This window comes from Microchirus variegatus (assembly GCF_963457635.1).
Source record: "Microchirus variegatus genome assembly, chromosome: 14".
Lineage (NCBI taxonomy): Eukaryota > Metazoa > Chordata > Actinopteri > Pleuronectiformes > Soleidae > Microchirus > Microchirus variegatus.
In genome coordinates, this window is record NC_139815.1 from 17,097,561 (window position 1) to 17,241,739 (window position 144,179).

The following is a 144,179-nucleotide window of genomic DNA, read 5'->3' on the forward strand; positions in this document are numbered from 1 at the left end:
TTGTGAGGAACAAACTAGTGCCCTCCACAGGCCTGCACAGTGAGGGTCGTGACCTTAACAGACTTCTAATAATATGCTATGATCAGCTGATGTGTCACATGACCACATGAAAGTCACAAGATCCTCAGAGGTAATTGGTTCCAGACAGGCGGTGTTGTTGTTGTTATTAACCCTTAGAAAACAGAGCATTTAGGCCTCTTTTTTTCAACTATATAAACACACCTGAGCAAGAAATACATTTTTTATTTATTTAAAAAAAAAAAAATTGGATTGAATTTGAGAAATTTGCCTCATTTTTATAAAGAAAACTGCTTTTAAAATTTATTTTTTGTGTTTTTTGCACAATTATCACTACTCCCGTTTCTTTTTATTAAAATAAGCGCTATAAACTGTAACATAACTTTGACACAGCAACACATAAGAAGATGAATAAATGCAGTCTGTAAAGCCTGATGATGTGACATATAAACACACACCTCCAGGATGTCCATTTGAGCAGTTGTGTGCACAGATCCATGCCGTGTGAGCACTGAGGGTTAAACTAGTGGTTGGACCCGAGAATGTGGCACTATAACCTTCTTAAAGATAGTTAATAACAATTGCTGCAAACATAAAGAATCATAAAAACAAAAGTGCTTACCCCACTAGCCCTCCAAAGATTTCTGTCACATAGGAATAGTCTCCTCCAGACTTAGGGATGGTGACGCCCAGTTCAGCATAGCACATGGACCCGAGGGCACAGATCCCCCCTCCACAAACCCAAACGATGAGTGACAGCCCCACTGAGCCTGCATGTTCCAACACTCCTTTAGGAGAGATGAAAATCCCAGAGCCAATGATGTTCCCTGGAGACCAAATCAAAGGTTGAGGTTATTTACATAGTCAAGATTACAGTTAAATACTTATATTTTCCTGAATTTCATACTGAGGCTGCATCATTCACTTAATTATTCAGATGTCAATTAGTTTTTGACACACAAAGACAGGAGGTTGAAAACTAATTATTGGTTGTACAAGAAACTCAATAGCCAAGAAATCCCAAGAGACCTATTAAAACATCCCAGCTATTGAAATTAAGTTTGATTTGTTTCAGGGCCATGTGTTAGAAAACAATTTAAAGAAAGAAAGAAAAAAAAAAGAAAACGGCATTCTAAAAATTAAAGTCCCCCCCCCCTCCCAAAAAAAAATACCAATACAAAAATACCACCTTATCATATCAGCTGATCGCTGTATGTGTGTGGGTGTAGTGAGTGAAAGAGCTGCGGGGCAGGGAGATGAATGAGTTGTTCATTGTTGTTCATGTTGATGTCGCGACCCATTGATCAATGTGGGAAACTGGAAATGTTAGGAGCATGTCGTACTCAAGAACCCTGTTATTAACATTTATGTTCTAATTTCTAATTAACCTCATTTTAAGGCCCAGGTCTGGTCTAGATTCACACGTGTAAAGAAGTGAAAGGTCAGGAGTCAAAGCATTCACTTTTTCCTAGTCTTTGAAAATATGATATAGCATTTTCTGCCGAACTGAGCCAGTGTTAGTAAATTACTTAGTGTTTACACTGGTATTTCTGATAACCACTCTGGACTTACTATATGAAGCTGTGTTCAGATATTATTATTTGATAATCCAGAGTTTGCCTTTTTATATATGATGAATTCATAGGATGATTGTGAGAGTGAGACTCAACCATAACAGCAGCAGTATCACTGGAGGATTACCCATATGTCCGTTCATTGGCTGCGGAATATTCACTGTGGAGTTTTTCCCTGTGGTATTCTCACATGAGCTCAACTGATGGGACATTCTACAAGCTTTAGACTATAGGAGGAGAATTTCCATAGGAAATTTCCATACGAGCAAAAAGTCATAATATTACGAGAAAAACTATCAATACTATTTTATTATCATTATTTAATTAAATGTATCATTATTTGTATTATTAATAAATAGCAACAGAACGCAGATGTAACCAGCAATAGCCTACAGTCCACTACCAGCCATTTCCTCCTCCACAAAAGAGATGATTTCTGCCAAGTCTATGATTCTTTCTTTGAAACAGATGCTGATGATAATGTGGCGTGGTGAAGAATTTCTTATTTCTGAACCCCAGATCAAAATCTAACTTTATTCTGACTTTATTCTCAGAATATGGCTTTATTCTTGAAGGATTGAAGGAAATTTCTTCCGTCTGGCCCGTATACGTCGTCGTAAATTCGAGATTATTATTTTAAATTGTGATTTTAATATTGAAAGAATTAATTGTTCAGATCACTGAAAAAACACAACTCAGCCGTTTACCCTACCTGTGTTGGGGTTCTGTTACATTTTGAAGAAGGAGGACAGGTGACGTGAGGGAAGCATGAAAGGTTCTGTGAAGCAGGCTGTAGAGAACATCCTTCCACAGGGGAGGAGGTTTGCAATTTCATGTAACCCCCACCTACAACGCTCCAACGTTCACTCCTCCCATCTCAGGAGATTTATCAAGCATTGACACCTGACTCTAAAAACAACCGTTGTTTACAGGAGGCCTCAGGAGACTCCAGCCAGCTGTTGTTACACCAAAGCAAGTGACATCAGTGGTCTTGAAAATGCTTAAAATGGTCAGTTACAACTGAAGAAGGCTCTTAGTTTAGCAGTGTTTCATCTTTAAAGTATTTACAAGCGAGCCAGTTTGCTCTAAATTTAACTTGAGGGGTGTGGTGGTGCAAAACAAAAGTACAATTAATTGAAGACAGAAGCTTAAACAACCATGAGGAAGAAAGAAGTGTCGCTGGATTTAGAGACGTTGTGACAGCCAGCCATGCTGACAACCAGTCAGATGCAGTGTAATATACATGTTCATAAAAGCATGTCACCCTGACACCAACAGCCAACAGTTATTCCACCAATCAACTCCTGGCTCTACCTGTTCTTCGACAACTGCACCTTTTCTGTTAGATTATTATGTTCTGATTTTCCACATTAATGTATGTTATTAATAGTAATTAATACCTACAACCCAACTGCTCTGGGAAATCGGGTCACACTAATCAGCTTAACAAAGTTTCCCACGGTGTAAATCAAATGCTGTCGTCGTTCAAGGAATTCTTCTAAGGTATGTGGAGTATTTAAGGTATGAAACAGTAAGTTAGGTGATGGCAGCAGTAAATGTAAGTGGTGAACGCTGCAGTGCTTGACTTTTGTCGATTTTGCTATTATTTTGCCTCATTTTGGTCTTCGTCAACAGAAATGATGTAAGAGTCCTTTGTTCGAAAAACTCGAGTAATACTATCAGACCTATCTGACAGAGTGTTTGTGTGAAGACAGCAGCAGCAGCAGCAGCAGCACAGTAGCACCAGTGAAGCCATCTCGCTTTATTAGCACAACGTTGCTGTTGCCTTCTCCTGTCTTGACATTTCTGCCGAGGTCTAACTATTGCTACACAAAACTAGAAAAGCACTCAGAGAGCGCAGACCTCCAACAAGGCAGCTCAGTGCCTACAAAATACAACCAGACAGCAAGTGTTGTAAGCAGTGATAACATTATGGTCAGACAGTGAGTCTTGTAACCAGTGATGGTGTCTATGGATCGCGCCCAAAATGTAATCACTTGTTCCTGGTCCCATTGTGGACATTTTCGAAAAATTTCATTCAAATCCATCTGTGACTGTTTTTGAGTTTTGTTGCCGACAGACAGACAAACAAACTCCGGCGAATATATACTTCCGGGGCGCGGAACCAACACACACCGTGCACATGACGCTAAGTGTGTCATCAACGCGTAAATGCAGGCCCAGATTTTGGAGCGCGAACTCCCGCCCCACCAGTAGGTGGAGTAAAAGCCCCGCCCACCAAGCAGAAAAAAACATTTTGGCAAAAAGAAGAAGTCGTCGCCAAGGATAGTCATCCGAGCCTCGACCCACGAACCGGCTGACACCCTGACTCCCCTGCCCGATGGGCCTTTCAGCTGTGAGCTGCTCAAACCAGACGTATCTGAGGGAGCTGTAGCATTGTTCTCTACTTTGGTGGGTATTCTCTGCATCCAGACTTGTACCGCCACCCGGGGTGGGATACTACAGGACCATGACGCGCGAGTATGCCAGGGTCCGCGCAATGTGGCACAACACGCTGCATGCGTGCGGAGGTATGCCAGGGCCTTTAATCAGCATAGTGTGAACTCAACATGACTAAGTTGTCCTGGCACAAACAGATGCTCAGTGGTTACTCGGTTGCTTAAGGTGACACCAGTTCATCACCATGTCATGTGTTCTTTAAAGTCCTTTTTCATCAGCGCTACAAGGAAAGAGAAGAAAAAAAGTAACCAAAAAGCAGCTGTCCAAGCAAAATGTGTTTGTCACTGTTCTGCATGGTGTCCTCCTTTTAGGAGAACATTTGGACAGCTATTATAATAGAATAAAAACAATAAATACAATATGTACACCCAGTACTTTGCAGAAGTCTTAGGCTTCCATTATATTTGTTGGTTTAACAATGATATAATTACCGTACAGTATGATTAGTTACTCATGCAGAATTTTTAAATAATAATAAAAAAAACCGGCTTCCTCAGATTAACGTGTAAGTATTTTAACCAATAAGTCAAGAGACAAACGTGACTGACCTGAAGATGCTGTTGTTGATGATCATATCTAGTTCATATCAAACAGAGAAAGGTCTATTCTTCCCAGTTATATCAACTGTTAGAATTTGACAGACATAAAAACAACAGAGCTGGTGCTGCCCTAAGACATTTTGCAGAGCGCTGTACATTCAATGTTTAACAAAGCTGCTAAAGTCCAGTAAGGCACACAATTACAGCTTTCCCCGTGAAGCTCTTAATCTTCTCTAATGATGCAGAGCAAAAGAGGAGGTCAGTGCATCTATAACTGTCGGATTTGATTGTGGAGGCTGTGGTGAGATGCAGCGAGGTTACATAATGCCTGTGTTGTTATGTCATAAAGTTTGGCATCAACGACAAAAACATGAATCAGAACCTGAACTGGCTGAGTCAACGTCATGGAGAAGGGCTCACAAATCCCCCCCCTTTCCCTCCTTCTTCAAAACCGCTGTCTTCAGTCTCGAAATTAGTTGAACTGAACTTTTACCCAGTGGGAACAACCCAGCAGCAGAGTGAAAATAATCACTTTCTCCTGAAAATAAATCTGTGGGTGGTTGGAGGTGGTTTAACAGCCTCATCTTCAACATGAGCATCCCCACACATTCATTCTTAAATCGGTCATTCATCTTCCGTCCGCTTTATCCTCCACATCCCGGGGGTGGAGGATAAAGTGTCCCGGGGGCCACTAGATCCAATCACAGCTGACATGGGGCAAAAGGACGGGGTACATCCTGAGTAGGTCACCAGTTCCTCCCAGGGCCGACACACAGAGACACAAACAACCTTTCACTCACACACCTACAGTCAATCTAGAGAGTCCAGAATGTTTTTTTGGACTGTGGGAGGAAACCAGAGGTGGTGAACTCCTGTCTTTTTGCTCCAAGGCAACAGGTGTCTCTACACATGCCAAGCTATTTAAAAGGTAAACTGTCGTAGTAGTAGTTGACCGTGTTAAAGCAGCAGCCGAGAACACCGACAGCTTTGCTCGTCCACCTTGAGTGAGGCTTCAGATAATGTGGGTAGACTGTGAGTGGGCCGTCTCTGGTGGGTAGTGGAGGTCCACAGGCCTCACTCCATCTGTGCCTCACAGAGAAGACTTGGCAAGTGTTCGCCAAACTGAATCATTTGAGCATTTGTTTCAAACTGGCGATGATGAAATAGATCAAACGCATATACGATTTGAAGCTCTCTGATATAATGCAAAGGCGAACTGTTGGTGTAATGTAACAGTTTAGCGAAGGATCTGTATGCCCTCTGGTAGAACAAAAAGAATGAGAATTAACTGGGAATCCGGTTGACTGCAAGATGAAATGATAATTTTAATGTTGACACAGCTTGTTGCACATTTGCTGAGATTTCAATTCAGATATGTTTCGTCATTTGCCATAATGACAAGAAAGCTGCCTCTCGTCTTCTCTGCTAGTTTCATATACTGTGGGATAGTGTCCATTTCGTCAGTGAAATATGAACCTCTGCAGGGATTGTGCACGCTGCAAATACAACTACGGTGGATATCTCAGTCTATGCTCTGTCTACATCTGGCTTCACATTCCTTTGAGTGTCAGAGATCTGCAGACTTGTGGTTTAAAACCATATCATTTTGTGATTCCGTCTCCAAATGTGCACAAATGGAAGTCATGGGAATGCTGCGTTTTAGTTGGAAAATGTCTCAGTTGTATCAAGTCGACTTCAATTCAAAATCATGAGCTTGCCTTTGGTCATTATCTGAACATCTGTAACACCAGTATTCAATTTTTGAGGAATGTCAGCATGCACAAAGATCTCATTCATGTAGGCCTGTGTAATTAGGTCTCAAGGTCTAAACAGAGACACAAACATCCCTGGTCCTGTATCTTGATACAAGACAAAGGATGAGATATGATACCTTAAACTGCAGCCATTGCTGCAAGTGCAGCTTGTTGCAACCCAGTTGCAAGGATCGTGTGCAATTTATTGTTTTTGCAAACCAAATATTAGTGTGAGCTCACGTTCCATGCACCAAAAGTACATTCATTATTTACATGTCAACATGACTGACACAAGGAAATAACAGTGGTTAGGATCAGGCCCAAAAAGCACTTGGTTTGGCCCAGGAAATGACAATGGTGTTTCCTTATAACAACAGAGCTTCTTTTTACATAGGACTTTCTGGTCATGAGGACCACTCAAGCCCTTTAACTATAAACACATCATTCACCCAAAGACACGTCGGCATGTAGACGTAAAAGCCAGGGATTAAACCCCATGAAATTTCAGTTGGAATATGACCTACTCTACCCACTGAGCCACAGCTGCCCCTCACAGGGTGAAAACCCACCACGTCACTGTCCTCATAAAATAAAATAAAAATCCCACACTTTGTTTCACCATGCTGCAGCAAAAAAACACATCAGGATGACACCTTGTTGTTTGGTCTCTAATGGTTCTTTTCAATTATTCAGTTCTAGCACTACTCGGCTTGACTTGATTTGACTCGACTCCATTCTGGGTTTTTTTTGCTTTTCCATTAGGGCCAGTCCCTGGTAACTGGTATGTTTTTGGTACCTGCTCTGGCGAGATTCCAAACGAGCTGAGTCTAAAATATGATACTACAATGTGACATCAACAGGTACAGTTCTTGTTACAGGTATTTGTTACATCTTTTGTCTGGGTGAAACACTGACTTTGTCAGAACCAGTAGTCCTCATAGAGACCAAAACTGCATTTCTGGGGGTTAAGACTGGTTAAGTTTAACTTATGAATCATGGTTCAGACAAGGTTAGGGTTAAGCATTAACTGGTTATGATGTCAATGCAGTGTCCTAAGAATAAGACAAGTGAAAATCTGAAACACACAATATACAGTGAAAAATAGGACGGGAAGCAAAGTTGTGACAAACACATGTGAAGAAGAGTCAGAACAGAAAGAACACAAACAGGAACTTAGACAAAGTCAAAGATTGAAAGATAACAATTACCAAATGTGAAGTCCAAAGCCAATGAACAAAAGCCCATAACAAAAAAGGCAAATTAGCATTAATAAAACATACACCTGGTCTCTTTGAGAATCATCACACCCATAAAGTACTGATGTAAATAATGTCATTGACTGATGAGAACACAGAGCTGAAACAGGAGAGTTGCCCTGACAAGCTGCACTGAATCTACGATAAAGAAAAAAAAAATGAGGTAAAATAATTGTCCTAAATCGGACTAAATTGCAGAGCAGTCAAAAATAAACTGATGACTTCATGACAGCATTCAAGTCATTACATTAAGTCAGTGGCATGCGTCCAGATATGGAGTGCATGGAGTGACCCATGTGTATCCAGTCACATGGTGTTAATCTGCAGGCAGCTGCTGCAAGTAGCACATAAAACATATGATTGATTATTATTATATATTTTATTGATAATATATTTGAGTATGTAGCCGAATTTGTTCCCACTAAAGGATATTTCCACTGTCGCGTCTGCTTTTCTACATTTACAGAGCATCGTTTGCCAAAACCGTAACCTTAACAACAGTCTTCACTATCTGTGGCAGGACTTTAATAGACTTTATGAGTGCATTTTTGTTGTGGATGTGGTGTAAAGAGGGACTACTACAGAGGGGAACAACACAAATGCCGTGCTGGAGTCGAGAAATCACAACCTCTAACCCTGGCACGAGTTAGGTCCGCGTTAAAGTTCAGCTGTGGCGCAGGTGGACCTCGCGGGGGCTGAGCTTTGTGTTTGAATGTATATGTAAAATGATCGCAGCCACGTAAGCGTGTCCATATTCGGGGAATCGCCGACTGATGCAACAGTTACTCTAAATGAACAAAAGCCAGCAGCGCGCACTCCAAAACAGCAGAGGCGGAGCGGCATGCGTGCGTAAAACCACCTTCAGCGCGCACTTTGACGGCTTTACGCCACAATTATTTTACACGTTATTTCCAAAACTGTAGGACGCACAGATCCCTGCAGTGCAGTGCTCAGGAACTAAAACTGAGCCCAGACTCTGTGCAATGAAACTGTGACAGAACAGAACAGAACAGAGCAGCGGCTGCACTTTCACCACGTTACAGAGTATACATATATTTAAATGTATTTATTTTCTCTCGCTCAAATGCTTGAAGCTGAACTCACTATAAGGAGCTCCCCGGTTTGAACATTATTTCAGACAAAGGCTGTCAGACACTCACCAATGATAATAGCGCAAGCGCTCAAAAGTCCAATTTCTTTCTTCAGGGTAACTCTGTCGCTCTTGGACGAGTCTTTATCCTTCTTCCTTTTCTCTTTGTTCCCCATCTCCTCCGCCTCGCAAATGTGCGTCCTGTCCGCTCCGGTCCGGTCCAGATACTGTACTCTGGACCAGACTCTCTCTCTCTCTCTCTCTCTCGCTCTCTCTCTCTCTCTCTCTCTCTCTGGGCTGACTTTACTACGGTTTGAGCGGAGGGAGACGTGCGCATGCGCACCAACAAAACTGAGAACGCTACCTTACCTCAGGTAACATGGAAGGAAGGGCGTGATATCTGACGGAGGATCAACACTTTTACTTGTTTTGCACAGTTTTACCAAATACCCCGAGGTCAGTCTGATGCTGCAGAATGCAAATGTGCATTTGTGATCTATTTACCGAGCTGTGGCGTCTGAGTCTGTATTTGTCCTTTGTTTTGTTTTTTTAAAGCTGTTTTTATCATATTTTTTGGGTGCTTTTCTCGTGAACCTTCCTGCATATACAACCATGTTTACCCATCACAAAAATGACAAACCAGCCCTTGGCTTGGCTGCTGCTCACTATTCCATGTATACAGGGAACTGGACATTCCTGTTCTACTGCAGGTAAATTGGTGTGTGGTAAATCCAAACAAATAATTTCAATCGCTAAATTCACACAATTGGAACATATTGGAACTTAGTGATGGAGGCAGCGGTGGGTCAACGGCTTCTGTGTGCCATGCAAAGTTATAATAGTTTTGGATTTTTCAATAGTTTTCATTTTGATTTAGTTTTAACGTTTTGTTTTTAAAGTGAGTTAGTTTTAATATATTTAGGTTTGCCAGTTTTTATTAGTTTATATTAATTTTTGTAAATGCTTAGTTTTAGTTTAGTTTTTATTTAAGTATGAGTTTTAGTTTTTTGTAATTCAGAATGCTGCAGCACAAGTTCTGACAGGAGCTAGAAAGAGAGACCATAATACAGTAACTCCAGTGTTAGCTTCTCTACACTGGCTCCCCGTAGAGTTTAGAATTCAAGCCCTTCACGATCAGGCCCCTATAGTTTTACCTTATCACCAGATTACATATGTCCCAAAATACAGGTTTACTTGTGCTTCCCAGAGTCAGCAGAATGTTACCAGGCTCCTCTCCTGTGGAATCAGCTCCCTGTGACAGTTTTGGAGGCAGACACACACTCTGTATTTAAAGTTGGACTTAAAACCTTCCTTTTTGATAAAGCTTATAGTTCGAGCTGGCTCAGGGAAACCTGCACCATCTCTCAGTTCGGCTGCTGTAGACCTAGACTGCTGGGGGAATTCCTGTGGTGCAGTCCACACTCACTCTCTCACACTCAGGGTATAAATATGGGTGAACATGGCAGGGTATGAATATTCAATTTCAACTAAATTTGAATTGAATTGTAATATGGACTAGATGCTATTTTAAAAATGTATTAGGACAGATGAGCAACCATCTTTGTGTCAAATATAACAGTTTACAAGAAAGTAACCTGAAGTGCGAAATGTGCATCACCGTGCTGAGGTTGGAAACTTTTTCTTTTTAATACAAAAGGATTGTGTATGAAATACATTTACAAAGACGGAAACTAATAAGCATATTTCGTTTTCAATTTGTGTTTTCATCATTTCGTTAGTTTCCGTTAACTAGAGTAAACTTGGTGCCAAAAAAACCAATTACCCATTCAAACTTATTATGCCAGGCGAGCATTTGTTTAGTGACTAATATTCGTTTTTTTCCTCTTGTCCTTGCTGAAAAGCCATGTTCTCAATGTCTGTGTCAGTGTCTCAGACTTTGTTTTCCAAGCGACACTAGGCGAGGTCAGCATCGACCGAGTGTCAGTCACTCTTACAACCACACTTGAAAACATTTGAACTATTCCTTTAAATGTGGTGAGTGGTGACAGGATGTGAGACTGTTTTTGCTGTGCACTGTTGTAATTTGAGCCTCTGCTCTTTCCTTTGAAAGAGGGTGGGTGGGGGGTCGACGGAGAAATGTTCTCCATTCAGACGACTTCAGTCGATACTGTAGATTACAGCCGCCTGGATCGTAATACTCAGACTGTCATGCTCTCGATAAAATGTGCTGGACACGTGTGTGTGTCTGTGTGCGCTATGAAATGCTAATTTTTTCGATAAACTTGGAAGAAAACATACTGTACATAGGCTGTGCTGATTGGTAGAACACGTGGAAACTAAACTCCTGCACAGCTGTGCTTTGAGCTAAATATGTCAGCGTGCTAACAATTAACAGAGCAGAGAGACACCCCTTTTAGACGACAGCGTTGGATACTTCCACCACATCTACCCCTGCTAAAAACACACAAGCACTCACACATTTTATTCTACCAAATCTGACAACAGTGGACTTAAGACTTTGTAATGTTGCATTCTTTTTTTCGGCCTGTTTTTCATAATACGGTTAAATAAAAAAAAGGCATCTTTGCTGTTTTTTCTTTATACAGCGATACAGATGAAATTGAAGTGTTTCATTCAGTCTCATTGCCCCATGTCTACATTAGATTAAATGTCATTTAGCAGACGCTTTTATCCAAAGCGACTCACAATAAGTGCATTTCAACAACAAACAAGAGCTAGAAGTAAGTAAATGCTTCAAATTTGCCAAACTATAGAGTGCTACTCATAAGTGCGATATCTAAACTCACACAAGCTGTCTGCCTTAACAAACATTTGTCATTCTAAAGAGCTCACTGAATTCCAAGCATGGTACTGAAATAGGATGCCACGTCAGTTCAGAGTAGCATTAAGCCTGGAGCAGATGACACATGTTCTGTGGAGTGATGAAGTCTGAGTTTGGTGAATGCCAGGAGAACATTAGAGGTGGAAAGTAACGAAATACATTTACTCATACTGTATTGAATACTTTTTTTGTGTATTTAGTATTTTTTAAAGGTACAATATGTAGTATTTATGGGTTTATATAACCCAAAATCCACTTTTTTGTACATATTATGTGCTCCTGCATTGTCTAGTCGCTGTATAATAGTTTTTGTTTCATTTTCGTAGTGTTTCAAAAAGTCATGTAAAATAACATGACCGCGGACCGCGGTTGCATAGCCACTGTTAGCAGCGAGACGCCATGTTTCTACCGGAGCCTGTAAGGACAAACGCGAGAGAACAAAACAAGCGTCTCTTTACTTGTAGCGGAAGTCCCGCCTCCTCTCTCTCCGCTTCGTCTGCTACGGCCGCGGTAGCTCGCCCTCTCCCTCACCTCACGAACCTCATCTGCTGACACGGAGAAAGACGACGAGGACGACATTTGACCAGCTGCGGATACCGTATCGCTCAGGGAAGGGAGGGGGTGAGCAGAGCAGCAGGTCTTTGTTGTAAATTTCAGCCTCTCCTCTAGATGGCACTATAAACTACTTATTTCCCCTTTAAGTACAATTTAAAATCAGGATTTTGATTTTACTTGAGAACGTAAGTATTGTAATTAGTTACTTTATAAATCCTATCCTTTACTGAGTAAAAATAAAAATTCAGCACAATGAAGACCTACAGGGGGAAAATATACACCAGAACCAGATGAATGATGATGTGATTATCACCAGCACCATAAAGAACATGGAGGGCGCTCGACAAAAGTGACGTAATATCCTGTGTCGCGCCGCGTGCGGGAGCTCCAAAATAGTTTCTGATTTCTGACCCCTTGTCATATTTATACTACCCTCACACCCCACGCAAAATAACTCAGTAACTTTTACTTAAAGTACATTTCAAATGAACTACTTTTTACTTCTACTTGAGTACATTTTCAGATGACTACTTTTACTTCTACTTGAGTAATATTTCATCAAAGTATTGGTACTTTTACTTGAGTACAATATTTTAGTACTTTTTCCACCTCTGGAGAACATTACATTCTTGACAGCATTGTATGGTGCCAACTGTGAAGTTTGATGGAGGAGGGACAATAACAGTGGTGGTTGCTGCTCTTTGAAACCGGGGAAGTTCATTTCAGGCCCATGCAGTTATTTATATATACATACATTCTGTAAACCAACAACTAGAACAAGGAAACGTGACAATTATGCGAAGCTGAAATCATATACTTCACTGAGCAAATAACAAGACAGCAAAATCTCACAAAATTCCCACAGGACTGAGGCGGAAGAGACTCTTCGGTTATTTGCAATCCAAAACTGGTTCAGGCAGTCCCTGGACTAACATGATGACATTTTAGAGGAACCCTTTAAAACCCCTTTCCTGAATAAAGGGTTTTAAAAGGGTTCTTGGTTGAACCCTCTAAAAGTGTCCCAGGTGGAACCTTTATAAAAAGGTTCTACCTGGAGCCAAAAAGGGTTCTCCTATGAGGACAAGCCGAAGAACCTTATATGGTTCTACTTAGCACTTTTATTTCTAAGAGTGTAGGGTTGGCCTTGGCCTCTTAGTTCCAGACAATTCTAACTGTCCAACTTTGTGGGCAGAGTTTGGGGAAAGTCCTTACTTTTCAAGCATGACAGAAAATGACCGTAAAGGCTTGGTTGGGTACGTTGGCGTAAAAGAACTTGACTGGCCTGCACAGGATTTTGAACTCGGTCCCATTCAACACCTTTGGGATGAACTAGATAGCAGATCGTGAACTCGGCCCTCTCAGTTAACATCAGTGTCTGACCTCAGAAGAGTTCGAATGGATGAATTATGTGAAATTTCCACAAACACACTCCACATTCACTCCTTCAAGAGTGATGGGGACAGCCACCTGATGGGGACAGACACCTGTATTTAGTTAGTGAACAAATACAGAATGTAAACATTGCCATGCTTTATTTTACTCTTATGTGAATGAATGGGGGAAAAAGATTATCAAGAGTAGAAACGCTCTATAGATATAGAAATACACTCCTCCTGAGCAATGTTATTGGAGCCTGTGTCTGAAACACTAGACCCTGTATAATAAAATGCTGCGTTCCGATTCCTTATCCCGTAACCTCTGAAATTGACTGGATTGACTTCCAAAGGAAGCACATCCTCTGCCTAAGAAGGCTTTGGACATATGAGATTAGTAGTCAGGCATTCCCTGAATGTAGTTCTACAAGTCAAGAAAGGACTCTGCTCTAGCTCTTCTGTCCTGGATTTGGAAGTAACTGGGTGTGTGTGAGGTGGTGTAATGGCTATCACTTGTTGCCTCATAGCAAGAGTGTTCAAATTTTGGTTTGACCCAGTGTTGTTTGCATGCAGAGGATAACTTGACACTCTATGTTGTCCATGGGTGTGTATGACAGTGAATGCTTGTTTGTCTCTGTATGTTTGCTCTGTGATGGACTGGCGGGCTGTCCAGGGTGTAACCTGCCTTTCACCCTATGTCAGCTGGGACTGGTTCCGGCTGCCTCTTGACCCTTAGGTGGAGGATTAAGTATTAGATAATGAATGAATCTATAAAACAGCCAAGGGTAGCAGTGACAATGGGTGGACATATACATTATTATTACATGTCTGATTTAATTGGACCGGCAACTTACTTGCGTTATCTGGCATTCAAGAACTGCATATTTTGACCTTAAAGATTTTGTTTTATAGGACATTTATTGATGCTGTAGTAGAGACCAGTCTTGTTCTCAAGACCACTTTGTGAAGGTCTCATCTTCTTGGAATTATGTCATATAGGACTTGACATTTGTGGATTTCCACACAGAATATTATCCACAAAGAAATATAACTTTCCTGATGTGATATTTTTTCGAGAAATAATTTCATCCACACAAAATGACTCTAAACCTTGTAGTACATATGCCAGGCCTGCATGTGGTGCTGTAGTCCTGCTACAGAAATACACCAATAACAGAAGGAGACGGTGAATGTGCGCATAAAGCACGTGCACTGAGTTATTTTTGAATAAAGCTTTATTCGGCATTGACCAAACAATCTCCAAACACAAAAATAGAAAGACGACGATGACAAAGATAGGGACAGTGAATGCGATGACATCAACATGTTTCCAAAGTAGCATTATTGGTTGTATATATAGGAAATGCTAGGGTGGTGTTTTGAGATTTTCCCACTCTTTCAAACACAGCATTTAGGGCTCCCTTTTAACACCTGTTCCATGTATGCAAAACTGACTTTTTTTGTTTGCACACTTATGTTTGCTTACCTATCACAAAGAATGGATTTCCATAATATTATTTGCATAATAGCGTCACACATATATTGTGAAATATTGTGTGGCATTTGCCTGGGTATTAGCATCATTAAACATCCAAATATAAATATATGCTACATGCCAAGTTATAGTGTCTTGTGTATTTTTAGTGTGGTGAGTAGGCGTGGCTATAGATGTGTATCTAATATAAGAAGAAGAAACTCTCCACTTCCAAAGAGCTTTCTTTGGCATAGATACCTTGAGATTTATTTATTTCCTGATGGATGTGTTCAGTGTCGCTGACATTATTATGTAGCGCGTGGTGTTTGGCAAAGAGCTGGGGCTGAAGTTACACTTCATATTAGTGATGTATTCATTGTAACTGATTTAGTGGCTAATGAACATTTCGCTGCAGTCCTTGTTCTTGTGCCAACCTAATGTGGATGTAGAGCATTGGTCTTGGATTGATCAGTCGAGACTTTTACTTCGTGTCCAGCCCAGGAGTTGTCGTGTGCTCACTGCTTAGAGAGAGTCAAGCACTTCACACTCATACCAATTAGTCCGATGGGTATAAATGTGCCAGCGGCGTGAGGGCATTACACAAAGAATGATTAATTACATCCTCTCCAGTGTATTTGTTTTCAGTGATGGCTTCCTGGGTATTTACGTCAGTGAGAACACACACACACACGCACATCCACTGACGATCAGCATTATATGTTGCTTGTGTATTAATTACCCTGTAAAATTCTTTATGCTTTAACATATACTGTACTGACAAACAGCTTGAGATGAAAGCGAAAACTACACTTGTATCCAGTGAAGGGAAACCTTGTTGCTTCAGTTTACCAAGATAATTTGGACAATTCTATGTGTCAGGGCAGAGTTTGGGGAAGGTCCTTCCTTTTCAAGCATGACAGACAATGACCGTGACCTGCACAGGTTTCTGACCTCGGCCCCATTCAACACCTTTGGGACGGCACACTGGTTGAAAAGCACTGCTTTAACATATATTGTACTGACAAACCGCTTAGGGAGATAGAAAGATAGGTAGAAAGTGAAAACTTGTATTCTCGCTTGATTTTATATAAGGACTCCAAAAGGTCTTGGATCTAGCTGTTCTCTTTTTGGACTCAGGAGTACCTTGATCCATACATGGTTAAATATCTATTTTCATTGGTCCCTGGCTAGAATTAGGCATGATATCGTATATGCATTAGCAGTCAAAACCACTCTCAAATTAAAAAAAAAAATGAATATGTTATAATATACCTTTGAACTTGACGCCTACAATGGAAATGTCAATGTATTGCATCACAGCTCCGTGTCTGCTGTGTGTATCTGCACCTCGTGTCTGCATTTAAGTAGCTCTGCTCCACAACCACACAAGAGAGAGCTGCAAGAGCAGCACGGAAATGAAAGATTCTGCTTCTTGATTTTCCTTTCAGAACATCTGAAATACACTGCATGGAATAATAACCTTTTTATGTAAAATATCACAAATTAACACTGAGCTACCATTACATAATGCGTTGAGGAGAGAAGACGTAGAAGACTCTGCATCTTCAATACTTTCTCTGTGAAGACAGTTCTGTCATTTGGTAAAAGTACCAAAAACCTTTTTTGGTGGCGTTTTAACAGCTAAACGGAAATATATTTAACAGTTAGAAGTGGTGCAAGCAATGGTGAGTTGAGGTTCACTATTTTGTGCCAAACGTCATTAGTGAATTATCAGTCAGTCCAAAGACAATGTTTCTCAGCTTATGATTGCAAAGAAATGTAGGTCTTTCAACACCATCTACACTTTACAATATCGCTGTAATGAGAAAAGCAACCTAAAGTGTCAAGTTTGCGGCCCAGAACTTATCTGAACATGGAAATTGTTCTGTGGTCAGATGACTCCATAGTCAGGTTCTATGTGGCGAAAGGCTCCTGACACCTCTTCGGATTATACCTCTCTTGGGATTTATGAGACATATGCTCAATATAGCTCCATAGCTGTTTCAGCAGGACAGTGCCTGGCCTCATTCTGCAGGAGTTACAAGAGTGAGGCTTCATTTACATAGCATGCATGCGTTTGACCGGCCTGTCTGCAGTCCAGATCTTAGCAATGCTGACTTACCACTGATTTTAAGCCCTTTGAAAAGACCCCACACAGGTAAAACCTGCATGGAGAAAAATGCTGAAAACCACAACCTTCTGTTTTTCCTGTAATGAGGTGTCTACAACCACAAACTGAAAAGGATAAAATAAAGGCACACACACACACCACTTCATCTACAGCTTAAAGAGTTAAGGTGCAAAGTTGCGGCAGGCGAATGCTAACGAATGCACAATTAACTTGGAGGCTGGCCTCCTTGTCCTAAAGGAGGCCCCTACAAAGAGAGGAGTTGCTTTGTTGGCGACAGGAAGGCAAGCTGAAACACTGGCTTCAGTGTGATGGAGGGTGCGAGGAAGAGGAGGAGATGGATGGAGGAACAGCCAAAATACTGTGGTGGCATAAGAGGAGGAGTTGTGCTGTAAACAAAAAGCATCACAACATCCCAGAACAGAGGCTGGAGGAGGAAGAGATGTGTGTGTGAGGAGGACCGAGAGGACAACATGGCAGAATAGAAGGCAGAGCAGTACGAGGACGAAATGAGTGGAGAATAATGAGAAAATTAAAAGGGGAAGAGGATGATGACTTGACACTGAAATCAAGGATTTGTGAGTTGATAAGAAGCTTCTTCTCACCTCAGAGAGAAAAGGCTGAGGTGGCAGCACAGGTACGGAGACTAAGACACAGAGACGAGCAGGTTCAGTACAGTAACTTGAATTTAGTGAATGACAAGGATCAGACCTGACGATCAGAATGATAGCAGGCATGATGGGATACACTGTGAGAAATCAACAGACCACCTGGCATTGAGTGGGGGAACCTGCCTGGTAAAAGTAACAGACAACAGATGAAGGAAATGTGGACAGGGGATGAGAATGCAAGACAGGTGAGCAAATGGATATGGAGACAGTAAAAAAGTCTGGGGACATCTGGTGGGCAAATGGAGTATGACAGATGACCTTACTGGAGGGAACAAAAGACAATAGATACTTGTTCATGTGGATTATCCTTTATCCGCCTGGCAGTTTTTCAATATAAATCATGAAGTCAAAGAAAAGTATAAAATAAGTTCCGTGATGCCACATTAATCAATCAATCCATCAACTTTTATTTGTATAGCCCACAGTTTACAAAACATAGTTTGCCTCACGGGACTTCACAGGGTTGGTAACATCCTCTGTCCTTAGACCTTCGACCAGAGTAAGGAAAAACTACCAGGGAAAAAACCCTTTTAACAGGGAAAAAGGAGAACCACAGGTGTGGGATCCACTCCCTGCACGGACAGACGTGCAGTAGATGTTACACAAAACATACAATACACAATTAGAAAATAATAAAAAGTCTTTAAATGCCAGGATCCATCTGGATCACTCAAGACTGTTTTGGTCAGCGACTTGGGGATGACGGAGTCCTCTTTCCTGTCCTGACACTCATGCGGTCGCTGGTGGCATCAGAACTGTAAGAGATTAAAATCAGTTAGTTTTGTGCTACATGTAGTTTTATAGGCTACATGTCATGGGGGGGGGGACATCGGGTTAGTGGTGAGGGTTGAGAAATCGAGGACAAGGTAGAGAAAGTGCGGCTCGTGCAAAGTCTGTGTGCTCATTCTAAGTGCATGATGGGAAATTCCCCCAGCAGTCAAAGCCTATGGCAGCATAAGTTAGACTATTCTAATCAGGACATACCTAATCTAGTTTTGACTATAGGATATGTTAAAGAGGTGGGTTTTCAGTCTCACTTAAAAGGTAGAGACGGAGTCAGACTCTCTGACTGAAAGTGGGGGTTGGTTCCACAGGAGGGGAGACTGGTAGCCAACTGTTCTACCACCTATTTTTATTTATTTTATGAATAACCAGTAGACCTGGGTTCAGGGAGTGGAGCGGTCTATTGGATTGATATAAAGTGATTAAATCGCAAATATAAGAAGGGGCTTGATTATTTAGGGCCTTGTATGCGAGCATGACTGTGGTGCTGTTTCTTGAGATGGTATCGCTTAAGATGTTGAGACGTTGAAGCAGTCAAAGGTTACAGTCAACAACAATCTGGTCCATGATATGTCCACAAACAATACAGACACTGTAAAACGTGCAATACATATAGATCTGAATATTATTTGTCATGTCACATATGATCATCATTTTATTTCTTGTATGATGTGCCGTTTTATAAGCGGTAAGGACTAGACATAGGAACAACTAAATAAAACAATGATGCGGGCAGGAGTTTGGAAGTAAGCGAAAGGGGATCGAACAAGAGTGGAGCTGGAGCAAAAGGTTGAATTGAGGACCTAGGGAAGGAAGGAGAAAGGAAACAAGAGACTGAAAAACTTAAGAATGGCAGAAAGAAACATAAAAGGAGGAATGAGGAAGGAGACGAGGCCATGAACCTGACACCGCTTTGCATCCAAGGACAAACTAACACTCCTTCTCATTCTCTCATTCATACCGGCCTTGATCTATTCTTACTGTAGAGCCTCTGGAGTGCCTGCTCAAATGGTTTGCCATACTGCCCTCGCCACACATCATTTGTTAACAGGGAACCCAGAGTTCTTGTGGTTGGAGAGCAGAGCTGCATAGCAACCCCACAGCACTTCCTGTTGTGCCTGGGGGGGTTGAACGCCGGTTCCCGTTGTTCGCTGCGGTGCCCTCTCTGCCTTCAGAAAAGCAGCTGAGAAGCAGTCCACTCACAAACAGCTTTGTGTTTCATTGTGAGGAGAAGAGAAATGAGCAAAAAGCAGAGCACCTTCATTTCACATGCAGCCTGCAACAGGCTGAAACTTCTGCTTATTTTAGAAAGACAGCGTTGTACAGTAACGACGTTATTACCGTACTTCAGTACAAAATTTCATGTTTCTGTACTTTACCTTATTTATATTTCTAGCAACTTTTACTTTTAATTGTATACCTTTACTCCACTACATGTCCTTTAACTATATTTGTTTCTTGTTACTACCAAATAAAGTCAGAAGAAGAAGAATTGGTAACGTCTGTATTCATGTAGAGCTTTTCTGGTCTTTATGAGCTGCTTTATATATAGACTACTACTACGTTTTGCCATTCACCTGCTGCAACATGGGGTTAAGTGTCTTGCTCAAAGACACATACGTTATAGACTAGCAGATACTTTTAATTCTAAGACTTAAGTACATTTTGGATTAGAAAATGACTTTGTAAGTAAAGTAAATGTCATTTAAGACTTTTAAATAATATTATAAAAAAGTGACTTCAACTTCTACCAAAATCATTTTTGGTAAGATACTTGTGCTTTTACTCAAGTATCCCTTTTAGGTACTTTATACTAGACTATGATCATTGTAAAGATTTTAATATATATAATATATAGAAACATTTTTTATTTGCTTGAAATTGTATGAAAATGAGAGCTATTTGCCCTTTTACTTGATGAAAATTCCGTATAGCAGCGTTGAGGAAAAATGTGCACTGCACATTTTCAGTTGCAAAACACAATGAAAGAGACTGTGAATGGAAACGGTGGCTCACTTTTTTTCCCTTTTTTTTCCCTTTTAACCCTGAAGAACTCTGTGATTGTGAGAAAAATAATTTAAAGTGATTTTACACTTTTACAACTCTCATTATCAACTAATGAAATTCAGACATTAGCTTTACTTACCCATCCATCTTTGCCTTGACAGACTATCAAACATTTTTGAGCCCTCTTAATCGCTGATGAGAATATTCAAAAGCAATTAACGTGTTGTCATGGGTGGAGCAGTCTGACTATAAAGAGTATTACTTTCACAGTGAGACAAAGCAGAAAGGCATTAAATAATAGCTCATTAGCGATGTGTTCCATTTCCCTGCATGTTTCCTGTGCTGGCCCACGTATGTGACGCAGTGGTTTCATCACCTACGCGGACACCAAACAATCAGTGGAATGGCCCTCTATGAGGCATGGCACATTAACTACATATTTGCAGTGTGCACAGCCACATATTTGCTGCAATTGTTGCAAACAATGTTCTTTACAAATTCATTTTGCATCATAAATATGTTATTTTTTTCTTGTTGAACTATATAGCAAACACTTTTAGATATACATTTAATTTCTATTCTCTAAACAGTTAATTTTTCCCAAACTGTCACTTGACCGGCCCCTTCCTGACCAGCCTGGAAGTTCACTGGCCCCCAGGTGATTTTGAGTTTGAGGTCCCTGATAGAGATAATGTATTTGATTCATGTTATTCGAATTTAAGCATATAATAAAATAATATTTAGACATTTTATTTGTGTGTGACAGCTCTGGAACTAGGCTACCATTGTTGTAATGGCACCAAGAAACTGAAGATATATACATACATACAGTATGCTCACATTTCCAGAGAAAGCACAAGTCTAATTGTTGCCGTCATATTTTAATGAGTCTTTGGATATTTGATCTGCAGAGGGATGATTGTAAAAAAAAAATAGTTATAAAAGTATATTGATGGGCATCAGGGGAATCCATTTATCTACAAAGGCTGAGCAATGAATGTAATGTTAAGTATTAACCTGTACCTCCACCTAGTGGGTGAAATATTTACTACATCACACTGGAGGAAATCCAGATTGACACTGCAGCACAATGTGCAGCAGCAAAATGTAATAAGAGATAAATAATAATAGAAATACAGGAGACAAAATGTGGGCAAAATATAGCTTGATATTTATTAAATTACATTTCAAATACAGTATAACTTGCAACACATTTGCTGGTCTGTTTTATCACCTTGAATGGGACACATGTATATGCCTTAAAACAATGACCATTGCAAAAAAAGCTTCTCAGTTGTTCTATAGAATCAGCTCTGTTCACTGAAGGAAAGAAAACACAGCATGACATCAGCTTTAAAATCCTTTTTAACTCGGGGAGAAAATGCCAAAAAAGAGTAAAGGCATCTGAATGCATTTCCCACTTTCCTCGACCATTCAATGCGTCAAATGGTAACTGAATTCCCAAGTGATGAAACGAGGTGAAACGAGGTTTGAAGAAAAAAAAAAAAGCCTTTGTCTGGATTTCAGATGCAGAAACAACCCACACAAAGACAGATTTGGCCTAGTTTACAGGCACAGCAACTCCCTCTACTTCAGCTGTTATCAATAATCCTCTCCTGACATTAATAACCACCTCCTCCGTGATAAACAGGAGTTTAACCTGCTTTCGAACAGGCAAAACCAGCCACACACGAGCAGACACAGTCTCACAGCCACGTAATACAGCACCATACACAACAGCAAATCCTGCTCAGGTGTGTTTACTGTGTTTCTTAGAGTTCGCTCAGGGGTCGAGTATACGGTGGGAAGTCAGTCAAACATCAGCTCAGTCACGAGAAATCTGCTGACCACAGCCTGTCTCCTTGCCATTGCTCGGCAACAGAATAAAACTGCAGTTTAAAGACTGCTATTAATATTATTTTTATCACTTTTTTTTATAGTGTTTACGTGTGTTCTTTCAGACAACACACTTGTCGAACACTGCTCTTTAAATACAGTATTACAGTGTTGTAATGTAACAAAGTGCAAATACTCGTACCTGTATTTTACTTTGTTGTTCATATTTGTAGCAACTTTTACTTTTACTCCACTACATTTCCTCTAACTGTCTTTGTTACTACCAAATCAAATCAGAAGAAGAAGAGTTGGTAATGGTCTGTGTTTATATAGAGCTTTTCTAGTCTCAATGAGCTGCTTTACACTATAGTTTTGCCATTCGCCCATTCGCATGCTTCAACGTGGGGTTAAGTGTCTTGCTCAAGGGCACATATTGAGTAGCAGAGCAAGGAATTGAACCTACAACCTTCCAATTGAAAGACAACTCACCCTACCACTGAGGTACTTTATTAAGGTACTTTATACTGCAGTATGATCACCCATTTAGTTCAGTTCAGTTTAGTTTATTTCGAACATGTGAATAATAACAACAACGAAAGAAGAAATTAAAATAAAAACAAACGACAACAACAAAAAATAACAAAATAACAAAAGCAACAAAATAAACATACAAAATAAAGCAACAAAATACATTTTAACATGTCCGAAAAGGAGTAGTAAGAAGAATAACTTTTAATCCTGAAACATACTGTGGTGTATTTGTCATATTAGAATAAACAATGTTTGGCTTGTGTAGCCTTGCTTTATAGAGGCCGCCATTGTGCACCACTGTGTTACAAACGGACAAACAAGCAAGAGTGTATTCAGCTGTGTTTTGAAACAAAGGCTTACCATTGCAAACAAAAGGCTCCATCCATATAAACCCAACATATAAACCAAAGAACGACAATAGTAAGTGTTGGGAGAATAAAGGAGCGGACAATGTGGCATGACTTTTAACATATAATCTGCAAGTTGCAGATTATGCAATTGGTACTCCACAAAGACATTGTAAAATTAAAATTTTTAATTTTTAAAGATTATAGGCCTAGTGTGCAAGCGTTAGTGACATCAAATGGTGAGACTGCAGATTGCAACAAGTGGAGAACCCCTTCATTCATCCCTCTACCGTGGTCTTTGCATACCAGAAAAAATGGAAAACACGCTTTCATCAGTCTGTACTACTTTAAGGGTTCCTAAAGTTCTACCTGGAACCAATTGTTTTTCAAGGGTTCTTGGTAAAACTAATGGTTCCAGTAAGAACCTTATTCCTGAATAAATGTTTTTAAATGGGTTCTTGGTAACACTCAGTAAACACTACACTAAAAGGGTTCTCCTATGAGGACAAGCCAAAGAACCTTATATGGTTCTACTTAGCACTTTTATTTCTAAGAGTGTATGGCAAGTGGGTTTAACATTTAAGGTGCTTTACAAAAAAGGTCATTATTATTATTATTATTATTATTATTATTATTATTATTATTATAATAATAGTAGACAAGATATTCACTACTGAAATCTGCAACGTCATTATTACTCAGAAGTACAGTTACACATATCAGTAATTGTGATGTGATATGTTTACTTGTGAGAATGATGTCACTTTTGCCATTCATGGGTAGGGCTTTGTGATTATTTCATTCCAATCTAATTTTAGTGTCAGACAATGAAGACTAGTAACAAGTTCAAAATAACTTTATCATCAATTGATAGACATTTGATAGTCGGAATGAAGATTCAGATATATCATACTTGAATTGTGACTCGTAATGATGATGTTAAAGATAACTGAAACTGGATGTAGATATCCAACTGAGTTGTAGTTGACTTGTAAAAACTGAATTACAGATAGCTGTGATGTCGTAAAAACTGAATCACAGATAGCTGTGATGTCATAAAAACTGAATTACAGATAGCTTGTAAAAGCTGAATAATTATGATACCTGTGACGTCATTTTGACAAAGTGTATTATGGATATAAGTGAAAACTGAACTGCAGATATCTGTGACGTCATTCTGGCAGGTACAAACTGAATTGTGATATCTGGGATGTCATTTTGACAAACTGAATCACGGATATATATGACGTCATTTTGACGAGCGAAAACAGATACCTGAAACTGTAGTTGACGAGTAAGAATGACGTCACAGATATCTAAAACTAAAATTGTCACAATACAATTACGTCTAGTAAAAAAAAAAATCGTCAAAACTTTTAAGTTAAAATGTATTTCTTTTTTGAAATTTTATTTTAATGTTATTTAAATGTTACCAAGTGCAAAAGCTGTGAGTGGGCGGGGTCAGTGCGGTGTGTGGGCGGAGTCAGTGCGGTGTGGCGCAGACAGTGCACACAGAGCAGTCAGAGCAGACACGCAGCTGTGAGAGCGGCACACAGAACAGTCACCTGTGGAGCAGCCGAGCTCTCCTTTAAACTACATTCTTCCTTTTCTTCATTTCTTTTAATTTCTTTTAATCAACGCTTCACTCGTTTTTCGTCACACTCTGAGTCTTCAAGATGACGGACACACTTTTACCGAACGGAATCCAAGACGGTGGAGGAGACGGCAGCTACTTCAGAAAGGTCAGGTTTGTTTCTGTCCAAATGTGCACTGCGACAGCGAGGAGATGACAGTTGTTTATGTGTTTACACTTGTTAATAAAAAGGGGAAAACGACAACAACTAACAATGTCTTTAGCCTCTTAGCTTACTGTGTTTGCTGCTACTAAACGTGTTGTTTTTACCGTCGCATAAAACAGCACAACTATTTATTTATTATTTGATACGTTTATATTTATAGATACCTGTATGTTCATTGTATCTACTAGAAAGTAGTCGCCTATATTTTAGTGTTGTTAATATTTTTACTTAAATTATTTAAATTTAATTGGCATTATAGGTATATCTACTTTTTCATCTACAGAATGCCCATGTTCAACTGAAACTGTAGTAATTATAATGATTTTATTTAATAGTATGTTTAAGTTCAAGCACAAAGTGCTTTACAGGTATAAAAAATTATAATAATACTAGTAAAATAAATACATAATTAAACCATAAGGAGAACAATCTCAAACCTGTGCTCCTCACACCTCCCTGAATGGCTTTTAAATGATGACAGCATTGGAAAGAACAAATCCAACAGGAATGACCACATATTTTAACAGATGTACGTAAATAAACAATCACTTGTTTGAAGACGATACTTTCATAAGAAATATGGAACACCCAACAAGAAAATGAACTCAATTTAAAAATCAAAGGTATATAAAATACAACAGGCCAAAAATAGAGAAAAGACGATTCACATTTAATATAGAATGTTTGTTTCTATTTCTTGTGTGAATACCTTGGTGTCGCTGCTGATGCGTCACAACCACACAACACTGTCAGTTTCAGATGTGTGTGTGTGTTCCTCTAAGAATAGGCATACCTCCTGCACTTACTGATAGGGTGACTGAAAGGCCAGTGACCAAGCATCCCATTATTAACCTTTTCTCATCCTCCTGCCCATAGATCACATCGATAACACAGGCATTGTTTATTTCTTTTCACGCTTAATCTGGAACAATCTGTAGATTATTGTAAAAGAGACATTCTTGCTCTTGGGACACTTGGGACGTGATCTGGATAATGGCGTCACCCAAATGGACTGAGATGCAAATGTAAGCAGTCGGTTTCGCAGATAACTTGTGTTGGCGATGAAACCTTTTCATCATGCAAATGAGCTGCTGAGTTGTCATTACAGAGTGACAGTCATCAGGAAGAATAATCCCCATTCATGGCTTAAGGGACCTGCAGAGAAACCTCCCTAACCAGTTCTATGTTTTTTTGAGACTGTAGCAAACAGGGTGGTGTTTCTTGTTTGAGGGCATGAGAAATTCTCTTGGCAGTGATTGAGTGATTATTCAACATGTTTTCACTGAGCTCCCTCTTCCCTGTCAGCCATGCAGTGGTCCATGCACGTCTTGTTCGGGCCACATTTGTAACGGTGTCCTCAACTGGAGTGTTTTTATAGACAAGCTTGTTTAGGTGGACATCTGAACAGGGCCTTTGTGTCTTTCAATCCCCCGAATCCCCCTCTGAACGCTGTCTGGATTTGAGCTCTGTGCTGTACTTCCTGTGTCTATAAAAAGGGTCAGCTGGATGCAGGGTCTGGGACTGTACACTGGGAGACTAGAGAAGCTCATACCACAAAACTGTAACCTTCATTGGTGTAAGTTGTGGGGTCTCATTTTATCATCACTTTTACTTCATTTCCTTTCCCCCTCTGCATTTCTCAGATCAGGCGTCTTTTACTTAAATTGCCAGAGCCTGTCTCAGTATAAAAAAGCCCATTCACTGAAACCACAAAGTTCTACTTTCTCATTGTGTCATGGTAAAGAGATTTGCAATTTGGAAAGTTTTTGGTCAAATTTTAACAAAGTGGAGCCAAGATGATCTGAGCTGCCATTTTATGTGCCCCACTCTCTCTTGGGTGAAAATGAGTTTAATGAGTTACAAGGCCTCACTGGGTTCGACTGATGCCCGAGGGAGCTGTTGTGGTTCAGGGCTTCCATCCCAGCCATCCACTGTTACTCCTGCAGTTGGCAGACGTCCGACTGAACGACTCGGGGATGGAAACATGGCACGGCAAAAAGCCGAATTTGCATGTTTCTTCTCTTTATCCTCCTCGGCCAGTGAGAGCATTGACGTAGCATCTGGCCCACGGCCGTTCTTAAGCCAGACCACAGACACAAATTGACAACATGTGTCCTGGTTCACAAACCAGACGAGCTCCCTGAACTTGGAGACTCTTGTGATTCCCTCACCAGGGATTGTATTGGAAATGGGCAAATGAGAGCTGCAGCTGTGATCACATATTGTCTCTGACACAGTAGCTCACTGAAAATACTCTCATCTCATTTTAAGACTGAAAGATCCAGATTCCCTTCTGAGCAATTTGCCAAAGCGTCCCCTCTGAAATGGGTGATAACTTGTGAAGTCCATCACATCTGCAGTCCACAATCCTTTTGAAAACGCTGCTGCTGGCTCTGTTGCAGTTGGAAAACTCTGGTGCATCCTTTCTCTATCTGGACAGGAAGAAACCATTGAAAATTATGACACATTAACCTGCATTTGCCTCCAGGCTGATTCTTATCAGATGCAATTTGAATATCAGCGGTGAAAAGTTCCAGAAACACTCATGTCACTTTCAAGTTAACCTTGCCCTTGTCCTCACAACAGAATATGTTTCACCGTTGTTTTTCCTTGTTAGTAAAACACAGCAGACAACTGCAGAGGAGAAAATTAGCTTTTCTATTTACACCAGCAGACACATGTCCAGTGTATGATCAGGTGATATACATTTTCAGTTGTGTTAGTATGGATGCAGAAAACTTCTGGTACAGAGCTGAAACATTTGTCTGGAGGCATAGGTGCTGAGCATTTATCAGTCAAGCCAGAAATGTCCATCATGGCAAGTTTGATGACTTGATCGATTGGGCTGAAAATGAGGTGTGTTTTGAACTTAATCCTCTAGAAGAATAATCTTAAGTAGGTTTTTGAGATTTCAAAAATGTAAATGCTAAGACGAGATGAAATAATTATCAACCAGCAGCCACTCCCTTGTTCTCTAATGCACAGATACAGCACATACACCCCTTTTTTTAATTTAATGACTTGCATGAAGACACACCCTCTCTTGTTATCTGCCAGTGACCTCACCCTGCCGTCATTCCACTAATAGCTTCTGCTATGTTCAACCACACCGTGTCCCCGAGTTGAGTAGGGTTGTGTAATTTATGTGGTTTGTTTGTATTAATGGTTAATCATTACCACCGTCAGGTCACTGAAGTGTTTGTACAGGAACACCCAAGTGGTTATAGAACGAATATACTCTCTCATCTGTGACTCTGGTTTATTAATCAGTTTTATTTTGTACTTAGCCCTGAGCTAAAATGCAAAAGCTAAATGAAGTCAAACAATCTGGATGCCTGTAGTATCTACTGTACTGTATATTGGGGAGGTCAGTGAGGGATCACTGCACAGCCTTGTCTCGGCAGAAGTGAGGTGTGTGTTGATGTCAGGTGACATGTACGAGCAAAGCAAGGTGACCTTTGTGACCCGTTCACTTTAAATAGTGGCATCAGCACCATAGAAAACCAAAGTACAGGGAGGACATTGTAAAGTGTGCACAAAAAAGAAGACTATTGATTTAGTCTGCCTTTGTAATGAAGCCCTCATCACTGTGGTGTTTACGTCTCCTCTCAGTCTCATTTACGTCTTTGAAACTGAAATTGGCAAAGCAACAAATTACCATAACACACATTTTCTGGAACAGGAGAGCATCTGGCCCATTTAAGAAGTGACACAGGTTTGACACATCCTCATTCTGAGGAAGTGTCAGACTTGAGGTCATCAGTATCGGCGGATACCGATACTGAAGCTTTGTTTGTTTAATTGTTCTTTTGTGGCGGGGACAAAAAGAAATGTTTATTTGAAAACATCTTTCAGGCCCTTTATACCTTTATAGCATCACATTACCTGTTAATAATCACAGTCTCTCATTTTAGTTTGACAACTTATTAAATCAGAAGATCAACATCAGTGTCTGTTTTGGTGAATACCATCTTATTTGCCGATGATAGTCAAGAAAAGGTGATACTGATATCGGCTGATGCTGCAAATCAGTTCACTCTTGCCTTTACCTTCAGGTTGCGAAGCAGATACTGATCTCATGTCCTGCAGACGTCACATTTGATCTGATAATTGGTGTTTCGTGTTGGACACAGTGAACAAACTGGTTTTACTGCCTGACAGGTCTGTGTGCATCACGGAAGTACAGTGCAGACCACACCTCTGTTGTGCTGCTGTTAGTCAGTCGATCTGTGCTGCTGTGCTGTGACTGACAGCCTGTTGACTTAGGAAGGCTGGGACACTTGGAGATGACGGTGTACAGCCGCACACAGAGAGGAAGTGACATTCATTTTATGCACACATGCACCCTCGATGCAATCACAGTAAAAGTGTAAAAACAAGGTGCTGCTCCAAAAGATACAATAAAAGATAATGTTTAAAAAGGCTGTAAAAAGAGTTGATAATATGCTGTGTAATAGTGCATTGGCACATTTGGTTGAACATTTAAGAATAAGTAGGTCAAAGTAGAAAGTACCACTGTTTGAATAACACAGAGGTTTTCAAATAAATCTTCAGTGCTGCGTGAGCTTAGTTTTTCTTCCCCACCCTTCTACATTATTTTGTGCTGACGTGATTCTCCCTCTATCTTCTCCTCTCAGGGTTGTAACCCCTTTGCCCAGACTGGACGAAGCAAACTGCAGAACAAGCGAGCCAGTCTGAACCAGCAGATCATCAAAGAGATGAGGATGAGGGCCGGAGCTGAGAACCTGCTGAAGTAAGAACAAAACTGATGAGTGATGATGCATGCCGAGCACATACAGTGCATTTGTGCATCTTTGTTCGCGGAAAGAGTGTTCTTGAACAGAAACAGACAAAGAACAATGTGGTTTACCGCAATTAAAAGTGCAAATAATGCCGAGATATGCACTTATATCTCTCTGCTCACATTGTTCATTCATATTTGTGTGTTTGTGTGTTTTTATAAATGACCTTTGTAGCTGGGCAGTTGATATTGGGGCGAGCCTGTCTTCACTTTGGTCATTGTTGTGTTTTTATTTGGGAATTCCTGGTGATGGAGGAATGTCATGTCACCATAGAGCTGCTGTCAGAGACGGACATTTTGTAGTCGTATTTGCGAGTTGGCAATTGTTCTCCGGTCTCCACTAACCATTGCTACTGCTCAGACAGTACCTTTTTTTTTTTAGATATGTCCCGTAGTCATGTGTCTGTATCCGAGCATGAATGCAGAAATATTTCTTCCTTTGGGAATACCAGTTCAGGTAGGATTAAATGGCTGAACTTGAGATCACACTTCCCAGCAGAATAATGTAACAGAGAAACGTGAGGAGCTCTTGCAGCTCTTGCACCCTCGTGCTTTATGTTTCCTGGCTTCTTCTTATCCTGATGACTACCACTAGTTTCAGTCATGGATTATAAACCTAAAACATAAACATGTTTTATGTCCCAGCAGTGATTCTATATACATATCCTGTATGCAGTTAAAACTCTAGTGTGCAACGTTTAAATATAAACCCTTGTCTGTTCCATTCAAACCCATGTCAAATGAGTTCACACACAACTCTCTCTGCATTTCTGCAGTAGTGCTGGTTAGATCTTGTGTCCCCAAGGCGTGACATCAGTCAGGTCTGATAGTGTTGATAGTTTTTATGTTCACAAAGACAAAACAACCAAAATCTCCAGAAGTTACGCACTGCAGCTTTAGAAAAGTATAGTCTGAGCTGAAAACCTTCTTTTAATTCTTGTGTCTTTAAAATAACAATAATTTTATATATATATATATATATATTACAGTCACATGTAAAACAACAAAGTTTTTAATCTATATTTTGTAATATTTCTGCTCCATACTATTCCTGAACCTCAACCCAATGTTTGCTTAGTGTTAATGGTTAACAAACCTTTCCCTGGACTTGACCATTAACATTGTGTGTTCACTTTGAGTTTGACTCTTTCCCCTTTGCTTTGTTTTTCTTGTTAATCTTGAGTGGACTTTCACAAGTATTTTCTCAGTCTGCACAACTCTGCCGTGATCAGTTCCCATTATTGTCTTCTTATTAAGACAGATACAGCTACGCTTGATTAAATACATTTTTCCTTTATGCTTTTCATGCCGCCATGTCCCTTCGTTTACCTTTTTCTAATCAGTCCATTTTCATCTCAACATGTGATGAGATTGCATTACTCTGTCAGATTTGAGGAAATTGACCACATTTGTTAAAAACATTTGTGGATGATGTGTAGATAATTTATCCAGGTGTAACATTTTAAGCAAAACTGAAGCAGCTAATATGACGATTGACTGAGAAGAGCCCTTTGTTAGTGGCAATAAAACTCAGCTCAAAGGTCTGTTGAATTATCCATTATGAAACCAGTGTTTAAATTTTGTGGATGGCAAAAACTGCTGCTTTGCACTGTGGTCTGTTTACATTTTTCTGCCACAGGTTTTTGTTGCTTTGACTGATTATAGCTCTGCTCTGCGACCTTTGATAACCCCTTGGAAATTGAAACCAAAAGACACCCTCTGCAAATGAAAATCCCTCTGCCGATGTCTCGCTCAGAGACTGAGAAATTAAAGATTTATCTCTTATTTCGGCATATATAATGAGCAATCCTCTAAACAGCACCACCTCCAGAACCTGGCACGCACACACACACACACACACACACACACACTAAAAGTTTGTCAGTTATGAGCTGCCTGGTGAGATAAAAATAGAGAGCAGGAAAACCATGTCATCTTTTTATGGCCTTTTATTGTTTTTGCCCAGAGGAAGTCCAAAGAAAAATAATGTGGGGAAAACGACAGCGACCACAAAAATCTACTCTTAAACGGATATCTGTGCTCATCATGTCACTTAATGTTTTGATTTGCATGTGACTATTGTTACAGTGACAAAGACTCACTGTTTCCACCTTTTGTTCCACATGGTCTAGCAGCAGAAATCACTATAGCAGAGCATTCAGAAAGCTGTCAGGATAGTGTTGAGTTTTGTCTCCTGTTGTGACTTTGTCACAGAGTCTACACTAGACGCTTCGTATCTAAATAAACGCACACACAGTCACCTTAACGTCTCTCCTTTTGGATCATTTAAGGTTTTTGTTGAGATTAGTCTTTTTGTGTGTGTGTGTGTGTGTGTGTGTACTGGTATTTGTCACCTCTTTAGGCCTGTTTCTGGCACAAACACTGCTAAATTACTAGTTACTATATAGATAAGGGCTTTGTTTAGGCTGTGTGAAGATGAATGGAAGTCAGTGCATGTCAGGATAGCTGCAGGAACCTGTGTGTGTGTGTGTGTGTGTGTGTGTGTGTGTGTGCGTGTGCGTGTGCGTGTGTGCGCCAGCCCAGCTGCAGTCCAGACTTCATCTATGACTTTCAGGTATGCTCTCAGCTTTATTTTAAGGCCCTAAATCATGTGAAGTTTGACTGCACTTCTACCTGTGATCTCTGATCTGTGTGTATTTTGTCCCTACTTCAACTTCTACGCCATCCCCTTTGATTGTCAGACTGCACTCATGTCATCTGTGTCACATGACTTACACTAGTCCTAAGGGTAAACATTGGTTTCGGGGATAGGTATGTTGGCGATGGTTAACATCGGGGTGAGAGGTAAGGGATTAAGGATTGTAAAACAATTGTGTATGTGTCTGTATTTCTTCTTCTCCTCGTGCTGTGCATTCCTCTCTCTATCAGCAACAGGTGGAGTCAGTCTGGTCTGACCAGTTCTCTTCTCTTCTCTTCTACTTGCACGGTGCTAATGTTAAGTTCAACACATAATATCGGTCAGTTCTGCAGATCGTATACATTGCGTTTCTGGAATTTGGGCTCATGTTACAAACATGTTTCAGTACACTGCGCTACTGTTTCGGTCTGCAGCTCTGCTTGTTGATGTGGAGAAGTCACAGTCACATGCCACTGGTCCAGACATTACAGGTCAGCCTCTTAAAACACTTAATCGTGCACTTCAATGGAGTCGCAACCTCAGCGTGGTTTGAATTTGAACGTTTTTTTTCACCCCAAACAGGACATGATGTACACAGACTGAATGCTATGTTAGTGTACTGTCCCTTTACAGCTTTATACAATGGAAAAAACAAAACCAGTGAGAAAATAAAGCACAACACAAACATACTTTTATGTTGTGCTTTATGGAGCGATGGCAGCTCAGTGGTAGAGCGAGTTGTCTTTCAACTGGAACGCTGTGTGTTTGATTTCCGCCTCCGCGAGTCCACATGCCTACGTGTCCTTCGGAAAGAAGACGATTGATGTGTGATTTTTGTGTGCGATTTGTCACACTGCGGCAGTGGATTTTGTTTTAGTTCGCATCCTTAGTGTTATTTTCAAATCGTGTGGTGTGTTTGAGTTTGTCAGAATGAGCATCAAGTGTTTGATGAAAGTACCAATTTTAAAATGGTTTTCTCCAATTAAGTTTCTTAATCAAATTCCAGGTAGCTCTGTTATAAAACCTTTTTTATTTTGTCCTATAACCTGCGGCTGAAGACTGCTGGTACTTCTTCACATCTCACCTGTCATGTAAACAAACAACATCCTCTATAATTACAGGGTGAGAGATCAGGTGACAAAGAGACAGACTGTGATTGACAACAGTGAAACATCTGTTGGCTGACAGGTTTGAGGGCAGGTGTTTGTGACCTGACACATAATGATGAGTTAGGATTCACTGTAAGACACAGATAAGGATGCTGTGAGAGCACCGTTTACATTTGTGTTGCGCTGCGTTGCCATGGACACGTGTGAATCGCAGGTTGTCCTTTCGTCAACAATGCACCATAAATCACAGGATAATAAATTCAGCCTTACAAAGGATTCAGCAACTTGTCTGCTCTGTGTGTACATACACTGACGCAAAAACACACACAGGTATGCGCAGTTATTCTTCGTAGCGCTCTGCATTTATTTCCATTCCGTGAACAAAGCATTATCCCAAACTTTGATCGGACCACAATTAAAATCTTAGCCTTCAACTCAACCAGTTCCTCTGAAATTAGGTTTTGCCTCATTCCAACCAGATTTTGGTCTCCATGAGGAGTCATTACTGTTTTATCTCTGCTGTGCAGTGAATACTAATCCCTTTACAGGTACTCGGCAAGCACACACACACATACTTGCCACAAAATTTGCTATAAATAGTGCAGTTGAACTCTGAAAAGTTAAATCAAATCAAATTGCCCTAAATTTTTAATTAAACATGGGCATACATACATATCTAGTGGACTTCTGACACTTTGGCCCTCTTTGTTGCCTGCCTAGTGTGATCATATCGGATTTGTCATGTAATGGTGGATTTAAAAAAAAAAAAAAAAAAAATAGTGATAAAAGTGATATAACAAGTGGAAATGGTTTTGAGCCTCATTACAGCTGATTTAGTTGGTGTGCTGGAGAATATAAGTGAGCAGCTGGTCACAGTGACACAGGCCTGTGGTCCAGAATAACCAGGGGAGTTTGTTTTAACAATCAGATGCAGGAAAGCCTGGCTCTGTCAGAGTATATAATAAAAAGGCATATTTTATTTTATTTTCCTCTACCATCTCTTTAAGTGAAACATTGTTTGACCTTTTTCTCTCTCTTTTTCTCTTTGTTTTCTCTCCCCTCACCATCCTGTCCTATGTGCAGGGCCACATCTAACAACAAGGTTAAAGAGATGGTTATGTTGGAGTTGAGCTATGTGAACGCCAACCTGCAACTGCTGACGGGACAGCTGGAAGCACTGAACAGCTCAGTGGAGGTCTACCAGAACACCCAGTAAGTACAAGCATGCCTGTTTCTTCTGGGTCTACCACTGACTCCGCTGCCTATATTCTTCTCTGCCAGTACGACATGTCGACTAATTGTAAGTTGACAACAAAAAAAAAAACCTGACAATACACCATACATGTTGCCTTGTTGGTTTGAAATTCATTTCACCAATGCAAAAGAGGAGAAGTATAGCAGAGCCCTAACGATGATGATTTTTGGGAGCCAATGCTGATATTGGGGAGTAAAAAATTTACAATTAGTCCTAAACATTGTTATGAAATTTAAACAAGGCTTGATAGTTTACCATATAAGCTTGATAAAAATTACTATAAATAACCCATTGTATAGAACTTGAATTAAGGAAAGACATGTAAACAATGAATTACCATTGATTATCTGTATTATCTAAAAAATATAATATACTTTTCAACCTCACAGTTTTTCTGATATTTTAATTCTATAAAATTAAAGTTTTTACACCTTATGTCTGAGAAAGGCTTATATAGGACGCTTTATTTTAGAACCTGACGACCCACAGGTTTTTCTTTGAGTGTTGTCACTTTTACAGACTTGAATCAGTGAGACCAGGCTAAAGATATCTATGTGTTTAAATAACTCTGTGCCTCAGACTGCTACTAAAAAAAAAGAGGAAAACACAGACGCTCACACATTGTGTTATTTGGCAGCCGACCAGAGAGAGAGAGAGAGAGACTGAGGGCTCTGACGGTAAGCCTGATGACAGAGATGCAGAGAAAAGAGGATTGTGGAGAACGAGAGAGACATGCAGAGTCACACAGACACGAACTGTGAGAGTTTGTTGTTGTTAAACTGGATCAGCTGCATGTTGACAACAAACCCCAGATGCTGAATTTGAATGAAAGCTAAGAAAGCTGCTACATGGTTCTTCTTTGTCAGCCTGATGATTGCATGCAAGGATGACTGCAATAGGTCTGTTCTTTCTTTATCAGCAACCCAATGTTGTTCTGGGTGTGGGTGAGTGTGGGCATTCAAGCCATGAGTCACATGTTGAAGAAAAGAAGAAAACATAAAGTTTTGATGACTGCGATAGGGAAATTGAGATAATGATAAAAGTGGTGAAATATCTTATTTGAGGATTGGCATCTGTCTGTGCTGTGGTTAACTTCCTCCACTGTCAAAATAACCAAATGTCTTCAACTGCAAGCTTTGTCACAGATGTGGCCTGGTCACACCTTTAGATAGATATTTTCAGTGTGAACTCACTGTATCATACGCGGATAATGAAAGTCTTCAAATTGCAATCACTGAAAATGAAGTGAATGAACTGACTCCAGGAGGCTTTCACTATGAAGAACACTTCATACCAATACATATTTACACCACAAGCAGGTGTAGTTCATGAACTGTAGGCACAAATGCATGTATGATGCAGGTAACGCACGCTCTACCATGCTTACAAACACAAACTCCAACACAGACTGACATGTAGGGTTACCTATGACAACAAAAAGCAACAGAGCAATGCCACAATGAGCCAGGAAGGCAGATGGTGTTGGTTTGAGAGGGATGTTGTGTGCTGGTTACTATGGTAACGGCTCTGAGGGTCATTGACAGAAATCTTACATGGTTCACAAAGTGCATTCAGGCTGCTACTGCTATCAGGCTGCTTAGTAGGTATTTATTTTTATTAATGAGTTACAGACCTGATTATGGTTTTCTTTTCCATTGTGATGATGACCTTATAAAAGACCTTATAAAACCCCCAACATGTCAAATCCCACTGGTGCTACAAACAGACCAGATTAGTGTGCTTGGCTTCCAAAGTCTCAGTGCTGTAAGGACCAGAAGACTTTGACCTGGTAAATCTAGTTTCCTGCCAAAAATTACTTGTAACAAGATAAATGCACTGGAGTACTGCATGTCAGACATTTCCTCATAGAAATATATGTTGTGACACCTGTGAAGGTCTGGTCTTATTTAAATAAACATTGCATAGATTAGGAAAATAAACATGTAGTTCATGAATAAAATATATAGCAACCTCCTCAAAATCAAGCGGCTCCTTCTCTGTACAATCTTCAGGCACAAGTGTTTTCTGTCACATGGGAAAAAACAGAGTTGAGTGTGGGAACATTCAGCCTCCCATTAGCCTTGTTGTCAGGCTCTTAGACCGAGCACCTGCTCCACACACAGGCATTAGGCAGACTACAATCAGCTTTCCACCATTGTGTCTGTTTAAAAGAAAATTCAACACATGCACAATTCGTGTCATTTCGTCATATTCACACTGCCAGGTGTACAAAACACTATACATGCAGGTGGAAAGATTACATGCATGTGTGAGTAGCAGATATGTTGAGAAAGTCCATCCCTTTCATTTCTTAGCAGGTGACTGTCACATGACACTGTGCAGTCACAATGGAGAGATAGCCTCTTCCTCCTCCTCCTCTCAGCATGAAACATAAACTCAGTCTTGGGTACAGAGACAAAAACCTCCTCTCCCTTTTCTAGGCTTTTCCCACTGGGTCCATCGTTCTCTAAATAGTGTCCTTGCCTGGTTATTTCTCACTCAGACCAGATTAGGCTGGCTTTGGCATGAGGTGATGCATCAGAGGAAGCACATACAGCATAGTTTTACGTGGCTGGTGCAATTCACGTGTGGTACATGACGTCGGTCAACTCCTTGAACCAACAACAGAACAAACATTGTGTTGCTGTGTTTTTTTTAAATCAAATTTGAAAACAAACACAGAAGCAATATCACGAACGCTATGTTGATTCTTTAGACTCGTGAGCAAAACTGCTACTTGTTCTGTCATTATTGAGTTAGATAATGTTTGTTCAGCACCTTGCTGTAATGTTCTAGGTCTGAACTTTCTGATAAAGCGCAGCTGACACTGAAGAAAGTGAGATAAAGATGTCAGCGCTGCAGGCAGCTGCACTAACTTTTGTTACACGAGCGTGAAAAGACTGTTTTTGTACTAATATGTGATAAAGTAATTGTAAGAATTTGAAAGAGACGAGAGCAGTAGACCGGTGCCGATACTTTATAATACTTTCTAAATAAGGGTTATGAAACATTTTACAAATACAACAGAATATATAGGACTTGAATTAAGAAATAGTTAGATTTTTTTTTATCATTATAAACATCTAAAAAATATTAATGATATTAAAAACAAAGAATGACGGATCCTATTTCACAGTCGGGCTTTTTTGTATTGTATTTTTGCAAATATTCTCTGTACTATTGTGTGAACACCATGTCTATCCTAAGATTTGAAAATGAAGGTCGGAGTTGTGCTGTGTTCTCACTGTAAATTGTGAGAAAAGTCTGTTCCATGTCTTGTACATTGGCACTTTAACTGTGATTGAGGGGGAGCGACCTTCTTGCTTTTTTACAAGGATACACCCCATCCTCAACCCACCCTACACCTACCACCACTTCCTTCAAACCACTCACGCACACACACACACACACACACACACACACACACACACACACACACACACACACACACACACACACACACACACACACACACTCGCGCGCCTTGCCCGCTGTCAAACCAGTGAACAGTCCAGTGATCTCATCTACAAGCACTAATGGATTACCCTGCAGGCTCTGTCGGTGTTTCTGATGAATGAGGTTTTCTGTGATTCACAGAGCCAGTTTGCTGGAGGAATGCTGCCTTATCATCTTGTGATGAATGAGTGTTAGTCCTTGCTTTCTGAACCCGCTGTTGTTGACATCTTGTGCAGTGAAAAGTCTGTGTTGCATTGCCAATCCCTTCAATGGAAGGAGTCGTGGTTATGATAGTTTTGCCGTGAGATCATTTTGTGTTTAAACAGAAGATTCGGCCACTGTTGAACCTCATTATTCTTCTTTCAGTGGGGGCAGGGTCTTGTTTTTTTATAGCCTCACTCTGATCAGCAGCAGGTATCTGTCACTTTGTGTTTCCTCAGCTCTGATAACAAGCTGAAACTGTTTTCCATCTGTTAGCAGCAAGGACCTCCAGGTAACTGCTGCACGAAAGGTTTAATCCCTGCTGCACGGATCAGAATCCGTGGTTAACCTGCTGTTTTATGTCAGATTCAGTTTGTTGTTAGTTAAAGTTGAAATAATAGAGGTAAACACTTGTTTTAAATGACTCTGGGTAGCTTTACAATATAAGGACCTTGACTTGTCGGGGGCCTCTTTCACCTTTAAATCCTTACTCCTGCCATCTGCCTAATCCGTACACACATCTATGGAACTAAGCTTCAAGGGAAATGTAAACTTTCTCAAGCTGTGGAGCTGGTGCTGGTGTGACCAGGCGGATCCAAGTAACTTAAACATTATTGCAAACTAATCTGACTGTTGTCAGCCTAAAAAGATGGTCAAAAGTTATGCCACGCCCCAAGTGCCGTCTTTGCTTCACTATAAAGCTTCTAATGCATATGTTGACAAGTGATGGATCGGTGCATTGTCCTTTTGTGTGTTCACCGGGTTATTGTCCTCCAACATGTCTTTGTTTTCTGCTCATAAATGTGTTTAAAACCACAATTTCTGCAAATTTCACTCAAGAGAAAAACACTGACATTTGTCATGATATCGATGTGAATTTGTGCATACACTATGCAACGGTCATGACTTACTGTCTTTCTGTTTTGTGTGCAGGGAAACTGCTAACATCCCGCTCATTGCTCTGGGTCTGAAGGAGACAAAAGAAGTGGACTTCTCTACTTTGTTCAAGGTACACAAGAAACAACTATTGGAGATGACTTTTTTGTTTTGTTTTGATATAAATCAGTTGCTAGTAGCCTGCTAATTTAACAACAAATACAGCACAAATTCATGTTTTCCCCTTTAACAAGTACATTTGTGAAACATTGACTGAATGTATGTTCTGTATTTATTCAGGAACAATAATACAGGAAAAGTCTTAAAAAAAACTGTGCCATTAGCCAAGAAAAGTCATGTTTCATGTTGTCAGCCATTGTGAGAGGTTGACTGTTTATTGGTTGTCTTACGTCTGGCTTGCTATGGCAGAATAATGATTCTCACAAGCCTGCTTGATTCTGTGTGCAGTACAGAAATTACACGGTGTAGACGTTTGCGTTTAGTGTTGTTTGTTTTTGACAGGACTATATCTTGGAGCACTACAGTGAAGATGGCAACAGTTTTGATGATGAGATTGCCGACCTGATGGACCTGCGACAGGTACTATTCTCACTTCACTGCCTGCTATGATGATGAGTTCACCAAGTGTATTTTAAGGAGTTTCTCTATCTCTACAATTCACCCTGCAGATAAAAGCAGATTTTCTTTTCTGAAGTACTGAGATTTTTTGACTTATACCGTATGTATTATTGAGGGATGTATTCAGATATGTTTCCTTTCATGTCCTAGTCTTGCCGAACGCCGACTCGAAGTGACGCCGGAGTGGAGCTGTTGGCAAAATACTACAGCCATCTTCCTCTCATAGAGACCAGATTCTTCTCCCCTAATCACCAGACTGGCATCTTCTTCACCTGGTACTATACAGTATATATCATGATGTAACATTAATTATCATCCTCATCATAATAACTTAAAAACAATACAGCAACTATTTAAAATGTATTTCAGTATTTTTACCTCCTCCGGTGGTTTTCATCTGTCCTGGTCTTTTACATAGCTGCTATGAGTCACCACACAAGGATTTTTCTAATTCTTGGATCTTAAACTGCCTGAATCTCCTGTTAATTTCCTGCTAAACATGTTTTTAACTCCAAATGTCATCTCATTTCATCGATTTCCGAGTTGTGGGGGCAGCATTCTCAGAAGAGCTCAGACACTCTTCTCCCTATAGCCACTTCCACCAGCTCCTCTGGATGGACCCTCAAGGTGTTCCCAAGACAGCTGAGATATGTGATGTCTCCAGCAAGTCCTGGGTCTGCCCTGGAGTCTCCTTCCAGATGGACATGCCTGGAACACCTCCCCAGGGAGGCATCTAGGGAGGCTTCCTGGCCAAATGCCCGAACTACCTCAGCTGGCTCCTCTCAATGTGGAGGAGTAGCGGCTCTACTTTGAGTACCAGATGTCTGAGCTCCTCACTTTATCTATCCAGCTTAGCCCAGCCACCCTGCAAAGAAAACCCATTTCCGCCACTTGTATCCGCAGTCTTCGGTTCCTTCTATCATTACCCACAGCTCATAGGTGAGGTTCAGAAAGTAGACGGTCGGGTAAATTGAGAGCTTTGCCCTGAGGCTCAGCTCTCTTATCACAGACAACAGACCGGTACAGTGACTGCATTACTGCAGACGCTGAGCCAATCCCTCTGTCCTCCAAATATCATATTATCATACACTGTTCTATGACTGTATTACTAACGTTAGCCTTTACCTGACTTACTCTTTGTGTGGCACATTTTGACGAGTAGGTGACAGCTCCCTCATGTTTCCCTCAGGTATGACTCTTTCACTGGAGTGCCAGTGTGCCAACAGAACCTGTCGCTGGAGAAGGCCAGCGTCCTTTTCAACATGGCTGCCCTCTACTCTCAGGTTGGCACTCGTAGTGATCGGCAGACAATTGTCGGTCTGGAGGAGGCCATCTCTTCTTTTCAGAAAGCTGCAGGTAGGAAGAGATATGCTTGATGAACACTGTCTGGGTATGATGTTCATCTCTTACCAGCCTAGAGAGGATTTATAATGTCATTTCAAACATTCAGCAATGTCTTTTTTTTTTTATCTTTGCCATACGAGTCATGTTCCAATGTAATATCTTCTTTTTTAACTTGTAAACCAGATAAACATCACCACATCTGATTTATCAAAGCTTACACAGTTAATTCCCCTTGTGTTTCCTGATGACACTAACATCAGGGCACGTACTGTTCTGTAAAGAAGCCCCCGGAGCAAACACAGCCTTAGTTTCAAAATATATGTCAGCTTCCACCCTCTGCCTCCTCTGCATGACAGATAAAGATACACTTGATTCCTCTCTGGCCTCTTGTCATGTGGCTGAACTCCAGAAAGTACCATTCGCATGAACTGCTTCCCCAAACCTCAGAGGTTTGACGAGGCTCAGACGAGCTTTGGTAGAACTATGACTTGGCAGTATGAGGAGTATTGCTGTGTAATTACAGCTCTGGATAGTCTCAGATGTAAGTTGTGTTGCTTTGATGACTGTGAATTAGCCTTGATTTAAAGGACACCATTGTCTTCATAGAGAGGCTGCAGTAGGTGAGACTTAGAGATGCTTGCTGCCAAAGGGCTGCCGCAGTGCCCTTCAGCTAAGGACACAAGCAGGTTCAGAGGATGGGAGGGACCAGCCAGATAGATGAAGAGGCAGTAGTCTGTTATTAAGTTGTCTACAACTCGTCAGCTGCCAGGGTTTTAATCTGTAAAATAAGAGGGAGTTGCTCTCAGTTGGAATGTAGATGTCCTTATTGCTCCCATTGAACATGAAAAACCAATTTAAGAAGGTTAAATTTTAAAGAAACACACAGACATTGATCTCATTGCAGTAGGCTTTACTCAAAGCAGCAGCAGATGAGCTGACTTTATACTATAGACTGTATACTTTTTCCATTTTCCTTATTCAGCTCACCCACGACACATAAGACAAGAACCCGAACTATAGTTGATTTGATTAGAAAGGATGTAAATCTGCTTGGATTCTATGTTTGGATTGTTGTGATGTAGAGGAAATAGCAGAATTTTGAGTCCTGAAAAGGTCGTTGTAGACAAAAATGTATAATCATTAAGTACGGATAGTTGGTTTGAGTTGCACTGATAAGTCATTCTTCTCCAGGGACCCTACACCACCTGAAGGAGACGTACACTCACACCCCCAGCTATGACATGAGTCCAGCCATGCTCAGTATGCTGATTCGGATGATGCTGGCTCAGGCTCAGGAGTGTCTGTTTGAAAAGACTGCATTGCCAGGGATCCGCAACCAGTTCTACTCCCTGATGAAGATGGCTCAGGAGGCTGCAAAGGTAATTCAGTGTTTATACAGAATGTAGACATAAATGCTCTGGTATCAAAAGCATTAATTTTAGAGAAGCAACATTTTCGTCATTTTGCTCACAACTTAACGACATGCCGTACCTTACTTCATTTACTACTGTTTAGCAAATTTTAAATAAAGTGTCAGAGTGTGTTTTTGCACCGTGATAAGACACTTAATTTTGTGCGGACAAAGACATCCCAGGTAACGAGCAAACCAAAGGCAGTAATGTGCATAGGCGATGGTGGCAATTACTCACAGTTGTCTTTGAGCCATATTTTTAGACACACTTTAAACATTCCTAAAAAAGACCAGAGCGAAGTCTTTACTCCTCACAGTTGTAATTATTTTTACGTGTTCTCAGCCACTATTTTGTAATACATATAGTATATTGTGTGAAGAAGAGAATCTCTGCTATGTAAACATACAGGTAACTAATGTGTTGAGCAGAGAATGATATAAATGTCTTTGAGGCCTATATTTTGACAAATGCTCCCTTATCATATAAATAATGACCTGCTAAATCAAACGTTTTCTGAAAGCTTTAAGCTCAGGTTGTCTTGTTTTCAATGTATATGGTGTGATTACGAGGTTCATGAATTCCACTTCAACACACCAGCAGACACAGGGAGTAGCAGCAGTGTAGTAGTGGCATTAAGTAGGTCAAAATGTCCATGGTGAAGGTGACTCCAGATTTACTTCCAAAGAAAGCTCATTCTTTGGCTAAAAAGGTTTATGACAAGACAAGAGATAAGACCAGGATTAGTTCTGTTCTGGCATTTCTCGTATGAGCTGTGAAAGGACTCCCTGGACTTGGAAGTAACTTGATCCATACATCATGTCTGAGTTCACATTGGATTTTAAATGGGAATCTTAACTGCTACCAGTGATTTTCTTGTCCTACCAGTAACATATTCCTGCTTTTTTTCCCTTCAAGGTCTCGGAAATCTACGACCAAGTCCATCAGTCCATGATCCAGACGCCAATCAAAGACAATGTCCCGTTTTTTTGGTCCACCACGTCACAAGTCAAAACCAACCACTACCGCTCCATGGCGCACTTCTTCGTAGGCTCAGCTCTGCTCGACCACCAGCGTAAGGAAAATGTTATCGATAAGTTCATCAACTGGGCACTGGTTGACATCATTCCGAATTTGCTGGTGAAAATCAGGGAAAATTAAGACGTAACATAACTTATTATCTATAAGTTTAAAGATAGTAAAACATATGCTGTGCAGTGCAAATTCACAAGGTGCAGCAGGCAGTGCCTTGGATGTTATTTTTGAACAGTTGTGTTCCTCCTGCACTAACTATAACACAGAGTGGTTTAAATTATGTTTTAAATGTAGTGCAAAGTCAACACAACAACAATTGTGGTCCCTCTTCTCTGTGGGTAAAAGAAAATTTGGGTTTGTAAGATTTTTAGTTTAGCGACTTTAGTTAGCCTCCTTCTTACCTAACTCCCGTGATTTTTATCGACAATAGCTGCCTGATTTTTAAAGCTGATATTTCTCTTAAAGTGCTGTTTAGGCCACAGTGTTGTTTGTGTCAGATGGTTGGTCGGTCTGAGCCACAGCCTGCCACAATGCTATTACATAACAGCTATTTACAGAAACACAGCCCATGGTAAAGAGAGGCTTCAGGCTTCCAGGAACACTGATCAAAGAGATTGAAGGGAAAAAGAGACAGTTTGAGGTAGTGAAGTGGAAGTGTTGTAGACTGCTGTAGGATTACAGTCACCATGTATCTTAATGCTGAACCAGTGACTGAGTGAGACACAGAACAGCTAATCATATTGGTTTAATTCTTCATGACTAGTCATTATTTCTGATAAAGACTTCACAAAAAGGTGAGGAGTTCTCTCCTCCTTATGCGTCAACATTTTGCACTGCTGTTGGGATCTCATTTTTATCTTTATTAAGATTAAATACATTCAAGATGAATTTGAAAAGTAACACTGCATATTTTACAGTGGATGGTCATAGATTCCCCCCGTGTTATGAATGGGACGGGACTGAATAGGGGAACAAAAGAGCAGCACAGCTTTGAGATTCTCCAGCTCATTAACAGATTCCTGTGTGAATGAGAATAGTGCAATTACCACAGGACTATAAAAGTGGACTGAACCCAAAACTCGGGACAAAATGAAGGCTGCTGTAGTAAATGAGTCACAAACATAGCTGAATGGATGATTCAGACTGTCTCCGTGAAACAGACATGTAACGCCTCTAGAAGGTTCTGCTACTTTAGATTTATAAATTATATGTAATGAGCCAGGATGTAAAGGTGAGGAACACAATACAGTCAATTTCTGTGTCTTTATAATAGGTACACTTAAACGTATACATCAATGTATTTAATGATACACTGTAGATAATTTCCTTTGTTTGCAGTGGGTGATTACCTCTTATACATTCTCTTTACTTACAAACAAAGAAGCATATGTTTAAAAGTAAACAAGGACGTATATCCGTACATCCTTGTTTGGTCTCCCTTTAGCCTTTGTTGAAATCTTCTTTCTCGTGAATGAGCTTTTAGGTACTTGTTTTTGCGAGGACCCATCATTAACTTATTCCTTTTCAGTAAAAAAAATAAAAACATTTATTGGTGATAAAATCCTGTTCTTGTCTGTGTAACCAGTGGGTCCCAGTGACGATGAGGACCAGCAGGAAAAGACCTTGTCTCAGGTCTATGATCGCCTTCCTGAGGGATGCTCTCCTCTGGACATCCTGAAGGACAGAGAACAACGAAACCGAATTGGTAAGAGTGCAAAAACTCACGTGTGTGTGTGTAGACCTGCATGTTTTGAGTGATAAACTCTTGATTAAATTCTTGTTATTTATGTTCTCATCTCTCCTTTGTCCCTCTCCTGGTGAATTCCCAGGTAAAGCACACATCCGACGGGCCATCCTGGGTCATGAGGAGGCTCTGAGGATTTATGGTTTGTGCCATCACCTGAACAAGCTGGAGATCCTGGAGGACATATTAAAAGCCAGCCACCAGCGCACGCTCAACAAGTGCACTGAAAATGAGAATGAGGAACAATTCACTGACTACATGGAGGCGCCAGACATAATCTGTGAGTGTCAAGTGATTTCCCACAGAGGGCAGCACAAAAATCAGTGAAAATATCTTGTTGAAGTGAACACGAGAAGCTGAGATAGGATTAGAAAGATTAAGGTTTTAGTTCAGCAGCTGACCAGTAACTATAGTTTCACCACAACAAACACCTAATAAATGATTCTAGCATTAAATAGAACAATGTTTGAGTAGTATCGCTTAGGAAACAGATCAGATAAGTGACATTTATTTCCAGGAACAAATAATGTAATATTTACATTGCCCACCTCTTTAAAGGCAACAGTTATGATGTGGTTGTGACAGTAAACGTTGTAGAAAAACTGCTTTTGTTTTATCACCCTTTCTTTCCACAGCTAAAACAGAGCACAAAGCAGAGCTGGAAGTTCCTGCAGCCACAAAGGTGAAAGTCACCGACTTTTTCCAGAGGCTGGTATGTGGGTTACTAATCTTCTTCACTCACATTGCTTATGTTTTTATACATGCTGGTTGGTTTATTCAGTAAGTGACGTGAAATAACTGACAATACCCAAAGAGTGTTTTGTTATTTCTGAGTACAACCAACCAAGGGTTCGATTCGGGGAAGCTTTTTTTTTCATATTTTGGTCCTCACTTGTTTCCAAGGTGTCTTGGACTTAAACCCCAAAGAAAAAAATGCTTAACTAACACTAACCATGGTTACAGGTGCTCAGATGCTTTCTTGCCATTCCAGTTTAGGGGAATAATATCTGTCCTTAAGTCACTTGAGTTTCTCTTGAGAGCACTTCATAAATCCCTCAAGTTCTTAGCTCAGTTGAGTTTGGTCCCTTTTGGGTTTGTATGAGGATATTTCACTGTTTCACTGGTCAAATTATCATGGTGGTGGTTGGGTGTGGGCAGTGGTCACTGGCATATTGACCTACATGATTACCATTTCTATCGGCTAGTTTATAAGTGTAGTGTAAGTCTAGTGTAAGTTTAAAATGACTATAACAAAGAACGAGCAGACAAGTGGTGAGTCAGACTTAAAAGGTCAGAGCATGTTTCCGGGCATATTCTGTAAGCAAGTTCTGAATTATTGCCTCTGTGATTGCTGCCGTAAAATTCCACTGCTCTGTATTAGCCGTCGTAGCAGCAAGACTGAAATCATTCGTTATCTGCAGATCAGTCAGGGAATGAAACGATAAACTATGTGTCCATACAGTGATAATTAAAGAGGCAGGTGTGGCGTGCTTCATCTTGCTGTTATGTTAAATTCATATGAAACATGTTTACAGCATCTAATGGAAGATATCACGGCAGATAACTGCACAAATGCATTTCAGCTTCGGTAAACTGAATTTAAACGTAATTTAAAAGTGTTTGTATCCACTATAGATTAGTCAGTGTTATCAATCAGTAACTAAACAGCTAACTCCGTTTATGTCATGTTAAAAGAACAAATACAGTAATTCTACAGGATTCAACCATTTGTTATTTTCCCAAAAAATGTATAATTATTATAATATCACATTTTATGTTATATTTTACAGTATTATTGACATATTAATTGTGTCCCACATATACAGTTCTTCTTAGAGTCTTGTGGTTGTATCAGGCAGATACATATTTAGCAGCTACAACAGCTCACTGATCACAATCAGTATTTTTACATTTATTACAGGGGTAAATGTCAGAAAGGTTGGATCTTTGTAAGGACAGTGTGTTGGGTATATTTTCACGAGTCACTTGGTTCATAGAGTACACTGACGAATGTTTGCTTTTGCGAAATGGAACACTGAGAACTCAGTTATTATAGAAACAACACAGAGATGTACACCACCGTTCAAATGTTTCGGGTTTTCCATTAAAACTCACACTTTTATTCATCAGAAGAGTTGAAGAATTAATAGAACATATAGTCAAGACATTGAAGAGATTAGAAATAATGATTTTTATTCAAAATAATAATTTTGCCCTTCAAACATTGCTTTTGTCAAAGAACCAGCAAAACTGTTTTCAGCTGTGCTAACATAATTGCACAAGGGTTTTCAAGGGTTTTCTAATCATCCAATAGCCTCACGATTAGCAAACACAATGTACCATTAGAACACTGGAGAGATGGTTGCTGGAAATCCTCCAAAATGACATTTGCAGCTAGAATAGTTATTTACTGAATACTTTAATGTTATATTCATTGAAAAAAAGGGCTTTTCCTTTAAAAATAAGGACATTTCTAAGTGACCTAAAACTTTTGAACTGTAGTGTATATTAGCCTGTCTGATATAATATGAGATATACTGTACATATGCAGCTGTAGTAGCAGGTCACACACTGTATACAGACCAAAATCTCTAAACCAAGGAAGTAAAGAAAGTTGTCATATTAACCACTGCGTTGCCTAACTGTCTTCACTCAGGGTCCCTTGTCAGTCTTCTCAGCCAAGCAGCGGTGGACTGCTCCTCGGACAATACAAGTTCGTCCTGAAGACAGAGACCTGGGATTCACCCTGAAAGGAGACTCACCAGTCCAGGTGGTTTCATTGGACCCCCTCTGCCCAGCTGCTGTGAGTTAACCTTCTGTATATTCCAGAGGAAGATTCGTTTTCTATCAAAATATTAGCCTTCATGCTCTCTTTGCAGAAACTTGAAATGATCTTGAGACCGATCATCCATCACGCCAAAGCATTATTTTTTTTTCTGTAATGTGATACATTATGTTCTGGTTAGTTAAATAAAATCCATGTGTATGGCCCGTTGAGAGTGTTAGATAGAAAGGTTATTAAATATGAATTCCATGCACAGTGTCTTATTTCTACAAAAGACAATTAACAGCCTCAAGGTCCCAGAGTGTAAAGTTAGTGACATTTAATGGTGAAACTCACTCTCTTTCTCAAATCAGGAACCTAAGATGGCCATAGCATACCAGGAAATATGTTATTTGCGTTGTAATCATCTGCTTCAAAGTGTGAAATGTACATTCGGGTCGGTATGTCCATTTGGGCTGTTGTCGGAACATGCTGGGACAAGGTGGTGGTCTCGGTAAATCAAGCCCATTGCCTAAAGCAGATATAAACTTACTAATATACTCTATGGCGATTATACACTTTACATGTATAGTACATATGGATAATATTTTTCAGACAGTAAACACCCCTAAATTGTACACCCTGGACCTTTAAAAAGTTTACACATGCTTGCATCAATACTAAATATGAAAGAGATTCAAATGACAGTCCTGTTTGTTCAGAGAACTTTGTGTGAAACGGTGGTTTGCATGATTGTGTTTGGAGGCTCTCGTCCTCCCTTCCTCATCCACTCTGGCCTCTAATTTAATTAAGAATCCGAGAGTATTTACTCTCTACTATCCTTTTCATTCTGACAGCTCATTAAGAGGCGCTGACAATGAGCAGACTCTTATTACGCCCTGCAGGCTCTGCAGAGAAACAGATTAGTTGCATTGCGTAAGCTTAGCTAGGTTAAGCTCTTTGTAACTTTTAATGCGGCATTCAACAGGATTTATTTTACAACTCACTGCTTCTCTTGAGTTGTTGATCTCCCTTCTGGGCAACGCAGATGAGTTATTGGACAGAAATAGCAAAGAAAAGATAAAACTGATTTGCCGCAGCTGTGAAATAACGTTCTCTGATACGCACACTACACGAGTAATTACTCATTCCTGCTGCAAAATAACTTTGCTTGAGACTGAACCCTCAGTGTGATCGTTTCACTAACCCACCTGCTCTTACACATCTTCTTCAGGCTGACGGGCTCAAAGAAGGTGACTTAATTATTGCCGTGGGCGACACTGACTGCAAATGGTTTAGTGTGAGCGAGGTGATGCGGCTACTGAAGGACGTGGACGAAGAGGGGATTGACATACAGGTGGTCAGCTTGATGGACAGCAATCCTCAAATGGTAAAGCATGCTCTCTTCTGTTCATCCTTACAAAGAGATGAGAGAATTGTCATCTGTCTGGTCTGCTTGACTGACAAATTAGATGACTGAACAGTTTTATCTTCCTCTTTGAAAGTAGTGTTTACTTTCTCTGTAAAATAATCAATGTGGTTTCTCATTGACTGAGTTTTTAGTACCCATACAGGGAGCATTTCTAAATCAACTAACACTTACTACCACTTTTATTAAATGCCACTGTTGATCTGTTTCTGCCCAGCCTACCAAGAGTGCCACCTTCTCTGGGAACCTGCCCAAGACCTACTCCATGATCTGTCTGGCCTATGACGATGAAGACAAGAACTCCAAAACCCGCAAAGTAACCAAGAAGTCATCCTTCCTCAACTGGGGCCTGAAGAACAAACTAAAGAGTGCCAGCACCCTCAGCCTTCCCACAGCTGACTCTGGTAGCCTACCGTGGAATAAGCAGTGCCCCACCTTTCCCAGCTCCAGCTCCTACAACAATGACAGTGCCCTGTACTGAACCTGCTGCAGACTCTGTGCTGTCTGCTGGCATTGTGCAAGTATGCATATTGAGCCTAGCATGGCTGCAGTGCATACAGTACTGTGCTGTACTCAAACTGGACCTACTGTGGCACAGTGTCCTTGCCTTTTTGGTGTTTCCACTGGAATACTGAGCAGTAGTGTATGTAGCTTCTCTATAACAACAACGTGACATCACTGCCAGCTGCCTTGGAAAGTGGCTATGCCACATGCTGCATATGGGTGCCTATGCGTGTACATGGGTGCCATCCCAGCACAGTTCAATATCTGAAGTGAAATCACTCTCTACCAGGCCAGTCTGTGTACAGCACAGTACGACTGCACTATGGGAAAAACAAGCCAGTTATCATTCCAGGATACATACAGCACACGTATAGAGACATGTGGCACTTGGACAGCTTCCTAAATTCTGTCATCTCAGGATGATTTCTTAAAAAAAAAAAAATTAATAATGTCCAGATGAAATGAAGAACAAAAACAAACCCATAGCATCACTCTCTACATGACTGCAGGGAGTGACTATTTTTTTATTCCACTGTGTAGCTGTGATGCACTGGGTAGTTATATCCTGTTTGTATCCTCAATAACACGTTTCATACCGCATTTGCTAACGATCTGGCCGTTGCCGCTCCATTCGTGGCAATCGATGGATGCCAGATCAGTTTTGGGGATTGAAAGACATGTCGCATTTTCTAGATCTTATCTTGTTGCAGTACTGTATTTTACAGCAATGATTGAGGGAAAACAAATATTGTGCTGATGTGTTTTGCAATATTCTACTAGCTGCTAAATATATATATATACAGTATATATATATACATATATATATATGTACACCTTGGTTCTGTTCTTGTTATTATTGTCACTTTTTATTTGTGAGACAGCCTTTGAGGATTGTTGTTTCTGTTGCCTGTTAGAACTCTTAAGGATATGGACATTGTTGGTATTTTAGTTTTGCTTAATGTACCAGTTATGCCACCGACTAAACTGACTACATGTGTCTGTTAAGCCAGTTAGTACCATTGACTGTACCACTCTGACTTATCATAATCTCTTCTGGCCACTCCCATCGGTGCCGAAGCTGTCTGGCAGTTTGTCCGAGGAGAAGAGCATAAGCTGTGTGTCTTTTGGTAATGTGAATGTTCATGTAGTTCAAAGTAATTTCTTCTCCAGAAGGGATAGAATGTGGGCAGACCGATGACATTCCTGCATTGGACTTCGACAGCCGGTCACCCAGCAGTGACTTTGATCAAAGCCCGCTGTCAATTCGAACCTGACACTGTGCAGTGTTGGACTATGTTTATCTACAAAGTAGATTCTTACACACATTTGATAATCAAATTATTTATGTAATTAAAAGAAAATTCATGCGGAAATATATATTTACTTGTAAGTCGTAGGTGTCAGTACTAGATTGTGAATGGTCAAGTTGTGAAATTTTGCACGTTGGAATTTCCTGATGGGCTTCTTTAAGGAATGTATTTAAATAGCATCGCTTAATCCTTTATGGTGAGTTTATATTTTTAAACGTTGTGTCTTTGTAAAGATATTTTAAATGTTTTTTTAAGAGTAACACTGAGAAAAGGTAACACTCTTTACTGTTTACTTTACATGGTGTCTTAAGTGCCATTTATACTAAGTCGAGAAGGAAAGTGTTAAACCAGAATGTGCAGTCATTGATTCATTAGTATGTGCCAACTAAATGTGCTTACAGAGGCAGATATACTAAACGTTGCATTAATTTCACAGTGCATACTGATCCTAAATGCCTTGGTGTATATGGTGTCAGGTTGGATTCAGGTTGCCTTTGCTTCTTTACCTGTCCACTGTGTTGCGTAACAAATGTGGTAAAAATACTTTGTTGGTAAGTCTGTGTCCAAATGTGTAAAATCGTATGTCAATAAAATGGGGACAAAACCAGTTTCCTTGATTTGTATTTTATTATATAATTCAATAAACTACTGGGGTATGTGTGTGTCAGTGGCCAAGCACTTTGGGAATGACTGGAATGATGTTTGACCACAGCATTCACAAAGTCAACTCTCAGTTTGTAATTTTGACTTGTGCTCACATAGCATCCTAATTCACCATCATACAGGCAGAAAAAACAAACGCAGTGATTAAGTTTAACCCTTCGAGCCAATGCTGAGATCTCTGACACATGACACGTGTGGTCTGTACTTGTCGTGTGTGGAAGTGAGCACATTTTATTCACTTCACAGGACAAGGGAATAAAATGAATAAGTCAAATTAGTTGACTATACATTGTATTATTCATATTTCACCCATTCGTTAATGAATAATACTTAATAAAACCTACTTTGAATTTTTCAGACAAGTTTCAGCCAGATGGTTGAGACTAAAACAATACATACAGATAAGATGGTCCATTATTTGTTCCGCAGTGTGGAAAAGTAGAAAAAATAGGTTTCCAGCAATTTTACCAGTCCCCCTACAAAGAAAAGAAAAGAAAAGAAAGAAAAAAGACAGAAGGAAAGAAAGGTGGCTTGGGCTTGTATTAAACGGAACAACACTGCCCCCTGTTGGTCAGGCAGCCTGTTGTTAGGTACACCGTTGCTAAGTGAATTATGTCACTCACTGATTGGTTCTTTTCCACTCTCTCAGCCAATCAGCGTTAACTTTGTATCGACGTGCCTGCTGTCTGAAAAGCGTCTAGATACGAGCAGAGCCTGTGGCGACCACCCTGTTGACTGTAGTTAGCATCACGCTGTTTTATTGTTCATGTAGCAGTTCATGCGGCACTTATGACAGCGCGAATGTAAACTTTGCGAATGTTTTTTTTTATATATTCGCGGGATACGCGGTCACCACGTCACGAGGTGTTAGCTTAAACCTGAAAACCTGAACGAGGCTCTCAAACGTGCTGTTTAACACCATGTTGAAGAAACTTCAGAGGGACAGAGACAAGGAGTTTGTAAGTGTTGACTCGTAAAGAAAACAATTGAAGCTTTTGTCCCGCTTTTTGTCTCACGTCAACAAAAGACAAGTAATGCTAAAGTTTGTTTACGACAGTTCAGTGACGTTTACAGCTCTTGTGGCGCGTGGAACTAGTTTTGTTGACCCAAACATTGGCTGATCTGGGATCCACTGATCTATTTACTACTTATTTATTATTTCATATATCATTCTATTATTATTTGTAAATGTCTGTGTGTATGTGTATATGCACATGCACATTCTCGCGCAGCATTCTGTTTCACCTTAAACATCACAGCTAAATACCTAACCTTTCACCAAACATCACCCCAGCCCTAAAACCAGGTGCTAACCCCACAAAACCCCGTTTACTGCACTGACTTCGGTTCATTTAGACAGCGGTATCCAGATCATTAACCTTAACAAATGTATGCCCTAACCTTAACCTAACCTTTTAGTTTTGTTTTGTATTTACAGTTATTTTAGACTGAATTAACGTATGCTTTGCAAATGACATGCACTGTAATGCTTTTAATGTTGTTAGTTGACTTTGGGTGTCGTATTATGTTTAATTACTTGTTTATTTTGGGGGAAAAGCAGGTAAAGTGTTCTTCAATACTTCTCCAGAGGAAATGTCGGTGCTTTTAATCTCTTTAATCAAAATGTGTGATGATTCTACTGTGTTTTCTTTGTACTTACCCTCTGTGTTTTGAGCCTGTTTTTCCTCAGTTTGGATTTAATTAATTTTATGGACTGACCCAAACCCTGCTTTTTATTGTTGTCTTGAAACCAACTGTCTGTGTGTGTTTGTGTTTGTTTACTTGTATTTGTTACCTCTGCAGGACTGTTTCTGGCATAAACACTGTCCTTGTCAGGAACACTCATCGTCACGGAGACCAAAACCTGGTCTTAATGAATCAGGACCTTATATTTGAGGAACTGGTTATATTAAGGACTAAGATTTTAATTGTAGTCAGTTAAAGTCAGAAATAAGGCTGTGGTTGTGCTGTCCAAATAAATAGACTTCAAATCAAGTTTGTACAATTATAGTGAACCTGTCTGAGTGTCTGGGTGTTTCATGTCAAGGTAATGCTAACACTCTCCCTAACCTTCCTTGTGTGTGTGTGTGTGTCTTGTGTCTCTCTGTGTGTGTAGAGGCACATAGCTCCTGGTTTGATCCCCGCTGCCTCCATTGCTCCAAAGCCTGCAGTGCCTCGTACCCCACCCCCCCGCAGCCCTGACCCCTCACCTGAGAGGCCCAGGTATCTAACACTGTCCATCATGTTTAACCTCTCAACAATATTTAATTCTGCTGTTGTTCCTGAAACTCTTTCCTGTTAAACTGTTTACTGTAATCTCTCGTGTTGACCCATGTTTTGAAGATGATGCCTCTATCTATCCTCCCAAAAAGTACTTGATGCTTTATTTCTGTAAGAACTTTCACCGTCATCATTCGGCAATGAAATGTATTTACTTATACTTTTACTAATAATCATCATAAATTAACTTTCTTTACAACAAACTTAATTGCAAGAATGGTGTTTAATTTCTTTGTGGTATATACTGAGTCTGGTTTTGTTCTTTCTTCAACCAACTAGCCTGAATTCCTTTAAGGAACCGTGATATCTTTACATATTTTATTGCACCAATATCAACATTACAACAAAATGAACTCATAACTCATAACTTTCTGTTCAGCAAAATATTAAATGGATTGTGTCTTTTCACCTACAGATCAGCCTTAGCTGCAGCCATCTTGTCTTCATCGCTCACTGGACAAACATGGGCCATCCCTCTTGCCAGAGCTAGGTCTCTCTCTGAGACTGACAGATCAGAGTCCTTCATATCTGAGCCAAACATCAGCACAGCACTTTACAACAGGTAAAATATGCCATCTTATTACAATCTCTGTAAGAAATTGTTATTAATTATGTGTGCAGGGGTGTCACATAAACAAATCAGAAAATCAGTCCCAGAGACTAAAGTGAAACATGGGTGTTCCTGCTTCCAGATATTATATATGATCACCAGTAAAAGAGCTGTTTGCAAAATGAATAATATTATTTACTTGTATTATATTCCTTGTCAACAATCTGTTTTTGAGCATTATAATCTTGTCATGAATCTTTTATATTCTTAATTCTGTGTTGCTGAAGACACTGTGACATCTCTCAAGAGTTAATGACGCTCATATAGTTGCTGATTTAATGTCATTTAATGTGTATAATAACTGAAGTATTTTGCTATCAGAAAAACTTAAAGTAGAGGCTCAATAGTTTGTCTTACTTTGTCCCTCTAAGAAAACTACATTTAAATGAAACCTAATTTCCCTTCCACTATTCAATTATTTACCCTCTTTAGAGACAGATGGTCTGAAGATTTGGGCAGCCGACAGCGTTTGTCCTCCTCTGACCACTCAGACAATGAGCTAGAAGACAAGGAAGATAAAGTAGAGAATGAAGAGGTTGGGGAGGACCACATCTACCAAACCCTGGATGGAGGGGCGACTTGTTCAATCACAGAACCTCTTTATGCCCTGCCTCTAAAATCTAAGGTATTTAAGGTTTGTGATGCTAATCTCAGTAGTTGTCACTGAAAACTAATTGGAAACTTTATCCCCTGCTTAAATAACTGTAGACAGACGGAGCTTTTTAACACAATAGTTAAACTTCAACTTCTTTTGCTTATTGGCCAATAAGAAAAGCTTATCACAGTAACAAATCATGTTATACAACAAACACATACAGTATATGCAGTATATGTTATAGTGGGATTTATTTATTTGAGGAGATGCAGTTCCTGGTCCACCAGAATGTCTTACTGAGACAGATTAGGTTTTTTCTAATGGTGAGTCATTATGTTCTGTGCCGTACAAAGTGTTTAGTGCACTGCCTGAGGAGAACCAGAACATGATTTATGAGACGATTTGATGTGAAAAATGGACAGCAGATAAAACATGTTGAAAAACAGCAACATTCAAACTACACATAATATATTGACAGCAATTTGAAAGTGTAACACAAACACCTGCTGCTTCTAACTACGCTTCTTTGGGTAGGAATATGTAGAGAAAAGACGGCGTGGTAAACACAAAACATATCCAAGCAGGCAGTGTTCTGATCACTGTCTAATATACACCACCGTTCAAAAGTTTGGGCTCACCTATAAAATTTTTGTTGTGTTTTCCATTAAAAGTCACACTTTTATTCATCAAAAGAGTTGCAAAATGAATAGAAAATATAGTCAAGACATTGACAAGATTAAAATTAATGATTTTTATTCAAAATAATAATTTTGTCCTTCAAACTTTGCTTTCGTCAAAGAACCAGCAAAACTGTTTTGTGTTAGCTGTGCTAACATAAATGTACAAGGGTTTTCAAGGGTTTTCTAATCATCCAATAGCCTTCTAACGTGATTAGCAAACACAATGTACCATTAGAACACTGGAAATGGGCCTATATACACCTATGTACATATTCCATTAAAAACCAGACGTTTGCAGCTAGAATAGTCGTTTACTACATTAACAATGTATAGAGTCCATTTCTGATTAATTCAATATTCATTGAAAAAAGTGTTTTTCCTTCAAAAATAAGGACATTTCTAAGTGACCCCAAACCTTTGAACGGTAGTGTACAGTACATGACACACTCCTTTTGTTATAGTCTGAGAGTTGGATGATCGACTTTAAACGCAGTGTTTTCTGAATGTGTGTTCTGAAGGAAGATAACTACAGAATGTAGTTAACATATTTTTACATAGTTCAGTTTGTGATGTCTCTGAAGCTTATTGTAATAGCAGTTACACCCACAGGGCGGCACAGTTGCACACATAATAAAGATACAGTGTATTTACAGAGATGTGTACAAAAAATATCTGTATCCTTGCTGTTGAACTAAGTAATAATTTTAAGTACTTACAAAATTGACATATGCTTTCAGTCACTGTTAGTGGAAATTTACTTTTACTTTTTTACTTTTACATTTTTACAGGTTTACCTGCAAAAATTAGACATTTAATGTCTCCCATTGCTAGAAAATACACTTTTGCAGTGTTTCCCACCAATGATTCATCAATTCTGATGTTGACAATTCAGTTTTATTCCAGGCCTATAAGCTACCTTTAAAGCTCCCTTTTGTAATTGTGATTTATTTTAGTTACTGACCATAATGTCCACTTCTTTTTTTCCCCACCAGCCACACAACTGAAATGTCTTTCTCTCAGAGCCCAAAATGTTTTCCTTTCCTTACTTATTGTCAATGATTTCCCCATGGTCTGAACAGTAAATGTATTTTTGTTTGGCAGGCTTCTGCTCAGTATCCCAGTCATTATATATATACCCAAGAGGCTGTTCTCACAGACTTGTGGGGTATTGTTCAGTTCATGTTCTTGTAGTGTTTTCTGCTACCAACCTCGAGTTACTTGCCTATAATGGCCCCAAAGGGCTTTTTCCAGTCTTACAATAGTCTGTTCAGACTGTCTTGAAGTCTGGCTGCCTGCTGCTAAACCTCACTCGTACAAAATTAGTTGGAAACATGATTTTTCTCTTCCTTGTACGATACTGTGTGGTGGGCAGTGAGCACACACACACACAAATTAACTCCTCAAGAAATACTGAATCTGAATTTGACCCCAAGAAATATACAGTACTGTAAACAGACAGTCTCTTTTATCAGATGCTGTGTTAAGGATGTGAGTGGGTGTGAAAAAAAAATCCATCTGCTGTGCTGGCATATGAACTGAGAATTCCTTGTAATCACAACTTACAATTGTGTCCTGACATACATGCAGGTTGTAGTTGGTTTATGAAACACCTCATTTAGTCATCTACTGTCTGTACATGTTATTCCTTTTTCAACAGCAACCCCACTTCACTCTGAACTCAACTCTGTGACTTATGTTTTTTATAGTGTGTCAATAAATGCACAGGATTTTATAGTCCAGTAGCCTCTGTAATAGCCTCCCTCAAAGGGAAACTGATGGTGTGGCTTTCACTAATCAGGTTGAAAGGAGTTACTTGTCTGTCTGATTACCTGACTGTCTGGCTGTCGGTTTGTCTGTCTGTTTGTTGTGCAGACCAAAACAACCCTGCCAACTCAGATACCTGATGGAGGAATGCCTGCTACAGATACTGACTTTAAACGAACAGGAGGTGGGTGCACAAACTGGTATAGACATGTGTGTATAAGTGTGTAAACACAGTAGGGTTTAACAAAGTCATGACCTCAAATTTGATAACATGACAATCGAATTTGGAAGCTGTTGTGATACTGCAATGTTGTAGCTGTTGATGTTGTATTTCAGTTGTGATTGGAAGACATTTGATGGCTTTTTAGATTAATTAAGGAAAGATGTGCATGCTCATTTAGAATCCAACCGGCGCATATACAACATATGAATGCACTGCCTGTAGTGAAGGAAAGAGACACAGGTCTTGTATTGGAAACATGTTGTTTAGTCACAACCATAATGCTGATTTAGCTCATTAGAGAAATCCTCATCACTATTATAAATTAGCTAAGCCAAAAGGAGGCAGTTCATGGCAAAATGGGGCTTATATAAGCCATGCTGTCCTCTGCAATTGTATTCACTCACTGATGGAAGAATGATCTTATTACACAGATTTCACAGAGGAAACCAGCAACCAGTTTCCTGAGACCAGCTCCTCTAAGAAGAAAGTCTTCAAGAGCTCTGGCAGGCACAAACAAGATCTACCACGTATGTTCTACAGCTGCTTGCTGTTTATTTATTTATTCATTTTGCTGAATCTAGCGTACAGCTTAATTTGTGTGCCATTTGTTAAGAACTATCACTGTGTTTATTACTAAGAAGCAAGGCATCCTTTAGATGTAGAAATATCCAATACAGTACAAAACAATACATTTGTTTCCTCATTCAACTGTTGTTTGGTTAAACCATTACACACTAAACATTGCTCTGCCCTTTCTCTTTATATACTCACTGTCATGTCAGCTAGGATTGGCTCCAGTGAGTGGCGGATTCTATCAAAATCATGACTCCTTCATTCAAATCGGGGGAGGAATTGGTCAAATATGAGGATCTTTCATTGACATAAATTCTTAACCCTGGGTCAGGTGTGCTGCAAAAGGAAACATCCTAAATTGGACCCTTTGTTGTTTGTTTTTTTGCATTTTTTCATATTGCAATTTTGATTTGAGGGGGGGAGCCGTGGATCATTGGTAGATCGGATCGTCTTCGTGGGTTCGATCCCTGGCTCCTCTAGTTTACATGCTGACGTATCCCTGGGCAAGACACTTGAACCTGAATTGCTCCTGACGCCTGTGCTGGTAGCGCTATGCATGGTTGTGATAGTGCTGCACATAGATGTGCTGTATGAATGTGTGAGCGAATGGGTAAATGGCAAAAAAAGCAGCTTTGAGTTGGCAATCGAGCAATCAAGACAGGGCTATATATATATAATACTGACCAATAACCATTTGAAAAAGTGCGATTGTTAAACCCACTCGAAACTGCGATATCCTCCACGAGTTTCAATGTACACTCTTTCATCTTTTCCACATGCTTTTAAACTCTCCGTTCTACTCTTGTGCTTGTAATGATTGTTGTTTGGGTTTCTGCCATTTGATTTCTGTGTCTGTAAAATGGTTATGCTGTATTTAAAATAACAGCTCCAAAAATGTGCTTTATTTGTGTAACTGCCAAATGAATCCTTCAATTTAGAATATATATATATATATTTATGTTTAACTTTAATGTTTCAGCTGTGCCAGCCATCCTTACAACAGACATCCCCAGTCAAGCCAAAAACCAAAAACACCCCACCCAGCTGTCTCCAAAGCCCAACATGCACAGCGAGGTGCAGAGGGACGCAACGCTGCCAAAGAAAACTAGAATGGCAGAGGAACAAAAGCTATTGGAGGAGAGACTGCAGCGCCTGGAACAGGAGATCAGTCAGAGCCAAGCTTTTTCAACCCCGAGGTCATCTGCAGGTAGGTTGAAGGAACCCACTGGAGACACACACACAGAGAAAGAGAAGTGACAGAGTGGAGGAAAGTGTAAAAGAGGAAAAGGGATGAAAGGAAAGGAGAAAGATAGAGAGGAAATGAAGCAGTGAGCCACTGCAGGTAGATGTACGTGATGGCGTGAAAGGAAGGAGCTGGAGATGGTTAAGATGGCTCTGATGCTTTATCCCCCAACCTTTCCTTAGCATGATGAGACGAAGAGCAATGAAACGAAACAGGGAAGTATGGAAAATCAAAAAGAGTTCAAAAGTTGAGAGAACATTGACAGAACATTGACAATCTGTAGCAGGTTGGCTTGGAGGTTTATAACTATGACCTGGTTGGCAGGAGAAACCAGTATGGAAACGTACTGGAGCACAGTACACTATTATACTCATTATATTATATATTTTAGTTTTCACCATCTCTCTGTTCTGTCCTCCTGAAATTATGGCTGTTGCATATTGTATGGCTTTAAAAATGTTGACACTTTATTTTTGTGATGTAAAGTATTATTTAAATATTATTATTATTATTATTTTGCTTTGCCTGCTCACAAGATAGATGATTCCATAATGTCTGAAAAATATTCATAGCTTTTAATGCACAGTGCTTCCAGGCAGCCAGGCAGAGATACAGAATTTGAGGCAACATGCTCAGGAGCTGGTGGATGAAAATGATGCCCTCAAAATGACAGTTCACCGTCTGAATGTGGAGCTGAGCCGCTACCAAACCTGCTTCAGGCCATTGTCCAAACAAGAGGTATGACAAGATACAAGATCATACCTTGTCAATGACTTTGAATATACAGATAATGTAATCTGCCTTCTCTGTGGAAACCCACTCTAGAGACTGTGGAATAGGCTTCACTAAAAAGCTCAGCTGTAGAAGAGCCTCTAGTGTCAGGCAATTGCACCAGGAACCTTTGCACTTGTCAGTCAATTTGTCTCACCCTATCTCAAGTTGCCACAGTTAAATGAAACCAGGTGTATAAGATCTCCTGCTCTGTCCTGCAGTGTACTCCTTTCATCGCTTCCACCTTCAGTCTAATTCATTAACCTTATCTCCTCAACCTGTGAATAGAACATCATGTTCTTTTTCAAGTTTCAATACTAAAAATACAGTTCTTCGTGGCTAAGCCTTGAAGATATAAATCTGCCTTTGAACCAGAGACCTGCTGGGTAAGGTAAGGCTCTTTTCCCCTTGTCCCTCCATCTGATAGTTGGACTAAAGGAGTTTCTTGTTCCTGTCTTTGAATATCTGTCCATGCTGGGCGTTGCGGTGTGTGCACTATGCCGCTGGAAAAAAAAAATCCAGCCTGGGGTTTTATTCATGGCCACCACATGCTGTGTCTTCACACCAGGAGATCCACTGCTTCCATCGTTATCAGTTTGCTTCATATGTATGGAGCTGCCTGGCTGTGCTCGCCCTCATCACTGCCTGCTGAAAAATGTGACACGGTGAAACGGGAAAGATAAAGGAGCACAATTAGGAAGCAGTTCAACTGTAGAATATTTAAATAATAATGGATAGAAATGTACTGTGATTTGGTTTAATTAGCTAAAATGGGACAAGAAAAGTGAAGATAATAACTGGCTTTTGATTCCACATTTGTTTCCTTTATATGAAAATGTTGTCATTGTGTCACTGAAATTTTTCCTGTACTATATATATATAAATATATACCGTATTTTCCGCACTATAAGGCACACTTAAAAGCCCTTAATTTTCTCAAAAAACAACAGTGCGCCTTATAATCCGGAGCGCCTTATATATGGATCAATTGGTAAAGTTTGACTTTATCTGTTTTGTTGACATTCCCTTTAGCACAGCTCCATCTAGTGGATGCATTACGCAACCCCAGTCAAACGTTTGTCTGCAATATTTTCTATTCTATGCCCCTTATAATCCGGTGCGCCCTATATATGAAAACAGTTCTAAAATAGGACATTCATTGAAGGTGCGCCTTATAATCCGGTGCGCCTTATAGTGCGGAAAATACGGTATATATATATATATATATATATATATATATAGTTATTTTATTAACTGCTTTAGGTATATGTTGTATAATGTTTACTGTATACTATTTATATACGGTATATGACTTGTAACATGCAAGACTTAAACCTGGTGTATCTGTCATGTTTTATACAAGTATATGATAGTAGGGCTGGAGGATAAAGCCAAAATGCTATTTGTTTTATAAATGAATACATAAAAATGGAAGCTAATTGTGGTTTTAAACTTTTACTAAACATATTCATTAACAAATATGTGTTATGGCTGTGCACAATGCAAAAACAGCCACATAGAAACTGTGACATTACATTATGTATTGTTATTGAATTATTGCCCTTCCTTATGTGAAGTACACCTTTTACAGTATATAAACCCTTGTTTTGATGATGATGATGATGATGATGATGATGATGTAGTACCTGCTGACTCACTTTCTTTTTTTCCTGTCTGTCTGTCTCTGTCTATTGGTCTGTCTATTCACCATTTAGAGCTCCAAAATCAGTGGCCTACCACAGACTGGCACTCCTCCTCCCTGGCTGGTCAGTAAATGTTAATAATCACATTGTATCAATATGTTTAACATGATTGTGCATGTCATTTTTAATATCAGTGGATAATAATTTTATTATCAATTCTTTGTCTCATGAAAGTGATTTACTCTTGTCAAATTGTGCGTAATCATTTTCGCACAGAGATAAGTATGCTTTATCACTCAAATGACCAAACCAGCATGCACGGTAGCTCATATCAGACAAAATGACTCAAGAGCAGGGCTCCACCAAGGTAAGGGTTGAATCACAGCTGGTTTTAATACTTTAGAGGTCAGTTCAATAAAACAGAGGTATTTGGAAACTCACAGACAAAGGTCTAAATCATAAATAACAAAACTGGGTCATACACTAGAAAAAACGAGGTAAACTGCTGGAACTCTTACTGAAAACAGAAAGATTCTCTGGCCCTGATTAACTGATTAGAAGAGTTAACAAGTAACAGGTGTGGCTAATTGGGGCGGGGCAGACGATCAGCACAGGTGGGGAAGAAACAAGAGGACAGGAAGTGAAGTGACCTTGAAAGGCAGGTCGCCAGTCCATCACAGGGCCACATATAGAGACAAACAGCCATTCACTCACACACTCGCACGTACGGTCAATTCAGAATGTCCAGTTTGCCTAATCCCCAAATGCACAGAATCCTCAGAAAACATAAAATAACTCAAACATAAGCTGTTACTGGTAGATTTAGCTGAAGAGAAAAGAAAACTAAAGCTAATTTGCATTTGGTATGATTTTACAGAACAAAGATTGCAACTGGCGAGCTGAAATGCATTTCCCTGCCTTAAGTTACCCTTGTGTGTAATACGTGTGACGTTTTACCCAATTTTATGCCATGTTCTTTTTTTTGTAGCTTGACATTAAGTATTTGTCCCCGCTACTGTTGGCCTATGATGACAGGATGAATGAGAAAGATACTCTTCTACAAACCATGGAGGTAAAGTGTCTTTGACTGATTGTGTGCATTTGTGTGTGTGTGAGTTTCTACTTATTACCCCCTCAATCATCTGTCACATCAACCTGCATGAGAATGTTAAATGGGCTGTGTTATCAGAGCCATGAGCAGCAGTTCATTCTGCATTTAATGTGCTGCCTTCCATTTATACAACCCATGGGATAAAAATCTGCAATACACTTGGGTGGTGAAAAAAGAAGACACATTATAATTCAAGTGCTGGTATATGAAGGATATTTTAACTGATTTTGACTCAGTATTTCTGAAATAAAAAAAAAACAAATCATGTAAATAAAAAGTTTGTATGTATATAGATATATATTGAACTTTGTTTATTGCTTTTGCAGTAGTTTATATATTCTTTAAGGCTAATAATTTCACTCATGAATAATGTACAGTGACGATGAGCAATTTCACAGAAAAACAAAAGGCTTTGTTGTTGTCTATGTGTTGCAAGGCTGTTACAGTAAATGTTGAAATGGAATTAATTTTTAGTTTATTTTTCCATCTTCAAGCACAGACTCTGTAGTAGCTTGTTAAAAACAGGTTATTGCATCTGTCACTGAAGAAAAGCAAAAATATATGAGATGGGGAAGAAATTAGAAAACCTTAAACCTTCCCTCTTTTGTTGATGTCATTAAAAAAAGACATTTTGCCACACTTTGTGTGCAAGGAGAACATCCAGATCCAGTTCCGCTGGAGGTGTTGCACAGTAGCAAAGGTGTTCCCAGCCTTAGTCACTGTCTCTGGATGGCAATTCATTATAGAAATTCTTCTGTGTTGCAAAGGGGTGGTAAAACTGTAGAGCAGAAGAATTCTGGTATGGTTTTTCTGTATGTCAAAAAATGTCGTTATAAAATCCAGAGGTCCTTATGTGTTTTTGTCTGCTTTTCACAGGAAGAAGTGAAGAGGTTGCATGTGCGTGTAGAGGAGGTTGTCAAAGAAAATGAGCGACTTCATGATGAAATGGTGAAGACTGGAGGTGTCACTCAAAAGGACTGGTGAGGAGGAGTTCTCTGCCTGTGTGTTTATTATGTCTTTGAGGGTCCTCTCTATGAATGTTCATATTATGTTTCAGTTATGGTGAGGGTTAGAGCATTCATTCATTTGAGATGGTTAGAGTTATGTATGGATATTTATGCATATGTTAAGTGACTATAGATGTCCTCACAAATGATCATAAACTCTATTCTCTTTGTAACTGCTGCTAGCATCTTCTGTGTTAGTTATAAAGGCTGTGAAAGAATACTTTAAAATTAGCAATTCTCTTTTCTACTCCTTTATTGTCCACCATTACTTTCTCATTCCAATTCTCCCCTCCAGCTTGCAATATTGCTGACACTTACAAAGTCACATTATCTACTTGTTGTAAATAATGAAGCTCTCTGGTAAGTCAGATAATTGCACACACTTTTACATGACACAGCTGCAGTTAGAGACGGGGTGTGAATGGAAAGTGCTTTATCTTTCGAACTCGCCAATATAAAGGCTTTTTAACTGCATTTTATGCCGCGTTGTGATTCCTTAATGTAGGTTTTGCTTTTGGAACCTTCACCTGGAGTCTTGCAACCTCTCTATTGTCTTTTGTTTAAATGATGATTTTCATTAATGCTTTTAAAGTAATTTAGATGGACTGTAATTTATTATGGCATGCTAGTATAGTTTAAGTAAACTATACTTTTTCAAAAAAGGTTTTTAGTATGAATTAAAACAGTGTTATGTTTTATGTCAATTGTGATATTTTTTGTTTTAATATTATTCCCTCAGCAGTAACAACTGCTTACATCTAGCATTTCTCTGCAGTGGGAATGAATACAATCCTTATTTAATCATCAGTTAACATTTATTAACACCAAAGCTGGAGGGCACATGCAGGTTTTTAAACTTTTCTTAACCCACTAAATAATTGATTCCTTCTCCTTCCTTTTTACCTGGGTGTCATATTTACATTACCAATACTTGGAGCTGAAGCTGACTAAAAATACAGGTCATTTGACCCAGGAGTGAATGCCCATTGTATCTATTCCCATTGCAGTCAAAAGCCAGATATTAGCTTGTGTTTTTTCCCTCTTACTTTAGAGTCTTTTTTTGGCGTGATATTGTGATGCTCACAGAGCTCAGCAATCAGTAATCTAAATTTGTTCAGTTTGACAGACGTATAAAAAAAGTATATAAGTATTAGTGTTTACATAATCTCTCTTATTCTCTCTCTTCTTCCTGCAGTCATCAACTACAGCAACAGGCCTTTTTAGTTTTGCAAGAGAATCAGGTTTTGATTGATCAACTTGAGGCTCAGCACGTCAAGGCCAAGGCCAACCACAGCAGACACCACTCTGAAGGTAAAGGGCACAGTCAAAAAGATTTAAAAATAAAACAATACTTCCTGGGTAAATGGAAGTGCAGGTACAGGTAAAAATTCAGGATACTACTGATTACATTACATGTCATTTAGCTGACACTTTTATCCAAAGCAGCTTACATTTATAAGTTCACACATCTGAGAAAGACCTTGCCTAAGGTCCCACACTGGTTATTAACTTGACCTGCCCTGACTGGGATTTGAAACCCAGCCCTCCACACCAAGGTCTGTGGACTATACCACTGAGCTATCCCAGCTTCTTATAACACGGCTCTATGTCCTTCCTCTGTGCTGCTCTGCTTTTATTGAATTGAGTCTACAATTCTCCGCTCTCTCCCTTTCTTTGTCCACATAGTGTCCAAGGTGTCTAAGCAACTGATGTTGCTAGAGGCAGAAAATGAGCGCTTGCAGGAGGACGTGGAAGAAAGAAGGACGGAGGTGCAGAAAAGCACAAAGCAGGTCCAAGCTCTGCAGGCCCGCCTGAAGGATGCCGTCACCAGGGATGAGCATTGCAACATTACTGGGAAACTGAAAGGGTAATTTGAATCACTCAGTATTAGCAGCTTCTCTGCTTTTGAGTGTGGGTACATTTCATTTTGCTTTTCTTTTTAAAAAAAAAACTATAAACAATTACCCAGCAGTTTGTAACACACACTCTCACTTGTTGTTGATGTTTGGAAATGCTAAATAGTTATTCATTATTCATTCCATAGTCTCATCAGATCGTCATCTATCAAATAGGTTTGACAAGACTTTGCCTAGTAGCACAACAACAAGAAGACATATGACATTACAACAAATGCACATTTGATTGGAGGGAGCTTACACAAGAAGGTCTTAAATGATTAGTAATTATTAATTCAAATTAGCAAGAACAGTAATGCAATTTGGCAGGATTATTTTCTTTGTTTTTACCTTAATATTACCGCTTTAATATAAGTTTGATGGGTCACTGAATTGTAATAGTCCTCATTCAGACACAAGACATAAGACAAAGACATACATGTAATTTAGTTCTTGCAAACAGACATGACATCAGTATTCAGATCTGATCGTACATGTATGTGGTCACAGGAGATGCATGCACTTGAATCACTCAGATTGGGTGTTAATGCCAGGTCTTAATGGGGCCACAGGGAGAACGGCAGTTCTTTCATTTCCAATCTGCTCTACACAACCTTGGTTAGCTTGAAGGAAAGCTGTGAGAAGTGTGTAAACTGATGGTCGACTCAAACTCAAACATGCTTAGCAAATTCAACAGTGATGCTGAGCTGAGGGTCAGTTAAAAGGAATCAGAAATCATTAAATGTTTGTGTGTTTGCTACTGTGTCAACACATCCAACATCTCCATAGTGTTTCTTACCATATCGACAAATCTCTGTATATTGCTCCATTTGCAGTGACTTTATACATCACGTTGTTGTTTTTATCATCTGCTCTTGACACTCAGGCAGCTGGAGCAGCTGGTGCACGGGAACAAGATTGAGATGGACGAGCTGCAACTCAGAGTGTCCAGTCTGCTGGAAGAGAACAGGAGTCTGGCTCTGGACAAAGCCAATCTGACTGCTGATGTAAAGAGACTGGAGGCTGATCTTAAGCTCAGCAGACAAGCCAACTGGTACTAAATATTCAATATTCTCGTTGTCTGCTTTCGTCTCACACGCGAATGATGATGGATGCCACAGTGATCATTGATTTTACCATCTTAAAGATGTGTTTGGTCGATGAAGTTATCGCCGAGTCATATTTGCAGTCTAACGTAATGCAATCTAACTTAATTCAGACAATTCTTGACACATGAGTTGGAACAAATCAGGTTATAGAGATGAAGCAGTCTGTTTGCATAGCTGAGCAGGTAGCCACTATCACCACACTTGACTATGCGTGTATGTGTGTAGGGGAAAATGAGTGGAAGGTCATCAGTTTGATCCCTGGACACTGGATAAATGTGTGTGAGGAAAGTTAAAGAGCATTGTTTGTTCCTCCAGCATTAATACCACTGTTGTTGCCCTTGAGTATGATCTTTAAACCCTGGCTGCTCCAACCGAACAGGCTACGGTTGTACTGGCAATCCCTGCGAGAGTGCATACAATATGATTTCAGGACTTTCTTGAACACTGTAATGAGGAGTCAGTAAACTCCTCATTCCAAATAAAATTCAAGAATATATTACCAATTTTATTGTTATGCAAATAAAATCAGTAACTATGTAATATATGGATATGTGTTAAAGACTAGATGAAGCCTAGATAAATAGACACTGTCCCAAGTATTCTCAGATTGGCTTGTGGTTCTTTATATTTGAATATATTGTAAATTGATTTTTAACATGTTTAATGCAGAAGAGTTATAATGAATGGACAGAATTACAAACAATCAGTTTTCACTCTTTACCTGGTTCACCCTGGACATCATAGTTAGTTCATCACAAATGAACCCTAATCTGCATGTTTTTTTGAGGTGGAGTAACTGGAGACAACCTGCATGCACATGGGTGGACATGCAAACTCCCAAGACTGACTGACTGACTATAAATACTTATAAATAAAAGTCTCTCTGTGACAGGATGAAGTTATGATAAACCCTGCAAAGTCACAGTACTACAGTGTAGTAGTTCCAGTTGCTGCAGTGCATCATTTATCTTGTGTCGGGGTTCAAATTTGCTCAGGTCTCTGGAGCCGTCCTCTGCTCTCTGTAGAGGAACTGAGATTAATGTGGACCTTCTCATTCTGAAGTGTGAAGATTGTCAGAAGGTGTTAGATTAACCAGCAGTATTTTCATCCTGCCTGCATCCATACGACACCCTCTCAAGTTACTGTCCTGTTAACTCTCCTGCATGTTTCCTTTGCTTTTTTGCCATCCATTCTCACTGTCTTATTTTCTCCTGTTTCTCCATCATCCAGGAGGGCTGAGAAGAAGATGACTGAATTAAAGCAACGTAAAGAAGAGTGCACATTACAGGAGGAAGAGACTCGGCATTACCTGGGAGCACTCCTCAACAAGGCTGAGCATGTTTCCAAGGAACGTGACCAACTTTTAAACATGGTATTACTGAACAATTTTGTCCTATTTGTGGTGCACATTGTATGACTGACAGCCTATGTCTAGTAATACCAGGTTGTGCATGTACACACAATTATATAATATACCACTGACACTTCACTGCCACTGCAGGGAAATGACATATTGACAGACCAGGTATTACAAACTGTATGATAGTAGTGTCCAAACCTTGCTGGGAAGACTATATGTTATGTATTGCAAAACCACATTTGCCTAGACAGAGATACTGTCTCCATATAAACCCAGCAACATAATTTTTACCTTACAACAGTTTGCAACTTCTTTTCATTGAGTATTTCTTCTTTTTTACAATTTGGCTTGTTTTAATATGATAATTATCCAGCGGTGTGTTCTGTTCTTTTTCATTGTCACATATCCCCATGAAGTTAGAGAAGTTGGAGGAAAAAACACTCAAAAATAATGATCTAATTTATCTATGATCTATTTATTTATGATCTCGGTTTACAGCTTCACTCTGGATAGTGATTCAACAGTGTTTGTTGTTTGAGGTTGATCAGTATTTGCTTTTATTTTATAAGTAAGTCCAACAACCATCTTTTGTCTGTGGTTTACTTTGGCTGTTTACAATGAATCTACAGAATTATGCATGGGGTTGCTTCTCCCATCTCGTAATGATTGAATGGGCCTCATGTGTGACGGCAATGTTGGAAAGGAAAGGAATCGGTAATTTATGGCCAGTTTTTACTCCACATTTATCACATGACATACACTAAGTATGTCATAAAGTTATCTGTCGTGGACACAAGTATAATAATAGATTGAAAGCTTTTTTGTGTGGTTGATTGTGCAGTAATTAAGTAAAAAAGGCAATTTGTCCTTGTTTCAAAGCATATGAAACTCAAGCAGTTGGATATTTTTAAGGTTTCTCTCTACCCCTCTCTCGGCTCCTTGGGTTTTAGTGATTTGTGTATATTTTGTGTCTTCTGCCTTCTGTTCAATTATTCCACCCGTGAATCTGACTGCTATTGAATTATTAATACGATGTAATTAAGCTAAAACTTTTGGAAGCATTCTTATTTTAATATAACAGATGTAGATAAGTCTTTGTAGAGTTGAACAATAGGTTGAATGTTATTTGTTTTCAGAGTTGGTGTCTCTGAGGATCCCAGCACTGAACTTTATCTATCACGAGCCGTCATTTGCTGGAAGACGATGCCTGACAGGCAATAATGAGCTGCTGCCTCAGTAAACTTGGAGCACAAGTGCACACTGAATAAAATATGCATGTTGGTAAATCTGGCCCTGACTCGTGGAGGTGTTGAAATAAAATACAGAATGCCAAATCCATGCCACATCATTTTGAGAAGGCAGTGCATTCAGTAAATATACTTTTACATCAGGTAATTTACCAAACTAACTCGTCACAGATGACAGTCCACAGATAATAAATCATCTTACACAATTTTGCTTTAATGTTTGGAGAGAAAAAGAACGATGATCGCACAAACTGAGTTCCTATTGTGTTGCATGTTACGATGTAATTTAATATATTTTCAGCAAGATGAAAAACAAGCATTTAATCATAGAAAGCATAAACTTGTGTTTTTTTGTTGCTTGGTTGCAGGGCATTGTATTGATTAACAGAAGGCTGTAACTGTTCATTTAAGAAAACACGCCATTTGCTGAGAGACTTCATACTTGAGTGGAATCACAACATTGCCTTTAATAAGATATAATCATTTTTTACAGTTGACTGTATGTTAGAACATAATTAATGTAATATTAAGATTCACACTGGCAGTACAATGTCCCCTGTCTTTTTAATATACTCTTTCGTCATTCAGGCCTCGTATTTCGTCCCGCTGGCTTCTCAGCAGTGTATTAGATGCTAGATGCAGTGTTATATATACATATATATACATACATAGCACACACACACACACATATAAAGTACTGTGCAAAAGTTTCAGGCACCACCAGCTCTGTTGTTTTTTTCTGTCTGCCAAATTCTGTGATCATTGGAATTTGGAATGAGGTGATGCAAATTGTATAAGCTGGTCTTATATATTAGCGAGCTGTCGATGAGTTTCACTCATGCAACATGTGTATGTAATGCTCAAGCATGTCTTGAATAAACCTGGCGTAATAGACATTTTTTTTTACAGCAGATATTTCTTCAAATGAAATTGTAGGACAAACACAGGATTTACCAGTAACATGAGTTAAGATTTTTTATTTTATTTGTTTAAAAAAAACAAACAACTGCATACATATTTCAGGACATGTTCCAGTAAAATCAAATAATTATCCTCATAATAATGATATATGCCTCGTTATAGCATTGCTAAAACAGCAAATCGAATGGTGGCTTAAGATTTCTGCACAGTACATATATACTGTATGTGTGTGTTGCTCAGTTGGCTGCATGTCTGGCAGAGAAATGGGAGAAAGTTTATGTGGTAAATGTTAATATATGCAGGGGACATTGTGTCATAGCTAACTGTTTAGAGGATAAGTGGGGGCACACTGTGTAGAAGGTCAGACTGACACCGTATTAGAGATAATTGGTATAAGGCAAAATAAATAAAGGTTTGGGCTGAATGAGAGCAAGGTGAGCACACTGCTGTCATTGTGTTTGTTTACCGGTTGCACAGGTATTATTATTGTGGACTGAGTGTGTCGTGGAAACACTTAAGTGTAAATCAAAGCCATTTCTATACGTCGACATTTCAAAAAGGAAAGGCTGATCAGTGGAATTTTAATTTCAGCTGACTCCACTTAGACTGTGACATTTCCCTGAAGGATAAGTGTATTTATTTTGAAATTGGAGACAGTTTGTTGATTTTTAAGCACAAATGCAAACATTTTAGAGTTAGCTCTGCAGTGTCTTCATGAGTAATATCAGTTGGAAATCTTTGCTGAAGGCACAGTTAAAGCCCTCTTTTGATAAAGCCTTGCTGGTTTGAATCTACATTTTAACTGCAGGGATAAGTTTCAAAGTTGTCACCTGTTTTTTAAATGAAATAAACTTGTGAAAAGATGATTTGAATACAAATGTTGTGCGAAGTTCCATCCATTTTGATGTGGTGACATGCAGTGTCATCCACCTCTTGCCAAATTTATTCCATCCAGTTGTGCATTCCATCCACCCTCCCTCAACTCTGACATCAGTAACCCCCCGTCTCCCCCTCTCTACCTCTCCAGGCTTCCAGTCTTCAGCAGGAAAAGAAGAGATTCGTCAACAAGATTTTGAATGGCACTGTTCGACTTGGGAAACTACAGGAAGAAGTCAAAGTAAGTTCATTTATTCAATCGTCACTTTCTCTTGAAAACCAGCCCATCTGAAAGGCTTGAACACTACCTTACTTGCTGACAGTGTAGTGAAATGCATGGAGCAGCCATTTCCAAACGTAGGAATTCCGGGGCCCAATTTTAATTCTGGGAATTGTCTGTGGCCCATAAACACCTTTAATCACAGCTATGATTAACACACAACGAGCAAATACCCCCCCCGTGCTTTAAAAATGATCACAATCAACAATTTAAAAATCAACACAATGAACGCGTCTGCGTTTTGTTGGTCGTGCACTCAGCTATTGGAGACAGAGGTGTTGTGTAGCTCATTCACCTGGGGCAGCACCAGGTGAGGTGAGTGGTAAAATTGTAGTGAGGTGTCTCATCATGTTCTGCTCTTTACTGCAGTAGTGGCTGAATGTCTGGGAAGCTGCTGTGCACAAACGCAGTGTATGTGCCAGAGAGCTCGACGGTAAAACTCTTGTGTATAAAAAAAATGACCAGACAACATTGCTTTTCACTTTTAACTTCATTTTACTCTGGATGACCCTCCACTCTATTCAGTATTGATCTGCTGCCCTCTTCACTGCACTTGATAAACCATCTGTTAAGAAAAGTATAAATTGATGAAATGCTGTGTCTCGCAGTCTCCCAGTTATCTGAGCTGACTGTGTCTGAGCACTGTATCATCTCATTTTCTGTAGAGTCTCACACACGTGGCTACACTATAACTATATATGAGTAAAGCTACAACATAGAGATAATGTCCATAAAGGTTTTCAGTCATCCAAGTCATTGTATTTTTAACAGTGTATACATGTTGAACAATCCAGGTTTTCCAGTCTCACTCTGACCAGTTTTATGTTATTAGTCGCACCTGAGTCAAGGTGTGAAGGGTCATCGGGGGTCACTTCACAGTCTGTTACTGTGTGAGAGGTCACCTGTGTTTTTTCTCAGTGTGAGTGTTGATCCGTCTGGGAAGAGAGCTCAGGACTGTAGGTGGATGATCGTTGGGTGTCTTGGGCTGTGAATCAGAGCTTCAATACTTTTGTCATATTGATTAGACTTTGGGCTGGGTATCAAACTAATTTGTCGTCATTAGATCAAAATCAAATGTTAATACCTAGAAGTTAATCTCATCAGTGTTATGGCTCCATTTAGCCAGCAGCATGCAATTTGACCAACATCAGGGCAGAAATGTACTTTGTGTTTGACTGCAACAAGCAGTCGTGATGTGTAGAAATCAGTATCTAAGTCCAGATACTGATATCCATACTAGCCCTAGACTGAGGTTACCAGGTTTCTCCCGGCTTGTTTCAGTCCACTTTCAAACCATCTGTCTTCTCAGGTCAGACTATGTACGTTCTCGTAAAGATAACGATCAGCAGCAGTGATAGCAGCGCCACTGTGTGCACTGTTCTCTTTGACTTTGGTCCAATGACGTTAGAGTGTCCCTGTCACACTGCTATCCGTTATTAAAACTATGGTCTGTTATTTGTGTCTGAAACGTCATTCATCATCAGTTGAAATGTCCACGTCCAAAGAGACATCAATAAATAACTGTCTGTGAAAATTTTTTTCCAAAAAAAACGAGTCTCAAGCCAGATTTTAGAAAGCGAGTCACGGTGAAATGGCAGAGAAGGTGCAGACAAAATTTCTAGTTCCGACACAGACGATAACTTCCAGTGATTTGGAGGTGGAGCTTTGATGCAAAGACTGATGGATTGGTTACATTTTGTTAAAGTGTAGCCAGTAACACTTTACAGTACGGTTAAGGAACAATACAGTTGTAGTTACCGTTACTGATCCCTTGACCGTTGGTAGTCGTAGTGGCACGTTGTGGCTAAGCATACTACTTCCTTCCGTCCCTTCCTGTCATGTGCTACCGCCTGGGCTTTGGCAAGGGTTAGGTGGGTCCATTCGGGGATTTGTCATCCCAATTCTTCCTCTGTCTTCCACGTCTTCTCTTCCCTCCCACCGTGCGCTGTAATATTACTTTTGATAGAACCCTGCTTCTAGTTATGTGGCCATACCATTTCAGCTTCCTTCTTTTGATGATGCTAAACAGGTTCTCAAGGTGGTTACATCCTGTAGCTCGCGTAATGGTGCTTCAGACTTCTTCATTTTTGTAATATGATCACGGTAAGTTAAGTTATTTAGTAATATCCGGTAGCACCTCGTCTCTGCTGCTAAGATTCTTCTTTGAAGATCGGCTGTCAATGTCCAGGTCTCGCAAACGTAAAGAAAGATGGAAATAACTAGAGCCCGCAGTAGCTTGACCTTTGATTTCAGGGTAATGTTCCTGTCCCTCCAAATGGGTCTCAGTCTTGCCATGGCTGCAAATGTCTGTGCCGATCTGGATAAGACTTCGGCCTTTGATCCCTCGTTGTTAATTATGGTAATTTATTTGTAAGGTAAATGCATTTTTGTAATAAAATGGTCGTATAGTGTGGTAATAAGGAAATATTACTACTGTAATACTGTGTTATTTCAAAAGTATCCAGGAAAGCTTGATAAGCAGGATCACTATTAGCTGCTATTGGTGAAATTCATCCTCCCTTGTGTCACACACACGGTCCTTCAATGCAAGGACATGTTACCTGGATACATTTGCCGTTATTTCTGTATAATAACCATTTTTTTATGACTATAGTAGACACAAATATAATTCTGGACAGAAATACAGAACCTGCTTCCTACTCATCTGTTCTGTGACAAAAAAACAGCATGAATTCAACTCCTTTTCATGGGGAAAAAAAGGAGCCATAACTAGCCTGTCACCATGGAAACCCTTTCTACATCTACCTACAGTGCAGTCTTGGTTTAGATCTTTTCCGTTGTGGTTGACAGTTGTCCTGCAGCACCTTTTAGTACAGCCTCTATTTAAATTGTATATTCATGATACAAAACATGAGCATAGCAGTAGTCTGGAAGTGTTAGTGCCTTGCTCAAGGGCCAGTGCTCTCTGTGTTCTCCATCTGTCAGCAGCCCTTGTTGTTCAAGCCACAGCTGGAAAAACATGTCAGTGGTTCTATCATTCTTCTTAATGTCTCTATAGCAACATCCCAGTGAGAGGTGAGAGGTATGTGTTTTTTGTGTGTGTGAATATGTGAGCGTTTCCTTCCTCATTTTCTTTCCTTCTGTTGAAGGAATTTCCTGCATTTGTTAAAAAACAACAACATGCACAGTAAAAAGCAACTTAAACCTTGCAGTTAAAATGTATAGTGTTGTTTTTTCTTTTACAGATAATAAGATGTTTTTAATGATAGATGATACTTCAAATTGGGATCTGTCTCAGTCACTGTTACCATCACTTAGAGTTCTCTCACTGAGCATGAATAATCATAATCTCATAATAAAATAATAAAATAACTGGGTTGCTTTTGCTCCAGATTTTTGCTCATGGCGTACATTTCATCATTGTTCTCAGTGCATCTCACAATATATTTAAAACATAACAACAAGCAAATTAAAGAAGGCAAATATTCCAGTTTGTTCATGGAGAATAAATAATGCATAACCACCCCAGGATATAATGAACAGCAAATGATTTAATTATTACAGTCTTGTCTCATCCTCGACTATATCATAACTATTTGAAAGTCTTTACTCTTTTAGACTTGGAATATGAATAAATTAAGTGTAAAATAAAGATCTTCAATGCTATCATGAAATAAATATATACATATAAAAATGTGGAAAATGAAAAAATGAATTTAAGATGTGTATTTTAAATTGTATATGAATGTGTTATATGGAAGCGGACTTGGAAAGATCTCAAAAATCAGTTAGCTCAGTAATGTATATTACATTATCTAACACTGCTCTTAGAATAAATCAAACATACTCCTAGGTTTAACCCTCAATGAGTTGTTTCAGTTACAGATGCAGCATTTTCAATTTCATGTATTTTGATTAAATCCACTCACTTTAACTCAAATGGCAATAAAAAGCAACACAGGTGTGTTGCATAACCTGCATGACTGCATTCATATTGATGTCACAATGATGACCAATGACCAGCTAATCTAAATAATGTCATTTAAACTGGATTAATTTTTTTATGAGTTACTCAAAGCTGCATTGCCCTTACATTTAAATATAAATGAATGTCCTTTATGTTCAAGCCACTGCCAAATGAGTTGAAACACACTGTTCAATAAGCCTCTGTACCTGTGTTTCTTAGTGTAGTGGTGTTTTCACCACCTTTCACCAACATTCCTGTGCTGCTCACAGAAAAATGTTTCATTTTACGTTGTGACTGATTGAGGCGAGGCGGGAGCACAACAGCAAGAGCTCTAAAATGTTTAGAGGCACCCGCAAGAGCATTCAGAAACAAAGGCTGGACTCACTTACCTGACTCACTCACTTTTTCCACAGCAGTCTCATTTTGTTGCTCATAGGGGCTTCCGAACCTGATGAGTTACCCGCTGCATTTAGAGTTTGAGCGATTCTGAGAAGGTCGTTTAAATTCATCCTTTTTTCTGTCTTTGAAATGCATTAAATGAAATACAGTACCACACTTTACTTTCACTGACCAACTAAAAATGATCATTAATCTGTCGCAAACATATAGTGATTGCACTGCATGTGGCTGCTTCATAGTTTTAAAAGCATGTGCTATAACCAGATTGTGGCTACAGTATTCATGTGCTATTCCAATGAGTGTCTCGGTCTAATCGGTCTTCATTGATTCTTTCTTTCCAAGGCATTTTACATGTAGAACTGTACGTGTGTGGCTCATGTTTGAAGCTGAAAACAAGGTAGTAAGTTGAGTGAAGGATTCTTCTATTACATCTTGGCTTTCATAATAATAATTAAAGAAAATGTTTTTAGGACTTTTTTTTAAAGCGAGTAACAGGTAGTGAGATCTGTGCCTTATCACAAGTAACCAGCTGTGTTTAGATGTGTCTCATATTTGGACCACACTATTAGAAATAAGGGTTCCAAAAGGGTCCTTCTACCAGGGCTGAGGTTCTACCTGGAACTATTTGCACCTGAAAAACCCTTTCCTGAATAAATGGTTTTAAATGTGTTCTTGGTGGAACCTTTATAAAAAGGTTCTACCTGGAGCCAAAAAGGGTTCTCCTACAAGCCGAAGAGCCTTATATGGTTCTACTTAGCACTTTTATTCCTAAGAGTGCAGTACGATCGGTTTCTTCTCATAGATGTGAAACATCATGACAAAAAATGAAAGCGCTAGTGGAGGACAAATCCTCAACTATGTCAATAATCAACATTATACACATGGAACACCATAAATCCCTTTCTATCTCATACCGTCATTGTTCTGTTTCTCCCCCCTCCTACCCCCATTTATATTATTTTGTTTTTCTCCAGATGGTATAATAAATCTGTCTCAGCACTCAGTTGATGGTCTTTGATCATCACAGCACTTAAAAAAATAGGTTAATTGGTCCTTGTCAAATTTAGAATAATTTAATCTTGATGTGCATTGTGTGCCGACCATAAAAGCCCCTGTTCCTGCTTGTTGAGCACATACCATCTGTGGAGGTCGGCACCTCTGTGTCTCGCGTGAGGCTTTAGTAATGCAGCGCTGTGCACATCTTTACAACACTCTCATTGACTGCAGCATTAATTGAGTTACTTGTTTCTGTTAAAAATTGTACTAGCAGCTATTGGCCATACAAATGAGCACAAAGTACTGTATAGATTATATTCAGGTTATTGCATTTTAGATAACATATGTGTTTATTTATTTGTTTGCATCTTTGACCAAAAGAGTGAAACTAAGCTAAGAGCTTAAGTCCATAGACATTAACACAGGAAAACATGGGACCGTGAAGATAGACAAGGAGTTAAACAGTGACATCAATAAAACACAACTTCAACAACAAAAGGTTTTAGCACTAAATAATTTCCTAAAAGAGCAGTGTCCAATTTACCTTGTGCCAGCACTTTAATTTTCTCCCCAATAGTGTTATTGTCTACTGTTGTATTTGCTTTTTATTCTTTATTTTATTCTTTTTTTTTATTTTTCAGCATTCTTTCATCTACCTGTTTTTACTTAGTTTTAAATATTTATTCTGTAAAGCATCCTTGGGTGTCTGGAGAGGTGCTTCAAAAATAACTGTATAATATAAAAATATTTTATTATAATCGTCAATGGGTTCAACATACCGATATCTTACAACACATAAATAACAGCGTCAGGGCTTCATCTTCAGTATTCAGTTATTGCTAATACTGTATTTGCAAGAGCTGCATCACTATTATAATCTATTCATTTCTGAGTTACCTGTAGTTTTAATTCTGCATTTCTTAATGTAGGCGTTTCATACTGTGGATTGTTCTGATTACTGTGGTCATGTTATCCATGACATGCATACCAAAGCCACTTGGTGCTGGATATCTATGTGTAGCGCTCCTTTTCCCACATGATGCTGCAGTGTACTGTTCATTTTAGCGCGTGATCAAAACATACAGGCATCTGAAGATGAAGTTACAAACATAGCATCATAAAACAATGATAAACAACAGTCTTGGACTTTATCAGTGTTATTAATTGTACAAGTCAAAGAGGTCTACTCTCAAATCTGATGTCAGACTTGGTCAAACACACAACATGGAACAAACAGTGTCACGCAAACACAGCACAGAAAAATAAATGCTATTCTCACTAACGGAGCTCAGTGAATTTCACTGGTAAGCTTTAAAGCATAGCCCGTCACTTAAGATGGTCTTCTTAGTAAGACTGTGACTGGCACATTATTTGCATGAAGGTCACTCACTAGTAGTCAGTTAGGCCTCTGTTAAGGACAGAACATTCCCTTTTTCCCTAGGCCTTTATATCTGTTCACAGGACAAACCACAACCCGGTTTTCTGCAGCTGACTTAACCAACAAATCATTAGTTTAATGGCGTCATATCAGCCCCTGGGGGAGCAGTCACACATCCCCTGACACAGACACTGGCAGAATCCATAGACCAGGCAAACTGTTAAACTCGATGGCACCAAGCTAACGCATACAATACCCAGAGTCACTCTCTGGATCACTAACAAGTAGATTCCTAGAGGAAGTGAGCCAAAGTACAAGAAACCCAGCAGCCAGACCAGGATGCGTGGGACATGGTTACAGAATTTAGACAGGGCGTCCTGATCAATCGGCCCATTGGAGCCAATTGATACTGAGTCCAGGCTCTGCTCCGCGTATATGTCCGAGCTACCATTGCGGCTTGGGGAACGATGTGAGTCCTGTTGCACTTCCATAATGGTGATGACGAGGCAGTTGGAGGATTCATGAGATGGGCTGGATGAGGAGAAACTCTTTGGAGTCAGGACCACCTCCCCTTGGTTAGAGATCCAGGATTTGTCCCGCATTGCCAGGTGGGACATGATGTTAGCATCGTCCGGAAGGGCTGACACCTCAAACTCCGTGATTTCTGTTTGGTGTCGGCAAAACGGGCAGGAAATGCAGCCTGCACCATCAGTAATGTCAAGGATCTTACTGAGGCAGCGGGTACAGACCCGGTGCAGGCAGTCCAGGATCTTAGGCTTGCGGTTGTGGGCATTGAAGCGTTGGTAACAGATTTTACACTCTAATTCCTCTGGTGGAGGACAGTCCTCCTCTAACTCAGGCTGAGGGCAGCTCATCTTCAAGTCATGTTCTGGAGGAGGATATAGAGGCAGAGACAGATTAGAAAGAAAATGATCCCTATTCCAACATTAGATGTGACTTTGAACAGAACGTTAGAGATGGCACTGCAACAAGCAGATGTTTCTACAGTATCTCATGTAACATGATGACAGGGAAAGGTCAGTACTCTGTCTTTTCTCTGAAGGGTTCTGTTCTGTGTACCTGCTGCTTATGAATGATTTATGGTTTGAGGATTGAGTCAGGGTGACATCTTGCTATAGTCCTTTGTGGCAAAGCAACAGCCAGTATTACTATTGATCTTTGGGGGGAGATGGTAGGGATTCGAAAATGTCTTCTGTTGACTGAGTGGATTTGTGTAGAATAAATGAATTAATTTATTGGCCCTTAAACTGAATCATTTAAGTTGTTGCTTTCAGTTTTGTTTTGAATATTCTCTTTCCCTTTGATTGTATAAAGCCCTGTTTTGTTTTTGTTTTTTTAAGAAATTGTAGGGTGAAGTTATTTTATTATAAGGGATTATCTCATTGACTAAGTGAATGTTTTAGTTAGCTTTAATTGGGGATATTTGAATTGATCCTAGAATGATAATTGCTGGAATCATTACTGCTGGAAGAGAAGAAAACTGAATTATTGCTGGGTTAAAAATAAACTACCATACAGCTAATCCATGGATCAGACACTGCACTGAATCAAGGAATGGGTGAAAACTAATTATAATAATTATAATATATAATAATAAAGAAATCAACAAATATGTAAATAGTTTTCATTGTTGTAAAAATAATATTAAGAAAAAATACAGTGCAGTAGCATCATGGACATAGACATCATTATTGTTTTGATATCACACTTCACACTATAGTATCACAACTCCTACATGCTCTCAACACAGCACCCACCTTCTGCCATCCACGAGCAACCAATTAGGACAAATTCAACTAGTGATTTGGGATTAAGTGTTTATTGTGTAGTCTATAGCGTCATCGTCATCCCTGTATCAGTTCATGTCAATCCGTGCAGCTTTACTGAGACAGTGTATAATTGATGAACGCCACTAAATTCCCAAAGGGCTGAAACAACAAAACTCAAATGATCCGTTTTCCTCCATGGAGAAACAGCAAGGCGCTGTCAATCATCAATAAGGTCAAATAGCTGCAAGCATGCATCCGTAGACACCAAACATGAATAGGAATGAGTATCAGGACCCCCTACCTACTGTACTCTGCACTTGACCTTTACTGTGGGAGCTGTTATAAATTGCAGGACCACCCACTTATACTTCTACAATTAATGGCCTGGTTTCTCCTGCTGAAATCAAAATGATTGTATTGTAGATTCATGTAATAACAGATGCAAACATGGGCCTTATATTCCACAAAAAGTGGCATGAACCAGCACATGCAAATCAGATGTTTTTGATAGAGACTATTTGTAATAATACCATTTCACAATGAAATCCTCATTGCATTTATTCAACCTGATATTTAATGCTTGCTTAGTGTTTTGTAATGAGCTGTAGATCATGTCATGTTATTGATTACTACGCTATAAAACATCACTTTCCAACTTCGTCTATTTCATGACATCATTTATCGCTTTGTAATTTTTATTTAGGCCCATATTTTTGTTGAGCTTTACCTGTACCTTTTAACAATCTTAATCGAAACAATCTTAAGTCCAAGTTAAACTGATGGAAATTTTGTCTGTGTACCAAACACAATACTTTTGGCTATGATGAACAAGGTATCAATAATTACACAAACACTATGTGAGAGTATTGACTGTCAGGTTGTCATTACAATTGTCAATGTGTGGGAGCAACAAAAAAGGAAGAATAAATTGTGCTCCAAACTGTTCAAAGTACTACATCTTTTCAGAGAAGTGTAAAAAAAACAGTTTTGATCATAATGAAAATGTGGCAGGAAAACTACAAAGCAAGAAAGACTATCACACACAGAATTTGTTTTAATATTCCTGACAGTTCTGAGGAGTGAAATCACACAAGAGGGAGAATAAGGTTAGCAGTAGGACTGTAGATTTTAAAGTGTCATTTCACATCTTCAAATCAACCTGAAATATATTGAAACTGAACATTCTGTTACAGAATGTTCCAGTGAGAGTTTCCAAAAGTATTCAGCGCAGTGAATGAATCGGGTCAGTGAGTCTTTCAGGTAAAAAAACTAAATATACTGTATCATTCCTTTTCTGACTTAACTTGATGATTTGGCCATCAACACTGACTGGAATATGCTATATAAAGAAAAGATATTCATGACCATTAAATATTAATATGGTGATGTTGCAACGTCTCTGGTCCCATTCAGACCTGGTATTATAGTGTTTGTAAAGTGATGCAAAATATCTCTTCTGACTGTGTTATGAAACATGACATGGTATGGTCACTGGTATGAGTTTAGTCATCCCAATTTTGCTCTTGCAGGTCAGTGAGGGGTAGCGTTGCTGTGTGTATCATATCAATCACTACCACCCTCATCAACATTCAACCCTTCCCTCAAACATTATTGCCCATCTCATCATTTTCAAGATGAACCAGGTGGAAGATCCAGAGCAGTTCTGCTAACTCTTTTCTGCTGAGCTGCCCTGGTCCAACGACGGACCATGTTTTTTCTTTGACTGATGCCAGAGCCATAATTTCTCAACCCTGAAATTGTTTTTCAGCCTGTCAAGGGAAGGTCTATGAACACAATCTCCATTAGCACGCATCCCTACTCCTAGCAGTGGAAGAAGTATGTGGTGATGGGGTACTTAAGAATACTTGTGTGGGACTAGTCATGCCAGACAAGGCTTTCCCCTCTGTTATTCAGTCTTGATTAAACGCAGACTGTGGAATTCTATTTAGAGTGTATGTATAATGCGATGTGTATTGAGCGGTTATTGTCAGTCTAATCACAGTCTTTGGAGTTGAGCAGTTTTAGTATTCTATGTAGATATTACCAAATATTCCCAATGGTATAACTAACGGGGCTTTCAGGGGCATGGTGGTTTGATAAAGGGCAGCTCCAGCTGTGTGGTTGAGTGATGGATAGTGTGGTAGACTACAGTGCTGTAAAGTTTAAGAGCAAAGAATGTGGGAGAACAGTTGTCAAATGCTGTGTTAGTTGAATGTGTGAGACAGAGCAGACTTATTGACAAGTTCAGTGACTGATTAGCTGGTCTCCATGTTAAATGTGTTAAAACTGAAAACTGTAACTGAGTTGATTAATTAAAATTAATTAAAGTCCACTTTGAATAAGAAGTAAGACCTGAGGAAGTGGATGGATGCTGGCATTTGATATGTAGGCATTTAGAATATCGTGAAAGATTTGAAGCTGGAAAGAATTAAGTTGTGCTCCTTGTGCACAATTATATTTTGAGCCTCTCGCCAAGCCTGTATCACAATAGATGTTCCCACACTAAACTGTTTTCTTCAATGACATACCACAAAGTAAGGACTTCTTTTCACTAAAATGTGTTTGCTTTTGTCACAACAGTCATGTGGCATATGCAATTTTCTGATATAAATTGGTAATATCCGGGATATCGAGGACTGACATTTGTTGTTTGTATGACCCAGCACATAAACACAGGACATTGTCCAAGGCAAGTTGCTTCACAACAGAAGAATCATTTCTGCAGGATCTAAGCAAGAGGGTGGTGTCTGGCTTCAATATGCTGGAGTTGGACACTTACCCATTCACTTGCTGTGGATTATTCTGAGTTTCTCCTGCTCCAGGGCTTATTTAGACATTATCTTGACATTATACCAGGGAGATGGCAGGAGAATCTCTAAAGAATGTCCGATGCCAATGCTGCAGATATGTCCTTTGAGATAATCTCTGGATAATGTTCCGACTTCAGTGCATGTCTGAAAGCAGCTTAAGTCAGCCAGATGTGTGACACTGTCACTGTGTTACTTACTGTGCCTAAATTCAACCCCAGTTATAATCAGGAAATGGTTATTATGGTATATTAGCAGTTAAAACACTGTTACTTGATATTATGTAGACATACTGAATGATCCTTACGATATGCAGCTGACAATGCAGTTTAATTTAGACTTTTTGACCCCAGCTTCTGCATGCAAATGTCTCCCTATTTAAGACACTGAACCCCAAATTGCTGTGCCAGCAGCATTTGAATAGGTGTAAATGGTGTGTGATAGAAAGTAGTGCTGCATATTGACGCTCTATATTATTAAATTAGTCAGTGAGAGATTTGAATACTGACAAATTCTGTCAAATTCTGTCTCTGAAAGTTGGCTTCTGCAATGTCGCATCACTAATGCCAGCTGCCATACATCACTAAAGTAGAAGATCGAGTATCAAATGCTTGGGGGTCTAGGTTCTTTAAAAACTGAACTTTTAAACTCAGCATGAACTGACATCTGCAGAAAGTCTATCTCTTATACAACATTTTACCTGTCATACTTTGAGCAGGTTTTCTAAAACACACTATGGTGCTTTCTGTGACGCTTCACTTTCCTCACTTCCTGCACAGAGTTTATGATAGCTTTGACCTTTGTCTTCAGAATATCTGCTGCAAAAGTGAGCCTCATCTTAATTATGCCATAGATCAACAGATTTATTTTCACCCTGCCGTTGGCAGATTGTTCATCCGTGTTTACCACATTTTAGTGTTTCAAAACAGTGTAGTCTTTTGGTAAACTAAATTGGGTTTAACTTGATCTGCAAAGTACAGGACGTAAGCTTCAACTCTACTTCTTTGATTTGCTCATTTGCACAAAATCTTGACCGTTATACAAGTTTTTGCCCTGGAAATAAATTAGAACATGCATGTTTAAAGGTCTGTAAGTCTTGTATTTCAGTGTGTTTTTTGTGTAGATATCTTACTTCAAATGTGTTTATACAACTCCAACTTAACATGTTGGCTGTAACTTTGTGTCCGTTGGCCAAAGTTTGACTCATAAAAATGTTTCAATGATGATAATTTTGCCCGTTAAGAAATTTAAAAATGAAATTTTTAAACATTTCAAAATCTCCTTTGAATTTAAGATGAGCAGGCAGAGAAGGATGTTTCTGGTATCTGTAGGTCACAGGGGCACTGATGTGCACAGACCTCATGAATTTAAATTTAAATGCTCCTCAATCATGCCAGCTGGTTAAGAGGTCTGGAAGCAGCTTCACAACAGAGAAAGGCATGAACTATTCTATGAAAATAAAGCAATGCAAACATTTCTGTATTAAATTGTGCACGTTCGACTGCAAAGCTCAAGCACAATTTAAGGAAATCTCTAATTGAAAACATGTTCCAGATAAAAACAGCTCCTCTCCAGGTATATTTGTTGGACTGGATTATCTAAATTAACTGCTTTATAATAAGCTCAATATTCTACACAATGATCTGTACAGCCTACCTGATGTCCTTTAGACTGATAATGTTCCCCAGTCTCCCATCCAAATCTCTGGATCTAAAATGATGAACCTGACATAAATAATATTCTGTCAGTGCCACATTTGTCGAAGTGTATTTCATTATGAGCAGCGATTACTGTATGTCAAGGCATGTGGCTCAGGTTGGATGCTCCCTGCGATTCAATTTCAGCACACAAAGTGTGAGACTGTGAGGAAAATGAGAGAACAGAGGACGCCAGCAGAAAAACGGAACCTGGTGCGACAGAGCAGTGTTCAGAATGGCAAAAAACATTTACTTTAAAAACTGGTCCTGGTTTTAATGTTGTGACAGAGTAACTGTATGTGATTTTAAATGGCCTGATTTTTAAACATCAATTTCTAATTACTTAAAAATTCAAACATCCAAATGTTTATTTTATGACTGACTTCATAAAATGCATGTCTGTCATTCAAGTTCTACTTTTGAGTCGTTGTAGGTTTTTGTAACAAATACCAATAATAAATTGCTCCTAATGGCTGATACCGATAACTGATCATTTTACATTATTTAATTTTTTTAGACCTTTATATGATCTGCAGTCTATTCTCAGCTCTCAATAGTAATTTATTTGGCTTGCAAATATAAATGAACTAGCTGGACAAAATACAGTGTTTTGCTTCATAAAATAAAATTTCAGTTCATTAATCATTTACTGAACTCACAGCCTGTGGCTGTATCATCTGCAGATAAAAACACAATAACAGAATGTTCTGCCCACCACACATTTTGCAGAAGAATATTATCTTCTTTCTTCTACATAATTGTCCAAAAATGGTTTCAACCCTTCAAATCGTGTCTGTCCTTTTCCCTCAACCAGACCAGCCAAGACATGATGTGTCGTGTTAGTTCTCATTAGCTCTCATGCAGCCCTCATGCTATGGTCTCTCCCGAAGAGCAGCAGTTTGACGTCATGAGCCAGCATGACAACCTGGACTAGGTATTGTTTGCCCAGTCTGGAGTCATGTTATTGCATGGATCAAATCTATTAATCAAATCAAATAAAATGATCAGACTTAAAATAGCATGTTTTTCTCATTATTGCATCCTGTATAGCACAGCAATCCCAATGAAAGTAGCCACATCAGATCGGTCCAGAAATAAAATAAAAGTACAACAACATCATTTGGAAGTCTAAAAGTGTGAAAAAGATGTACCCTCATATTCGGCCTTAAAGCTCACATAGAGTGGTCCTGTTGCACATATATGTTAGTTATGGAGGTCTACTTGCATACATTAACTTGTTTTTATGGTCAAAAACCTCCTAGTAAACGAGCCGATAGAAATCCTTTTTTCTGACGGTGTTTCCCAGCCGTGAGATTTGAGACTCAACTCTCACCCCCAGAAGACAGAGTCTTGTGATTGGCCAGTACCCGGAAGTGACATATTCAGCACACCAGCTCTCAGAAGCGCAGCTCCCCCCGGTGGAACGGTGGATGCACTGCTACTCATTATCAAAACATTGTTTTAACAATGTTTAAAAATAGCTTCTTCACGACTCCCCGCCGCAGTCCCTTTTATGACTTTGACCCGGAGTCAGACCCAGAGTCAGAAGACACTGTCGTGAAACACCTCCACAACGGACGTTCTTCTTCTGCGGTTCAATGTACGCAACCGGATGTGCCCGGACTAGTGCCCGGACTAGTGCCCGGAGCAGGACGATCTGCTGTTCCGGAGAACCGGAGTTTACGTAACCGGACCGGGTTTTTTCAGAGATCTCGCTGAGCCCGAGATTACAATAAAACACAGCGTTCTCAGCAGTGGCTGAACTGTTTGTTTAGAACCTTCAGGGTTTCTTAAACAAGGTAAGGACGCAGATACACACTAAAAAACAGCGTTAATTGGAAATTCTGGTCTAGGTCCGCTTTAACCTCCATATGACTTTATGTCAGAGAAATGTCCAAAAGTAGGAAACAACAAAAAAAAAGTCAAGAGAGCAAACACAAACCTGAATGACCATACCTCAAAACACTAGTTCTGCTAAATACCAGTGAAGCAGAAATTGGCCAAATTCTGGTAACAAATCCAAAACCCTTCCCTCTGCCAGAAGGTCTGTTCCATCCCAGCTATATGTGTCCTACATACGGTCATTTAGTGAATCCACTTGTCCCTTATTAATTAATGCAGAGGGATGGATATGGAGTAAGGTCTTTTTATATTAGATATTTTTACCCTATGCTACTGCTTCATTGCCTGAGTTACCCTTTGCTAATGACAAAAGACAGCTGAATTTGGCAGTAAAGGTTAAATCTATTTACACAGGCTATGTGGAGGAGGTAGGACTCAGAGGATCAACTTCAGCTCGTTTTTCACACAGACAAACAAAGGAATCAGGTGACTGCTCAGTTTAGCAAATTAATATTGTAAAGGTCTGCGAGCGATTCAAGATCTCTCCGGTGTACTGTTAGTTACTACTACTCCCCATCATCCACCTGTGGGAGGTTGCACCAGGAGATAGTTATTGTTGTCAGTGAGTGTGGATGCCCCGTACGTATTCTATATTTAGCTACATATTTAATGTGACTTGGCTGACTGAAACCTACTACCGTTGGTTGTGAGGGTGAACACTATGGTGGATGATTTTTAAGGTAAAGCTCACACAGAGACTGCAGTAGAATTTTTACTTTTAAGGTCCAAATAAAAATAAATGTTTTTAACATGAAATCCCATTCTTTTCTTGAATAGTACACAATATCTTTAAATGAAAAGATCTCAGTACGTGCCTCGACATCTTGTCACTGTCAGATGAACAAAGTGAGTACAAAACGAGCTTTAATGCTTAATGAAACAGCTAAAAGGACAAGTGTCATAAAAAAAAAAAAAAAAAAAAAATTGTGAAAATGTTAAGCTACTATCCCTCACTGCAGTGTGGTTCGAAGAATACTTGTCTGCTCTGAATTTTTATTATATTTGTTATCATGGGTGGAGAAGGTCACCCAGCCTCTGGGCTACAGCTACAAGGGGAGTTGTATTGGCTTGGCATTGCTCAGCTCAGCTTGTTGTGAGGGCTAAATGTCACCGCTTCAGCTGGGCTGATGCTGGCGCCCTGCTGCCTCCCCGGGGGGCTGGGCGGGTGGGGGTTTGGAGGATACAGGCCAAGCTTTAGAGACATTTTACTCTCCACTTTATTGTTCTCCAACATACAGCACAATCCAGTTTCTATTCATTACTGAACACAACTGGGAATTGACATGCTTGGTGGGAGAGAGTTAGGGTAATATTAAAGGCTAAGGCTCTTAACTGTTCCCCGTATGTTATAGAAATACATTTCAGTGAAATATTACGATCCCAATAGTCAGCAGAGACGTGTCGCCCTGCTGAGACAGAGTTAGTACATTGCTGCCCCTGAGCTTTGAGTCATCCAGTCCATCTTAAAAGCATCTGTGTGCTTATTTTTATCAGGTAGTGTTTCGATCTGGTGTATAACCTCCCTCTTTAAGGGACTAAATACACACGTAAATAAAGGGAATTCACATTTCATGGTCAGTTTTGACTGCCTTGTATTATCCAAAGTACTGTATGGACAAACATGTCTTTGAATGTTATGATTATACGATCAAGTCAGCTTTGAAAGTGTAGCTGAAGATGGTTGGTTCTAGAACTTTCAAATTTGAAGGTTGTAGAAAAATTGTATTTACTAATTTTGAAAAAAGAAAAAAAGTCACATTGTAATGCCAGACACCGCTTTCACTCTCTAATGTAAGAAAATTGCAGGGCAATTAGAATAATACAAAACAATAGTGCTATAAAAAAAGAAATATAATAGTACAGTATAATAGATTACATACTATTCAAACAAATGTAGGTGTTCTGCCATATTTATTACATAGGTCATTTATAATTAACTTCATAAATGTATTTTTTGTCATCAGTGACATCACCTTGATGCTTATGCAGACAACCTGCTGCACTTCCTTCACCCTCTATTGCTCTGTATTTGCACTGAACAAAAGAAAATCCTTTTAAAGTGCTCACAGCTCTCAAGTCTGTCCAGGACAATTACTTCCTCTTTCTCTCATCTTCCATCAGAAAGCCTGGGAAAGCAGGCTGTTTTTTCTAAAGCGAGGCACCAACACTCAAAATATAGTGATTTCGAAGTCTATTTTGTGCATGCATGGTCCACATAAATAAATCAGTAAAATGACCTCGGTCAACACTCCTTTATTTTATGAAAACTTGAATTCCTGTTTTAATGCCATCTCTCTGTTTTGCCACTCTGCTCATCTAACAGTACTCAATAATGTTTAAAGCTGTCGGAAGAAGCCTGAATCCCAACTAGCTAATAATTGTTCCCTCCTGGAGCTTTTCTTTCAAAGGCAACATAAAGTACAGCAACATATGAAGTGCTTTGTTAGTGCTTGCCATTGCTTTGTTTACACAGCAGCCAGGAGCAGGTGGGGGCTGAAATATACTTGTTCCGATAATTACAACTCACCTCTCCTCTTGAATCATAATTGCAAGAAAAGGAAAAAGGTTGTTTGGCTTCAGAAGTACAGCCTTATACATTAAACACTTTGCTTACGTACTTCAGTACAAAATGTCTACTAATCAACACTCAACACGCCAGAGAAAAGTCACAGACAATCTGTGCCTCTGCAGGGTAAAACAGTCCATCCAAGCGACTTGTTTGTTTTACCCTTTTCCAAGTAGGCAGAGTAATTAACTCCATTTCCCACACAAATAAATTGGCTGAGAGAAAGCAAGCACACAGTATCTGTCCTTGCTCATTCAGACCTTGTTTTTCCCATCGCTAAATCCTCTTGACCTGCAGACTAGGACAGAGCAGCAACACACAATATCTCTCTTTGCTGTGGCACTCCTTTTGTTTCACTGGCATTGAGTTTTGCATTCACTGTCGTAATTTTTTCCACCTCACAATAAACATGTATTCCACTTGTATGAGTGTTTGTGTGTCGCTAAGTGTAGCAGTTATGGAGTGGTCTGTCAGCAGCTGAGCTGATGCTTATCTGTGGATACAACAAGTTAAAATTGAGTCTCAAATTATTATTTATCTGGATGAATATAAGCGAACACAAGGACAAATCCTCAAAACAACAAACACAGATGCACTCACACCAGACTTTTTGCGCAAGATCTGCAGATTAGTCTGTGTTTGTGTGTGTGTGTGTGTGCTGCTCCTCACCTTGTTCCAACGTGTGTGACTCCCCCTCCTCCACTCCAGTTGTCTCTGCTGCGCTGTCCTTCATGTTTATCCACTTTATTCATAGCAACACTCCACATCTCATTGCTGTGTGTGTGTGTGTGTGTGTGTGTGTGTGTGTGTGGTGCAGGTGTATCGGAGACAGGCGTCAACCAGACTGGCAGCACTGGAGGAGGCAGCAGAGGGGAAGACAGCTTCTTACCAGAGGGAGATCCTTCACCTGCAGAGGCTGCTAAAAGAAAGACAGGAGGCTGAGGAGAGACTGCTGCAGTCCAAACGGTAGGAGGGGATGAGGAGGAGAGTGAGAGAGGGAGGAGAGAGTGGAGGAGAAATGGTAGGAGGCAGGCAGGCAGGAAGGCAGGCAGGCAAGCGAAGAGGAGGAGGATCAGTAGAGACTGTGTGAATGAGAGGAGGAGGAGAATGGGTAAAGCAATGATGTGGGCAGCTTAAAAAAGGAGGGAGGTCAGAGGTAGTGAGATGCAGCAGCGTGGTTTGCGTGGAGGCAGACCAGGTCACATCAACTGAACAATTACTGACCAGCAACAGAATGAGATGTCTAGACTTACTGATCAGTAAGTCTGCATTGTTCGTGTGTGTGTTTTTTTTTTTCTGAAGTAGTGTCGAGAAGAAAACCACAGCTTTCAGCCAGACGTTGTAACCACACAACTCTAAATACAGTGCTGTGCAAAAGTCGTAGGGCACCACCAGCTTTGTCTGTCAAAGTATGTGATCATTGGCATTTGGATTTGACTGATGTGACTGAAAGTTGGTCTCATATGTAAGCAAATGTATGTCAATGAGTTTAAGTCATACAGCGTGTGCATGTGATGCTCAAGCATGTCTTGATAAACCTGGCATAGGACATGAAACAGCAGAACAAACACAGGTTCTACCAATAATTATTCCACTCCAGGTTGTGCTATTGCTCAACTGTAAGAGCATGTCACACTAAATATTTAAACACTTAAATCTGTAGAAGCTGGTTTGTCTTTTTTTAAAATTTGGAACTGCATACATGAATCACATATTTTCTGGATGTGTTCCAATAACCCATCCATCCATCCATCCATTTTCCACCGCTTATCCGGGGCCGGGTCGCGGGGGCAGCAGTCTGAGAAGGGACGCCCAGACCTCCCTCTCGCAGGACACTTCCTCCAGCTCTTCCGGGGGGACCCCAAGGCGTTCCCAGGCCAGCCGGGTGACGTAGTCACTCCAGCGTGTCCTGGGTCTTCCTCTGGGTCTCCTCCCGGTGGGACATGCCCGGAGCACCTCCCGAGGGAGGCGTCCAGGGGGCATCCGATTCAGATGCCCGAGCCACCTCAGCTGGCTCCTCTCGATGTGGAGGAGCAGCGGCTCTACTCCGAGCTCCTCCCGGGTGACAGAGCTCCTCACCCTATCTCTAAGGGAGCGCTCCGCCACCCTGCGGAGAAAACTCATTTCAGCCGCTTGTATCCGGGATCTTGTTCTTTCGGTCATAACCCAAAGCTCATGACCATAGGTGAGGGTAGGAACGTAGATTGACCGGTAAATCGAGAGCTTTGCCTTTCGGCTCAGCTCCTTCTTCACCACAACGGACCGATACAATGACCGCATTACTGCGGCCGCTGCACCGATCCGCCTGTCAATCTCACGCTCCATCCTTCCCTCACTCGTGAACAAGACCCCAAGATACTTAAACTCCTCCACCTGAGGCAGGATCTCTCCACTGACCCGGAGGGAGCAAGCCACCTTTTTCCGGTCGAGAACCATGGCCTCGGACTTAGAGGTGCTAATTCTCATCCCCGCCGCTTCACACTCGGCTGCAAACCGCCCCAGCTCATTCTGGAGTTCCTGGTTCGTAGGAGCCATCAAGACCACATCATCTGCAAAGAGCAGAGATGGAATCCAACCGCTCCCGAACTGGACCCCTTCCGGCCCCCGGCTGTGCCTAGAAATTCTGTCCATAAAAATAATGAACAGAACCGGTGACAAAGGGCAGCCCTGCCGGAGTCCGACATGCACTGGGAACAAGTCTGACTTACTGCCGGCGATGCGAACCAAGCTCCTGCTCCGGTCGTACAGGGACCGCACGGCCCTTAGCAAAGGGCCCCCGACCCCATACTCCCGGAGCACCCCCCACAGAATGCCACGAGGGACACGGTCGAAAGCCTTCTCCAAGTCCACAAAACACATGTGGACTGGTTGAGCAAACTCCCATGAACCCTCGAGCACCCTGCGAAGGGTATAGAGCTGGTCCAGTGTTCCACGGCCAGGACGAAAGCCGCATTGTTCCTCTTGAATCCGAGGTTCGACTATCGGCCGAACTCTCCTCTCCAGTACCCTGGAATAGACTTTCCCCGGGAGGCTGAGGAGTGTGATCCCCCGATAGTTGGAACACACCCTCCGATCCCCCTTTTTAAAAAGAGGGACCACCACCCCGGTCTGCCATTCCAGAGGCACTGTCCCCAACCGCCACGCAATGCTGCAGAGACGTGTCAACCAGGACAGCCCTACAGCATCCAGAGACTTAAGGTACTCAGGTCGGATCTCATCCACTCCCGGTGCCTTGCCACTGGGCAGCTTTCTAACCACCTCAGTGACTTCAGCTTGGGTAATGGATGAGTCGACCCCTGAGTCCCCAGCCTCTGCTTCCTCTGGGGAATGCGTGTCAGTGGGATTGAGGAGATCCTCGAAGTATTCCTTCCACCGCCCAACGATGTCCCCAGTCGAGATCAACAGCTCCCCACCCCCACTGTAGACAGTGTTGGCGGAGTACTGCTTCCCCCTCCTGAGGCGCCGGACAGTTTGCCAGAATCTCTTCGAGGCCGACCGGTAGTCCTCCTCCATGGCCTCCCCGAACTTTTCCCAGACCCGAGTTTTTGCTTCTGCGACTGCTCGGGCCGCCGTCCGCTTGGTCTGTCGGTACCTGTCAGCTGCCTCAGGAGTCCCTCGAACCAACCAGGCTCGATAGGACTCCTTCTTCAGCTTGACAGCATCCCTTACTTCCGGCGTCCACCACCGGGTTCGGGGATTGCCGCCACGACAGGCACCGGAGACCTTACGGCCGCAGCTTCGAACAGCCGCGTCCACAATGGAAGTGGAGAACATGGTCCACTCTGACTCAATATCTCCAGCTTCCCTCGGGATCTGGTCAAAGCTCTCCCGGAGGTGGGAGTTGAAGACCTCCCTGACAGGTGATTCCGCCAGGCGTTCCCAACAGACCCTCACAACACGCTTCGGCCTGCCAAGTCTGTCCAGCTTCCTCCCCCGCCAGCGGATCCAACTCACCACCAGGTGGTGATCGGTTGACAGCTCAGCCCCTCTCTTCACCCGAGTGTCCAAGACATGCGGTCGGAGGCCAGATGACACGACCACAAAGTCGATCATTGACCTCCGGCCTAGGGTGTCCTGGTGCCACGTGCACTGATGGACACCCTTATGTTTGAACATGGTGTTTGTTATGGACAAACCATGACTAGCACAGAAGTCCAATAACAAAACACCACTCGGGTTCAGATCGGGGAGGCCATTCCTCCCAATCACGCCCCTCCAGGTCACACTGTCATTACCCACGTGAGCATTGAAGTCTCCCAACAGAACTACGGAGTCCCCGGTTGGAGCACTTTCCAGTACGCCTTCCAGGGACTCCAAAAAGGCCGGGTACTCCGCACTGCTGTTCGGCCCGTAAGCCGAAACAACAGTGAGAGACCTACCCCCCACCCGAAGGCGGAGGGACGCGACCCTTTCGCTCTGCGGGGAGAACTCCAACACATGGCGGCTGAGCTGGGGAGCTATAAGCAAGCCCACACCAGCCCGCCGCCTCTCACCTTGGGCAACTCCAGAGTAGTAGAGAGTCCAGCCTCTCTCAAGGAGTTGGGTTCCAGAGCCCAGACTGTGCGTGGAGGTGAGCCCGACTATTTCTAGTCGGTATCGCTCCACCTCCCGCACAAGTTCAGGCTCCTTCCCCCCCAGCGAGGTGACATTCCATGTCCCCATAGCTAGGATTGTTGTCCCGCGATTGGGCCGTCGGGGCCCCCGCCCACGACTGCCACCCATATCACATTGCACCGGCCCCTTATGGCCCTTCATGTGGGTGGTGGGCCCACTTGAAAGGGCGCCCACGTCGCTCTTTCGGGCTGAGCCCGGCCGGGTCTCGTGGGCAAAGACCCGGCCACCAGGCGCTCGCCTGCGAGCCCCCCTCCCGGGCCTGGCTCCAGGATGGGGCCCCGGTAACGCCAGTCCGGGCGACGTACTCGACTTGTTGTAGCATTTTCTCATAAGGGGTTAAGTGAACTGCTCTTCGTCTGATCCGTCACCTAGGACCTGTTTGCCTTGGGAGACCCTACCAGGGGCATTAAGCCCCGGACAACGTAGCTCCTGGGATCATACGGATACTCAAACCCCTCCACCACGATAAGGTGCCAGTTCAAGGAGGGGCGTTCCAATAACGTGATTGAGAAATAATTATACTGTATGGTAATTATAGCATCGCTTAAACAACAAATCTAATGGTGGCCAAAGATTTTTTTCAAGGTGCCGTATCACTAGATACCCACACACAGTATGTGTTGTATATTTACTGATTTGCCTGTCAACCTTGAAAGAAAAGCAATAAACAATGTGCAACAAAAACAACACATTTCAACACATCACATCTGAAATAAAACATTAGTTAGTTTCTTCCCTGCAGTATATTGCGGTGTTGTGCACAGCTTCTATATTTGTATAGTTTCCACTCTCATCATTTGGTTCAGGAGATAGATGCTGACATCTCTGTAAACCAGCTGGCACAACAGAGCACACAGCTCCCTTCTAAGAATCTCTCTCCTCTCTAAATCAGTTAACCTCCTCAGACCAGACATTGCTGAAAATCCTCCCGGCCACATTATGTATTCTCATACGCCCACTGAGTTGTTGGAGATGGAAAAATGCATCACATTATATTTTAGTTATACAGAGAAAGACCATTCAGATTACCATCATGGAGAATAACTGTTTTTGTCAATCAGTTGACACCTGACAGAAAATGAAATCACTATTAAGTATATGTTGTATTCATTTGCATGTTTACAGTTTGCATAAAACCTTAAATCTTAAGAGATAATATGTTTTAATACTCTGCTATTAGACAAAAAAATAGAAGTGCAACCTTGTAAATTAAGGCTGCATAGCAAAGATGATAACCCAAGACTATTTCATATGGTATTATTTAAAATGGTAATGCTACTCCCTTGGTTATGGAAATAACATGAAAGGGTGAAATGAAGCAAACAATCTCAAGCTTATCTCAAGATATTTTACTGTGACCTGTGAGGAGCCTTGTAAAACCCATGTCATTACATTGTACTTGGTTGTTCCTTTAAAGACTAAACCGTTTTCTCCTGCATTCTCCTTCATAGTGTGGCTGTTTATAGCTTTGTCTCTGGGGTCTGCTACCTGCGGCTATTAAATGAAAGCGAGCTAATCAGATTCTTAGAAAAATCTGTCTTGCTCTGCCTTGAGGACATCTTAATGACAAATCACATACCACACATATTATACACCTTCGCCAATAACCTTGTGGCTTCAACACACCGAAATCTGCTCTCAACTGTGACCACATGCATGAAATCCTGACCTCTGAGAACCTCTTTAGACTTGCTATTAATATCTGTCCTAAGTGATCGATCACATGAGGGCAGCACTAAGTACAGGTCTGAATGCCACATTCTGAGGTAGTTTCTGGACACGTGTGGATGCATTACAGGGGGGATAGTAGCTCAGTGATCGAGCAAGACGCCTTTCAACTTGAAGGATGCTGGTTCGATTTCTGGTTCCTTGTGTCCTTGAACCCCAGGGTGCTCCTGACTGCAGTGTGTGAATGGGTATGAAAGTTGTGTGATAGAAAATGCGCCGTATGACTGTGTGAGTCAATGGGTGTGAATAGGTGAATGATTGTAAAGCAGCTTTGAGTGGTCATCAAGACTAGAAAAGCACCCACTTCAATTCCCGAGTGAATTTTATGTTTTTCTTAAGTTTATTTATAACCACTGTCACAGTATTAATCACAGCATGATTTATTTTTCTCATGGATAAAATCTTATTCCATGTAACTGCAGTGTAATTGGTCTTATTTTTCACTCTAGTCACTCACACGTTTGTATCATCAGACTCGTTAAAAACAGATCTCCCTTTTCACCAACACATATTATGAACTCGTGGGTTAGCGTGGGCTAAGCCAAATCGGATCACAGTGGTCACAGGAGGCTCATCTAGGACGCATTTTAATGCCAAGCGTGCAAGTCGTTACTAACGTTCTCCACACGTGATTGTATCTCTCAGGATGGATGTTAATACGAGGTCTGAAGGGGGCCGTAATGATGGCAGCTAAAAAAACACTATTTCATCTGCCACAGTGTAAAATCAATGCAGCAGTTGTTAGTGAGCTTCTGTCTGAAACCTGTCTTTTTTTTCTTTCTTTTTTAAATAAGGTTTCCTTGCACTCACACACTCATGGAGGTGAGATGTCAAACTTCCCACCACCAGCACAGAGTAAAATATATGTATTCTTCATTCTCTTTGATCCATTGCTTTGTTTGGTGCCTGAGCAACAGAACACGTGGTGAGGGATAGTGATCGTCGTCTGTCTGCTGAGTTTTGCCAAGCCTCCGGGGAAATGGCTTCGCTGCCTGAGACTTCCCCGAGCACAGAGGGTGTGAAACAGTCTTTTCTAGTCTATACCCAACAGAAACCGTATATGGGTTAGGGTTTTCACTATTTCTGACAAATATTTCTACTTTTATTTGTTTTCTTTTGAGAGTCAGCAGGCAGAGAAAGTCAAAACAGTTGCATATTTTTTTTCTCCAGGCTCTGTGTGCTTCACATTCATGCACATTCTTTTTAAAATACAGTACTGTAGAAAAGTCTTAGTGTTGTTTTTAAGTCTGTCAAAGTATGTCATCATGGGCATTTGCATTGGAATGATGTGACTAAAAGTTGGTCTTAGAAAACTGTCAGAGAGTTTAACTTACGTATTTAATGCTCATCCATGTCTTGAACAAACCTGGTGTACAGTAATATACCTTTACATAATTTACACAGTCCTTTATTGGATGTGTTCCAATAAAGTGACTGACAAATAATTATACTCCATGGTCATCAAAGCATTGCTAAAACGAAAAAAGCTCACTTTTGCACAGTACTGTAAAATAATGAACTGAACTCTACATTAAAATGCCAAGTTCCAGCGTTGATTTGAGTAGGTGAAGTCAAGACTGAAGCCACAGTGAGGGAAATATATCCCCTTTAATAGAGCCGGGTTTCTAGTTCTTCCACTGTAATTAGAAAGGTGTGTATAATATTGCTTGGGCAGCTGTTTTATTTCAACAAAAATGCTAATTTGGAGTTGTTTGTTAAAATGATGAGTGCAAACTGGAACAGGCAGGTGAAGATGATCATGAAGTGATTCAAAACAGTAGTGAACAAGAAAAACTGTAGATAGGATTAGCATGAATGGTCACTCATTCTCCTTGTTTTTATTCAAGATGTCTGAGCTTGGTAAAAACACAAATGCACACACTTAGAGGCTCATGCATGATTAATGCTAAAGCCCATGAATGCAGATAAACACACTTTAGTATCTCTGGAGTATTTCTGAGCCTTGTGTATACTTAAGAGTAGAAACAACCAGAGAGGAATCATGACCTACTCTTTGGTGTTGAGTTTGTTATTGTGTTGTGATGGCACCCTGCTAGAGTATTAAATTGCCATTTTTTTGTTATTTATTTTTTTGTAAAACTAGCTAGGCCTATATTATTTGTTCTCATTTCTCTCCATTATCTTTTAAGTTTTGGTGTCTGGCAGTTGAGGTACTGCTCTTTCCACTGCAGCATTCCACTCAGATAGAAATCTGTAATCTTTTTGTAGAGATGTAACCAGCAGCAAGATACCATTTCTTTCATTTCTTCAGATGAAATAATCAATCATGCTTATATTTTTACAGAATAATTTAGTCCACAGTTCAATAATATAATGCTTTTGTGTAGAACAACAGGAGCCACAGTTTAACATGCTGTTGAAGAATGAACAAAATCAACTTGGACGAGTTGGAGGAGTTGTGGGGCATTGGCACAATGAAGGACTGATGCCCGATGTCAGCTCTGGTGTTTTTCCCTGTGGCTGTTTTATAGACAGACCTTCACTCTAAACCTCACTGCATAGAATGACACAGAAAAATGTCACTTTGGACTGACAGGGTGTATGGCTGCAGCCTTTTGAAGCAATAATTGTGCTGGAAAAGTACTATGGAGCTGTTGCTGAGATCCGAATGCAGCTGCATGGCCAACAGCTCACTACAGATATCCCCCCCAAAACACACACGTACACTCGTAATGAATTTCCCATTTATTATGACAGAAACATTCGCCGTTGTATTGTGTCTAAATTGTTTCAGAGGAAGCACCGGCGGGGAGTGCGGTTGCCATGGGTAACGTGTGAGTGCATGCTGTTTGGGCTCGAGGTAATTAGCAGACTGCAAAGTTTCTAAGGGTTTTTACTTGACGGAGATTTGGAATAAGTACTTTACCACCCCCCCACCCCCACACACACACACACACAGTCGACTCAATGTTCTCAAGGTGAGTTCTCTTACAGTAAATGTACACATTCTCAGACAGTATTCTAAGTGAGGGCACTCCTAGAAAATGCATTCACTAGTCACTTTCCCTTAACACTTAACCTAACCTAAACCTAAACCCAATTCTAACCCTATTCCTAAAACCAAGTCTTAACCCTCAAAAGCCCTTTAAACTGTTGAGGACCGGCCAAAATGCCCTGTATCAAATACAGAATATACCAAGATAGGAAAAGGGGCAACCATCAGTCACCTCCTCTACATGGCTGACATCAAGCTGTATGCCAAGAGTGAGTGGGACATTGATTCACTGATCCACCTCACCAGGATCTATAGCAAAGACACTGGAATGTCATTTGGACTTGATAAATGTGGCCGGATGATATTAAAAAGAGGGACAGCTACAAATACCTTGGGATTCCACAGGGAAACGTGAAGGAGATCTTCCACAGCCAAATACCTACACCGAGTAAGACAGGTCCTCAACACTCAGCTGAATGCTCCAAACAACATCCAAACCATCAATACCTACAGATGTCAGATACCTTGCTGGCACAACTGCCTTAAAAATAAAAGTTTTATACAATCGTTGATAAGTCAGGAAAAACTAGCAAAAGCACTTGAAAATGTGCAACCAATACATCCTAACCCCATCCCTTTGGATCTCTTATCAAACTACACCACCCAAACATAGGAATGTGTCCTTTGTGTAACTGAGAATTGTGGCTGCACTTTCTCTTTTCTCCTACTTCTGCTGCTCTAATCTCACTCCTGTCAAGCGATGAGAGAATTTCGTTTAGGGGAAGGTAGGAAGGGTCAGACATGTACACCAGCCAATCATTCCTGGGTGGTCTGAATGAAATGATTGACTGTGTTTATTACAGACAGTGGCTTTTTTATTTTACGTGTTTATTTGATAGACTACTCCGTTTATGGACGGCTGTCAGAATGTGAAGAGGATGTCAACAAATAAGATAGACTAAAATGTTTGAGAGCAGTCTTTATTATTTCAATTTGATTTCTATGGGGGGGAAAATGTGCCAGGTGCAGATAAAGGTTTGAAAAAGAGGAATGAATATACCAATCATATGGAGCACAAATGTTTTAAACTTGAATCACAGCTTGACATCCTGTCATTCAATACTTCTACATGTCAGATATTGCGAAATAAATAAACGACAACCCACCTACTCATCCAGCTATCATCCATCATTACATCCATCCATCTTTTACGTGTTGCATCCAGCGGAACTAAATCATCATTATATGTGAATCAAAACCATCTGTGGCCTCATGCAGCTTTGAGCCAGAAGGAGGGAACACCATATGTTAATTCACTTTAGAAAAGAAGACCGAGGCGCACATTACAGGCTGTGTAGCTTCATTGTACAATAGTTTAGAGCCTGCCACTTAGTATAAAATACATGTACATTTACGCATGTTCAACATGCTTGTTTCACACATTAGTGCTTATGTGCCCGCCACTATAATATCCAGCTAACTGATTCCAGACAGGGCAACTGATTGCTTCAGCTGCTGACGTGCGAACAGAAAGGCTATGACAGAAAGGCTTCAGTGCTTCAACCATTATAGCAATAACCACACACACAGGTAATTATGTGTTGTCTCCTTGGAGCTATTATTCTCTTCTATTATCATTATCTGTCCTTTCAGTCTCTGTGTGAGACAGCAGGTTGTTAGTTGATTCATCCAACTTGCATGCATGTCTCACTTTTTGTTTTACAACCATCAAGCAATAGTAGGGATTGTCATCTAGGGAGGAATAAATCAAAATCATGATGTTTTAATGTTTTCGTGTTTGTTGGAGTTTGACAACAGCGAGTTGTTATCTGAAGATTTGGGGGCCCGGGGAATCTTTGTAGCACTAATACTTCAATATAATACTGTCTTTTGTGATTTTTATTATTTTGAGATTAATGGTGTAACCTGAAGTGCATTAAAAAGTGAATTTTTGAAAGAGCATAGATGGTATTGGTAACAACCAGAACTGAGATAGAGACGGATAGCAAGGGAAGCTGGAAGTTTACCTGGTATCACTATATAAATAAAACATGTACCCATGTTGTTGGGGTTGGAGATGCTCAACCCACTTCATCATAAAGAATGCAGTGGTAAGGGGCCTCGCCTTTGTAATTAAAAATAGTGATACTCTTAGTCAATGCTCCATAACATGGAGGCCGACACAGCCATAAACAATATGTCGCCAAAATGAGCTGCAGACTGAGAGGTACTGAAAGTTGAAAATGTCAACTGTGAAGTTTTACGAACGAGTGGTTTTCAAGATCCCAACTCTGGAATCAGAGAATTCCCATGACTGAAAGACGGACAAATGGACAGAGGGATGGGCTGACCAGGAATACAAAGTGCATGAAGTATAAATTATAGAATGTAAAAAGGTGAAATATAAAAATATAAATGTAACAGTAACCTTTATTTATGAGCATTTATGAACATACAAGTGTAAACCCAACAAGTTGGGTTTAAAGGTCCCATAAAATGCAAAGTCAACTTTTTAATAATCTTAATCCTTATATTTGGGACTCTAAAGGGCCTACCCATCACCAAAGTCTGAAAAAAGATGTCTCACTCATGTTTTTGTGGTCCTCCTCAGTCTAAGTACAGGAGATAAAACACACAATGTTGACTTCCGCAGTCCTTGGGACGTCACAAGACGCTAAATTCCTGGAATTGTTGTCTCGTGGAGCTCCGCTTTGTCCGTAAAACACGCAGGATTGTGGCGAGGGCAACCGTATCCGAAAACCAGAAGTCTGCGAAGTCTGTGAAAAGTTCTATTCTTGGCTCCAGAGTGCAGCACAGAGTTCTACACAAACTTCCATCCACAGAGGATTTATCTGTCCAGTGGATACATGTTATATATGACAGCAAAGTGTCTGCTAGAGCCTGCAAATGATCACTTTTCCAAATGCTAACTGCTGTTAGCTCACAGTAGCCTCTGTGGCTGATGTCATTTCCTGTCCCTTAAGTTTCATTTTTACTTTTTTTTAAAAGTAAAACGAAAGATACTACTAAACAGAGCGTTCTGAAGAGGGCTGTTTTGGCAGGGTGATTGAACTGCTGTGGTGCTTCATTCTTATGGTATTTTGATCAAAGCATGTCACAGACATGTTCATTAGGACCTTTAATAGTTAAAATAATAGTCTTCAAAGTGTCTTCAAAACAAAAGCTTGACGCAACTAAAGAAAGTGTGGAGTTGTTGTAATGTAAGCAAACACAGGATTAAATATATTATATCCTAATCTCGACAATTGGTGGGGATTGATTTTTCTTCTCGAGAGATTTACAGAAACATCATTACATTATTTTATGGAACAATTAAGACTAAATCTCTCACTGTTTGTTCTATACATTTGAATGTTCTAACACAGAGCAGTCATTGCTACTGTGACAGTTATTCCCATTCCATCTGAACGCAGTGTAACACGCTGACTGAGCCCCAGTGATTGCTGCTTTACATAGAAACACTAGTTTATCCGACATTGTGCCTGCTGTGATCACTTGAAAGATAAGTGCTCTTGTGCTGTAGTTAAAAGGTCCTTTGGAACATGAAGATGATTGCTGTGGCCATCAGACATGGAGTTGAAAGAAAGCCTGATGTTTTATTCATTAAGTCTTAATTGAAGGATGTGGTGATTTCTGTCTTGCTTCTATACATACCTATACATGCGAACATTATCGTGACAGTACGATAGTGGCTGTCACTTTTTCCCAAAATAGTTCCACTACCTCACTGAGTCAGCAGATTTTGTTCTTTTCCTTACCGTCTATTTTCCAGAACCATAAATGCTTCCAAACGCCACTTTTCAGCTTCTTTAATATCGTGATTGTCCCCACAGGAGGACGATTTAGCTTGTTTTTCTCCATTTTCACAGTAAAGCAACAACATCAATGTCTTATTTATTTTTACCATTTAAAATGGATGTAAGGCCAAGCTGCATTCAAGACACCCTCTGCTGCTCCACTCTTTATTTACTTCAGACCTTGCCCTTTTAGACGTGTTTTTAAGGTTAAAAATTTCAAATGTCTTCAACTCAAACTTGAAGTAATTATTTGTTGGTGGTCAAAAAAGGCAGGGTCACCTCACCTTTGTAAATGATTAAGTGGTTCAATTTTAGTGGTGAAAGGTCAGATGTTAAAGCTCCAGTTCTGAGCCCCCATGAGGAGAGTCACACAGAGACAGAGTCGTGTGGAGCTGATAGGTTGGAACAGCATTGGGTGAACTCATGTGAGAATGGTTTCGAATAAAAGTGAGATTTGTTTGTATGAAAAAGCTACACTACAGCTTTGGCCTTATGAACACGATATAATATTTGCAATTGTTGTTGCAGTTGAGACGTAAGACACAGGTCATGAATTATGATATGGGCGTGTTCACAATGGCAATGTTTGTAAGCTGCTGTATTCCAATGCATCTGGTATAGAGGCAACTAAAACATGGTTCCTGATAATGGTACACAGAGAGAAAAAGGTATGATGTCACTTTCTGCCCAAGACGCTAGTACTCTGTTACATGTTTGTTATGGTTTGATTTCTTTGGCTGACTGATTTTTCTGAGCTGCAGAACCCAGCAGGTCTGAGTGGGACCATCACTCTCCGACAGACTCTGACTACTTTACAGGCTCCACTCAAGATTGTTCGTTTATCCCCTGTATTGTTTATTATATGCACTAACCTTTGCAAGTGCACTTTTCCAAAGATGCATTATATGAAGTATGCAGATGCAGCTAAATACAGCAAAAACAAAGGAAAGGCCTGCCGATGTTTGGAAGGTGAATCTCTCAAACACCACCACTTTATCCATATGGAGCCGATACTCTTGTGTCGAAGCTCTTTGGCATTGAGCTTTCTAAATGGACTGGTGTAAATACTAAGTTCAACAAAGTTTAACACACTTTTAATGAACATTATGAAGTGCTACAAGTGTTTTATTGTGCTGACTCCCAACAGTCAGCCTCTGAGAGTCATTCTACTAAGTTATAAAGTCACAAATAGGGGAAGAATTATTGTGCAAAATACTTTCAACTGGATGGTGACATTGCCCACCTTTGTTAACAAAAAGACAGGTATAAGTTTAAAAATATAAATAACTTTCTAAGCTGTCACATTTATAGACACAAAAAATACTAAGTTTATCCAGTTGGTCTGGACTGTTTTCCGTGCTGAAACGGTTCAAATTTATCCCAGATCTGTTGTTAATTATGTTTCCTTGTGACTTCTGCTGCTAACCAAATTCCCCATCCCAATTACAATCACCTGTTATTTTATATATGTCACAACATCTAGATAAGCACTTTCATATCTCACCTTTTTTTCTGTTAATCTGCATTTACATTTGGTCCAATTCAGCAGATTAGTATGTATGATGTTTATGTTGCCACTGTGATGTATGCCTCTGTATGATGTATTTATGTTCTTGTTTATCTAAAATTAATCTTTATTGCATTTCATCTTAGTGACAGCATGTCGCCCCGATAATTCGCCTGCTTGGTAAATACAATCAAATCCACTGATTGGCTTCCTTGTTTCCTCTATTCTCTTTGGTCCTTTAGGGAAATAGAGGATGAGTTGGAGGTGGTGTGGCAGGCAGCAACCAGGGAAAACCAGCAGATAAAGGAGACAATTTTAGACTCGACATTCACTCCTGACCTCCACGGTCGGTCCATTTGTGACAAGGCTTCTCCTAACCAGCCATTTCAGCCTCCAAATAAGACCACCTCATATAACCACCGTCAACCTCACAGATCTGAGCCTCCCCTCTTCACCTCTAATCCAAGCCCTGCACTGCAGAGAAGGTCTGTATTTAAATCTGACTCAGACCATCCCAACAACTGCATGGATGAAAAGCTAAAGCAGGGGCTGGATTTCTATTGCTAAAACCTTTGGAGCCATAAACCTGTAGAAGATACCTGACAGCTGGGCTTTTATCGTAAAATCATTTCCTCATGTTTTCCTTCACACATCATGCCCGTGTGAGATTAGTTCACTGATCAAACATGTGTGAACGTGTTCACCAAAGTCCTGTTAATCCAAAAATCTAATTTAAGTAGAGGGTGAAGTTATTTAATTGAGTTCATGCTTAATAAGTGCTGCATAAAGTATGAAATGGTGGTCTGAAGACTCATAAAGACTTTGGGTTTAATGCAAAGATTGTTTTATAAATTGTTTTATTCTGTTCGTCTTTTTAAATTGGTCTCAGGGTTTTATAGACTGCGTCGATCATAATAGATGTTAAAAAAAAAAAAAAAAAAGAGCAGTGGCAGCTGCACTATTTTACTTAGGCCAAAAGAACACAGCCAATATTGTCATCTGCTGGACACAGACGGTAATGGTATAAAGGATGTCAGAAGCACTAATGGTGTGTGTGTGTGTGTGTGTGTGTGTGTGTGTGTGTGTGTGTGTGTGTGTGTGTGTGTGTGTGTGTGTGTGTGTGTGTGTGTGTGTGTGTGTGTGTGTGTGTGTGTGTGTGTGTGTGTGTGTGTGTGTGTGTGTGTGGGCTCGTGAGAGAGAGATAATAATATCCATCGTTTTTATAATTTATTAAACAATAAACATTATTTATAGGGACATTGATTGAGCATTTAGTTGTTTTAACATTAATGCCCTGAGTTTACACTCAAACATTGAAATACGACATTGAACAGAACAATGTCATGACATGAATTAGTCTGAAAAAAACAATAATTGATAATAAGCAATTACAATTACATTAGAATCACCATATTAGGCCACGAGTCTTAAAGATAATCAGTTTATATTTTGAGGTACTGCTGTAATCAATTTAATAAGTAAGTGTGTAACAAAGACGTATTCTCTGTGACGAGAAGAGTACGTAACAACATCGTTTCTTTGATGCTCGCAGAGCCGCTGGATTAGTTTGAGGTCATGACGTTAAAGGCTTGTCTGTACAAAGATTCACCACAAATCCCTGCTGATGAATCAACACAGGCCACTGTGATGTCAGTGCACTGGCTCAGACGTCTGTATGCATGTGTGTGTGTGTTCTTGTACTCGTTACCTCTTAAGGACCCTTTCTGCCATAATCACTGACCTTTTCAGGACCAGAAGTCTTCACAGATACTGAAACCTGAACCCTAATGAGACAGAACCTCGTTTCTGATGAATTGATTAAATTTAGCGCTAAGTTTTGGATCGTGGTTAGGTTAAGGTGAGGGATCAGGCTTCGTTTAGGTTGTCCAAATGAACAGAAGTCAATGAAGGAGTCCTTAAAACAATAGCCATGCCAACCTGTGTGTGTGTGTGTGTGATGGAATGATGTCTACTCCTAACACTTGATGTAATTTTCAAATGTGCAGCTCGCCAGTAAATGTAAACGGCTTCCTGACAGCCAGAATGTCAGTCGGAGAATTATACCACCCTCAAGTCAGCCAAGCTGCGGCATCTATCCTCTCATCCATCGTGTTGTCAGCAAGACAATGTGTGCTTTTATTAACTGCAATAAAACATATAACATGACCCGTATTACTTTCTGTCTGTCCTCCATGTATACGTGACAAGTACAATTGGTAAACCCATCTTATTTAATGTCATTTAAAGCCTCTTCTTGACTGCAGAGCAAATGTGTGGCTGTGTTTTTGTGAAGCAAACGTTTAAGTGTTTCAAAGTGACAGACATTAACCTTTATTTATGCAGAGTATTTGTGCACATCAAACACATTCCATCCAGAGACGAGGCCCATAAACCATTGAAGAGATGCTTTTCAGTTTTTTCCCCTTCATGAGGTAAAACTGAAAGAATTGTTGTCAACACTTAACATCACAATGCAGTAAAAACATAATGTGGTAATAATCTTATAATAGAGAGGTAATATTGTGATGCTACTATCATTTCTAATGGAATGTCCAGCTTGGTGATGTAAAGGGTAATATTGTGATAATAAGGAGATATACTATTACAGTAATACCATGCTATCTCGAAACTATTGTCCAGGTTAATAACTTTGTAATGAGAATTACTGAGTTACCATTAGTTCAATTCCACATGAACATATTTTGTGATAAATATGATATTAAACGCTGACATTCATCCTTCCTTATGTCCATTAAGTTACCAAAATTCTCATTTAAAGAACCTCAGTTAGTCTCGCACTACATTAAATACTAAGTACAACACACACCTTTAGTGTTTAAAATGATGACTGCAATTCCAATTCAATTCCCAGTTCCTGTAGGCAGTAAGTCAACTAACTGATTTTAACGCCTTCTGTAAAGACAACAATATCTTGTGTGTGCAGCTTAACTTTTATGTATACTTTGCAATTTAATTACCTTATTTCAATTTCAATTTTTAAAATTTTTAAAGGAAATTTGTGAGATAAATTTAACAAATAGTATTTTGTAGCACACTATTGCACAGAAGATATAAGCTTTGAAAGTTAAGAATTAGTACAATATTATGCTAAATGATTAAATGCACCAAAACTATAATAAATAAATAAAATATAATGATCTGTCCAAGGAGGAATTTTGCATTTCAGTGTTGCTTTTTCTTTATTGTTGTTTTAGTAAGTTAGTTTTTTTAATTTATGTTTTATAATTGATTCATTTGTTTCCCTTTTATACATTGCTTTTGTTTATTAAACTTCAATAGCGTTTAATCACTTTTTTAAAAAATGTATTACCACTCTGCCCCGCAAGATGGAGCACTTGTCTAATGCATTTGTATATTTGACTTCCTGTTCCCGTGTATATTTTTTCCAAAATAAAACATGGAAAGGGCAGGTACATTGTAAAAATCAGACTGTATAGATCAGTCATTGTGGCTTTTATTTTGAATGCTGTTACCGGCGGAAATATTTCCTGTTTGAGCTCAGAGCTGAGTCCGCCCGGCCGAACAACTCAGTCCAGTCTTGACGTCTGTCAGTAAAAATGAGCGACAAAGGTCTGTCAGACGAAGACGCAGCGGCAGCTTGTAAAGATGGAGATTTGATAACAAAGGTAATGTCATATTTGTGACTACACATGTTAAAATAAACTCACACGAACAGAAACCCCAAACCAAAGCCGACAGGCCGTTGACTCCCAACTGAGCGCTGTCAAGGCTTAATGCGTCCATTATCGGACAGTGTTATTAACTGTTTATTTTACTATAACCTGTGACTCGGTTATACTAAAGCGTGATCGACTACTCTCGTGGTATATACTTGCGATATAATCAGTTCAAATAATCCTTTACAACAACTGTTTTATAGTAAATCACAGGCCGGTGTAAGCTAGCAGCCTAACTGTAGCTGATGCGCGTTCGCGTGGAAAGTAACTCAAAAGTTATCTGTGAAGTTTGTCTATCTGCACATGACGTGAGATAATGAGCCAGTTCTCTGCAGAATGTTGGTATTTAGGCGCGGTCACACCTGAACATACTCCAATCCGACAATTGCGAAAAGCAGGTGGGGCTACACACACACACACACACACACACGTACACATACAGTGCTAGCTAAAGCGAGTTGGACTAAGATGCCAAGAAGCATCCATGAAAAGTTTCAGAGGTGGATTCTAGTACTAAAAATAAACGTGCACGTTCAGTGGGGCTGCATAATCGTAATTTAATCATGACCAACGGGGTCATTAAATATTGAAAATGAATGCGAAGCGAATCAAGTGCTCCGTAGACCACTGGCTGGCTAAATGTGCCTGTTTCGGCTGCTGTTTTCTAGGCAAGACAGATAAATAATAGACAACTTGCCAAATACCTGTAGAATAAAACTGTGTTTGTGTGACAACATTTCAATGATGTCTCTGAAAAGCTCTTTATTATTGAAGAATGCCAAAGCAGACACCTGGGCATGGGTGTTTCAGACACTTTATATATTACAGTGTCACATTTGTTGGTTGAAACATTATTATAATATTCAATTCTATTATGTCTAACTGTGTATTGACGGATGCGTCAAAAAATCTCAACAACATGCACAAGATTATCTGTTCTTGTATGGAATATCTATTTGAAGGTTAGCAGTGATATATTTGGCCTATTCTAATTTATAATTGAAAATCAATGGCTACATTAAAGGGACACTGTGTAGTATTGATGGGTTTAGATGACCCAAAATCCACCTTTGTATACATATTATGTGCTCCTGCATTGTCTAGTCCCTGTATAGTAGTTTTTGTTTCATTTTCGTAGTGTTTCAAAAAGTCATGTAAAATAACATGTTCGCGGGCCGCAGTTGCATTGCCACGACGCCATGTTTCTACGGGAGCCTGTATAGACAAACCCGAGACAACAAATCGAGCGCCAAGACGAGGCTGAGAGCGGATCTTTTTACGCGTTTAGAATGGAGGACCACACATATTTTACAGCGGATAAAAGAATGTACGCCCGCAACACGGAGAAAGACGACGAGGATGACATTTGACCGGCTGAGGATACCGTAGCGCTCAGGGAAGGGAGGGGGTGAGCAGAGGAGCAGTTCGTTGTTGTAAATTTCAGCCTCTCCTCCAGATGTCACTTTAAACTACTTACTTCACCTTTAAATTAGTTATTGTATTGCATCAAACCGCTTTATAATAAAACATAATTTTAGACTCTGCTCTGCTAACCTTCAACATTTTAATCTGATAGTGTTTGCAAGGTTCAAGACCCACAAGAGTAGGGCAGGTTGAGTTAATCATGGGTATGCATTTATCGAGTATCATTCTATTAAGACCATAGTGACGGTCACAATGAAGTTGCAGCAGCTTCAGTTTTACAAGCAACAACCATTTATGAAAGGTGATGCTGTCACAATCTTTTAAGTAGTGCACGTGCATATAGCCCCTGTTGGCCACATTTGTTGAGATCGGTCCATTCTAGTGGCACGCTCAGTTGCAGCAGGTCTCATCAAGCCTCCATCTGACCTTGTAGTTCCTTTGTGCAACTCTGGTTTTAAAATGGCAATGAAGATCCTTTCCTTTCCTTCTTTATGTGTATTTTCCTTTGTTTTTGTCTCAGGATTTCAAGATGCAGCAGACGATGCTGCGGATCAAAGATCCGTTAAAATCCCTGGATTTCTACACCAGAATCCTCGGCATGACGTGAGTATTGGTGTGCGGGCTTCAGGGCAGAGCAGTCAATATCAGTCTTACCTGGTTATTGGAACGAGATAGTTTGTAATGCAGTTTAAGTGCTTTACACTGTTTGACATGTTTGTAAGTTGTGTTGTGGGTTGTTCAGATTTGAGTTTCTTATTCATGAAGTGTAACTTGGTGACTAAAGTGAGGTTTTCTCTTTGGTGTGCAAATTCTCACAGGCTCCTGCAAAAATTCGACTTCCCCCCTTTACGTTTCTCTCTCTTCTTCCTGGGCTATGAGGACAAGAATGATATTCCTACAGATGTGAAAGAGAGGACGGGCTGGACCTTCTCTAGAAGAGCCACTATTGAGCTGACACAGTACGGGTCTACAGCTGTATTTTACACCCTGTTCCTAAAATACCCATGACATATTGTAGTTCTTGCGGATTCCACAGCAATGGTTAAATATGTGTAATATATGAAATGAGCATTTCTGCCGCCTCATTGGTCAGACTGACGTCTCTCTCTTCCTGTGTGTCAGTAACTGGGGCTCCGAGTCTGATGAGAGTCAGTCTTATCACAATGGAAACTCTGATCCTCGAGGCTTTGGTAAGATTGCTTCCCTGTTGTACAGTCACAGATTTAGCTTGGTAAAAAGAAAATGTGGTGAAAGATGTCAAGGCATGTCATAGGTTTAGTGAGTTAAATGCTTTATTGTTTATTTCTCAAATGCTCTATTGTGGAACAAGGAACAGTTTCATGTTAATGTAGCATCACACTGAAGCAAACTCTCTGAATGTGGATTCACAGTCTCTGTTTACCTGACATTTTGACAGGACACATAGGAATTGCTGTTCCTGACGTCACAGCCGCCTGTAAACTGTTTGAAGAGCAAGGAGTCACGTTTGTCAAGAAGCCAGATGATGGTAAGGTCAAACAAAAAAAATGCTAACGACTAGAATGATTTGGGACAGCATTATCAGATATTATTAGATTAATAAAACAATGACGCTCTTGCTTGGGGGGAAAAAAAAGCTTGTGTTGGGGAAACGTTGTGCATTTGCTTTCCACAAGTCAATATAATTTACATTCACAGGAGAGAGTTTGGAGTGGAAATGTTTTAGTTTTTTTCCATGTTTGAAAAGTTGTGGTCAACTATTGTTTAGAATGCAGCCCAAATGGGGTTTAAGCATATCCAGATTGTATCTAGCTTGATGTTTGGACAGCTTAAAACACATGAGATCTGATTTCTGCCGATTCAAACCACATGCGAAGGTGGTTTCAAATGCAATTCTGATCAGATTTTTACACATCGGGTTCAATCTGAAAGTCTCGGTAGCTCACATAGGACTTCAAAGTGTCTTCTGACTAGAATACATAACCATTTGGAACAGAAAAGGACACGGATTTCTGTTTTCTATTTCATTTAGACTGCTTGATTTTCCAGGGTGTGGCCTAAATCCATGTGGAATACTAGACTATGTCAATGTGGACACACGTGGATCAGATCTGATCACTTGCAATATATAATGTGAACAGTTGGTCAGGAAGATCAGATGATTGGTCAGTCAGTGATTGGATATGCTTACAAATCTGCTTTGGGCTGCAGTCTTAACAAGACCTTTAAGAGTTGCACCACAGCTTTAGCCGCACTGTCCTCTAACCTAGATTTGGAACTTTGCTCCAGGGAAGGTGCAGCTCAGGGGCCCCTTCATGACACGTCATATTTGTTTGATGTTTGGTCTCTGACCAACTAACCCTAACCCTCAGTTGGTTATATTCTGATTAGTAGTTGGTGTGTGTATTGTCAGTTCACTGCTGCACTATGATTAGGATGAGCTTTTGTAGAAACCTGAATTTAAGGTTTGTTTTCCATCCTCCTCCCTCCTCTGTGTTTTTCTCAGGTAAGATGAAAGGTTTGGCTTTTATTCAAGACCCTGATGGCTACTGGATCGAGATCCTGAGTCCCAACAATATGGTGTCCATTACCTCGTAAAGAAATGACAACGTGCTACCTGCTGCATTGTGAACAGTCCACACCTGCTGTGGCTTCATTAGGTGAGCAGAGCATAGCGTTGAAATTTAGTGTCCTGTGCTGGAGAGTTGAGGGTGAAAACAAAGCATCATAAGTTGCACAATGGCAATCGGCGTGCCTTTACATGGGCTGGACGAATATTGCAAGTTCATAAGCAAATAAATGAATTATTTTTATGAGTTTTGAGGTGTTGCTGTTTCTGTTTCTGCCATCAGTTTGTAAAATAAATAAAGTGGTGTTTACTGTGCAATAAATGGGAAAGCCACCGATCACATGAAATGGATCTGTCGTTTCTTTTGGTTGAGAGCTGCACATGGATAAAGTATGAAGGGCCACACATTGATTTGAATGCTCATCAAAGTTACAAAGCGCCTTTATTTAAACCTGTTTATAAGAGAATGTGTGTTTTGTGAGAATTGAGCTTCATAATGATGTCATCTTGTAATTGATTTTTAGGCAGCAGCTGATGCCATGTGTGGTTTAGAGACGAGAATATCATTTTATTACAGTATGTACTTTTGCTTAAAGCCATGTGATTGCAGTGTCTGTTGATCTTTCCCTACTGAAGATCTACCAAATATACCTGTGTGGCAGGGATTTCTGGTTTCTGAGGATTTCCATGGAAACGGTGTGTTATAAGACACTTTTATTACTTCTCACACACTCCTTCACATATGTAATACTCTTGATTAAATGCGTATTTAATTAACATGATAGATGACACTGTACAGTACAACAAAACATTGGTATGTCAAAATGTCAGCTTACTCATAAATAATGAAGTTATGGCTTGAGTAAAAAGTGGGCCCCTATATCATGCCACTTAATATTAAGTTATAATGTTATTTGTTTGTTTTTGTTGATTAATAGGGTCCTTTTGCATCATACATAAATGTTTGTGTTGTGTTTATTGTTCCATAACAAAACGAACGACACACACACTTGAGTTTGAGACCCCTGTCCCAGTTTGTGACCCTGTTGTGGGGAATTCCCATAATACCGTGACCGTGAAGTTCTCAACATAGCCGCTAGAGGGCCCTGAGACATTTGATGATGTCACACTCCCTCACACACTTTACCCCTTTGGACGCGCCTGTGAGTGTGGACGTGGGGACTGGACTGGACTGGACTGGTCCTCAGTGAAAAATGGTGGACAAAGGTCTGTCAGACGATGCAGCGGCTGCAGCTTGTAAAGATGGAGATCCAATGACTAAGGTAAGAGCAGTTTTGTGACTTTAGAGAAGATGAACTAACATTTAAAAAAAAGTTTTCTCCATTAAAGGCTTGTGTGCATGCAGACACACAGGTGATCTCAATCAGCTGATTGGACTTAGATTATTGTGACACACACACAAGTGATAATAGTTTTGTATTGTCTAAAAACTACAGCATCTGACAGAAGATTAATATGCACCAAGGATTGAGAGTTTTATAAAATTATAGTAACTGCTTCACTTGATATTTTCTGAAGGATTTATTCACTGCTATTAAAGTTCATAAGCAGGACTTATTGAGAATGTTTTTACATGTGTTCAGTCAAAAAGTCAGTTCACTCACTGAGTGTGTTTTGCTTTGGAGTGTGTGTGTTTCATGTCATCACTGGCTCTGAAGTTTTACATCTCTGTATTCAGAAGTTTTACAATGACATGGACAAACAACAACTTTGTCGTAAGCATTAGTTCTCAAAGTGCGGCCCGCAAGCCAATGGCGGCCCGCAGAAATGTTTCTAGTGGTCCGCAATGAATTACAGTTGATAGTTTTAATCCAGGAGTTGCTAAGCTTGTTAAATGTTTATTGGACCTAACTGGATACAGACCAATAAGTGTAAACTGAAGAACTGCAATCTGGTCATTAAAATGATTACGAATGGGATTTCTTTCTGTTTTTTTTCCTTTGGCGATCCTCGGTCCAATGTTGTGTTCCTAAATTGGCCCTCAGGTATCAAAACTTTGAGAACCCCTGGTCGAAAGCATGGATGTGTATATAAATGTAGGGATGCTTTATACCACAGGGGTGTTCTCTGTGTTTCTATGGACATTTTATTTTTGAGGAAGGACATGGGGAAGGGGAAGAGGCTCTAACCACAGAGATAATGTTCATCTGTGAAACACACACACACACACACACACAGACGTTTGTATGCAAACTACACTATATCAGTGTCAGCAGCTGCAGAATAACACAATACTATTGCAAAACGGTAACAAAAAGTGCTCTGACCCCAAAAAAAAATGGTTCAGAGCACTTTTTGTTACCGTTTTGCACATCATTCGTGAGTGAGTGCAAGGATACTAATAATTATCAGCTGAAATTCATAAACTGTTAGCACAACTAGAGAAATCGTAACTCCCTACATGCTGCTGCGCTCTATAACACAAAGTCATAATACGCCACACAAAGTCTACACTATTCAATATATTTACATTCATACATGTTATAATATCACATTTACCATTGTGGCTGCAGGATCAGGATTTTTCCATGCACACTTGCACTTGTTGCACACATGGAGTTTACACGCTTATACTCACAATTACTTAACCCACAATGTTTCTGTTAAACCCTCTGTGTTGCTGCGCATTTAAAGTCACAGTGCTTTCATCATACAGTTTATAAGACATGGAAGTAGTCTGCAGGTTTCCTCCTGAAACCAACCAGGAAATTAAAGTATGTTGAATTGCTTTGAATGGAAGTCTATTAAAAAGAAATTCAGCCAATTTAACATTTTTCCTGGGGATTTAATGATCTCACTCGCTAGTTTCAGGTCTGAGTTTTGTAAATCATGTTCCAATTTAAAGGAAAATAGACTATAAAACATAGTGGACAACAGCGTAGGTGGTATCGTCCAGTTGTAATCTCGTCAACATGGTACCAGCCAAATCTCCTCCTACAGGTAACACCACGACCGCCTGCTTTATTCACTACTCATGGAATGACCTCTGCAACAAATGCGTCCTGTTATATATAAATAAAATATCTGTCATGTTTGTGTTGGATTAACGGCACCATTCTGTACTGTATGTGTAGGATTTCATGATGCAGCAGACTATGTTGAGGGTTAAAGATCCAGTGAAATCCCTGGATTTCTACACCAGAATCCTCGGCATGACGTGAGTGTGACACCGTAACTGTTTTACACTTTTGACCTGTTTTTCTCTCTTTATGTGAGTTTCTTATTCATGAACTGGACTTGGTGACTGATATCTGTGATATGCTGAATCTCACAGGCTCCTGTGAGAGTGTTTGGCTCCCCCTCCTTCTTTGAGAGGTGCCTCCTCTCTCTAATTTTCCTCCAAATAATAGCATGAAACTATTATAAACTGCAATGCAATCAGAAGGTTTTTCTTTTTCGTTTTCACTCCAGAAGATCATATAAACCAAGATTCCCTCTCTTGTTTTCCTATGTCACTTTTGTTATTTAACATCCAAACATCACCAGCCTCACTTTTTTTGTTAAAATGCATGAAACTTTTTACCCTTCTGACCAGAAAAGTCTTATCGTTACTGGTTATTTCATGATGTTGATCTCCTTGTCCAATAACTGGTGACTTTAGCAAGGTTTTCTCTCTGGTGTGTGAATTCTCACAGGCTGCTGCAGAAGTTTGACTTCCCCTCCATGCATTTCTCTCTCTTCTTCTTGGGCTTTGAGGACAAATATGATATTCCTACAGATGTGGAGGAGAAGACGCCGTGGACTTTTTCCAGAAGAGCCACCATTGAGCTGACACAGTATGTGTTATAATGTTGTGCATCTCCAGCTATGGAGATTCAATAAGATCTTTGATTTTAGCTTCCTCGCACTGGCTCTAAGTGCCTTCTTCTATCTCCAGCAGAGACACTTGATTTGCCTCTCTTCTTCTGCCAATACATTTGAGGCTTTTAAAATATTATATTATTTAAGACTCTACTTTTGTTAGTGTATATTTTCTACACATTTTAAGACCAGTCTAAAGCAGCTTCATTGCCACTTTGAGCTGCATTTTATGTATGAAAGGTGCTCTGTAAATATAATTAGTATTACTACACGGCATCTTTCATTTTCCATATTGATACACATGGTTACTTTGAGATCAATAAGAATAACCCCATGTTTTTAATGTTATGTTGTCACTGTGGTGATGCACAATCATCTGCCTTTGTTAGCCTTACATGTGTAGTTATTGCTGCAGATTATTTCAACTTTAATATTTTTAGGCAGGTTGTGAGGGGAAGGGAAGTAAATAATAATAAAAGAATAATGATTTGCTTTGTTGGATCAATAACTCTAGTTTTGCTAGGATCCAGGTGTAGAATAGGAAGCAAGAGTTTACTGGATGAGCCAAATGAGGATTCTCACATTCTAATTTGCATAAAATTTACATGTTTTAGCACAGAGGAGGACAAGGTCTTAGTCGTATGAGTAATCAGACATGTTTACATCTTCATTGTTTGTACATTATTCACTGTGTGCTCTTCTCCCGTCATCAGTAACTGGGGCTCAGAGTCTGACGAGCATCAGTCTTATCACCATGGAAACTGTGAACCACAAGGCTTCGGTAAGATCTCACAGACTCTGTCCTTCTGTCCTAGTATTTTTTCAAAAAGGTCAAAGTCACTGAGCAGCCTTGTGAGTGTGTTTTATTTTATTTTCTTATTTGACCTTTATTGAAGTAGGTAAGTTAGTTAAGAACCAATTCTCATTTATAGTGACGACCTGGCCCAGAGGCAGCATAGAAACAGCGCAGACGAACAACATAAACAACATGTTTGAAGTGAAAAAAGGATCAATGTTAAGGCAGGTGCAACAGCAGAAAACTGAAATGATGAGCGACCAAACATAGTGTGAGCTTTGGGGTTGAGTAAGTTAAGTTGGAGTTTTACCAATAAGGGTTTTGTAAATCTGTGAGAGTGAAGGGAGGGTGTGTTAATGATGATGAAGATGACTGCCAAACTTTAGTGTTTCCACATTCTTCCAGAGTACAAATGAACTGTCCGTGTTTATCTGTTGCTCTGTTCTATCGTCTAACTGTCCTGTTGATTCACAGTGAACCGCTTCTGTTTGTTAACCGACGTTTGACAGGACATATCGGAATCTCTGTTCCCGACGTCTCCGCCGCCTGTAAACTGTTCGAAGAGCAGGGAGTCACGTTTGTCAAGAAGCCAGACGACGGTGACGATGTGAAATGTCAGTAAATATAGATTACGTTCTGACAACCGATGTTTGTGTGTGTTTCTTGTCAATTTACCGCTCTACTATTATTGTATTGGTATGAGCACTTGTGGGAAACCGCTCTCCCAAAACACGACATGACATATGCAACCTGTGGCTCTTTTAGTTTTGTTTCTTTCTTTCAAAGTGAACTTCTCATATTTAGAGATTAAGATGATGCATCACATCTAATATCTCCATCAAATGTGATATTGAAAACCAACCCAAACCTGACAAAATTGTGTTTGAAATAACGGGAGGGTCATTTGGCATATTCTCTCCATAAAATCTAAATAATTCAGAGTGGGTTACTTTTAGTTTCATTAATTTTCCTGTGTCTACATAATTCTGTGTTTTATTTCTAAGTCGTTTTTTTCCTCCACTTTATTAACAGTTGGGTATAAATACATTTCATGAATGAAACAAACTATCATTCTTTTACAAACATATCTGTATAATAAAATGTTATTTTATATTATCTTCATTTTAGGGGTCAGTTTTTTTTTGCGGCTCCAGATTATTTTTATTTGGCTGGAGAGGAGGCAACAATAGCTTTTCAGGCCTACAGTAGGTGAACTGTCATAATCCCTAAACCTGCGCTAATACCATCAAACACCAAACACAACCCAGATATCGAATCCACTTCTGAAAGCTTTTGTTTGCGTTTTCATTCGTACGCTTACGAGTGCTACAGTACGTCGCTGTTGTGCTTCTGCGTTGCCTCCGTCATGTCTTGACATAAACAAATCACTTCCTGTGCACAGTGTGGGAAATGCAGCTATACTTAGAAACATGTAGAGAGTTGTGTGTGGGCTAATGGGTTTAATCAGCCCAATATTTGATGCTTTAATGTAGCAGACTTTATATTTCAAAGGACTTAAGTTATGTTTAATTTATATCATTTATATATGCTGCCCCTCCTCTGTATGTGTTTCTCTCAGGTAAAGTTAAAGGCCTGGCGTTTATCCAGGACCCTGACGGCTACTGGATCGAGATTGTGAGTGAGGAATTGACGCCGTGTTACCTGCTGCAGGGCGAACAGGGAGGACATGATGTGGCTTCACTGGAAGAGCACAACATCCAGGTTTAACGGTGAATGTATCAGCCTGTATGTGCTGCACAGCCGAGCAGAATCAGTTGCACGAAGGCACCGAGTGTGTCTTTGCTGTACTTTTATTGCAGGTTGATGAGCAAATCACAACTACAGTGTAGCTGGTTATGTGCCGTCAATTTGTATGTTTTCAAAATAAATAAAAAAGTGTGTTACTGTGCGGTAAATGGAAAAGCCATCATTCAGATGAACTGTATGGTGGCGCATTGAATTCACATAATAATGAAAAAATAATCCGATTATCTCGTAATTATGACATAAAGAGCTCGTAATTATGAGAAAATATCTCATAATAACGTGCTCTTTATGTCATAATTACAAGATAATTATCTCATAATTATGAGGTCTTTATCTTTCTCATAATTACGAGATCTTTGTCATAATTATGAGATAACCAGATTTTTTTTATTATTATGTGAATGCAATGCGTCACTGTAGAATGCATGTTATTTTTTCTTTGACACAAGATTGGTATTTTTGATGAAATAATCAAGCCAAGTTATAGCAGTGGTCACATGATTATTAGACTTTGTTCCTGTGGGAAATGTATCATTTAGAGGTTTATTTAGCACATCAAACTAAACTGTAAACATTAACCGTCAGGTACTTAAAACATTTTTAATTGATGACATTCTATGCTCCTTAACCCGCTCTGTCGGCCTATTTTACAATGACGCTGTAAAGTCACAGTTTAGTTCAAAGTGCAGTTGACTATTTTGATGGAAAGGAGGAAGCACTTTGGCAGCAGGGGGCACCAGAGAGCTGCTGAACCTGAAGGTGAATTCAGTTTTCTTTATTCATTTGACTTATAATTGAAACTGAATTAACTACACTGTGATTGATTTCATTTATTCAGTAATGTTGGATATTTTTGGATTATATCGAGTTGAAAAAATAATTTATTTGAATGTAATGAGAATGGGAGAGGAGAACAAAGCCAGCAGGAGCGCTTTGTGAAGAAAGAACCCTCAGCAATATTATCTCAATGATCTACTTATATTATCGATTCAAATGTATTCCCAGTATTCCTGTACATTTAATGCATTTGCTCTTTTTAAGAAACAAGACCAGTGGAATGTTGCAGTAGCTGGGAATACAGGATTTATTTAGGGAGATGTGTGTTTGGCATGTGGATGATGCCGGTCCATTAGTGTGGTGGTTATGATGTTTGTGTTACAGCTTTTTCCAAAACTCTGATGTCAGTGTGTCTGTCCTTCCAGTGGATCCTCGATATCCTTCACAAGGATTTTCGGTGGTGTTGTTGTACCAGGGTTCTCAAACATGGGGAGGACAACAGAACGGTAGACTTACAGTTTGGGCCTTTAGGTCTCGATGTTCAAATTCTCTTCCTGACTCTAGCGTATGCACACTCATACGATGATTGACCTCATGTGGATGAGGGCACGTCCACGTTTATGACGGGCTGAGTGAGTGGCTGTTTGGTTGGATGTTGATAAAGGATCTGGTTCTTCTTGATGTTTAATGACATCATTACGTCATTTCCACAGAGAGAATACAGCAGTAGACAAGCTTTGGCACTCTGATTTGGCGCGCTGAATTATAGCGAGGCATAGTTGTGTAGGTTTTCTTTATGTATGTAATGTTGTATAATTCATAAACCGTTACCATTTCTTCTGCTGTTCCACCTGCTACAGAGCCCCACTCGCTGTAGTTTGTGAAGTGTTTATATTCAACGTAATGATATGCCTATTATTATTGCTTGTTGATATATTATGTAATAGTAATTGAAACAAATCTGTTTATGGCCTGTCAGTCCATTTCTGTTCCTATAGTTCAGCCATTTAATGGCCCGCTGACCTGTAAATCATTCTATTTCTGAAAGCTATTATTCTGTCTGTAAAGCTCTGTCCTTTTAGTCTGATTTCCCCACTCTGTGACCACCCATGTCTTCAAACAGAAGGGAAAATAAAACACCACTTGGATACAATAATGGATCTATTAGAGAAAGCTCATTTTTCTCTCAAAGCCATAGTTAATACAAATTGTCGTCCCTGATTGTGTCACTCTGGCTCACACTGGACTCTATTTGAATATAAATGAATTTGTGGGCTGTGGTTTCAACATAGTATTTTGAAAGACGGTCACTTAACTGGCTGACCCGTCCCAGTTGATGTCTTAAAGTGAACTACATTTAGTACACTCAACAAAAATAGAAACGCACAAAGAAAAACTTGTAGTTATTGTTATGTGACAAAACAGAGTAACTATCCAAAAATAACAGTACAACTTTATCAATAAAGTGGCTTTAATTTGCGAGCATTAGGATCAATTTCAAAACAAATGTCCTGGAGTAATGGCAGGAAGAACACAATGGGGGTCGATGATCCAAGTTCACAAACTTCATTAACGTTTGTCCACCATTAGCCTCACGCAGAGCTGTACACCACATAGTTGTGTTGCCATAGCTGTAACGCTCAACGCAGCACTCAGCATGCCAATGGCACGCTCCCTCATGATTTGTGATATCTGTGGCATATTGACAAGTGACAAAAGTCCAAATTTTGGTGTGCCTTTTTATTGACCAGACCATAAGGAGTGTCTGTGTACTGGTCACACATATTGACCACCACTCTGCCATGCTCCATGACTGGGTTTGGGTTTGAGCAAAACAAATCATTCCATAAACAAATGCATCAAGAATATGAGCAAATGTCATGACATTCTATTTTTGCTCACCATTTCAAGTTTGTGCGTTTATAATTTTTGTTGAGTATATTTCAGGATATAACATACAGAAGGTTCTTGATGCCTGCACATTCAACAAAAGTAGAATACATAGTCAAATTTTCAAATTGGACTTTTCAATCGTTTGGGGGAATTGAAGATACTAACTTCTTATGTTTTCAAGTTATGAAGACACTATACTGTTTTAGTTTAGGTTCAAATATTAAGCCTTTCTTTAAGACTGTGATGATTAAACCATCAGTTAGTTAGACAATATATTGGCCAAGTGTGTCTATAGTGATTAAAATGAAATGTCTCGTCTGACATCCCACAGGAAAATAGGTTATTAACAACCTTACCAAACATGGAAGATGAAACCACTGGTTTAACAAACATATACGTTACATAACGTGTCATTTTCACTATTTTGGTCATACGACGTACTGTACACAGATCATCTCGCCCTCTCAATCTGTTCTGTTTTTGTGCTTCATAACACAGATGCTGTGTTTTTTGCATCCACACGTTTTGTGGGACAGCATTTGTGTTCTTCTTTCTTCTCTCATGTGCCACAGTCTCTGCTGATTCATCCTCATGAAGCGTTCATTTCAGTCTTTGTCGCGATCAAAGCCGTCATCATGAACCTAACTGATAAACCCTCACTCAGAAGCACCTCAGCAGCACTCACTCTCTGCGCCTGATGATGCCTGAAAAAAAGTAATGTTCCATGTGCGTCGGTTGTTTTTTTCCCTCTCCTTAATTTACATTTGCAGATGAAAAAGTGTGCATCAATTATCTCGCTAATGTGCATCTTAATGGTGAAGTGCTCTCTTTGCTCGGAGATAATTCAGTATATTAAGGACTGCACATGTGAACTACACTGTAAGTGCAGGCTTGCTGAGATTGGCCTATTATGTCATTTTGAGGTGAATTTGACGTCATAGGAATCATTGTAAAGTCAGGTTTGCCTCTTGACTTGTTGAATTAACACAGAAAATTAGCATTTGCCCAAGAAGAGAACATACTCCTCGCAGATGAACAAGAATATAAAATGAATGTAATTATACACTGTAATTGCTGGATTTCTTGAAAGTCTTCCCAGTGATGGATTGAAGTTGCATGGTAGTGTTAGTGAGTTTCACTGCTTTACTGAAACTTACCACCGGCAGTTGTTGGATATTGGTTTATAAAGCTCATAAAGTACTTTTAAACAGTGACATTATAAAGTTCATCCGCAGTGAGTCGGATCCCCAATACATACAGTAGACAAAGAGGTGTGAAAACACCGCCTGGAAAGGGAAATACTTTGTCTATTGGAGGAATGCTAAGGGGAATTGCTCAGGTACGGCCTGAAAAGCCGGACTTCTTGTCTATTGGAGGAATGCGAAAGGGGAGTTGCTCGGGTATAAATGTGGAGGGCTCACAATGCTCTGGGTCTTTCTCCAGCTAGGATCACTCCTGTGACGATTTACCTATTCCTTGCAACGAAAATAAGAACTTGTTGGCCGGCAGAAGTTTCTCTAGTTCATTCTTCACCAGCAGCGGACAATTTCCACAACTCGCCTCATGGTCCAGCGCACTCTTACTTCCAATGTCATTACATCAGTCAAGATGACTAGTTGGCTACCACCAAGTCATTGGCATGTATTCACGGAGCTGTGATCACCTAATCTGACACAGTGAGCGTTGCAGTTCTGTAGTGTTAGACTTCAGCACGAGACGGTTGCTGATCGTCACCAGCAACAACAACAGCAGCTCTCGAAAAGATGCTCATTCATGCTGATAATGCCTCCTGTCAGGAGCAAAGATAGTAACTGAGATTTTTTGTGATGTATTTTTGTCCAGTTTCCAGTAAGCCATGGTGCTGGTGTGTCAGATTATGGATAACCGACAGTCACAGGGAAAACAAAAAAAAATGTGACCCATTTTAAAGGCTTGAGGATATTTTCAGAGTGTGATTCAATGGAAATAAGCCACAGTGTGCACTGATCTCTTCACCCCTCACTGCCCGTCAGAGAGTAGTCTCTGAGTAGCTTAAACTACTCAAAGGTTACCTGTCAGGTCTGTTGTCCTATTCAGAGCATCACAGGACAGAAGAGAGGTGAAGGTATAACATGTATATAATATCGCAATCGTACAATTGAGGCTGAATGTGTCCACTTTATGTGGTGAGGGAGCAATCTGTTCAGCCCTTTGTTTGTTTGTATTCTGTTAAATCGAATTAATATTTGCTTAATGTTTGCTGAGTTTACTCAGTCACAGCTGTAACACAAAAGGGGATTTATCTAATGTTACAAGGTAATGCGTTATACATTTGTATTCTGTGCTTTCATGTTTCAAAATATTAGCCACTCCCTGTTATATGAATTAGAAAGTTAAACAGCAGATAGCAGGGCACCCCCAGTTTCAACAAATTTAAGCAGACGGGATATTTACAGAGAAAGTATCACCCATCCATCAATGTGGCCAGAGCACATAGACTAAACACAGACTCCATTCACTTCAATTTAAACAATTCATGGCTCATGGTGTTGAGCCTCGCCTACTTGGATCACAGCCACCATGAAGAGGGAGAGGGACAAGTTGTATAATTCTATGAAGTATAAACTGTAGACAGAGAAAAATAAAGAAAACACCATGTTTTAATGTGTTTTTGGGGAGGTTCTTTCAGACATGTGGGTCAGTGTGAAGTAAAAGATAAAATAGAATAGATAAAGGCGATGACAACAACAGTGAGATAAACAGAATAAGTCATCAGTGACTCTGACGCATGTAGACATCTGTTTTCCGAGGAGTACCTTATGTCTCTTTGTCTCAGCTCAATGGAAGAGATAACTGAAATATGTTAATCAACCCATACATTTATTTATACATGCAATTCCTCAACAAAAGTGGGAACAGCACTGTTCACAAACACATTACTTGCACTTGTCCAATCTCGGGATCTTGAGTACGATTTTAACAAATGTGGGGATTTGTTGTCAGGGAATTATTTTGGGCTAAAACCAACAGAGAGTATGACCCTGAAAGGATGTACTGTATATTGTGCACACACTTGCAAACAGATGCACATGCACTGAAATCTAACACGCAAGTTCAGCCTAAACACCACATACTATTGGACTTAATCCATCACATCGTATGTTGTATTGTTTGGTCACGTTATGTGTCTGGACCTTGTTCTTGGTTGCATGCTTGTTCTGTCTGATTACTCTTCCTGTCACAGTTGTATGTCACCTTTATATTTATTGTCCCAGTGTTTCATGTTCCACCGAGTAAATGTAGAAAGAAGGGTGTGTTGTGAGTCCTGGACACCACACTGAATCCAGCCTGGTGGTGTGGCAGAGCAGGGATTGAATGATTATAAGACTTATAAGACCCTATTACTGTACAAACAGTTCAATTACTATGGATTAACCTGAAATTGAGTCTGATGTTGGTGAAGCCATGAAGGTCACAGCCCGATTGGACTGAATCCTAGAGTCTGACATCTGCACAAACCATCTGCATAAATCCACCACTATTAAGTGAGGAAAGGATAATAATGTGAATGAGAGGTCAGGCGATGATGCCCTCATTTGCATGGCCACCGTCAAAATTCAGCACCACTGATTGGAATGTGCTTACCACTCATGGGCCACTTAATTAGGTACGCCAGTTCAACTGCAACTCATGGTCAGGTCGACATGCTTAAGTCCAAACCGATGCATCAGAATGGGGAGGAAAGGTGATTTGAATTTAACATGTTGGTTTTATATGGGCTGCTCCGAGTTTCATCTCAATGGTTTATAGAGAATGAGAGAGAATTGAGACTTTATTGGATGTCGTGTGTACCTAATAAAGTGGAAAATACTTTTTCTTTTTAAGTGGTCATATCAAACATAGCTGAGATTGGCACAGCTCCCCCCACGACCCTCATGTGGAGGATAAATTGGTCAAAGATGGATGGATGATCAAACATCAAATCTATGTTTAAAGTGAATTTCCACACCACACACAGCCGTGAGTGGTGATGTTAATAATCCCATTTTTTTTTTTTGCCATTTGTCATCTTAAATTGGTGATGTGGTTCACCACATCCTCCAGACTGAAAGGTCTCAACATCTAATGGATTGCTTATGGTGGTCTCTCAAAAGATCAGGGACCCAGAGACTCTGGAACAACCTTCCAGAGGAGATGGATTACTTTTTCTGGAGGCCACACGGTTAGTGTAGTGGTTACCGCTCTAGCCTTTGCAGCAAGAAGACCTGGGGTCAAGCTCCGGTTGCATGGAGTTTGCATGTTCTCCCTGTGTGTGCGTGGGTTTTCTCTGGCTTCCCCCCCAGTCCAAAAACATGCAGTTTTGGGGTTTGGGTGAATTGGTCAATTGGTTGTTTGGTTGTTTGTCTCTATGTGTGACCCTGTGATGGACTAGTGAACTGCCCAGGGTGTACCCCGCCTATTGCCCTATGTAAGCTGGGATAGGCACAGCACCCCCCCGCGACCCTCTGGTGGAGGATAAAGCGGTAGATGATGGATGGACTTTTTCTGGAAAGCCTTCTCTGGTTTTCTCTGGAGTACAGACCTTATTGGTTAATCTTCCAAATTATGTTTATAGTGTTTCTTGTAAAACTGACAATTAGTTTTATTTTTCATGTTTAATAGACGTGTTGTGAGAAATCTTAGGTAACATTTCTTCTTGATTTTGTAAGTTCATTTTACAGTTAGCAGGAACATTTTCCACAAAGCATGCAGTAAAGGCTGAATGACCTTGTGCAGGTGTTTGTATAGATTCAAACGCAAGTGGGTCTTAAATCACCATCCCTGTATCACCTGTTTTGCTAGTGTCTCTGAGGTCAAATGAAAAACACTTTCCTCTTCTCTGTTAAAGCATCATACTCTGCTGCTTAAGACAGGGTCAGTTGGTTTGAGGTCATAAGGTCGTCCTTTATCTCACTCTTTCCTCTATACAATCTACTCTATGAAAACAGTCACCATATAGAGTGAAAAGGCGAGATAAAGCAGCAAACATAATCTTAAAACACACTTGAGTACACTCAAGTTGATGAGATTTTCTCGGTAAGTGCGGCGTCCAATTTTTAATTTCAGCTTTGTCTTTCACATAAATAACAGTAAAATGCACTGGATCTCTGCCTAACACAGCTTTCAGCGACAGAGAGACTTCACTGTTTATTGCATGGTCCAACAATTTCACACATGCACATACTAGCAATTATTATAATTAATGTGAGTGAAATAACAGCTTTACTTGGTGTAACTATCCTGCACATAACACAAATAGTAAAAGCAGCCGTACATGTTTGCAAACAAAACACGCAGAGATTTTCAGCGGCCCTGAAACCCATGAAGAGGAAATCTGATGGCAGTCTTTACTTTACTTTTTCGAAAAATAATAACAGTCAAGGCTCTAGACCAGTACTTTCAAGTATAGGTTTATGTTTGCACTCTCTCTAGAGGCATCATTTGTGCCACATTCAACAACACACTTACAGTGTTTGCTTGCTGATGAAGTGCAGTCATAAGTGTCACTGCCATTCATGAGAGACATCTTTCAGTCGACTTATTGGGAGTTATCTCTACCCCAACACATGGAGTGTTCGGAGCAAAGTCAGCCTTTGTACATGCTTTTATATGGACAAAAGAATTTAGATACTTTCCCATTTCACCAACAGGGACTGTAATGACATCTAAATATATATACAGTAATTTAATATACGAGTTGGTCCCTCTTTTGCAGCTATAACAGCTGCTACACAGTGTTTTTTTGGGAATTTGTGTTCATTCATTCAGTAGAGCATTTATGATGTTAGACGAAAAGGCCTGACTCATTATCTCCGTCACAGGTCGTCCCAAAAGGTGCTCGATGGGCTTGAGTCTTTATAGTCCTTGCTTTGTGCACTGGGACACAGTCATGTTGGAATAGAAAAGCGCTTTCCTCAAACCACAAAGTTGGAAGCGTAGCATTGTCCTGAATGTCTTTGTATGCTGAAGCATTAAGATTGTCCTTCATTGGAGATAAGGAGCATAACCTAAAGCCTGATTTAAACACCTGAATTCAATACTTAGCTGGTGTGGCCAAAGACTTTTGTCCATGTTGACAAGAAGCCTACCTCGTGGAAAACATCACACAAACTCCTGCCTGAGGTATTGTCAATAAAGTCTTCTTTTTTTTTTCCCATTAAGCATATTCCCTCTCTCTCGTTTCCCCTTAAGTCTCTTTAAGGAAGATACACATAAAAGCTCTATTATCATCTAATGAAAAGAGCTCATGCCTCAATTCCTCCACTGCTGACATGGTTAAGAAAAGAAGAGTGTGCGGTAGAGTATCTCTGTTTGATAAAAAACTGGGCCTGCAGGATGATTTCTACAATAATGAGTCCAACAGCTATTCAAATGAAAATCCTTTGTTTCTTTGCTAGAAGCAGTTTGTTGTTAATGTTTGGATAAACTGATGTTTTTTTCCCCGCAACCTATGGACAGAAAGCCAGAAATACAACCCTGACATTATTTGTATTTATTTATTTATTTATTTATTTTAAATGGGATCTGCTCTGATCTGAATTCTCACAAATTAAATGTATCTTTCCAAAATATTGATTGCAGATCAGGAGTTTTTATGTAAAAAAATTGGCCCTCAAACAAAGAAGAGTAAACAGTGCAGCTTCAGCGTCATTTTCAAAAATAACGTATGGTGGGACTGGGCACATAGAAAGGTTAGTGTGCCGCATTTCTAGGTTAGCACTTTAACTTATTTCCAGTATTTATGCTAAGCTAAATAAGCTAACTGTCGGCTGTAGCGTCATATTTAACACACATATGTAAAAAATTGTTCTATTTTCTCCAAGCTCTCCACATACAAGAAGCAAATGAGTCCTTAAGATATGTTGAATGTTTTGCTTTCTTTCTACACATCCAAAAGTCTCCAAGGAAAGATGTGTTGTGCCATTGTCCTCCTGAATTAAATATTCACTTGAATTTGTTATTTGCAGTCAGTTAATCTGCTGAAACATGATCACGGAGGTGAGAATTTGCAGGGAAACCCAAAAACGATGATCTTAAAGATGTTGAAACACTCCTTAGGCATAACGGGAACAACACAATTAGATTATAAATCACCTTTCAAACAATAATCAAAAAAACTAAAAGTAGTTATAATTTGTCGTTAATGAAAGTTATTTCACAAGTTTAAAATCTTGAAACCAGATGTGTATCTGGTTCATGACCAAAATCTAAAAAATGTTTTCCCATAAGCTTCACAAAACTGCACACAACTAGACGAACACACAACACACACATACACACGCACACACGCACGCACACACACAGACTGTCTCATATATGAGACACAAAACAAAACCTCCATGGCAGAATATATAGATATAGACTACATATAGCAGCTTTAAAGGATATGCTGCACAAAAGACTGCCTGCAAAGCTTAGAGCTGCAGCTTATAGATATAGACAACAAAAGACTTAAGTGGCCAGATTTTGTCGGCCTATTTGCATGAGACATAGTTATTAAAACGAGAAAAAAACGAGACATTTTTGGCATGCTTTTATTGACGCTCAAGCTTGACGATAAAATAGCTTTGTGTACAAAAGCACAATTAACATTAAAACATCAATAAAAGAAGGATTAAACCATAGATGTTTGCCTGGGGAGGCACATGTTGAGAGGAAGGCCCCCCCAAGAACAATTTATATCAGTCTGCAGCAACGACAGTTTTGTGACAATTCACTTCAATGGTATGAGCTGCTTTATGTGCAGGTGACTACAACTGACACAGTGGTTAAAACCCTGCATTGGTGTCTGAATTGGAGAGTGACTGTAGGTCAGCTTTTTCCAGCTGGAGCATATGACTACTGAATGTTGTGGTTTCATCATCAGACCACACATCATACCCCCCCCCCCCCCACACACACACACACACACACATTTCCAGGGCAGTAAAAAGAGGTTGGCGTGTTATTTCGCAGCATCACTCTTGATTGAATTAATCTGTTTCCATTAGACTTATTTGCATCTTCTTTATTTTTATCAACATGCCCCTTTCCCCCCTTTTTTCCTTTTGTTTGTTTTTAATTACTTGTGTGCAAGTATTGTGCATAATTGGCTGCCTGGAGGAACATTCTTTTTTCTCATGTTGGAGCTAAATAATATATATTACTGTAATTTTCACAGTCCCATGCAACAACAACAACAGCACAAAACAGTGATGAGAAGAAAGCCTTTCACTGATTTATATTAATTAACGACCGCAGCGGAGAAAGAGCCGCAGGATGGTTTGGTTCACAGTCAGAGTTAATGCCTCCTCCTCAGTCCTCACACCGTTTACTCTGGTTGAACGGACTCATCTGATGACGCGCACCAGAAATCTGCGGAGGGCGCAGTGAAGTGAAAGTGAGAGAGGAGACAGTGAGCTCAGGATCAGCCACAGAGACAGACAGACAGTGCAGCAGCAGAGGAGGAGATGAAGCTGCAGCTGCTGGGACTTCACTTTGTTTCTATCACTGTGTGAACCAGAGGAATCAACACACGACTGCACGGACACAGATGTAAGTTTGTTGTGTGGATTTTTATATATATTTATAAACGCTATGCATGTTTGCTTTGTTGTATAATACAGTTAGGTGCATTATAGCTTATTTGATGCATGTTGTTATATATATTTGTATATTTCATTTTTTTTTTTTTTTTTTTAAACTGCAGATTTTCACTCACCACACACCTGGGTACATAGGACACATAACAACAGTGACACACAGTGTTCCTCTGCTACTGTGGCGCATCCATTTCAAAGTTTGTTGGTTAATGATGTCAGTTGAACTACAGTTTCTGATCATTTCAAACCAGTCTGGCCATTTTCCCCTGACCTCTGGCATCAACGTGGCACCTTTAACCAGAGAACCATCATTATCTCTGTAAGCCCCTGAGATGGTTCGTCAACAATCCCGCACCTTTCTTCTCCACGCTCAGTTTGAACATCAGCAGGTTGTCTTGACCATGTCTGTATGCCCAAATCTTACATTATATCAGATATTTTAATTTAAAAAGTGCTTCAACTGTTATCTTTGTGTATAATCGGGGGGGAGAAACACACAAAGCAAAATGTTTATTGTAGTAGTGTGTGTTTTAAAACATTTTTAACTGACAGGGTCAGTTAAACGTATTAAGAACGTTTCTGCTCTAAATACCAGGGTATTAAAGCAAACATTGACCTCATGGTGTAATTAACTTGACTGACTGTTAGCCTGGGGCCGATGCTGTAAAGGGGTCCACAAGAGTGGCTGATCACTTGATGGCCGAGTCATACGTTCCCTGTGCCGTTTGTTTCACATGTTTGCACATGCCCATGGTTCCATTTCTTAATAACGTCAGTCTAGCATTGGGTTCTTGTGGACCTCCTCACAGAACTTCATGCGTGGACTAATGTAGGAATGGGTGAATGACAACATTTTACATCACACGGAGCCTGTAATGGACCTCTGTGCACGCGCAGGCAAAAATAGTATTATTACATTCTATAATTGGCCAAATATAAAGTCTTGAAACCCAACTGCAGCTTCCTGCTTTGTAATTTTTAAAATTGACATTGGTTGGACTACAAAGAGTCAAAATGTCATCTTTGTCCTCCCCATGGGGGTCACAGGCTGGCGGCACTGGTGCCACTTGCAGCTGACACAGGGCAAAAGGCGGGGTGAACCCTGGACAGGTCGCCAGTCCATCACAGGGCCACATAGAACAACCGTTCACTCTACTGTCAATTAGAGTGTCCAATCTGCCTAATCCCCAAATCTGCATGTTTTTGGACTGTGGAAGCTGGAAAACTTGGAGAAAAGAGTAATTTAAAGAGAATTTGTCCCTTTAAATGTCTTGATTGTCAGGTTGTTGGGTTTGTGGTTCCCTGGTGCACAGAATCAGGATCAACCATGAACCCTACACTGCTCTCTTTCTGTCTGCCGCTGTTTTACTCACTGAACTAATTTTTTTTTTTTATCTTTGTATGCAAATCCATGCAGATGAATCTTTGACAACAACGTCAAACACAAGGAAGGCTGATTTAGCCTTAACCCCCTTTGGCTCCACCAGAGTCTGTGTAGCTGAACATGATTCTGACTCCATGGTGAGGGTCAGAAAATGAACGTCTCCGCCCGCTGTGATCCCCCTGTCATCATATATAAGCAGAGTGATGGATTTGACCTCAATGCCAGCTGTAACTGGTCGTCAGTGGACCGAGGACCACTGCTGCCTACCTTTTCTACAGCGGCCAAAGTCAGAGTGATCGTTACCTTCATTCTCTGTGGTATTTCCACTCTCTGCAATTCAGCTGTGCTGTGGGCAGCCAACGGCCACAAGCGCAAATCCCACGTCAGAGTCCTGATAATCAACTTGACTGTGGCCGATCTCTTGGTCACCTTCATCGTGATGCCCGTGGACGCCGCGTGGAACATCACGGTCCAGTGGCTGGCCAGCGATCTGGCCTGCAGGTTCTTGATGTTCCTCAAACTACAGGCCATGTACTCCTGTGCCTTTGTCACCGTGGTGATTAGTCTGGACAGACAGTCGGCCATCCTCAATCCTCTGTCCATCAGTGTGGCGCGCAAAAGGAACAGGGTCATGTTGATGGTGGCGTGGACTATGAGCGCCCTGCTCGCCATTCCCCAGGTAAGACCAGGCAGCACGTGAACACTGAAGACAGGGAGTCATGATCAGAAGCTTTTAGCCCAATTCGCCCAAGACACAGCCACAAGAAAACACAAATAAAGACTTCAAAAGTCAGGATAGAAAAATGTTAAAGCAATACTTAGCTAAATGAGACAAAACAATGTGAAATTAAAGCTTGAATACTGTATATATATACATATATATATGTATATATACAGGAATACAAATACATGCTGAGTTATTAGGATTTTATAGGCTATTATTCCTTTTATAGGACGCTCTATACCAGGAAACGGATAACTGTACATATATTGTCATCATTTTTATTATAACTAGGAAAACTGCACATGCTAGAGAAAATTATAATCTTGTTTCGCATTTTCTTTAATATAATCTCCCCTTTAATCTTTCTCTGTTTACTTCTCTGTTGCATTTGCATATAATGTGGAAAATTCAAAAGGCTTTGATACAGGAAAAGCAGCTGCATGGCTTTGGGGCCCACATGGTTTTGGGATTAGGAGCTCCTTCACTGAGTAACACAACAATGGGAAACCTTAATGTAATTCTTATCATGTACCAATGTCCATCATGTTGTGTTCAAACAGAGCTACATGTTAAACAGACAACCGCTCTAAGTGTTCATTCTCATTTATTCATAATATACAAAGTAAACTGCAATAAGTGAAGTTACTGAAATTACTTTTATTATTCATAAGAATATGTTTTAATTGATAGTTGGTCTTAACACATGCATTGTAGTTTATGTTATATAATAGTGTCTATATAAATCACCATAACTGTGGTGGTCTTTCCCCTGAGTTTGAATGTTTCTATTTGAATCTGTCTTCATGTTTAGCATGGTTTAGTGTGAGTTTTTACTAAGTTGTCAATATTTTGTATACTATATATATCTACATATCTATATATCTATAGCTATCTATCTATCTATCTATCTATCTATCTATCTATCTATCTATCTATCTATCTATCTATCTATCTATCTATCTATCTATCTATCTATCTATCTATCTATCTATCTATCTATCTATCTATCTATATAAGAGCATATATAACAGATCACCATTCCAATTTACAATCTTGAAGCGTTCTGTTAGCAATCTAGTAGTAGAGTGTATTAGAGTGTACACTGGAGTGTATTTTTGTCATATATATATATACATATACATATATATTTAATTCATGCAATTCCTTTCAAAATCCACAGATGTTCATTTTCCATAATGTGACTATCACATACCCAGCCAACTTTACTCAGTGCACCACGCGGGGGAGCTTCTTCACTCACTGGCAGGAAACTGCCTACAACATGTTCACCTTCTCCTGCCTCTTCCTGCTCCCACTGGTCATCATGATCGTCTGCTACACCAGGATCTTCATCCAGATGACAAAGAAGAGCTGTGAGTTGTTTGCTTGCTACTTTCAGGACGCTTTTAGTTGGACATTTCTTATGCTTGAGTTTTTAGCTCTGTGTCTGCTTCCTGTTTTATTTTGAATTTTTTCTCTCCTGTGCACCTTGATTGTCCCTGCCTCCTGAGTGTATTTAGTCTCAGTGCTCCCAATTGTCTGCGTTTGGTCATTGGATTTAGTTTGTGTGTTTGGTTTGCTCTGGTTTTGTTTTGTTTGTTTGCTCGTCTTTGCTTAAAGTTCAGTCCTGTCTGTTTCTCCAGTTTTTCCCATGCTCTGTTTAATGTGTTTAATTTTTATGTATTTTTTTTTTAATACTGTTTTTTAGTAATTAAAGGAAATTTATGTTTGACTGTGACAACTGGAAAGATTAATATATAGGAAGATATGTTCAGTGTCCTCTAAATAATGTTTTTGAGCTGCTTGTTTGTAAGAAAGCATTGTATGACCCGGCTGTTTAAGTAGCTCGGGAGAAGAAAAGAAAAGAAAGAAAAGCTTGCAATTGAGTTCAATTAGTCCTGTATATGATCATTTCATTTTAAATTTCAATTTAATTTTGGTTGTTTTTTCTGCATCTTTTTGCACATTCAATATTTGTAAATTAGGTGCGACCTTAGAAGGCGTGTCCTTTGTGTATACGCTAGACTTTAGTTTAAGAATACACAATATTAGTAGAACAATTTGGGTATTGGCTGATATTGTCTTTAAAATCTATTATCAGACGTTGACAAACACACCGAGATCCCCTGATAGGACTTATGACTAAAACAGTAGACTGAATAGGCTGCTACCTACTTGACCTCTGTGTCAACCTTTATTTAAATATGATGCTAATTTCATGACAGAAGTGACTACATTACCTCTGCCATTGGGGGCAGGGAAAAAGCTGAACTGTATATCAGTATCAGTTATAAGCCCAGGCACCGATATGTCCTCGTATTGGATAATGGTAAAAAAGACCAATATTGTGCATCCCCAGTTAAGCTGTTATGTATATCATATTTACTCACATCTAATACTTGTCTTTGATTTTTCCACTGTAGTGTTCTCCAACCAACAAAGTCTGCGCTGTTCCAAAAACAACATCCCCAAGGCTCGGATGAGAACTCTGAAAATGAGCCTCGTCATAGTGACCTGCTTCATAGTGTGCTGGACTCCCTACTACCTGCTGGGCTTGTGGTACTGGTTTTTCCCAGATGACTTGGAGGGAAAGGTCTCTCACTCCCTCACCCACATCCTGTTCATCTTTGGCCTTTTCAACGCCTGCCTGGACCCCATCATTTACGGTCTGTTCACAATACGCTTCTGCAAGGGTCTCAAGGGCGTGAGCCACCGCAGAGCCACGGACGTGTCAGTCAAGGTGACTAACACGGTGGTAACAGAGGCTTTGAAATGCACTGCAGTGACTTTCCCTTGCAAAAGAGGGGGGGGCGCTGGTGAAAAAGGACAGCAGGTGTGAACAATCGCATCAGGAAAGAAGAGTAAACCATTTATTTACCTTTCTTCTGTGATGATGTGTTATCTGGTGACTGGATATGTTTTCATTATTACAGCATGTGCACAGTAAATCTGTGAGGCGCCCGAGGCTGTTCTCCTTGCGTTGAGATTATATAAGAGCTTTAGGAACAGGGTTGTGTAACTGGCTTGATGTATAAAATGTACATGTACTGTGCTATGAAGAAACCTTAATGACTAAACGAAAAGCTAAGACGGTGATTGTCAGGTTACGCAACAGTCCTGCTCTTGTCTGTGCTCAGTGTGGATCTGCACTGAAAGCACGCCTTTGTACAGCTCTAGCAACTGCAACAGGTACTGCAACGACTTATAGAAATAGAAATATACAACCCAGTCCATTCCCTCTGGAGGAGAGATGAACAATGGGCCTAATTTTCATGAGAAAGCAATTATACAGGCGCAAATATATTAACTTCAGAAAGCCAAAAGTCATAGGCCACAGTATTGTGGTTCTCAAACTGTGGTATGTGTACTATCAGTGGTGTGCAAGCTTCCTCTGGTGGTAATTGAGGGAGGGGGGAGTCAGAAATACTGTTCTACTGTATATACTAGGGCATGTGATTGCCCTATCTCTCATATCTCTCGCTTCATCTTAATCTAATTTCTCTATACCAGTGTGTGAAGTGTGAGCAAGAAGAGGATGACAAAAGAGCAAATTATCTTATTAGGAATAAATCTGCCTCCTGTGAAAAGTCTGTAGCTGACTTTGTTCGGGGCCTTATTTACACCACTGTGTTTGAACATTGGAGATAATGTTGTTACTTTGAGAGCTCAGTATTTTCTCAGGTGGTTCTTGGTATAAAAAGTTTGAGAACCGCCGGTGTAAAGAATACAAAAGAGAAAACGATTATAATGGTGGTGTTGTGACATCGACTTTGTTCAAAATTTAGTTTGTTTCAAAATGTGTTCAATATTTCAGGTAAAGCCTTGAAACTGTCTGGCATTCACTTTTATATTTGCAGAGCCTGACTTCCTTTGTAAAAGAAGCGTGAAGCGAGAGAATAGAATACATCAGACACAGCCAAGATATATAAATATATATATAAAAAAACTCACAATCGTTACACATGTCAGATCTGAACTAAATTACCACAGACAGATTAAAGGGTTTTTAGATCTTTCAAATTTGTGAAGCCATCATATTAACTGCCTCTTTTTACAAAATCATCCCAGGTTCACATCAAATACACCCACCTATCAAATCTAGACAAAACTATCTCAACAAAACTTTTTTTTTTTTTTTTACTTAAAGCAGACATAGACCGGAAGTTCTAATTAACGCTGTTTTTTAGTGTGTATCTGCGTCCTTACCTTGTTTACGAAGCCCTGTTCAGCCATTACTGAGAAGGCTGTGTTTTATTGTAATCTCGGGCTCAGTGAGATCTCTGAAAAAACCCGGTCCGGTTACGTAAACGGCAGTTCTCCTGATCCTCCTGCTCCGGACACTAGTCCCGGTACATCCGGTTGCGTACATTGAACCGCAGAAGAAGAATAGCGTCCGTTGGTGAGGTGTTTCACGAGCGACAGTGTCTTCTGACTCTGGGTCTGACTCCGGATCAAAGTCATAAAAGGGACTGTGGCGGGGAGTCGTGATGAAGCTATTTTTAAACATTGTTAAAACAATGTTTTGATAATGAGTAGCAGTGCATCCACCGTTCCAGAGGGGGGAGCTGTGCTTCTGAGAGCGGGTGTGCTGATTATGTCACTTCCGGGTATTGGCCAATCACAAGACAGTTGGGGAGGCTCTACACTGGCTGGCCAATCACAACACACTCTGTCTTCTGGGTGTGAGAGTTCAGACTGAAATGTAGCGTCTGGGGAACAGCGTCAGAAAAGACAGATTTCTATCGGCTCGTTTACAGCAACTAGGAGGTTTTTGACCATAAAAAAACAAGTTAATGTATGTAAGTAGACCTCCATATCTCACATATGTGCAACAGGACCACTTAATGTGAACTTTAAATGCAAAAATAAATTGTTAATTTTTGTACACCATCATGCTAGGAGGCCACAAGGTTGGTGTCATGGTTAGCACGTTTGCTTTTGCAGCAAGAATAGTTTGCATGTTCTCCCCATGTGTGCATGCTTGTTCTCTGGTTTCCCCCCACAGTCTAAAAACAGGTGTGAGATTTCATGGTTGTTTATCTCTATGTGGGCCTGTGATGGACTGGCGATCTGTCCAAGGTGTACCCCGCCTTTCATCCTTCGTCAGCTCTGATTGGCACCAGCAGATGGACGGCTCATATGCTCGGATCTTCTCTGTGCATAATCAGTTAAAAACATTTAATTGATTACATCATGTCTCTCATCCTGTAATGAGCTAATCTCAATATTTATATCTCCTTTACCTATTTGACGACGAGGATGAGGACATGGACGTTTCACTTCACAACATGTAACCAGCCTGAAGGTTACTTGAAGGTTACGGAGGCAAATGTGAAATCATGCATGGATTGCACACCTCGTTTGCATCATGGTTTGATGCAAACGAGGTGTGCATGGGAGTGTTTAAGTATAGAGAGCCAGTTCTTGCAAATCCTTTGAATTACTACATATCAGGTTTCCTATAAATGTGGCATTAAAACTGCTGAATCTATGTCATTATTGGTAGCAGAATAGAAGGAGAGAGGGAAATTTACAGCAAATCAAATAATGGAGATGCACAAAGATCTGGGTGAAAACATTTGACTATGTTGGAAATGTAGGAGCAAAGAAAGGAGAAAAAGTATGGGAAATAATGCAGGTCATTATATGACAGATGATCAGAGAGCGCGCAGAAACAAAGAGAGACATTTATACAGGAAGCTGAATAAAAAAAAGAATATTGCCTTTGATCTGAAAGCAGAGTACAAATTCAAAAAGCACTAGTTTCTTTCAAATGGGCAACAGATAACCTCCGTGTCCCCAGAGGTCATTTGGGGACATTTGTTTTGGACTCAAATGCTATACGTATTTGTTGTCTCTCAACTATTTAACCTTTATTTTACCAGGCAAAACACTGTGAACAAGACAATCAGAGATGGGAGACTTCACCCCATTCATGCAACAAGCCTCTGGCGGACTCTGCTGGTCATATTGGCAAGTGCAAGCGTGGAAGCACAAACAGACAGACAGACAGACAGACAGGGCCACTAAAAATTCACAACATTGGCCTGGAAAGTGCCAGAAAACACTTGTAGGGGTAAGGGAAGAGGGAGAAAACAAAATTTACAAACATCAAACACATTAAATAGTAACACGTGTGAAAATTAAGTCTTTAGAAACTTAAAAAAAACAGTGTCAAATTGTGCAGAGACATATAAAAGAGACAGTAAATGAAAAGGGCAGTTGTAGAGTAATTAAAATAATTCTTGTCATTGTATGTTGTTTTTTTGTTTGTTTGTTACTTTGCTCACTGTCTTTAAACACACCTATTTTTATTTGCTTTACATGGTGGGACGCTCTGTCCCCATTGCTCTGTGGAATGATAACATGACAGGTCTAAGTCATGGTCTCCGAGGACAGTTGCAGGCTAAGAACATTTTTATCACTGATGTTGACTGAGTCTGAAATGAGGTCCCCGTCACCAGTGAGTGATCCAGTGCAGCATCACTGCTGATAGACTGACTCTGGTATGATGAACTCAAATGACCTGATTAAGGCTGCAACAATTAATCCAATAGTAACTGATACTAAATCAATTGCCAACTGTTTTGAAGATCAATTGAGGGATTTGTTTATTTTGATTTTTATTAAAAGTTCAGTTTTATTGTTGAATTGAATTGAATTGGGGGAAAAAAATATCACCTGTTCTCAGCTGGAGAACCTAAACTCATCCACTGCTCTTACTCAGTCTTGTCCTTTCCAATCACATTTCTAGTAAGACAGGGACATACTGTCTCGGGAGTGCACCATCACGCCCCACTCGGTTGTACACTCACATGGCAGAATAGTGGCTAGCACTGTTGCCTATCAGCAAGAAGGTCACGAGTTCTGCGTGGAAGTGTGCATGTGGGTTTGTACTCCTTCCTTCCTCCCACAATCCAGAAACTTGCAGAGATGTGAATGATAGAGTGGTGTTCTTCATCTCATCGTCTGTTTGTTGGCTATGCGATTTCACCCTCTGTAAGCTGGAATTGGCTGCAGCCCTCTGTGACCTTCATATGGAGAATAAAGTGGTAGACAATGAGCGAGTGAGTGAGTAATTTAAAATCTGTTTCATAGCTATGAATGAGCTATAAATAACTGTTTGTCCTGACCTTTTAGCGGTGGTGAAATCACCACTGCTCAACACAGGTCAGAAGGTGTCTTTTACTGAGATGACGAGCTAACAATTGCCTGGTTCACTTCATGTACTCTGGACACTCGGTGCTTTCAAATGGGCTTGTGCTTTACGTGATTGCGAGATGAGTCCACTAAACATCCCTCTTGCGTCGTATTCATTGTAAGTGAACGTTTCTGAAACCTCAGAGTTATGGGAGACAGCTTTTGCTGCATGGTGTTTTCAAAAATGGTGGACCCCATGAAAGTTTGCAAGTTCAAGCTGAAAACAAGTTTGAATTATGGAAACATCTGGAGACGACACCATTCGGAGCCAAACACAACTTTGCGAGTTTCACTGTTGACTTCATGAGCTCCATATTGTCACAACCCCCGAGTGGGTGGGGTTGTGTATAGGTGTCCATCTCTTGCTTTCTCTCTCTTTGTGCAAACAAGCTTATGGCCCTCAGCAGGTGTGTGCAATCTCCGAGGAGGCGGGGCTGTGCCTTTAAAGCCCGTCCAGCCATGCATTTTCTCTCACACCATTTCTGGCCTGGCACCCTGCAGCTTACCTGTTCTTAGTTTCACATCCAACACATCCATGTACCTGCATTTCGTCACACTGTTAAAATAATAATAATCATTTTTTTTTGCCTAAATCATCTTCACATGCACATCTTCACATCCTCAGTTGATCAGATCATGTGATTTTAGCCCTTTAAGATGTTTGTGTTTCCTCTAAAACTTGAAAAAAAGAGTAAGGCGATTATTTTAACAGGGTGACTATTTACAACCGAGTCACCTGATTACAGGCATAGGCTATATTTTGGTTAAATTAAATACTAATTACCGGCATCCCTCTTGTTATTGGTTTGTTTTTTGTCAAGTTATCTGAGCCAGTCTTGACAATATGGATGAGAACCGCTTCCAGCGATACTTTCACATGGCGAGCAGATGCTCCACAGCTGGCACAAAACGCCAGGAGATCCTGGCCCGGCCTCGTTACAAGCAAGTAAATCATCGTAATTATCTGCTTGTTATCAAACACTGTTTTCCTCAGTCTTTGATAACTGTTGTCAAGCACTAGTGTTCTAACCCTAACAAAACACTAACCCCTAACCCCAACCCCACTTCATAGTTCATAGTTTTCATTGGAAGCACCAAGTGTTACAGTGATCCAGAGGGTCACATGGATTCACACCTGTCCGCCATTGTTAGCTGAGCTTCTTTAGCTAACGTTGGCAGACCGGTGTGTAAAGTCCATGTGCTCTCATTGTGTCAAGTGAAGTACATTAACTCACAAGTGCACATACAATAACCTGACCTCTGTTGACTCTGCTTACTATCTCATGTCATGTAGGCGTTGTTGAAGCCATTGAACACGGTGGTACATCTTCTTTTATTGTAACCCTGTTGCCATGTGGAGCAGAGGTATCGACAGTATGCTGCTACTTCTCATCACAAAGTATGGTTCAATTTCTTTGAACATTAACCTGAAACAGTTTTTAACTTTATGCTAAGAGTGAAGAGTCTATAAAAAAAAGGCAATTTCTTTTGTGCCAGCTAAACCGCTGCCTCTTTTCCTTACAAAGAAAAACAAATTTGAGCGAAAACTGCATTGGTTGCAGTTCAGCCTCTTAACTACACAAGCTGATGTGATTTGCTTTTGTCAAACATTGTGTCCAGATAAAGTGCAGAGATAGCTGAGAGCCATTAAGGGCACTTTAGACAATAATCCACTTTCACCTCCCAGATAAAATAGCCAAAATCAGTAGTAACTTATTCTTCCTTATCAATAAAGGGCAAAGTTGGATAGTGTGACTTTTTCAAAAACAAACACACTTGAAGCCAGAAACTCTTATAACTCTTATAAACTATTATGGGCAGTATTTCTGTATTTATACTGAGGAAATAATGATGGAAACAAGGCAAAGAAAGCACATTCTTGCAGCATCTCCTCTACATAGATGTAATAGAAGTTTGTTTTTGCTATAAACCTTAATGTCTATATTGCCTCAGTCAGTATCGAGAAGCACAGCTGCAACAACTGGACTGTTTTCCTCTTTGTTACTTCTGTGATGTACACAGAATCATTAAATATATTGTTTAAGTTATCATTTATTCTTGATCAAACTTACATTAACCAGTACGCCGGTGTTTAAAGGATTACTGTTCCATTTTGACACCTGTTTCACTGGTTACGTTTGGAGGTTCAGATCATTAATACAGAATATAATTAGTGATGAATAGATATGATATTACTGGCTTCATAACTGCATTCAGCGATGTTGTCTCGGTGAATGCGTTTTTGTGAAGGACGTCGTCTATTCACTTCAGAAAAACCTTTTCACATGCACACTCCATTCACTCAATCACATCTTTCTCTTCTCTCTTTCTCTGTCAGTCTTTTTCACCAGTGAAACTATCAAATGGATTCTTTTGAGACATAAAGGACATAAACGTGAAGCTCTGAAGAGCATCCTCATCTCAGTGTGTATGAATTATTTATCTTAGAATTAATCGGGGGCTGGTTTTGCTTGACGACGAGTGCAGAAGTCATAATAAATTCATTGAACTCATTGAAATAGAATTATGTTACAATGACATTGAAATAAGACTTTCCCTTTACTCTGAGTGTGTTAGACGTCTTGCATTAGCAACAACCAGGACAGACTGTCTGCCTTATCGCACAGCCTTTCTCTCATCGTGTGTTAATTCTCAACTGCCATGACTCTACGACTGCTTGGATCAGACACATTTTCACTTTCAACATAGAACCATTAACCATATAAAATAGATCAGGTGGTGTATTTATGTATGGCTATGAGTAGCTGTGTGAACACAGTGTAACACTGGTGTGGTTTGCCCGAAACAGAGCGATGGAATACTCCAATACTTTCAATTTAGATTGGAGTGTCTGTTTTAAACCCTGGTGGTCGCAGTAGACACTGAACAATGATCACAACATTATCACTTCTCTGTACAAGGGTTTTTTGTGGAGTTTTAACCTCCCTTGATGTGAGGGTTTACGGATAGAGGGTGTCACTTGCTGTATATACTGTAAAGCCCTTCGAGACTAATTGCGTTTGTGATGTTGGGCTATTTAATATAAATAAAACTGAAATTGATGCATTTAGTGCCTGTATTAATAAAAGTAGTTGTCAAAGGATTATTGCAAACAATCAATCAATGTTCCAGACACAGGGGCGGTACAAAGAGGATACAGTGAAAAAAGACATAAATATATAGAAATATATTAAGTAGTAATGACAATCTAAAAAGTCATAGACAGTCCATAAAAAGTTCAGATATTCACAAAAGATTGCGACGCCAGTGGTTCCACAGTTTAGAAGTAAATCTGACTGCAGTCAGCGCAAATTCAGTGAAGTTTCAATTATGCTATGCTAGACACAGTTAACCTATTATTATTATTATTATTAGTAATAGTAGTAGTAGTAGTAGTATTATACCAGTTAAAACCAACAGATTTTATATTTATATCTAACACCCATGTGAATTGAATATGTGGTCATTCTCATGGATGTTTTGGTAAAAGGTCAGGGAGGAAGCAATATTGATGACACTTCTGTATAGAATGTTGGTATCCACCCTGCTCACAGTTTGGTATTGAGACAAAGTGTTGGAGTTCAACACGTGACTCCATAGATGGTTTGCAGATTGACATCTGGTCGCTGCTGGGTAAAAAAGTCTCCTGCAGCTTACCATTGAAAGACAATGTATACAGTGTGTTATGCAAAAATGTTCAATATGATATAGAACAGCATGTGTTGAGGGATGAGGGGATGGTTTTCCAATTTCCTCTTCGACTCTTAGGGGATTTGAAATGGTAACCTTGTGTCGTCTCTGGACCAGGATATGACAAAACAAAATTAGATTCAAGATTCAAGATTCAAGATGCTTTATTTATCCCGAGGGAAATTATTGTGCAACAATTGGGAGGTAAAATTGGAGATGTACAAGAGTTAAAAGATACATAAATAAATAAAATAAATAATAAAATAAAATAAAACAAAAATAAAAGTAAAATAAACAAATAAGACAAATGCAACAAAGTGCCAAACAGAAGGAAAAAGACATACAACAGTAACTTACAACTTAAAGTAACTTAAATGCAACAATGCCACAAAAAGAATTAAAAAAAAAGAATCACAGTCAACGTAGGTATATATAATATACAGCAGTACGCACGGAAATAAAATAAGTACAATTAAATAATGGTGAGCAAATGTTGAAAGTGATAAACAGTGATAAGGTGACTAATGATATTAGATTTTAATAATGCCAGTGAGGTCAGAGTATAGTCTGGGTAAGAAAATCTTAATGCAGGGACAAATTATGAAGATGAAAATGACACATTACAGATATCAGTGAGGTTGATGCAGTAGGACAAACGGGTATGGTATGCTTTGCTGCCATCTGCTGCCACAAAGTACAACATGCAATTGTGTCAATGTAGTATAATATACTACATTGACAATTGACTTATTGACTATTAGTATACTAATAGTCTCTTTTCTATACGTTTTTGTCCATGCATGAAATTGTAAATAAAATTCATGAAATGGAAGTCATGTGTTTCATTCTTTATATTTTTATATTGATCCCATAATAGCTTTGCCTTACATTACATGACATTATATATAATTTAGCAGTCACTTTGGATAAAAGCGTCTGCTAAATTACAAGAAGTGCATTTCAAGTGCTTCAAATATGCCAAACTATAAAGTGCTACTCATAGTGCGATGTACAAGTCAAGATCTTAGTTTAAAAAAGTCTTCTACATCGACTTCATCTACAGTGGTATGCAAAAGTTTGGGCACCCATGTAAATGTTCATGATTTTCCTTTATAAATCATTGGTTGTATGATTAAGACATTTCAGTTAAATATATCATATAGGAGACAAACACGGTGATATTTGAGAAGTGAAATAAAGTGTATATGATTTACAGAAAGTGTGCAAGAATTATTTAAACAAAATTAGGCATGTGCATAAATTTTATTGATTTCAATACCTTTAGCACTAATTATTGGAACTCAAAATTGATTTGGTAACCTCAGTGACCCGTGACCTCCACACACAGGTGAATCCAATCATGAGAAAAGGTATTTGAGGGCCAATTGTAAGTGTTTCTCCTCTGC

At 39.9% G+C, this 144,179-nt stretch overlaps 7 protein-coding genes across 7 annotated transcripts in view; 5 read left to right on the forward strand and 2 right to left on the reverse strand.

Moving 5' to 3' along the window:
- The window catches only part of slc7a10a (solute carrier family 7 member 10a), a 26,138-nt gene extending 17,256 nt beyond the window's left edge, over positions 1 to 8,882 (reverse strand). Inside the window, exons 1-2 of the mRNA XM_083901084.1 lie at positions 8,762 to 8,882; positions 641 to 845 (exon numbers count right to left, since the gene is read on the reverse strand). Coding sequence (XP_083757210.1) covers positions 641 to 845; positions 8,762 to 8,867 — 311 coding nt within the window. The 5' untranslated portion in view covers positions 8,868 to 8,882. The remainder of the gene's footprint in view (positions 1 to 640; positions 846 to 8,761) is intronic.
- A 15,855-nt stretch (positions 8,883 to 24,737) lies between these two features.
- On the forward strand, positions 24,738 to 52,031 carry rhpn2 (rhophilin, Rho GTPase binding protein 2). Its single transcript, XM_083900488.1, has 15 exons — positions 24,738 to 24,941; positions 29,636 to 29,751; positions 34,630 to 34,758; positions 39,392 to 39,467; positions 39,857 to 39,934; positions 40,124 to 40,248; positions 41,163 to 41,329; positions 42,509 to 42,696; positions 43,645 to 43,801; positions 45,347 to 45,466; positions 45,591 to 45,785; positions 46,141 to 46,217; positions 48,162 to 48,308; positions 49,504 to 49,659; positions 49,916 to 52,031. The coding sequence occupies exons 1-15, from the start codon at positions 24,876 to 24,878 to the stop codon at positions 50,177 to 50,179; spliced, it is 2,061 nt and encodes a 686-aa protein (XP_083756614.1). The 5' UTR covers positions 24,738 to 24,875; the 3' UTR covers positions 50,180 to 52,031.
- Positions 52,032 to 53,095: 1,064 nt separating this feature from the next.
- Positions 53,096 to 105,016, forward strand: cep89 (centrosomal protein 89; the record flags this gene model as incomplete). Its single annotated transcript, XM_083900568.1, has 18 exons — positions 53,096 to 53,134; positions 54,292 to 54,398; positions 54,871 to 55,017; positions 55,498 to 55,690; positions 58,213 to 58,288; positions 58,759 to 58,854; positions 59,880 to 60,107; positions 60,739 to 60,881; positions 62,630 to 62,680; positions 63,546 to 63,629; positions 64,545 to 64,648; positions 65,871 to 65,986; positions 66,362 to 66,542; positions 67,457 to 67,624; positions 68,910 to 69,051; positions 72,235 to 72,324; positions 90,644 to 90,792; positions 104,692 to 105,016. The coding sequence occupies 18 exons, from the start codon at positions 53,096 to 53,098 to the stop codon at positions 105,014 to 105,016; spliced, it is 2,439 nt and encodes an 812-aa protein (XP_083756694.1).
- Positions 79,214 to 90,559, reverse strand: LOC310936344 (E3 ubiquitin-protein ligase RNF182; the record flags this gene model as incomplete). Its single annotated transcript, XM_083900394.1, has 2 exons — positions 79,214 to 79,953; positions 90,496 to 90,559. 2 exons carry the CDS (start codon positions 90,557 to 90,559, stop codon positions 79,214 to 79,216), a joined length of 804 nt encoding a protein of 267 aa, XP_083756520.1.
- Positions 105,017 to 107,961: 2,945 nt separating the features above from the next.
- On the forward strand, positions 107,962 to 112,455 carry LOC310936429 (lactoylglutathione lyase-like). Its single transcript, XM_083900492.1, has 6 exons — positions 107,962 to 108,096; positions 110,093 to 110,175; positions 110,391 to 110,531; positions 110,695 to 110,762; positions 110,990 to 111,079; positions 112,058 to 112,455. The coding sequence occupies exons 1-6, from the start codon at positions 108,028 to 108,030 to the stop codon at positions 112,147 to 112,149; spliced, it is 543 nt and encodes a 180-aa protein (XP_083756618.1). The 5' UTR covers positions 107,962 to 108,027; the 3' UTR covers positions 112,150 to 112,455.
- Positions 112,456 to 113,334: 879 nt separating this feature from the next.
- Positions 113,335 to 118,466, forward strand: LOC310936496 (lactoylglutathione lyase-like; the record flags this gene model as incomplete). The annotated part of the gene is made up of 6 exons (XM_083900569.1): positions 113,335 to 113,403; positions 115,216 to 115,298; positions 115,777 to 115,917; positions 116,656 to 116,723; positions 117,248 to 117,337; positions 118,318 to 118,466. The coding sequence occupies 6 exons, from the start codon at positions 113,335 to 113,337 to the stop codon at positions 118,464 to 118,466; spliced, it is 600 nt and encodes a 199-aa protein (XP_083756695.1).
- A 12,844-nt stretch (positions 118,467 to 131,310) lies between these two features.
- On the forward strand, positions 131,311 to 134,722 carry LOC310936497 (putative gonadotropin-releasing hormone II receptor; the record flags this gene model as incomplete). Its single annotated transcript, XM_083900570.1, has 3 exons — positions 131,311 to 131,838; positions 133,064 to 133,256; positions 134,307 to 134,722. The coding sequence occupies 3 exons, from the start codon at positions 131,311 to 131,313 to the stop codon at positions 134,720 to 134,722; spliced, it is 1,137 nt and encodes a 378-aa protein (XP_083756696.1).
- Between the last annotated feature and the right edge of the window lie 9,457 nt (positions 134,723 to 144,179).

Excerpts from the sequence above, each read along its gene's own strand:
- rhpn2 (XM_083900488.1), top strand. The coding sequence starts at position 24,876 with ATGACGGACACACTTTTACCGAACGGAATCCAAGACGGTGGAGGAGAC. Across the intron at positions 24,942-29,635 it reads ACGGCAGCTACTTCAGAAAG|GGTTGTAACCCCTTTGCCCA; the intron begins GTCAGGTTTGTT and ends TTCTCCTCTCAG. Across the intron at positions 40,249-41,162 it reads ACTGGCATCTTCTTCACCTG|GTATGACTCTTTCACTGGAG; the intron begins GTACTATACAGT and ends TGTTTCCCTCAG.
- LOC310936429 (XM_083900492.1), top strand. The coding sequence starts at position 108,028 with ATGAGCGACAAAGGTCTGTCAGACGAAGACGCAGCGGCAGCTTGTAAA. Across the intron at positions 110,532-110,694 it reads GCCACTATTGAGCTGACACA|TAACTGGGGCTCCGAGTCTG; the intron begins GTACGGGTCTAC and ends CCTGTGTGTCAG. Across the intron at positions 111,080-112,057 it reads TGTCAAGAAGCCAGATGATG|GTAAGATGAAAGGTTTGGCT; the intron begins GTAAGGTCAAAC and ends TGTTTTTCTCAG.